The sequence below is a fragment of the Amblyomma maculatum genome, chromosome 3 (genome assembly GCF_055883805.1).
Source record: "Amblyomma maculatum isolate TAMU_Amacu chromosome 3, ASM5588380v1, whole genome shotgun sequence".
Taxonomy (NCBI): domain Eukaryota; kingdom Metazoa; phylum Arthropoda; class Arachnida; order Ixodida; family Ixodidae; genus Amblyomma; species Amblyomma maculatum.
Window position 1 is genome coordinate 67,620,711 of NC_139346.1, and position 127,500 is coordinate 67,748,210.

General features: G+C 45.3%; 4 protein-coding genes across 4 annotated transcripts in view; 2 read left to right on the top strand and 2 right to left on the bottom strand.

The window, feature by feature from the left end:
* Positions 1 to 21,636: 21,636 nt before the first annotated feature.
* On the top strand, positions 21,637 to 87,088 carry LOC146194900 (uncharacterized). The gene is made up of 5 exons (XM_084596666.1): positions 21,637 to 21,752; positions 76,057 to 76,283; positions 81,727 to 82,052; positions 85,480 to 85,650; positions 86,366 to 87,088. Exons 1-5 carry the CDS (start codon positions 21,637 to 21,639, stop codon positions 87,086 to 87,088), a joined length of 1,563 nt encoding a protein of 520 aa, XP_084452792.1.
* LOC146194901 (uncharacterized) lies at positions 59,538 to 61,798 on the top strand. Its single transcript, XM_084595950.1, has one exon. The coding sequence runs from the start codon at positions 59,538 to 59,540 to the stop codon at positions 61,683 to 61,685; it is 2,148 nt and encodes a 715-aa protein (XP_084452076.1). The 3' UTR covers positions 61,686 to 61,798.
* A 14,711-nt stretch (positions 87,089 to 101,799) lies between the features above and the next one.
* LOC146194902 (uncharacterized) overlaps positions 101,800 to 127,500 on the bottom strand; it is a 38,283-nt gene continuing 12,582 nt past the window's right edge. The window contains exons 2-6 of the mRNA XM_084596667.1: positions 122,139 to 122,282; positions 121,437 to 121,696; positions 119,338 to 119,916; positions 102,392 to 102,539; positions 101,800 to 102,060 (exon numbers count right to left, since the gene is read on the bottom strand). Of these exons, the coding sequence (XP_084452793.1) occupies positions 101,915 to 102,060; positions 102,392 to 102,539; positions 119,338 to 119,916; positions 121,437 to 121,696; positions 122,139 to 122,282 (1,277 nt within the window). The 3' untranslated portion in view covers positions 101,800 to 101,914. The remainder of the gene's footprint in view (positions 102,061 to 102,391; positions 102,540 to 119,337; positions 119,917 to 121,436; positions 121,697 to 122,138; positions 122,283 to 127,500) is intronic.
* Positions 113,078 to 115,570, bottom strand: LOC146194903 (uncharacterized). The gene is made up of 2 exons (XM_084595951.1): positions 114,318 to 115,570; positions 113,078 to 113,088 (listed from the first exon to the last, which is right to left on the bottom strand). Exons 1-2 carry the CDS (start codon positions 115,492 to 115,494, stop codon positions 113,078 to 113,080), a joined length of 1,188 nt encoding a protein of 395 aa, XP_084452077.1. The 5' UTR covers positions 115,495 to 115,570.

The following is a 127,500-nucleotide window of genomic DNA, read 5'->3' on the forward strand; positions in this document are numbered from 1 at the left end:
ACATGGGTGCCCCTCCGTGCTATTCTAGGTCGAACACAACCATCCTTAAAGTTGGTGACGCGCAGGCTGCGGGCAGTAAAGGAAGCGAAAATGTGACGCCTCTTTCGCCCACGGAAAGAGCCAGGCGGATTGTCCAGATGTCCGCTCTGGACTCCACTTCTCAAAGAGATGTTTTTGTGCGCTGTACCTTGCATTTTTTTTTTTTTCGGGTAGAGTCTTTGGAGATGCATCCTTCTCTCCCTGCACTGATTCCTTTCCACGCCGTTTTTCCCGCTCGCTTTTCATTTTCTTTTTCTTAGTCGGTTGTGCTCTCGTTTTCACGGCCCTTCGATGGGCTTACTCGTCCCCCTCTCTTTTGTGCGTTTAGCCGTTACTCGTCCCCCTCTCTTTTGTGCGTTTAGCCGAGTGGGGCTCTTCATGGGAGTAGAATGGAACGGGGCGGTGCTCGCCACGCACACTGCGCGAATGCGGCAGCGGTGATCCCATAGAGGGGCTCTTCGAAGAGCTCCTTTTACCATTGTTGGGACGTCTGAGGGAGAAAAGGCGAGGAGGAGGGTAAATGCGTCCGGTCGGAAACCTTGGCAAAGGGGATGGATATGGCGTGGCTGCTTGGTGTCTTGCTCTCGCGTCGGCTGTTTTTATGTGTTTTTGCTCCTGCCGAAAGCGCAGTCGGATGAAGCAAGGTCATGTCGGCCGTTCCTCTGACGTTTCTTTGGACGAGGAACGCGGCGGACCCCGCTCTCGCCAAGCGCTGCATACGCGAGGACCGAGATGACTCCTCAATGCTGTCGCGCTTTAGGACATCCGCTAAAACATCAGGCCGTTTGTGACAGAGCGGGAAGGGCTTGTGACTACTCCAGCATCCTATGAATGGTTGAGGTATGCTGTACTTCTCGAACTGTGTTCCGCGGAACCCGGGGGTTCCGCGAGCTTACACTGGACTGTTCTTGTAATCTATTTAAAAGCCTCAGAATGAGTGAGAAGCTGACATTTAAAAAAAGAAAAAAAAGCTGATTGTGAAATTGAAGAAACCAAAAATTACTTAAATATTCCTAAGAAAAAAAAAATAAGGCACGTCACGTGATTATGACGGCTTGGGGCAGGGGTGTTCCTTCGCTGTTGGGATTCCCTGAAAATAAAAAGAAGTTTGAGAACCCCCGATGACAACAGTAGGCATTTAAAGCTCTAAACTCTACTTAAATCGAAGTTAGAGAAAAATGTTTAGTTCCGGTCGAACCCTGTTGAGCGCAGGCAAAGATTTCTATCCCTCCTTCTCGGGAAGCTGCCTGCACTGTACGGAGAAGTCCTTGGACACCTACCACACCTATCTATCCAACCCTGCAATCTGCTCGTCTGTTCAGACCTACAGGCCCAAAAGACCTTGGTCGAGCTAGCCCGGGCAGCGAGCGGCCTACGCCACGGGGATCCCGTAATAGGAAACCCACCTAGTGTTTGCACGGAGCAGCCCTTTAAGCGGCGGCCGAAGCGTGTATATATATATATATATGGGTGTTTCATCTAAGATTTTACCTATCTTTTAAAAATAGGAAAATTAAGTTGTATTGTCGATTCTTCTTTTAGCTGTTGTATTAAGAGTAGAGAAAAGTCAGGAGCACTAAAGCGTACTAATTAGCTTAATAATTAACTAAGATTAACTATTTATCTTTTTATTTATACCAGCTAGAAGCTACTTTCAAATTGCAACAGTGAGCTACCGGTGTGAGAATGCCAAATGGTATTTTAAACGACAATAAACGTCCATTTCTTAAGGACTGCAGCACTGGCATTTCTGGCCGCTTTCGACGCACGAAAACGAAACCTAGCATACGAAGCGCGGAATTGTACGCGCCCACGAGTGACGCAGTCGTGACGTCGCCGGGCGAATCAAGCCGTCTGAAGGCGGCTGCTGCCGCTCGTGAAATACTCGTCTGGCGCGGCGTCATCACATCCAGTGGTGCGATATTTGTGCATGTACTGCTTTTCTTTATATTTCACCCTCTGGGAGCCAAAGCTTGTAGTCAAGAGGGAGGGCTGATTTGCCCATACCATCAGCGCTACGCCCGCACCATGACAAGCTTCGCCCGCAATGCGTTGGTGATATCTCGACGCTGGTTTCTCTCGGTGACGTGACGGCTGCGTCACTCATGGGCGTGCATAAGTGCGCGCCTCGACTGCTAGGTTTCGTTTTCGTGCGTCGAAAGCGGCTAGAATTTCCAGCGCTGCAGTCCTTAAGAAATGCGCGTTTCTTGTCGTTTAAAATACTATTTGGCATTCTCACACCAGTAGCTCACTGTTGCAATTTGAAAGCAGCTCCTAGCTGGTATAAACAAAAAAGTTAATTAGGTAATCTTAGTTAATTATTAAGCTAATTAGTACCCTTTAAGGCTACTGATTGTTCTCTACTCTTAATACAACAGCTAAAAGAAGAATCGACAATAAAACTTAATTTCCCTATTTTTAAAATATAGGTAAATCTTAGATGAAACACCCATATATATATATATATATATATATATATATATGTGTGTGTGTGTGTGTGTGTGTGTGTGTGTGTGTGTGTGTGTGTTTATAGTTACATTGTTACGTGGTGGCATGAGAAGCGATGGAACACGGCGACACAACAGAAACAGAACGACGTGATGACATGACGATGAAATATGCTTTAATGGCCAGCGGGCCTGGCGCGAGCACTCCGCCCCGCGCCCTGCCCGCTTCGTCATCTTCGTAGCATTATCTGGGGCCACCGAGCGATCGTCCCGATCGATTGCTAGAAATCCAATGCATGACGTGACGATGAACACAGACACAGGATTGGGACATGAAACGCTGGACACCACAATGAATGCGAAGATGGGAAGAATGCTAGCACCGGAGCATCAAGTCTTATCTTCACCGTTTGCCGAAGGCCAAGGCTCATGCATGGACACGCCGAACGGCTTGGGCGGGGGTGCTGTCTTCACTCGAGTGCGTGAGGTCGCTGCTTCGTCGTGGGGTCGGTAGGGTTGGTAGGGTCGGCTTTGGGCTCTTCCTGGTCGTCATGTGTTGTGGTCAGGGCTGGGGACGAGGCTGGGGACAGCAGCTGGTTGGGTCTGAGCAAAAAGGATTGGGGCAGAGCTGGGCGTGGGCGGCGATCTTCACGGGCTTTCGGCAGATGGACCTTGCGTATGGTTGGCTTCGATGGTGCAAGGCGAGGATGGGGATGAACCGCACCTCCAATCAAATGTTACGTGGTGGCATGACAAGCGACGGAACACGGCGGCACAACAGAAACAGAACGACGTGATGACATGACGATGAAATATGCTTTAATGGCCAGCGGGCCTGGCGCGAGCGCTCCGCCCCGCGTCATATATATATGAATTAAAGAAGCCAACATATATATATCTATATATATACATATATTCCTGTAATACTATCCTTAAGTACAATAAATGTTTTTCGCCGTCATACCAAGAACATGCACATCTGCCACCATGTTCCGCGTGGCTGTCCAACATGAAAGAGAACACCGCGGTAGCACTGAGCTTTAAGAGCTTAGGATACATTTTATAAGCTCGAATCTTCCTGAGTGAATTAAAGGTCGGCCATGATAATCACTACGTTCGCCTAGAATCTCTCAGAAGCCTCAAGCGCTCTCAAAATGGCGCACCTAAAATATATCGCCAATTGTCAGTTCTCGCTTTGGTAGCCAAACGATAGCGTCAATTGCTGAATGTTCCCAGAAGTGGCTTAATACAGAGTTTTAGCTTACCGTGATCCGCTATCCGTTACCGTGATCCGCCACCGCGCGTTCCACTGCGCATGCCCAGATCCCACTTGACGCTGATAGATGGCGCCACATACAGGATGTCGGTTCATAGACCTGCCGCGTCGGGACCAATCAGCTCGAGCGACCCCGCCCACGCATGGTAGCGAATCACGGCGGCAGATCGCGGATCACGGTAAGCTAAATCTCTCTAATGCGCGCTAAAGCGGTGAATATTATGCTGGCGCGTCGGAAAGTGAAACGTTCAGAAGAAGTAAAACTATATATATATTTTTTTAAACAGAAAATCCTGAATTTAACTTGCTCGCGATTTCACCGTTGGTACTAGCAGAAGTAGTGGTAGTGATTGGTGAGCGAGGTTCGCATAAGCCGGACGAAATGAATGCATTCACCGGCGTCCAAGATGGGGCCTAATGGAGGTGGCCGCCTCTCACAGCATTTCCGATATTTCTTTTTTACACTAGCGAAAAACCTCTATATAAATTATCAACGCAGTGAGTCCTCTCATACCCCTACGAAATGCCCTACAGGATTGCGAGCCAACTTTACACGTTACGCACTATGACTTAAGCTGATACAACTCAAGTCTGCATGCAGCGAACGAGAATTCCTACGCGTGACAAAAGGCAGTCCGCTTTTGAAAGCTTTCATTGTAACTTATAAACAGAAAGATAACAACCGAAATATAGGCGAACAGCGAAAAGCTTGGTTCGTTGACTAATCCGATCGGCCAACTACAGAGTTGTACAAGACGCCATGGACCAAAAAAAAAAAACAATATGACCTGTGGTTTTTAGTAGTGACACTGCTACCCGCATACTCCCAAACAGCGCGTGCGCGCGCGGGCGCGTGATTTTTTTTTGTTTGTCTGTGTGTGTGTCCGAACTCGATTTGATCTCTGACCGTTGTGAACAACGACGGAATCTGTATAGCCGAAACAAGCCCGAAGCAAACAGAAAAGCTTTAGTGGTGAGAGTGAACGAATCGTAAATAACAGCCACGCAAAACCATGGAAATATGCGCTGCTCTACACCATTTCGCATTTTGCTATGCTACGACGTACGCCTGTAAGTTTTTTATTTTGCATCCTATTTTTATCTTGCAGGTAATGTCTAGGTAGTAAAAGACTCGCTTTGTGCTGATTGTTAAAGATACAGAACATTCTTTGAAAGAAAAAAGGTTGGTGTCCTTTTATACACCAGACTTCAGAGCGTTTTATGCAGTGATGCGTCTTTTGACAGACCCGCATTGAAGCCTTACTTCTTTGTGAAATTTAAACTACCATATCCCCAAGGCTCCAAACCTTGACGATAAATCTGCTCATCGCTTTGCTTGTACTACATTTAAAGGTAAAAGAGGGCCAGCATTATTCTCATCATGCGAAACCTTCCAATGAGGCTATTGATAGCAATTTCCAGCCGAGTCAATGAAACTGAAACTGAAATTTCGTTTCATCTCTATAGAGTGCAGATCTCAAATAGTGCCTTTTTGGTGGTTGATTGCCGTCTTTCTTTTACCCCCTCCACTCCACGGTTCTATATGACTTCTGCAGAGTTGTTTGAAGGGGAATCGAGTCTGCTGTTAACGACACATTCACGACCACAGAATCATGGTACATCGGTTGGACGTGACGTTGAATAACGGCATCTACTCTGCTACGTCACTATCCACTACCATCATTTTGTATTTATTATCTGTCGCCACCGAAGCCTCAAGGCGTCAAAGCCTCGGCTACGCGAAGATGGAGTGTGGAACCCGCGCCTCAAGTGCAGCAGAACTAATGCTGTCACAGCTTGCGTTGGAGTGCATTTTCGGACACTAAACTTTATTGCAGCGGCAACTGGCCATGAAGCCGCAAAAAATGCAATAAGTCTCTTCTAGACCAAAGAAAGCTGCATCTACGCAATTCTGACGAAAAAAGAAGAAAAAAAATCAGTACGAGTCCTGCAGGCCCTTGTCTGACACTTCCTTCCTCGTCGGCTCTAGATCAGTGCTTGCGCGCCTTGGAACCTGCCGCACAGCTACGTCTTTCAGCCGAGACGGCGGCCTCGCGCAGCCTGCCGCCTAAACAATAGGCTATAAACCACTTGACGTATATACCATGCAAGAAATAAACCTTTCTCGTTGGCAAGGCTATCGACTGGATATCGTCAAGCGAGAAATGGACAGATTGAACATTGATATCTTGGGTATCAGCGAGCTCAAGTGGACCGGAATGGGAGAATTTAACTCCGGCGACCATTATGTCTTTTATTGTGGGCACGAATCCAAGAGAAGGAATGGGGTCGCTCTCATAGTAAACAGAAGAATGGGCAAAGCAGTGCTAGGGTACAACCCCAAAAACGACCGAATGATTTCACTTCGGATCCAAGGTCACCCTTTCAACATAACAGTTATCCAAGTCTATGCACCGACCACTGCTGCTGAAGAAGCTGACGTTGAGAGATTTTATGCGGACCTACAAGGCCTTTTAGACCGCACCCCATCATCAGACGTCGTTTTTCTCATAGGAGACTGGAATGCTAAGGTCGGGAGTGAAGAAATATCCGGAATTACAGGCAAGTTCGGTCTTGGTGAGCCAAATGAAGCTGGGCAGAGGCTAGTAGAGTTCTGTCAAGAAAACAACCTGACCATAGCGAATACTCATTTTCAACAGCACAAGAGGCGCCTGTACACATGGATTTCACCGGACGGTCTGTACAGGAATCAGATCGATTATATTATTTGCCGGCAGAGATGGAGAAGCGCTATACAAGCAGTAAAAACAAGGCCTGGGGCCGATTGTGGCACCGATCATCAGCTTCTTGTTGCCAAAATTAAGCTTCGATTGAGGAAAACGCAGAAAACTAGAAGGCCTTTCAGGTATGATCTGGATAAGATTCCATTAGAATATGCTGTGGAAGTGAGGAATCGATTTCAAAAATTAGATCTAGAAGACAAAGAGCCCGAAGAGATGTGGACTGATGTTCGTGATATAATACAAGAAGTTGCTACTAAGGTAGTTCCAAAGCAAAAGAAATGCAAAAAAGCAAACTGGTTATCTGAAGAGGCTTTGCAAATAGCTGAGGAAAGGAGGATGGCAAAAGGTATGGGGGAAAAAGAAAGATACAAGGTTCTCAATGCGGATTTTCAGAAAATAGCAAGGAGAGATAAGAATGCCTTCCTGAACATACAGTGTCAAGCAGTTGAGGACAACAGCCAATTAAGGAACACAAAAGCTCTGTATAAAACAATCAAAGATATCAAAGGAAGCTTCTGTGCTAAGCTGGGCGTGATAAAGGACAAACGAGGCAAGGACCTCACTGAAGCTTCAGAGATAAAGAAGAGGTGGCAGGAATACACAGAAGAACTGTACAAGAAGGACCCGGATGTGCAAACCCAACATAGGACGGTTGTGATTACTGATCTCGAGCCGGGCATCCTGAAGAGTGAAGTTGAATGGGCCTTAGCCAGCCTTGCTAAGAACAAAGCTAGCGGAATTGATGGTATTCCAGCTGAGTTGCTTCAAAACCTTAACCACGACGCTGTTAACACACTGCATACATTATGTCAAAAGATTTGGACAACCCTGCAGTGGCCACAGGATTGGAGGAGGTCAGTTTACATCCCCATTCCAAAGAAAGGCAGTGCCAAAGATTGTTCCAACTACCGCACGATCGCGCTTATTTCGCATGCTAGCAAGGTGATGTTAAAAATCCTGCAAGGTAGGCTGCAGCATTATGTGGATCGGGAGCTTCCGGACGTGCAAGCTGGGTTTCGCAAGGGCAGAGGAACTAGAGACCAAATTGCCAACCTTCGCTGGATCATGGAAAAAGCAAGAGAGTTCCAGAAACCCATTTACTTCTGCTTTATTGATTATGCGAAAGCGTTTGACTGCGTAGATCACAGCAGATTGTGGCAAGCTCTCCAAGAGATGGGAGCTCCAATTCACCTCATCTGTCTCCTCAGGAACCTTTATGAAGGGCAAGAGGCCACAGTCAGAACTGGGCATGGTCTTACTGATTGGTTTCCGATTGAGAAAGGGGTGAGGCAAGGCTGCATACTGTCGCCCTGCCTATTTAACCTATATGCAGAGTGCATCATGAGGAAGGCCGGTCTGGACGAGTCTTCAGCTGGAGTGAAGATTGCTGGAAAACGTATCAACAACCTTAGATATGCGGATGATACCACTTTAATGGCAGAAAGTGAAGTGGAACTCAAGAGACTTCTGATGCGCGTACAAGAAGAGAGTGAGAAGTTTGGGCTTAAACTGAACATTAAAAAGACGAAGATCATGGCGTCTTGCCCTATCAAGTCCTGGAGCATCAATGGACAAGAAGTGGAAGCTGTGACAGATTTTCTGTTCTTGGGCGCCAAGATTACCTCGGAAGGAGACTGCAGCCATGAAATTAGGAGACGCCTGCTTCTGGGAAAGAGAGCAATGGTTAGCCTTGACCGCCTAGTAAAGAGCAGAGACATTAGTCTGCCAACCAAGATCCGTATAACCCGTGCTATGGTCTTTCCAGTTGTGATGTATGGATGCGAGAGTTGGACTGTGAAAAAGGCTGACCGCCGAAGAATTGACGCGTTTGAATTGTGGTGCTGGCGAAGACTCTTAAGAGTTCCTTGGACTGCCAGAAGATCAAATCAGTCGATATTGTCGACCATAAATCCTGACTGCTCATTGGAGGGTCAAATTCTAAAGTTAAAGCTCAGCTACTTTGGTCATCTGATGAGAAGAGAGGAGTCGCTGGAGAAAGATTTGATGTTGGGAAAGGTTGAGGGTCGCCGGAGAAGGGGTAGGCAGCGAACGCGATGGTTAGATGGCATTCTCGAGGCATTGCAGATGAAGCTATGTGATGTTAAGAAGATAGTGAGAGACCGGAAAGCGTGGCGTGACATGGTCCATAGGGTCACGAAGAGTCGGACACGACTGAACGCCTGAACTGAACTGAACTGAAGCTGAAATTGCTTTTTTTTTTATTCCCGCGCTGCTGACTGTACTTACAGTAACATAGAGACGCACTAGATAGAGTACGTCACTGCATATAAGCCATCAGTGTGTGTGAAAAACTATTGAGTAGAGGCTAGGAAGGGGGATATGTATAGGTGGGGTCCCTAGTCCGGGACTCCAGCGGCTGCCGGGGCTATCGGCGCACGTGTCACGAGGGCCCGTTGGGCCTATAGTCCAGAGCTGGACAGGGCAGCCTCCTACCCCTCAATTGTTGACACTGCGTTTGGGTCATCTGGAGGATTGTGTGGGTAGGTCCACACCATGTGGTGCAGGCCTTCGAGCGCTTGCTGGCTGCGTAGCCTGCCGTGGTCCTTGAAAAACAGTGATGCGGCTGTTCCCGCTGGCTTTCTGCTTGCTCTTGCTGTTCCTTGGTATTTTATTCGCCATATCCAGCGAAAGCTGACATAATTGCAGCTTCTTCCACACAATCGTGGCTAGATGGGGATGGTGTGTCATTGGAGCGCCGGAGAGGGAATATCAACTGAGGGTAATTCTGCGGCGTTGCCATCGGTACAGAGACGTCATCGGGATTTTTTTGCGAATACCTCAAGCGGATGCTAACGCATTAAATGAGCTGAGAAATTATTGGTTTCTTACAGCATTGCTTATTTGAGAGCATTCACGCATTCAACTTAAGAATGAAGATTGTGCGTTCACACAGCAGATTAAGAAAAACGAAAGAATAAGGTTATTTCTCAGCAATAAATATTTTCTGAGAGTTTGGAGCGAGTAATAACGTGCTGCTTGGAAGTGAATAAACTTGTGTGGCCAAAAAACAATTTGCAGAAATATAAAAAAAGGTCAGAAATTATTCCATGCGAGCTATCATTTTGCGTATTTTAGCGACACTCCATATAATGCGTGCTGTGAATACCAAAATTATTAGATAAATAGGTCAGTCTTCCAGTTGTGTTCAGTGTGGTATGGAAGCTAAAGAATAGGGCAGGTCTGCTTTGAAAATAAATCGATTTCGAGAACTTCCAAGGGCTTGCCTGTGGGCGTACTGAGAGAGTGTGGGTCAGGAAGTGTATATAGTGCAGTGCTCGCCGCAAAATTGGTGCGGCATTTTACATGATCACCGACTCGCTTTTGTTACTAATGAATGGAGCGTTCATATAATTCCGCTGAACCCTGTACTCATTGTAGGCAGTTGGTGACTATGCGTAAATAATTAATTGTTACAAAAATAGGGTGGACTCAGGAGTGGGGAGAGGGGTGGGGATAAATCTAATATAAAAAAAATAACGTGCCGAAATTCTTTGTGCATTTTATAGTGAAAACGAACCCTTTTGTACGTGAGTTGCTCCAAGCCTCTTATATAAAAAGGCTAGGTTCGGAATGCTTCAGTGACTCATTAGTATCACTATTTAGTAATGAAAGATTTTGTTAAGATAGGGAAGGCTTAAACTGTCATACTACATAGGTTGCCGATGGTGTGGGGTATTTGTTTATTGAAGTAGTTTCGATGGGGTGTTGTTTCGAAAAAGAAATTGGAGTTAGCGCCTGTCCCGCGTATCTATTTGTTAGCGCTGTGAATCTTTCCTTTTATGAGGAAAGGCACCCCCCCCCCCCCCCCACACACACACACACTTGAAATAACAGGAATAGTTTAAACTCACTGTGCAAACAACTCCTGTAGTCGCGTTATCAGGTCAGATCTTATGCAAGAAATGCTCGTGAAGCTTCCCTATAATAAAAGGACTTGCAAAAATATAAAAATGTTATTGCCTTTGGCATATAGCATACGATATATCACATAATGTTTTATTATGCATTATCTTTAGACCCACAACGTTGTCATCTCAAGTTAACTTTTCTTCGCGTCAGTGAGTAGATACGGTTTTAGAAGAACGGTTGACTATGAAAACCAGATTGCTTTCATGTTTTCGTGCATAATCATGCGATCGTTAAGAAATAAGTTTCTAAAACTGTAACAGCCAATTCGTATAACATGTCTGAAATGTGTACTTAGTGGTTTCTTGGCAAAATTACCGCGATATCCTTTATATGAAAGCAATACATCAGGGGGAGTTGTAAAACCAAAACACACATATACTGGGTATTTTTGCTTAGAAGGCCCAAAAGGTTTTCCAGAAAGTTAACTGAATTTAGCTTTATTTTACCCCTTGGACCCTATAGCGACGGCGCGGACACCAGTAAAGAGGTAAAATAGTTTAATTAGGTCGCTATTTAAATGACTACGCTAATGAAATATTTAAATCTTATTCCATGGGGTACGTTATAGATGCGAGATTTGGAGCTCGTCCTCGAAGTAGTATACCTAGGTGACTTTCATTGAAAAAACTATAGCGCGCATTAAGGCCAGCAGATATCGTCCCAATAGGCGGCTTAACATTGTAACACAGCGGCGCCGGATGCGTGCGGCTTATATCTCTAGGCCAATACGCCCTTTAAGACCTAATTGCTGCGTGCATTGGGTATCAACGCCGCTGATCAACGCGGCGCCTTTCAGCGAGGCAGCGGTTGAAGCGAAACTGACAACGAAGTGCGGCGCGTTCGTCTGGCTCTCAGGTTATACCACCAGATAAAATCTATATTGGTGGAGCAGTGCATACGTCACACGGACTGTGTTAATCTGTGGAGCCGTCTATCAGGGGGACATTTGTGGGTCTTTTAACGCCGGCAAAAAATTGTTGAAGGAACTTTTTTTCTGGACTACAGAGACGAGTTGCAATTCTGAAAATACAACATGTCTCCTGAAATGAAGATGAAAAGTGAATAACGTATTTAGTTCATTAGTTCACTAATTGATGCAGTCTGCCCCTTATCTGGGGTCCGCCGTAACCTCCAGTATAGCACCATAGCACAGCGCTAAAATAAATCTGAAGACATATAAGCCTGTCTCGAAATTTCGACTTCTAAAAAAAGAGAGGAAAAACAGCAAATAAATGTCAGGTATTCCTCCAGGTCTGCCATATTTTTCTATACGGTGAAGTGATACATTCACCTACACCTTATTGCTCAATTGCACACGAACATAACCTAGAGTGGTTCTAACTAGAGCTAGAAGAACAAAGAATTGCACTCTGCTTCGTCCTTATACGCTGGTAATATTTTTCATTCCGATCTTTAGTATACAGGTCCAACATTGTGTTTTGGTATGCGGTAATCGTTTTCGCGTGTTGTGCTAAGACGAGAATCTGTTGCAATCTTGCTGGCAGAAAAGCAGATAAGCACCAGATATTCAAGGTGGATACGGCTAACGACATTTAATATTACGTGCAACAGCGCGCGCTCAATGCTAGAGCGCAAAGCCGGAGGTCAGCTGCAGAAATCATATTGAGGACACCACCCATCGCTGCCATGCACAGGCGGGTCGCTGCCGTGCATGACGCTGGCCAGGCAGCGCGCGCTCCTCTCATATCGAGCTACCACAGCCGCAAATGGAGATTTTGTGCGGAATCAAGTTACAGAAAAGAAGCGAACTATTTATTCATCATGAAAAAAATCCACTGTTGCATAATTACCACTGCCATATGTAATTTTAGAGTAAGTCCCGGTGTGCTCTTTCTTATCGTTGGGCTCAGACGAAGGTAAATCCCCTTGTCGAAGCATTGGCTTGGATTGCGGCGGCCGCACCCGGAAGCGCAGCTCTGATGTCATGCCCCTAGCACCTTCTCTCCCTCTCCGCAGCGCATTTCACACATTCCACAGTGGTTCCACAGCGAAATGCTCGACTGGTAGTAGAATGTAACTCTCGCTACAAAATCGCGGTTACACATCTGGCAGGCGGTAGACAGGGGTGCAGACATTTATATATAACGAGTAATTTGACGTCACGAGTTCCCGTGATGTGGCCGAGTTCTCAGAAGTTGCCATTTCGGACTACTCCTTCGTTAGCCAAACAGCACATCACTAGCACTTTCTCAATTTCTAATTTTCATTTTTTCAGACTGAATTGTCCAGACTTGCGTCCCTGTGATGCCTTCTATTTATCATGTATGCATTCCTTCTGTACGCGTACTGTTTTGTTTTCGAAGAAATATGATATTATGTCCCGTCTAATCTGTTTCCCAGCGAAAGGCTTCGATATAACCTGTTCTTCATTGTAAAATTCTGTGCATATTTCACTTTGTATATCTTTATGTTATGATCTTGAGATTTATTTTTCTTAACAGTCTTCTCACGGGGTGAGTGGGCCTTCGTCAGGTGCCGATACAACTTTCTCCTATTCTTCCCCGGTTTCCATTACTTTTTAATGCAAATCAAAATAAATAATAATGAAAAAACATGACAGGGTGAGATAAGAATTGAACTCACCAAGACCCTTGGATCCCTGATTGAGTTTGCCTGTCGAGTAGGAAACCATTGCAGCGCTGTATACGCAGTCGGTTAGAGTAAAGCAGGCGGTGGAGCGAGTCGAGTGGAGTCGCCCGAATGGGGTAGGTTAACTCACTTGTCGGAAAGGATGCATGTGCTGTCGAGTCAGAGAGGCAGCCCACTAATAAGGAACTCTTGGATCAATAGCTTCCTGCGCGGCTAGGAGCGAAGGCGAAATTTAATGCATTCTAGCCTCATCGATGAAAACAATAATAATAAGCGATAGTCGCGACTGTAAAATGACACGGAATGAAGCACGAACCTGAAGCTTGCGCCATAATTGCGAATCTGGACTCCAGGCGCCGCTGCTACACTTGCTCCCTCGAAGCGATTTAATGTAGACACCAGGTGGGTCGAGTAAAGGTGACTTTCAGCGGGGTAACGCCGAGACCGAAAAGAAGTTCAGGGAAATGTGCCGCCATCATGAAACTTATAATCATGGCTAGCATAATTTTTTTTTCGCTAAGTCAAAAATGATCTAGGTTTGGATTTCAGGTTTGAAACCTGCATTAGATATCAGAGGTTTACAAAATTTCTACGCATTTTTCCAAGTTTCAAAACACATTTCAGAAGCTACTTGGCGCATAAGCAGTTGATGTAGAACCATTATGAAACATTTTTGCGAGCAGACGCTCTTTGAGTTTCTGGTTGAAATTTCAGTTTTTGAGTGTCTCTTCAGCTTGCAGTTGCAAGGAAAATAAAAGTAAGTTCGCCCAAGGAATCGCTTGCGTTCTCATACACCGAGATGGAACCTTCATGTGTTGTATGCAGACCAAAACCTAAAGAAAAATCCGGCATATCGCCTCACGAACGTGGGAGTAGTAAACGCGCCATATGTCATTTACATTTGCATATTTCATGACATGTTTTACCTTGCACAACGAGAGCAACGCGTAAACTATGGACTGAAAGGCGCGTGAACGAAACAGTCCCTGAGACAAAAAATACCAAGAGAACTGAACACTTTTATTCGCTGATTTCTTTACAGGAACAGCTAGACAAGTGGTTCAGCGCCACAAGCTTACCATCGTATCAGTTAGACCTGAACACGCTGCTTTGCTCGCTGCATTCCAGATCGTCATTTATGACGGATGGAAGGAAAAATAAAGAGAGCAGTGAACACAAATGCAAGTACCTTTTCACTTTTGGTGCGCAGCGCTGGCCATCCAGAATAAGCCAGGAAGGGCCACTATTGTGACAGTCGTCAGTGTTCTTTTTTTTCTGTGTTGTGTTCGTCTTTTGTGCCAAATTAAAATTCCGACGTGTTTCTAGGCAATCTGAAAACGAGGAAATGCTTGCGTGCTCGACCGCGGACGAAATGCACGCGAAGCGCGTAACAGTCACAGGGCTAGTTGGCCTTCAGGTAACAACACAGAAGAAGCTTGACACCTATATGAGGTTACAGTAGGCAGGTGATGCAACATGCCATCAGATGCAGTGATCCAGACGCGACGATTTTGTAGTTTTTTTACAGCGGCTATCTGTACAGCAGCCACCATCTTTCAACGATCTAGGCTGCCTGGTTGAAACCTTCTTAATCGGCCAGCCAGATGTAGAAAGTATAAATCATCTGGAAACCATAAATCAGTATGATGATGGCGGCAATCACGCAGCCACCAGTCGAATGCATTGGCTGAACGGGCAGCTTTCCCTCTATAGAGTTTGTGTATTAGCTCTGTGGTGACCTCGAGTGCTTACCCGATGCTGACTTGACTCAGTGCTGTCAAGTCCATGTATACGGGTCAATGAAAACACGTGCCTTACGCAGACGATCTACACACTGGTACTGCGGTGTCTAGCCGTTCGTTCCGATCAGGTTTCGCTTAGAATGACGGCGGAAACTGTAACTTCTTAGAATTGAGTTTTTACCCAGCCATTGAGGCATGACTTGACGGACTGCACCATGTGCGCCTCTATTGAGCGGCTCGGCTACAGCATTTAATTCCATGCACTGAATTAGCATTAACGATAGATATAGACTAAAGGAAACACACTCTTTGCTAGCGATCCCTAGGCTGAACTGCAACGCTGCCGAAGTATACATGGATTAAAAAGAAGCACGGCTAAAGCCGTCACCATTTACACCACAGAAGTGAACCCCGCTTTCAAATTCCTTGAATGACAGTGTGGTTCGAGATATGTAATGTAAAAAATGATCATTTAAAAGAAGTTGAGTTGCCTTTTCGGCATTGCATAATTTTATATTAACGTCGTTACATTTGGTAATGTCGCCATATTAACTTCTGTACCAAAAATATAGAAACTATCTGTATTTGACATATAAGAAACGCGATAGAAGCCGTGTACTGATTGCGCCGTGCCGGAAAGACACTTGAGCAGGTATTCAAGTGCATACTTTTAACTTTTAATGTTTCGAAACACAGTGATGATAAAAAAAATAAATAAAAACGAGTCTCACCTTTTATGTTGACTGCCTGCCACGCTGCAGTATATTGTGACCTCGTTAAAAAAAGTATAAATGAACCCCAAACACTAAATAATCGTCTTTAATTCACCAACCCATATTCAGATATGCAATGTCTGCTTTGCTTTAAATCAGCTTACACACAGCGCACAGACTCATGTGTCGTAGTTTTCAAAATAGTTTGCACACGATTATAAAATGCCCCTCTGCATTATTGCATTATGCCCATATAAAATCTACACCTGCAGACGAGTTATTGTACACCTGGAGGCTTGATTGAAGCGTGGTAGTTACTTTTGCGAAGCCTTCGACAACGCAAGGCGACGTCCCATGAACGGTTACGAGATGCAGTAGACGTTTCTCGAATGCTTTCTATTCTGTGCTATTTAATAAATCCTTCAGAATGCCATGCTTTTACTTACAGGAATGCATTCAGGGAAGGCTCGACTTACGTGCAAACTGCACCGAAGTTTATCTGGATGGACAGTGTGCAATCCTATACCCACTGTAGGGCGAAGGCCACTCCCCCATTCCTGCAATTAACCCCCTCCTGTGCTAGCTGCATCCACTTTACCCCTGCGAACTTTTTAACCTCATCCACCCACCTAACTTTATCCCCCCCGCCATGCTGCACTTTCCTCTTCTCTTGGAATCTAGTTTGTTACCATAAGCGACCATCTGTTATCCTCTCTTCGCACTTCATGTCCTGCCCATGCCCATTTCTTCTTATAGGCCAAAACAAAATCAAGAATACGCATCACAGTGCAAATAACTGGTTGAATATAGAAGCGTCGCCACGCAAAAGAGTGAAAGCGATGCTAAAAGTTATTAACACAAGCTATACTAACAATATAGCTGACTTTGATGTGCCGGATGAAATTGTACTTGTCGTTTCCTATTTCCTGAACTGCCTTGTCGCAATTTACGCACATTAGTTTGGCTCAGTTTGAGTCTTTCAGGCGGCCTAGGTTCATAAATTGTTTCTCTAAATCTAAATAAATTCAGCTGCTCGTGATGATCATTTGATCGCGACGCTGACTCCATGGTTGTGCAATCCAAAAAGTACAAGTGGCACGAAAGTTTCTTTGCTTCGCACTTTCATTGACTCAAACAAAGGAGACTCAAGAGTCGCCGGCGTGGTGGGAGCTTCCTGCGACGGTTCCGACAAAGGCAGTTATTCGCTTACGTCTGCCAAGGCCGTGCTTCTGCTGTGCGGATGGGGCTTTTCTATCGCCGTGGGAATACCGTGTTTACCGGAGTTAGCGGATGTATGCTACCCGAGTGGTGGTGGCGAAGGCACGAGAGACACCGGCCACTTGCCCTTGATGGGCTAGACGTAGACGAAAATCTCTCTTCTTTCCGTGCTAAAAAATTCACCGGCGGGACACGTCAGAACCATGGCTTCCCCCGGCGGGGTTCGCCGCATGGGACTATAGAACTTTTTCGGCTATTGCGCCACTAGTAAACTCAATACTTCTAGGAGCCAAGAAGCAGAGCTATGGTGTCGCTAATTTGAAACGCGTTCTTAACTACAGAAAAGGAACGCTATCGCGTGCAGGTTCCAACGAAATAACAACAAGATCAAACAAAAGAAAATGGAGCCGTGTTTATAACTTAAACAGCCAAAAAGGAATAAGAAAACAGAGAAGAACACCCACCCAACACGCGCGCAGAATTTGCTTTCAGTTGATGTATTCATTATGAAGAACCACAAGACAAGTTGACTTACTGCCTGTCTTTTCGTACTTGACTCCTTAACCTTGAACACATTGAACATAGTGCAGAGGTTATACATTCACACATTTCGGTATGCATGCATTAACAGCCTATGTGCCTACTGGAAACATCTGATGGTTGGTTGGTTCATGGGAAGAGAAAGGCGCAGTATCTGTCACACTTGCTCTGTGGACACCTGAACCGCGCCATAAGGGAAGGGATGAAGGTGGGAGTGAAAGTGGATAGAGAGAAAGGGGAGCCGTAGTGGAGGGCTACGGAGTAATTTCGACCACCTGGGGATCTTTAACGTGCGCTGACATCGCACAGCACACGGACGCCACTTCGTTTCGCCTCCATCGAAACGCAGCCGCCGAGGCCGGGATTCGATCCCGGGAACTCCGGCACAGTAGTCGGGCGTCTTACCACTGCACCATGTACACAATCTAGTTTTTCTGTCCAACCAGACTCCGAGCACAAAGTACACAAAAGCAAAATAGTTAGAGGTTCTTCGCCCCGCCGGGGTGGTACAGTGGTAAGACGCCCACCACTGTCCGGAATACCCGGGTTCGAACCCGACCTCGGCGGCTGCGTTTCGATGGAGGCGAAACGAGGAGGCGTCCGTGTGCTGTGCGATGTCCGCGCGCGTTAAAGATCTCCAGGTGGTCGAAATTACTCCGTAGCCCTCCACTACGGCTCCTCTTTCTCTCTTTCCACTTTAACTCCCACCTTCTTCCCTTCCCAGGTGTCCACAGACACAAGTGTGACTGATACTGCGCCTTTCCCTTCCTGTGAACCAATTATTATTATTATTATTATTATTAGAGGTCCTTCACAGGTTTCAATGGAAGAAATAATGGTTTCATACTTTGAAGCTTCTGAAGGTTTCGAGAGATGCCATTAAAACAAAGCTTTTGTTATGATATTTCCCTTTCTGGGAAATTCAATGAAATTTGGGAAAAAGCAATTGAGTATTGGGAAATGATCATGAGAATTTCAAACGTGGAGAGCTCCACAATTGTATGTGAATGGCATACAATGTTCCACACACTATGCTTAGTTAATTTTGCTTATGAGTGGGGCTTTCTCGCATGCACAGCAGCCTCGGCAAGTGGATATGTCTCCCTGACTGCCGGAATCTATAGCTATGTCACTAGCCGATCGAGGCCCTCAACATGCATTAGCACAGGTTTTTGGCCATATATTCTTGGCTACATACATGGTGACGTATGATGCATGCAGAATGAATACGGCAATGTTAAAAATGCAACTTGTATATTTAATGCAGTTTCATTTTCGTAATAAAACTGAAGCAAAAATCATATGCTTCAGCAAGATTATTTATTTCATGATCCTACTATGTTTTCGTTGATTGACAGTTAAATGCTAATCATTATACAGTTCTTTTGCCTTCTATATCTCCTACAGCATTTAGAGAGAAAAAAAACAACAAAACAAATAGCACATATATGTGAATAAAATCAGTTAGGCTGTCAAGAAGTGTAGCTTAAAGTAGCGAAGAGTGTGCACACTTGTAAGGTTTCGAAGCACTGGTAAGTAAATCTAGACCTTCTGAAGAATAGCACAACACGCTGTTAGAATGACATAGTCACAATTTTAGCTATGTAACTAAAACGCGGTGTACCGGCCGTGCTTGCAGGCAGCTGCAGTACACTGCAAGACAAGAAACCCTAGCTGCTCTGACTCTATCGGGCAGTGCAGCATAAACTGAGAAATCTTTGTAAAGGCTGCAAAAAAAGGAGTGCAGAGTGTCCTCCCGGTATTTGCATACTTTCAGCTCTTTGCCGTCGCAGCTACAACTTGCGCAAAGTCCGCTCCTACGTATCGCTAAACTGCGGCTGTCAGCAGTCTATCCGGCTTATGCTAGCGAAATACGTCTACAGATGTTTACTCTAGTATATTTTAGAGACATATGTTGCGATTGCATGATAACATCCAACGACAAACTAACTTCAGCCGAATTAATGATGCATGCTACACTTCAGCCCAGACAGACGATACACATTGTAATAGTTGCGCTTGCAACAATGTTTCACCCGTTTTCTTCAAATACGAAACATTAAATATGATCATATTATGTGCGCAGATCATTATCACCTTTTCTACGGTCATATTCTCGTTTATAAAACACATCAAAAGTTGATTCCGAGAAGCACAGCGCAGCAGATGCGCGTCTCGCCGATGGACCCGGAAGTCGGATCAACTCAGCGTGCTTTGCGGCTCGTTAAGATTGGACACCATCTATTGGAATCACTCACGATAATAATATGGTCATTTCCGGCCTCATGACCTACTTCCTGTGAGTAATCCTCCTTCAGGTGCTCTCCTGTCTTTTCTTTCTTTCAGGGGTCATCGCGCCTCGCTCTGGCTTGTCTCTCTCCTTGTCGCCTTGCCCTGTCTGTTCAGCCTTGTCGAGGGCGGGAAATTCGCTCTCCTGCTCCGAGTTTCCTGCATTTTGGAACCGAACAGCATGTACGGCTAGCGTGTCCTCCCCTTTCTTTAACCTCAGTTCCACCGTAGCTCTGTCGTCTTTCTCAGTCTGCAGTTGTTTTTCCAGCTGCCGAACAATGTTCCGACATCTTCTGCTGGCTCAGCATTAAGTCTACTTTCCTCTCCATTTCACACTGCTTACAGGGATATTTGCCCTTATCTTCTCGGTCATCAGCCTGGCTCTCGATCTTAAAATCGCCACCACACTCTTCACACTGCACCTTAGCCATTTTCCCTGCCATTGTCGGCTCACGCACAAGTTCAGTTGTAGAGAAATAATCACGCAGTGAAAGAGTAAAAAAAAAAACAAAAACAAAAAAAAAACGTGTTACACATGATTGCACATGCGGTTACGTGCTATGCCACCTAGACAAAATCAACCAACCCCCCCCCACCCCCCACCCCCCCCAAAAAAAAAGCGCTATGGAAACTCCAAAACCGTAACACAGAGGCTACAGAATAATGATAGAAAATTAGTATGACTGAAGCCAGACCATGATAAATAGCCTAGTAAGTAGCAAAAGAAACGCCACTCAGTGTTGTTAAACGTGGTTGAACAAGTGGCCGCGCGCTATAAAACCTAGGCAAAAGAACCGACCACAAAGAAAAACAGAAACGCTAACGAACCACCAAAAGCGTAAAGGGAGGTAGAAGGAGGTAAAAGAATAACTTGTTCAGTAGAAATTAGGCTGACTGAAACCGGACCTCGCTATCTAAGCTTCGCCGACATTCTTCTATCAAGCCGGTCTCTAAACTAGATAAATACAATTGAAATCACTCATCCGTTTGGTGCTGGGATATCCCACGCAACTAAAGGCGCCCTTGAAAAAGGAAATACTGTCTGTCTCCAGGAGCTACTCCTAATCACGTACGCCGTCCGTTACTCCTAACCACGTCCGTTTCGGCATAGGGTGCCTCGAAGCACGCGCGCGCGCTTCTAGGCACCCTATTTCAGCTTAGAGGTAGTAGTCAAAGCCTATATAATAACTGGCCTGCTACTCTGCACTGGTGAACGGGAAGGGGAGAAGAAAGAGGATCAGGATGAGCAACGATGTGGGGAAGGCATATGAAAAAGTTTACAGGCACGGCAATTTGATTTACAAGCGCGAATCGAGTCCGGTGGCACACAAAAAACGGCAATGAGCCCGCACTGCATGGACACCATTCCCCTTGTCCTGCCAAGCGCCCAGCAGCAGTTCCTCCGACAGAGGCCTCTTGTCCAAGCGTTTCAAGAAAACGGCTAGCACATTTTTTCATGTGCATACAGTGGGCACACCAATAATATATGGTCCCGACTTCACAGTCTCGGGGATGCCACAAGTTGAACATTCCGCGGAGTCCACCTGCCCAATTAAATGCAATTACCTCCTTATGAAAGCCACGCTTACACGCAGTTTATATAACAAGTAGACATGATGGCGCGGAATTTCACGCGGAACATAAAATGTCAATGTTCGATCGAGCCTTCTTAGACGAACCTGTTGGGCGTCTAGCTAGGCCCAGTAAGCTGCTGTAGCCTTCTTCATACAGTTCATTAGAAGACACCTCGTATCCGCTCTGAAAAAGACACAACAGTTTGGAAGCCATTGCTTAGGGCACTTCTGCTTCAACATCGGCCTTTTCATTCGCCATGGAGCCCGCAGTGGGAAAGAATGCATTGAAAAATTATCCTGTGACTTTGCAGTCGGGCAGGTGTGAGGAGCTCCATAATGCTCAGTGCCAGATACTGATAAGCGGTGTGGAGTAAGATGTTGTATTGCAATTAAAATTAAAATCTATGTATTAAACCTAAAAGCAGCTCGCACGCGCTGTCCCCCATTCGATGCAAGAAGAAGAGGAGGCCGCACACTCATTCGCAGAGCTGTACACTGCGCTGAGACGTCTGGAATGGAGCCTGAAGGTGACAACGAGGAGAGGCCCGAAGTCCAGGCTGCTCACTTGGGTGGCCACATCGCCAACCAGGGGAGGCGCATACTGAAAGAGCACCGCTTTCCGCCGTCCTGGTGAGTTCAGCCCATCGAGTTGTTTGCATGATCAGGAGGCGCACCTTCAGATAGCGGCGCCGCTGTCTGATAATGTGCGTAGGTGGTACGATACCGGCACTTTTTTTGCGCTGAGGGAGGTGGTTGTCGGCGTAAGGTATTGGCGACTTGCGTAGGCAGGATGGCGGAAGTGAAATGCAGATAGTACCGTCCTACTCGCCCGCAATACAAACAAAATCAAAATATCAAAGAAAACGTGGAAAAAATTTAACCAATCACTCTTTTTTTTATTCTTATCGAAGCAGATGCTGAAATTATTCATTATTTTCGACGTTGCAAATATGCTTTTTACTATCTGGGCTGGGGCTCCTTTAAAGTTAACGAATTTCTTTCGGGCTGATATGTTTGATAAGTATGCTCGTGTACGTTGACCTTTCCTGTACTTTGGCTTGTAACGATGTCCTCGGTTTGCCTCCTGCCGTCATCTGTGGTCTTCTCAAACGGGACGGCAGGCACTGCTATAATCAGTGCTTTCTTTGCCTTGGTTATCCTACAGCATGAATGTAGCAGGGAATTCGTTCAGATTGTATATATATTTATATATATATATATATATATATATATATATATATATATATATATATACCGGACGCGTTATTCGGAGGTCGTGGGTTCGGATCCCACCATCGGCACGTTGTTTTTTCTTCTACTTTGTGTCTAATTATCTTGCCCCTAAACAGATTACATTACTAATTTCTGTGATTATCCAAGTAAACATTAAAAAAATAAAAGTACCATCCCAAACGTTTTCCTTGGCCTTGCCGACTGTTGGCTTCTTTCCTTCATGTATTATAACGCGCACCCTCATTTCCCCTTAATTGATCTGCTTGTAGCTTACGGGGGTCTCGGTTCTGGCAGTCTTGAAGCCATAGGTAGCGTAAGAGGGTTCTAGCACAGCTTTCGCCCTCGCTCTTGATCACGTTCTACGTGACGCTGGCGGTAACAAAGGACGTCCCACGTCCGCCGCTATGGCTGAGGGTGGCGCTGGTGAACGCTCTCAAAGGTTCGTATACAGACAACATAAATACCCAAGAAAGTAGCAGGGGGGACAGCGGCCGATGTAGCTCAGTTGGAAGAGCACCGGACGCGTTATTCGGAGGTCGTGGGTTCGGATCCCACCATCGGCACGTTGTTTTTTCTTCTACTTTGTGTCTAATTATCTTTCCCCTAAACAGATTACATTACTAATTTCTGTGATTATCCAAGTAAACATTAAAAAAAAAAGTACCATCCCGAACGTTTTCCTTGGCCTTGCCGACTGTTGGCTTCTTTCCTTCATGTATTATAACGAGCATCCTCATTTCCCCTTAATTGATCTGCTTGTAGCTTACGGGGGTCTCGGTTCTGGCAGTCTTGAAGCCATAGGTAGCGTAAGAGGGTTCTAGCACAGCTTTCGCCCTCGCTCTTGATCACGTTCTACGTGACGCTGGTGGTAACAAAGGACGTCCCACGTCCGCCGCTATGGCGGAGGGTGGCGCTGGTGAACGCTCTCAAAGGTTCGTATACAGACAACATAAATACCCAAGAAAGTAGCAGGGGGGACAGCGGCCGATGTAGCTCAGTTGAAAGAGCACCGGACGCGTTATTCGGAGGTCGTGGGTTCGGATCCCACCATCGGCACGTTGTTTTTTCTTCTACTTTGTGTCTAATTATCTTTCCCCTAGACAGATTACATTACTAATTTCTGTGATTATCCAAGTAAACATTAAAAAAAAAAAGTACCATCCCAAACGTTTTCCTTGGCCTTGCCGACTGTCGGCTTCTTTCCTTCATGTATTATAACGAGCACCCTCATTTCCCCTTAATTGATCTGCTTGTAGCTTACGGGGGTCTCGGTTCTGGCAGTCTTGAAGCCATAGGTAGCGTAAGAGGGTTCTAGCACAGCTTTCGCCCTCGCTCTTGATCACGTTCTACGTGACGCTGGCGGTAACAAAGGACGTCCCACGTCCGCCGCTATGGCTGAGGGTGGCGCTGGTGAACGCTCTCATAAGTTCGTATACAGACAACATAAATATCCAAGAAAGTAGCAGGGGGGACAGCGGCCGATGTAGCTCAGTTGGAAGAGCACCGGACGCGTTAGTCGGAGGTCGTGGGTACGGATCCCACCATCGGCACGTTGTTTTTTCTTCTACTTTGTGTCTAATTATCTTTCCCCTAAACAGATTACATTACTAATTTCTGTGATTATCCAAGTAAACATTAAAAAAAAAGTACCATCCCAAACGTTTTCCTTGGCCTTGCCGACTGTTGGCTTCTTTCCTTCATGTATTATAACGAGCACCCTCATTTCCCCTTAATTGATCTGCTTGTAGCTTACGGGGGTCTCGGTTCTGGCAGTCTTTTGAAGCCATAGGTAGCGTAAGAGGGTTCTAGCACAGCTTTCGCCCTCGCTCTTGATAACGTTCTACGTGACGCTGGCGGTAACAAAGGACGTCCCACGTCCGCCGCTATGGCTGAGGGTGGCGCTGGTGAACGCTCTCAAAGGTTCGTATACAGACAACATAAATACCCAAGAAAGTGGCAGGGGGGACAGCGGCCGATGTAGCTCAGTTGGAAGAGCACCGGACGCGTTATTCGGAGGTTGTGGGTTCGGATCCCACCATCGGCACGTTGTTTTTTCTTCTACTTTGTGTCTAACTATCTTTCCCCTAAACAGATTACATTACTAATTTCTGTGATTATCCAAGTAAACATTAAAAAAAAAAGTACCATCCCAAACGTTTTCCTTGGCCTTGCCGACTGTTGGCTTCTTTCCTTCATGTATTATAACGAGCACCCTCATTTCCCCTTAATTGATCTGCTTGTAGCTTACGGGGGTCTCGGTTCTGGCAGTCTTGAAGCCATAGGTAGCGTAAGAGGGTTCTAGCACAGCTTTCGCCTTCGCTCTTGATCACGTTCTACGTGACGCTGGCGGTAACAAAGGACGTCCCACGTGCGCCGCTATGGCTGAGGGTGGCGCTGGTGAACGCTCTCAAAGGTTCGTATACAGACAACATAAATACCCAAGAAAGTAGCAGGGGGGACAGCGGCCGATGTAGCTCAGTTGGAAGAGCACCGGACGCGTTATTCGGAGGTCGTGGGTTCGGATCCCACCATCGGCACGTTGTTTTTTCTTCTACTTTGTGTCTAATTATCTTTCCCCTAAACAGATTACATTACTAATTTCTGTGATTATCCAAGTAAACATTAAAAAAAGAGTACCATCCCAAACGTTTTCCTTGGCCTTGCCGACTGTTGGCTTCTTTCCTTCATGTATTATGACGAGCACCCTCATTTCCCCTTAATTGATCTGCTTGTAGCTTACGGGGGTCTCGGTTCTGGCAGTCTTGAAGCCATAGGTAGCGTAAGAGGGTTCTAGCACAGCTTTCGCCCTCGATCTTGATCACGTTCTACGTGACGCTGGCGGTAACAAAGGACGTCCCACGTCCGCCGCTATGGCTGAGGGTGGCGCTGGTGAACGCTCTCAAAGGTTCGTATACAGTCAACATAAATACCCAAGAAAGTAGCAGGGGGGACAGCGGCCGATGTAGCTCAGTTGGAAGAGCACCGGACGCGTTAGTCGGAGGTCGTGGGTTCGGATCCCACCATCGGCACGTTGTTTTTTCTTCTACTTTGTGTCTAATTATCTTTCCCCTAAACAGATTACATTACTAATTTCTGTGATTATCCAAGTAAACATTAAAAAAAAAGTACCATCCCAAACGTTTTCCTTGGCCTTGCCGACTGTTGGCTTCTTTCCTTCATGTATTATAACGAGCACCCTCATTTCCCCTTAATTGATCTGCTTGTAGCTTACGGGGGTCTCGGTTTTGGCAGTCTTTTGAAGCCATAGGTAGCGTAAGAGGGTTCTAGCACAGCTTTCGCCCTCGCTCTTGATAACGTTCTACGTGACGCTGGCGGTAACAAAGGACGTCCCACGTCCGCCGCTATGGCTGAGGGTGGCGCTGGTGAACGCTCTCAAAGGTTCGTATACAGACAACATAAATACCCAAGAAAGTAGCAGGGGGGACAGCGGCCGATGTAGCTCAGTTGGAAGAGCACCGGACGCGTTATTCGGAGGTTGTGGGTTCGGATCCCACCATCGGCACGTTGTTTTTTCTTCTACTTTGTGTCTAATTATCTTGCCCCTAAACAGATTACATTACTAATTTCTGTGATTATCCAAGTAAACAATAAAAAAAAAAAGTACCATCCCAAACGTTTTCCTTGGCCTTGCCGACTGTTGGCTTCTTTCCTTCATGTATTATAACGAGCACCCTCATTTCCCCTTAATTGATCTGCTTGTAGCTTACGGGGGTCTCGGTTCTGGCAGTCTTGAAGCCATAGGTAGCGTAAGAGGGTTCTAGCACAGCTTTCGCCCTCGCTCTTGATCACGTTCTACGTGACGCTGGTGGTAACAAAGGACGTCCCACGTCCGCCGCTATGGCGGAGGGTGGCGCTGGTGAACGCTCTCAAAGGTTCGTATACAGACAACATAAATACCCAAGAAAGTAGCAGGGGGGACAGCGGCCGATGTAGCTCAGTTGAAAGAGCACCGGACGCGTTATTCGGAGGTCGTGGGTTCGGATCCCACCATCGGCACGTTGTTTTTTCTTCTACTTTGTGTCTAATTATCTTTCCCCTAGACAGATTACATTACTAATTTCTGTGATTATCCAAGTAAACATTAAAAAAAAAAAGTACCATCCCAAACGTTTTCCTTGGCCTTGCCGACTGTCGGCTTCTTTCCTTCATGTATTATAACGAGCACCCTCATTTCCCCTTAATTGATCTGCTTGTAGCTTACGGGGGTCTCGGTTCTGGCAGTCTTGAAGCCATAGGTAGCGTAAGAGGGTTCTAGCACAGCTTTCGCCCTCGCTCTTGATCACGTTCTACGTGACGCTGGCGGTAACAAAGGACGTCCCACGTCCGCCGCTATGGCTGAGGGTGGCGCTGGTGAACGCTCTCATAAGTTCGTATACAGACAACATAAATATCCAAGAAAGTAGCAGGGGGGACAGCGGCCGATGTAGCTCAGTTGGAAGAGCACCGGACGCGTTAGTCGGAGGTCGTGGGTACGGATCCCACCATCGGCACGTTGTTTTTTCTTCTACTTTGTGTCTAATTATCTTTCCCCTAAACAGATTACATTACTAATTTCTGTGATTATCCAAGTAAACATTAAAAAAAAAGTACCATCCCAAACGTTTTCCTTGGCCTTGCCGACTGTTGGCTTCTTTCCTTCATGTATTATAACGAGCACCCTCATTTCCCCTTAATTGATCTGCTTGTAGCTTACGGGGGTCTCGGTTCTGGCAGTCTTTTGAAGCCATAGGTAGCGTAAGAGGGTTCTAGCACAGCTTTCGCCCTCGCTCTTGATAACGTTCTACGTGACGCTGGCGGTAACAAAGGACGTCCCACGTCCGCCGCTATGGCTGAGGGTGGCGCTGGTGAACGCTCTCAAAGGTTCGTATACAGACAACATAAATACCCAAGAAAGTGGCAGGGGGGACAGCGGCCGATGTAGCTCAGTTGGAAGAGCACCGGACGCGTTATTCGGAGGTTGTGGGTTCGGATCCCACCATCGGCACGTTGTTTTTTCTTCTACTTTGTGTCTAACTATCTTTCCCCTAAACAGATTACATTACTAATTTCTGTGATTATCCAAGTAAACATTAAAAAAAAAGTACCATCCCAAACGTTTTCCTTGGCCTTGCCGACTGTTGGCTTCTTTCCTTCATGTATTATAACGAGCACCCTCATTTCCCCTTAATTGATCTGCTTGTAGCTTACGGGGGTCTCGGTTCTGGCAGTCTTGAAGCCATAGGTAGCGTAAGAGGGTTCTAGCACAGCTTTCGCCTTCGCTCTTGATCACGTTCTACGTGACGCTGGCGGTAACAAAGGACGTCCCACGTGCGCCGCTATGGCTGAGGGTGGCGCTGGTGAACGCTCTCAAAGGTTCGTATACAGACAACATAAATACCCAAGAAAGTAGCAGGGGGGACAGCGGCCGATGTAGCTCAGTTGGAAGAGCACCGGACGCGTTATTCGGAGATCGTGGGTTCGGATCCCACCATCGGCACGTTGTTTTTTCTTCTACTTTGTGTCTAATTATCTTTCCCCTAAACAGATTACATTACTAATTTCTGTGATTATCCAAGTAAACATTAAAAAAAGAGTACCATCCCAAACGTTTTCCTTGGCCTTGCCGACTGTTGGCTTCTTTCCTTCATGTATTATGACGAGCACCCTCATTTCCCCTTAATTGATCTGCTTGTAGCTTACGGGGGTCTCGGTTCTGGCAGTCTTGAAGCCATAGGTAGCGTAAGAGGGTTCTAGCACAGCTTTCGCCCTCGATCTTGATCACGTTCTACGTGACGCTGGCGGTAACAAAGGACGTCCCACGTCCGCCGCTATGGCTGAGGGTGGCGCTGGTGAACGCTCTCAAAGGTTCGTATACAGTCAACATAAATACCCAAGAAAGTAGCAGGGGGGACAGCGGCCGATGTAGCTCAGTTGGAAGAGCACCGGACGCGTTAGTCGGAGGTCGTGGGTTCGGATCCCACCATCGGCACGTTGTTTTTTCTTCTACTTTGTGTCTAATTATCTTTCCCCTAAACAGATTACATTACTAATTTCTGTGATTATCCAAGTAAACATTAAAAAAAAAGTACCATCCCAAACGTTTTCCTTGGCCTTGCCGACTGTTGGCTTCTTTCCTTCATGTATTATAACGAGCACCCTCATTTCCCCTTAATTGATCTGCTTGTAGCTTACGGGGGTCTCGGTTTTGGCAGTCTTTTGAAGCCATAGGTAGCGTAAGAGGGTTCTAGCACAGCTTTCGCCCTCGCTCTTGATAACGTTCTACGTGACGCTGGCGGTAACAAAGGACGTCCCACGTCCGCCGCTATGGCTGAGGGTGGCGCTGGTGAACGCTCTCAAAGGTTCGTATACAGACAACATAAATACCCAAGAAAGTAGCAGGGGGGACAGCGGCCGATGTAGCTCAGTTGGAAGAGCACCGGACGCGTTATTCGGAGGTTGTGGGTTCGGATCCCACCATCGGCACGTTGTTTTTTCTTCTACTTTGTGTCTAATTATCTTGCCCCTAAACAGATTACATTACTAATTTCTGTGATTATCCAAGTAAACAATAAAAAAAAAAGTACCATCCCAAACGTTTTCCTTGGCCTTGCCGACTGTTGGCTTCTTTCCTTCATGTATTATAACGAGCACCCTCATTTCCCCTTAATTGATCTGCTTGTAGCTTACGGGGGTCTCGGTTCTGGCAGTCTTGAAGCCATAGGTAGCGTAAGAGGGTTCTAGCACAGCTTTCGCCCTCGCTCTTGATCACGTTCTACGTGACGCTGGCGGTAACAAAGGACGTCCCACGTCCGCCGCTATGGCTGAGGGTGGCGCTGGTGAACGCTCTCAAAGGTTCGTATACAGACAACATAAATACCCAAGAAAGTAGCAGGGGGGACAGCGGCCGATGTAGCTCAGTTGGAAGAGCACCGGACGCGTTATTCGGAGGTCGTGGGTTCGGATCCCACCATCGGCACGTTGTTTTTTCTTCTACTTTGTGTCTAATTATCTTTCCTCTAAACAGATTACATTACTAATTTCTGTGATTATCGAAGTAAACATTAAAAAAAGAGTACCATCCCAAACGTTTTCCTTGGCCTTGCCGACTGTTGGCTTCTTTCCTTCATGTATTATGACGAGCACCCTCATTTCCCCTTAATTGATCTGCTTGTAGCTTACGGGGGTCTCGGTTCTGGCAGTCTTGAAGCCATAGGTAGCGTAAGAGGGTTCTAGCACAGCTTTCGCCCTCGCTCTTGATCACGTTCTACGTGACGCTGGCGGTAACAAAGGACGTCCCACGTCCGCCGCTATGGCTGAGGGTGGCGCTGGTGAACGCTCTCAAAGGTTCGTATACAGTCAACATAAATACCCAAGAAAGTAGCAGGGGGGACAGCGGCCGATGTAGCTCAGTTGGAAGAGCACCGGACGCGTTATTCGGAGGTCGTGGGTTCGGATCCCACCATCGGCACGTTGTTTTTTCTTCTACTTTGTGTCTAATTATCTTTCCCCTAAACAGATTACATTACTAATTTCTGTGATTATCCAAGTAAACATTAAAAAAAGAGTACCATCCCAAACGTTTTCCTTGGCCTTGCCGACTGTTGGCTTCTTTCCTTCATGTATTATGACGAGCACCCTCATTTCCCCTTAATTGATCTGCTTGTAGCTTACGGGGGTCTCGGTTCTGGCAGTCTTGAAGCCATAGGTAGCGTAAGAGGGTTCTAGCACAGCTTTCGCCCTCGCTCTTGATCACGTTCTACGTGACGCTGGCGGTAACAAAGGACGTCCCACGTCCGCCGCTATGGCTGAGGGTGGCGCTGGTGAACGCTCTCAAAGGTTCGTATACAGTCAACATAAATACCCAAGAAAGTAGCAGGGGGGACAGCGGCCGATGTAGCTCAGTTGGAAGAGCACCGGACGCGTTATTCGGAGGTCGTGGGTTCGGATCCCACCATCGGCACGTTGTTTTTTCTTCTACTTTGTGTCTAATTATCTTTCCCCTAAACAGATTACATTACTAATTTCTGTGATTATCCAAGTAAACATTAAAAAAAGAGTACCATCCCAAACGTTTTCCTTGGCCTTGCCGACTGTTGGCTTCTTTCCTTCATGTATTATGACGAGCACCCTCATTTCCCCTTAATTGATCTGCTTGTAGCTTACGGGGGTCTCGGTTCTGGCAGTCTTGAAGCCATAGGTAGCGTAAGAGGGTTCTAGCACAGCTTTCGCCCTCGCTCTTGATCACGTTCTACGTGACGCTGGCGGTAACAAAGGACGTCCCACGTCCGCCGCTATGGCTGAGGGTGGCGCTGGTGAACGCTCTCAAAGGTTCGTATACAGTCAACATAAATACCCAAGAAAGTAGCAGGGGGGACAGCGGCCGATGTAGCTCAGTTGGAAGAGCACCGGACGCGTTATTCGGAGGTCGTGGGTTCGGATCCCACCATCGGCACGTTGTTTTTTCTTCTACTTTGTGTCTAATTATCTTTCCCCTAAACAGATTACATTACTAATTTCTGTGATTATCCAAGTAAACATTAAAAAAAAAAGTACCATCCCGAACGTTTTCCTTGGCCTTGCCGACTGTTGGCTTCTTTCCTTCATGTATTATAACGAGCATCCTCATTTCCCCTTAATTGATCTGCTTGTAGCTTACGGGGGTCTCGGTTCTGGCAGTCTTGAAGCCATAGGTAGCGTAAGAGGGTTCTAGCACAGCTTTCGCCCTCGCTCTTGATCACGTTCTACGTGACGCTGGCGGTAACAAAGGACGTCCCACGTCCGCCGCTATCGCTGAGGGTGGCGCTGGTGAACGCTCTCAAAGGTTCGTATACAGACAACATAAATACCCAAGAAAGTAGCAGGGGGGACAGCAGCCGATGTAGCTCAGTTGGAAGAGCACCGGACGCGTTATTCGGAGGTCGTGGGTTCGGATCCCACCATCGGCACGTTGTTTTTTCTTCTACTTTGTGTCTAATTATCTTTCCCCTAAACAGATTACATGACTAATTTCTGTGATTATCCAAGTAAACATTAAAAAAAAAAGTACATCCCAAACGTTTTCCTTGGCCTTGCCGACTGTTGGCTTCTTTCCTTCATGTATTATAACTAGCACCCTCATTTCCCCTTAATTGATCTGCTTGTAGCTTACGGGGGTCTCGGTTCTGGCAGTCTTGAAGCCATAGGTAGCGTAAGAGGGTTCTAGCACAGCTTTCGCCCTCGCTCTTGATCACGTTCTACGTGACGCTGGCGGTAACAAAGGACGTCCCACGTCCGCCGCTATGGCTGAGGGTGGCGCTGGTGAACGCTCTCAAAGGTTCGTATACAGACAACATAAATACCCAAGAAAGTAGCAGGGGGGACAGCGGCCGATGTAGCTCAGTTGGAAGAGCACCGGACGCGTTATTCGGAGGTCGTGGGTTCGGATCCCACCATCGGCGCGTTGTTTTTTCTTCTACTTTGTGTCTAATTATCTTTCCCCTAAACAGATTACATTACTAATTTCTGTGATTATCCAAGTAAACATTAAAAAAAAGTACCATCCCAAACGTTTTCCTTGGCCTTGCCGACTGTTGGCTTCTTTCCTTCACACATATATATATATATATATATATATATATATATATATATATATATATATATATATATATATATATATATATTGACACATGCCGTTCATAGACGACGAAGATTTGAGCGGGTGATTCGGAGAAGACGACGAAGCGAAACGGTGCTCCGCTTTTGTGCTGCCCTGACTGACTGTTGGTGTTCTTCGGTGCCAGAGTGCCAGAGAGCCTTCTGTGTAACGTTACGTTACAAATCTGGTGGAGGAGCTGCCAGGTATCGATCCAGTCCTGCATAATCAACCTGTCAATACGGAGCTTACCTCCGTACATCAACGCCTCGGCCGCCGCCTACGTGGAGAGCCCCCTGAATTCGGACCCCTTCCGGCCGCTACCAGGACGACGCACCCTCAGACGGCCGCAGAACCTGCTGCAATGACATCTGAGAGCAGGCTTCCCACCCACATCCTGTGTCATCTGCCGCGAACACCCCCCTCTTTTCATGGCGACGTGTTCGAGGACGCCGAGGACTGGCTTGAAAACTACGAGCGAGTTGCTCGTTACAACGGGTGGACTGATGAGCGCAAGCTCCACAACGTGTACTTCGCTCTTGAAGAGTCTGCACGGACATGGTTTGAAAACCATGAGGCTTCCTTTCCATCCTGGGCAGCCTTCTGTCGTGATTTGAAAACCACCTTTCCTAGCGCCGACCGCCGGGAGCGAGCAGAAGCTGCGCTACACTCACGCATTCAGCGCCGGAACGAGAGCGTGCGTATGTTCTTTGAGGACATGACACGCCTTTTCAAGCGTGCAGACCCACAAATGCCTGAAGATAAGAAACTGCGTCACCTGATACGGGTTGTTAAACAAGAACTTTTCGCGGGACTGGTGCGCAGTCCACCGCGCACTGTGGCGGAGTTTCTCAGCGAGGCAGCGACCATGGAGACAATTAACGCTGCAACACCGAGCCCGTCAGTACAACCGTGACGTGAACATCATTGGGTCCGACGCACCCCCTGTGCATGTCGGCAGCGACATGGACGCACTACGAAATCTCATCCGTTCTGTCGTGCGGGAGGAACTGCAAGCGCTCCGGATGACTTGCAACACAACAGCTTTTCCTTCACTGGCTGAAGTCGTCCGGGACGAGGTGCGTATGGTAGCTCAGCAAGTTGCTGACGTTCCCCAGCAGCGCGTTCCTCACCAGACGTTTGACGCGAGGCCCACCTACGCGTCCGTCCTGAGTAAGGCTCCCCCGCCGGACCATAGTATCAACGTCGCAGCTCCAGCAATGGAGCCGCAGGGTCCTCGCATGGAGGGACTCGCATGGAGCCGCATGGAGCCTCACTACTCCCCTCCGCCAATCTACCAGCGACCCCGTAAAAGTCAAGTATGGCGGCCCCGGGACCGTCGGCCCCTGTGCTATCATTGTGGGGAAGCCAGTCACCTTTACCGGGCGTGCCCGTACCGCCGCGTCAACATGCGGGGTTTCGCCTCGGAGGAACTCCACCCTCGGAATGACGAACGGCCCACTGAGATTGCAAGCGACCTTGCAGCGCGGCAGTATCCCGTCACGTCCAGTTACCAAGAGCGTCGGTCTACGTCCCCGACGAGCTACCGTTCGACAAGTCCCCACTCTTCCCGACGCCGCTCCTCTCCCAGCCCTAACCGGGAAAACTAATACCAGCGGCCTTCGGAGGCAGGGTCGCTGATGTCGGGAAATGTGAAGATCCTCCGTCATCGTCAGGCCGACCCGACGAGATTTCGCTTGTGTCACGTAGCGACAGCATCCGGCATACTACCTCCGATTTATGTGTAACGATTGATGGAGCGGATGTCACCGCGTTACTCGACACTGGTGCCGATTATTCAGTAATGAGCCGTGGTCTCGCCAGAGAATTGAAGAAAGTTTTGACACATTGGTCCGGCCCGAAAATTCGCACGGCGGGAAGTCACTTGATCGAACCTGCAGGCAAGTGCACAGCGCGGGTCGGCATCCGTGGTTTTGTGTATGTCGGAGAATTTATCGTGCTTCCTGAATGTTCGAAAGACTTGATCCTTGGTCTAGAAAGATTGTGTGTCAGCAAACCTTCCCTGCTCCTGCGCGACTGCGAAGTTGCATATCTGGACATCACATAGTAACACGTGCGTTCTGGTTTTGTTGTTTTATTGTTTCTGTACCTATATAAACGTGTTTCCTGCGATTAAACTTTAGTTGAGAGTCAGCGCTTGTTTCTGTGGTTTCTTCTTGTCGTCCCCGTTTGTTCGCGCTGTTTTTTGGATGATGTATCACCAACTCGCCCGCTTAACTATCCTGTTAAAGGGACACTAAAGAGAAAAATGAAGTGGGCTTGCATTGATAGAATGCCAGTTGCTGGTTACAAAATAGCCACTCTTACTGATAACAGAGCTGTTATAAGGTAGTAAAGAGGAAGAACAGGAGTACAGGTATCGCCGCCACAGCCGAAACGGCCGAGGTTCGGAACTACAAACCACGTGACGCGCAAGGGATCCCGGAGGCCGACAAATGCGAATTACTAAGACCATTTGAATGCAGTAGTCGGTTTTTGTCTCGAATATGATAAAACGCTTTTATCACACGTAAACGAAGGCGAAAAGACAAGGTAAATGTTGGAAGGCAAATATAAAAATATACTCATTTCGTCCGCTTGTCGGTAGATGCCGCTGGTCTCTCAGCTAACACGGCGCTACAGGCGTCCACTTCAGTTTTGGTGATGTTCCGGCTCAGGCACTTCATGCGTGCTCGAATAGTTTGGTTTGGGCCTGTGGCGCCTGAAATACGAGCTCGGAGCAGCAGATGCTCGGCACGCACCCGCAAAATATTCTCCGCTCCCCGCGCGGCAGCAATCACGGAATCTCCTCTTGCGCATAGTGTGCGTCATCCTACCCGACTACGTAGTAGGAGAAAAGTTTGAATTCGACCGGCGGGAACAAAAAAGAAACCTTAACTTGTTATCGCAATATCTCAGTAATAATTCGATTTTGTGCTGCCGGATATGCGGCGACAGTGTCACCAAATGCCGTTTATTACATTTTGATAGCAAATTTTGGTGTCTTCAGTGTCCCTTTAAGTACTTGTGGTGGTGAGCCTTTGTCAATATTGCGCCGTTAATACAATATTAAATTCGTAAGGTCGCTATTGCTAATGTCAGAAAGGTGAGCTAGTTGTGTTTATTGAAATTGGCCGTTTTTTTGTACCATTCGGTTAGATTGTCTAGAGAGTCACTGAGTGCAATATAATATTCGTACCTGTGAATAGATTTGCAGACAATGCATTCTTCAGCGAACAGCTTTATGGTACAATCAATATTGCTGGTAATGTTGTTATTGAAAATTAAAATAATGGTGGCCCAAGCACGGATCCCTGAGGGATCCTTGATATGAAGGACACTGTCGTAGTTTCCGTCTGCTGAAAGAGCACGAATAGTCTCCGGTTTGTTAAGAAGTCTGTAATCCAGTCTGAAATTTCCCCATCACCAATGGAACCTCGTAATTCCTGCAATTAGTTTTCTACGGATGCCTGCACCCCTTTAGGCATGATGACGGCAGTACATTGTAAGTCTCCTCGCTGCTAGTAGAGCACAAGAACGATGAAATTTGTTCCTTACGAGACCATTGCATAAATGGCTCGTATATTCTGCTTTTAAGTGAGCACGACGATACAGTCGAGGCTATCCTTGATCAGAAATTCCAATCAATTACGCTCCCTTGTAAACCCACTATTATGAATTATTTTCAATGATGCTAATATTTGGTCATCTGCATTTTATTTCAAGCTCGCTTTTCTGGACTTCACAGTCTTTCTTTTTTGAAATGTAGCTGACGCGTATTTATGGAAAGAGCGATTTTTTTTCGTTGCTATGTTATCAAGACCCCGTGCTTCCGTAGTAAAATGTTGCAGCTGTTATTCTACACTCATGAATGGGCACATTGCTAAGCATAAGGGTTCTCTGCTGCCGTCGGTTGCTGCTTTTGAGTATAGCCTATGTAGAGCGATCATCCGTAGGCTCTTCCAGTTATGTATATTGCCAGGAACAATGAACAGCAGGCGTAACACAAACTGAATATGACATTTTTCAGAAAAAGAACGTGATATGCAGAAAACAACAACTAATAAAAGGAATTTCTAGTGAGGGATCCTTGGAGCTCTTGAGGGCACATTTTGCTATGGCAGATTTCTCAACCTCGTTGTTTGTGCGCTTGTTGGCGTACACTGTAAAAACAAAAACACCCTATTAGGTGTTTTCGCATGTCTATAACTAACACCCATGCACCCTTTAAAAAAAGTGGCTTCAGAGTGCCAGTACACCCTCTAAGAGGGTGATTTGGGTTGTCATAACACCCTTCTATGGGGCCAATGCGCTGGGGTGTTTCATCACCTTTACACCCTATTGCAGGGTGGGAGCAGTGGCATTACACCCTTACACCCCTTTAAAAAAATCGGCGCGGATCGCCTGCATATATTGCATTCCCTAATTAGGAATTATTTTTGCCATTACACGTTCTTTAATGGTTTTCCTATGTGCACATTTGCAATAAAGATTAATGGTATACCTGGTAATCACCTGTAATGCCAAATGAGCATGTAAAGAAATGCGGCATGTCATTTTGAATGGCCCATACCAGTACAATTGTTTTCTCGATTAGAGCATGTTATGAAAAAATGTCACAGCTTCACGCACAGAAGGAAACTGAAAGTCTTATTCGGCATAGAAGGGTCAGGGTTCAGGCTAGTGAGTGCTCGGGTGCTAGAAGGTGGGGGGGGGGGGTCAGTGTGGGCGCTCGTGTTCTGTCCCTTTGATGCGTGCTATGGAACCTCATTTATTTATTTATTACTGCCGCTCTCAACCGAGAGGATTGCAGACGGGCAAAAACACGTTATGTACGTAAATACATCAAAATTTGAGAAGCCAAACAGTTCCAACAAATGCAAACAATGTACACAATTTTAGTAAAAAACAGAACCAAGCAATGCACAAAACAGCATGGTGACATTTATTTAAAAACAACAAAACTTTCAGAAGAATGCAGCAATCTGAGCATTAACCCTGCGCGTCGACGTTGACAGTGTGCGCACTTGCACAAAAGTCGCCTTTGTGTAACGAAATAAAATGCCGTGCAGCGCATCGTGGATTTAAAAACAACAAAACTTTCAGAAGAATGCAGCAATCTGAGCATTAACCCTGCACGTCGACGTTGATAATGTGTGCACTTGCACAAAAGTCGCCTTTGTGTAGCGAAATAAAACGCCATGCAGCGCATGGTGGATTTAAAAACAACAAAACTTTCAGAAGAATGCAGCAATCTGAGCATTAACCCTGCGCGTCGACAATGTGTGCACTTGCACAAAAGTCGCCTTTGTGTAACGAAATAAAACGCCGTGCAGCGCATCGTGGCTTTGAAACACTGACGCCTAAGAACAGGTGCTCTATCATGCAGCACAAGTTATCAGAATTCTTGCCGTATGCAAGATTAAAAATCCAAAATCCGCCCATGATGGCAACAATCCCCTCAGTTGAATCAATAACTCGCAGCAGCTTTCGCTGTTCCACGAAAAGAAAAAGCTCTTCAGCTTCTTCAATGCTGGGGCCAGTGTAGCCGATGCATGGTGTAGCAGGCTTTTCTTCCTGTTCCTTGAAAAAATTGTTAAAGAAGTGCATAAGAAAACAGCTATATAAGTATGCACTGGGCATGTCAAAAGACAAATTCAACATATTTTTCTACTCTATAATTAGACTACACCAATGCCTCTTTAGTGTACAGCAGTGTGCTGGAAAAGGGCCCCATCGGAAATCACTGGTGGTTACGCACAATTAACAATGTGGAGTATACTGTCATGGTTGGTTCAGGAGGCACAAAGCTGGCAATCCTTGATCAAGTCATAAATGAGAGCACGTAAGATCAACCCATTTTGATTCATGCAGCATGCTGTTGCATGGCATTTTTAGATTATGCAAACTATTTTGTCAAAAAAAAAATGGCTAGACTCATCAAAAGCACCCGGGTTAGAGAACTTTCGTGCTGCCCCACAAACTTTTCATTTCACATGAACTGGAATGTTTAACATGTTATTTAAAAATGTAAATAACTCATAGCTTGTTAAAGTATGCAGAGGGAAAAAATGCCAGCTGGATTTCTATCGCTCCTAACAGCATTCGCATGATTTCAACCAAAAAAAATTGTTTCAAGAATGGTAACAAATTAAATTATTCTAAACTGGTAATGCAAGCCAAAAGGCAAAAATACTGCCATGTATTTTATGATAGTTTAACAGCATTTGTAAATTGAACTACCCTATTACAAAAACCAGCACCTTCCAGTGCGAAACCAATTGCTTTTCACACACTTCTGTTGAGTACATTGGTGGCCTGTGAGATTCAGCGAAGTCGTGACGCAAAGACACTACATATACTTGTATGATGAGAGAAAATACTGACATTTACTTTACAATTGCTGCAGGTGCATTGCTGGTATCCCACAATGCACTGAAATAGGTGCTGAGTGGATGCTGGGGTTGCCCTGGTCTCAGTATCATTTTAGAAACAGGCAGAGAAATAGGGCAAATGAATAACAGTGCCCCAGTAAACACTGTTTTCTTGGAACTCAATGTGCACTTGAATATAAAATTAAGGCAGTTTCTTTTTTCTAGCATTGATGGGAGAGCATCATTGTTAAGCAACCATGATCGGTGCAGTTTTGATGCTCACATTACCCACTGGTGAACAGCTTGCAACTGAAAAATGAAATAAAAGTTATCGGCTACCTTCAAAATTCCTAATGATTTGTTGACAGCACTGGAACACGGTGTTTACTACTAAACTATTAACAGCTGGCTCAACTGAAGGCTTCACACAAGGCTTACAGCATATCCTGCACTGGCCAAGTAGATACTGTAGAACCAAACAAAAAAAAAAAAAAAGCAAGAGCGTACATAGCGATGGGGTACTGCAAAAAAAAGTGCATGTATTATATAACATATAATGCGTTTCTGCACTTTTACAATCCTTCTTGTGCTAAGTATGAACCAGCCGAGCCCTAAGCCATGCTTCCTGAAGTGTTTACATGTAAGTTTTAGTTACAAGGAAAACGTGTTGACACTGCTCTATGTGGCAGTTCTGAAACATCATCACATATATTCGTGGAAAGCGTACACTTGAGCTGTGAGTTAACAGACAATTATGCTTATGTGTGCAAGAGCAGAGCATTCCCAAACAACCAAACAGCAGAAGCTCCAAAAAATGTCAACACTGAAATATGGCATGGTAAAAGATTTTTCACGCTTAGCACATTGTATGCATAGACATCCAGAACATCAGTGCATGGTGAGCCTCAAGAGGCGGCAGAAAGCTCCAGTCTTCAAGAAGTTGTAATCGTTATAGCGGCAGGCAGTCTGAGCACTTTGAAGTGCTAAAGGTCCGAATACTAAAAATATGCTGACTAACTTGCAATGAAAAAATAACAATTTGGATTTATTGAGAATGTCTACTGAGAGTGCCACATGATTAATGCATGAAATGTTAGCATCTGCACTTGAAGGCATTACATTTACACTGCATGAACCTTGAAACACAGCAGTATTTTCTCCCCACCAACATGGTAAACCTAATCTCAGAAGCATTAAAATTATTACATCATTTCAAACTTGGCTAGCAAAATACAGCAATTTTTTAAAGCACTATTAAACTGCCTTACCCACCTTCAGAAGCCTGTAGGATAAGACAATACGACAAAATTTTCTTTTGAAGCAGTTTCAGAGTTATATATTCAGACATTAACAACATGTTAGGTACTAGCATCCATGAGCAGGTTTAGAGACCCCTTGCCAGCACATGCTGAACCCCACCAAGCTGCCTGCAAAAGCCATCTCATAAAGCACTGCTCGTCCACTGCAGCTGCAGAATGCTTAGTCAAACGGCACACTGCACCAATCTCGACTTGCCCCACCAGGGTGGTGCAGTGGTAAGATTCCAGACTACTGTGCCGGAGTTCCCGGGTTCTAACCCGACCACGGCAGCTGCGTTTCGATGGAGGCACGAAGTGGCATCCGTGTGCTGTGCGATGTCAGCGCGCGTTAAAGATCCCGAGGTGGTCAAAATTACTCCATAGCCCTCCACTACAGCTCCCCTTTCTTTCTTTGTACTTTCACTCCAACCCTCCTACCCTCCTTCACGGTGCCGTTCAGGTGTCCATAGAGCAAGTGTGACAGATACTGCGCCTTTCCTTTCCTGTGAGCCAATTATTATTATTATTACCAGTGCTTCATCAAGTGACTCTTGTATGCAATATGACGTGGTTAACCATGTGATGGCAGGGGTCTCTTACAAGTACTTTTGATTGTACTTGGTGCAAATAATCTTTTCACAGGAAAGAGTTCACAGTTGTGATGAAAACCTGTGTATTATTTCTATTTGAATAGTGATTCATAATTCAAAGTTAAACTATAAGCCATTTTAAAAACAAAGGAAATTTGCTAATGTCAGTTTCAAGTAGGCTTCCTGAATATTCAAATGACAAAGAGAAAACTTACAAATGGTACAAACATAACGTCCACAGCTCCTGGCTGGTTTCCAATATTTGCCAATAGCTGAAGAATGCGTACTGTCTGTACATCTACAATAGAAATAAGCAACACAACAATGGTGTACCTCTTAGCAGGTAGAATAAGGCGATAATTTATTGTCTAATTTAGGAAGGCAAATAAACAAAATTGAAAACATGCAAAGGCACAGAAACTGAAAGCCAAACATCTTACAGCAGAAATTGGCAAAGTTTGTGAAGATTTGAATTAGGTATCGTCTAAATCACTACTACTAGTTGAAAAACTCAGAAAAGGCTGCACCATTACAATGGAGAGGAACAATAGGTAATTTAAATTTAGCTAGTGCAAAAACTGTTACGTAATGAAGAAATGCACAGGCTAGTCAAAAGGTTTTATTATTCTTTCTGACGCTTAGCCATGTTTTAGTATAACTATAAGGCAAGGCAAAAATAGCAAAAAATACAGGCCATCAGCAAAAAACTGCCAGATAAGATAGCACAAGCACTGCATGTGCAATCTAACTAAAAAAAATTGCTTAACACTTACGCTTCTTTCGCCTTTCACTGATTCCATCCGACTGCACTTCAAGGACCCGGGCAATGTCTTTTCGTTTTGCACGAATGGAGCCTTTTAAAATCAAGCCAAGTGCTGTGTTCAGGCCCACTTCGAATGCTTCTTTGCCATCCTTTTTTATCAACAAGTTGAAGTCTTGTAAAAACTGCAAGTTTGTGTGAATGGTAGCCATATAGAATTCATTTTACTCAGTGCATTATGTAACTAAGTATAAAGATCATTGTACAAATGCTAAGGCGATTGATGCTTTGTACATATCTGAAAACAAACAGGCATTAGCAAACAGCAAATTCAAATATTTACAAAGGTTAGAAAACGGCAGAAACCAGTATTTTGCCACTGGTCACCAGACTGCAAGCAATATTAAGGCAGGTCTAATATGAACAATAACAGAGCAAAAATGATGATCCTCCTTCCCTCAACTCGGCACACAGCTGAATGGCAATAAAATATGTAATATATCTCTAAACAAAGGGTCCACACTCAGCTTTAAAAAACAGGCTTCAATTCTTAGAGGCAATCTGTACAGACATGCATTGTTAGCATATGAAAATCAAATTTTTTTCCGGGCCCTTTAAGTCAATAAACTGCTTTCAACACAAATATTACAAAGAGCTTTAGGATGGCTATTGTGCAAGAAATGCAAAAACGAATAATGGGTATACCATTGCCCTTAATGAAGTGCAACAAAATATTAAACTAATATTTCCAAAGTGGCTATATTTCAGTAACACAGGCATTCAGTTGCCTTCTCTACTTGCAGATAATGAAAAACCTGAACAAGGGTTGAAAGGAGCCTTAGTTTGCAAGCCGAGACAACATTTTGACAAGGGGTCTCTCTGGACAGCACAATCAGGACTGGTGGGGTTTAAATTCCATTTTGCTTCTGAAGAAGAAAAAGGCAGCTGGGGGAGAAGGAAACAGGGCAAGAAGTGAAAGGATGTTTCCTTTGGTATGAATGTCTATCAACCTGGAACCGGTGATTCATTGACTGGAAAAAAATAAAAGGAAGCAGCAACAGAAAACGTGCAATGCAGGGTGGACGATGAGTGAGCACCCAAAGCAGGTTTCATGCTGATGCACAGTACTTGAAAGGGGACAGGCATTCCAAAAGGTCCTGATAAGCAACACAGCTAAAAGGGAATAGGTATCAAGAGCTTTTCAGGAGAAGAGAACGAAAGAGAAATGGAATAATAGCAAATCAGAGTGAACCATAACTGCCAAGTAGGACATTATCTGAAGGAAAGGATTCAAGGGGGAACTAAATTAAGAAGTGATGAGATGGAAAGATGTTTCGAAAAACACATGCAGCTTATGTTATTACTGAGGTGGACGGAGGGGGGAGTCTACATTTGCTGTGAACTGTACAATTAACACTATATAGGATTTTCCCCCCGACTAGTTATGGTGCAGATGGAATATGTTTAAAAGATTGGAATGTTTTTTTTTTTAGCTATTTATTACTGTTGATCCCAATTTTCTGAATTCATGGATTATATACCTCCCTATATTTTCTGTCCCTTAGAGATTTAAAGCCTGACTGGAGAATAAATTTAATTTCATCAAAGTCATGGCCATTCCACTAAAGTGCTGGGAAACTGCTCTTGGGATGTTTTAGCCTGTCTGCCATGATTGCCATTTATCTTTAAGTTCATTGATTCCCTGTCTCTCCAATGTACTGTTTATAACATTCTAAAAGGTTGATGTTTGACGAACTTCAATTATAACCTGACTTTACAGGTAAAGTAAAATCCCTTGCAAATACCTCTGTGTCTTTTGCATATGATTGCACATCTCACATCTGGATGGAGAGCAAGGATGTGGTTGTGTTAGAGGCTTGTTAACGACTTTAGAATACACTAGAATATGAGATTTGTGTTATTGTTTCTGTGTTACCCATTGTGCCTCCAGGTGCCCGAGTAAAATAGATCATTAGCCAGAGAATTTATTATCTAGATTTATCACAAATTCTTTACGCCATCAAACAAACATGCAAGTCGATTTTACCTGCTGCCCGAGATTCACAAGATTTCCACAGAGGATGCATTGTTTACTATAAACATCCCAAGAAGGCCCATTGTTTCTAACAATAGGGCCACAGAATACCTGTTGGAATACCCAAATAAAAACGTAGTAGACCTCCTACCAGCTTTCTTCATTCTTGCAAGACAAACCTCACATCCTCCAAATAATTAAGTTTATTATTAATACGTCCAACTTTTCATATGTATGTATTCTTGACACGATGTCATGGCACCCTCTACACTAATATTTCTATGGAAAGTATTGATGCCCTTTCTCAAGTATTAATCAACATCCCCCAACCTCACGAGTCGAAAGAGTTTGTCTATCGCTCCTTAAACTAGTCCTCACTTTAAATTATTTCGAGTTTGATTGATGTTACTACCTGCAGATATTTTGAACCAGCATGAGCCCTCCATTGACACAGACTTATGCAAATATATTCACGGGAGTTCTGAAATCTAAAATACTAAATTCATTCCCCAGAAAAACCATCCGTATACCTTTGCTAGATTGACTACATCTTATGTATGGCAGTATGGGTTAAAATCATTCCAATCGGTCCTCTCATCAAATAATCAACACAGCAGCATTACATTTACTTGTCAGTCTTCGCAATTAGGTCAATTTTCCCAACACAAACTAGGAGCTTCGCCTTCAAGATGTGAAGGTGGTATGGAAATCGAACCTTGCAGAATTCTCGAGTAGTGAGTAAAACACGATACTAATGGGCCACACAGGAACATCCATAAGGCTTAGTTAAATGGAGGCTTTATAGATATCTATGTTGGATTGTCTTTCTTTCATGTCACAGGATGCCTGCATCATGATAAATATGTGCAACAATGGAAATAATAAAAAGACGAGAGATTAAGCAAACAGCTAACTGGACATATGCAAATAAGGATCCAAAAAGCCGTGGACTGGAAGCATTTAAAATATTCCATCATATTCTTGAAGGCGGAGCTTACACGCTACCTACTCTTCCACCACTTCTGTTCTTGCAGTCTTTAGAGCTGTGTCTAGGGCGCGGTTTACTTTAGATATTGTGAAAAGTGCTTCAAATATTATGAAAGACACTATGTCTATGCAGTTTGTGCACAGTTCTTACACAAAGACAGATAATGTAAATACTTAAGCTTGATGCTTAGACAATTAACTAAAATAACTGATCAATATTTATTTGTAAGGAAAAATATTGCAGTATTGAAGGCTGTTAAAAGCAAACCTAAGCTGCATTTTTAAATTTCCTTAATTGGCAGTCTGTTTCAAATCACTGAACACGAAAAATACACCTTTCACAGTTGACCGAGTCAGCTAGCCAGCATTGTACGTTCATAAAATGGCAGCTGTGCATGTATTGCTTATGCATTTCTTTTGCATAATTGATGAAGTTAATTTAGTTATCATGGTTTTGCTTACATTACATATATCAAAATTATATAAATATGCACTGCTGCAGAGAAAATTCAACAATCTTTCAAATGCACATTTTTGACAGTTGGTATCTTGAGCCATGCTGCCAATCAAGAAAATTTAAAACAGGGCTCACCTTTGATGTTAATAGATTGATATTTCCCAGTATTGTTTATCAAAACGAAAAATAAAATTGGCTAGGTGATTTTAGATAACTTATTAACCATCAAGCTCTTGTCATGCAGAGCCTGTCTGCTTTGGTGTAAAACCCACCAGTACAGGGCAGACAGGCATATGTAAAACAGTTAAAAAAGATTACCCACTATGCTGCTATCAACAGTATGATTTTGCTGCTTTTGTATAAATATACTAACTGCACCAAATGCCCTTATACTTTGAAAAAGAATTACACTACCATGAAAGCATGATTAATATCGTCTCATAAAGCAGATCACATGTCTAATACAAAATGCTCCATATATGAACTGAATATAACTGTGCATGACATTGTTATGTTATTTTTTCAAAACAATGTTGCCATTAAAATCAGGAAAACGCGACTACAACTCACACACTAAGAAAAATTTAATAAATTACGCACCCATTCAACATCCTGAATATATGGAAATTTCTCCACAGCGATGGCTACTGGTATCTGCGCCAAGTCTTTGATTCGGGCAGCGTGGGTTAGCTGCAGCCGACATTGCATTTGTAACCGGTCAATGTTTGGTCGCGTCCACTGCGCGCACAACCAAGCCTCATGTTGAGTGATGCTGTACTCATCTTCTGCGTTTAAGACTAGGCCCTGTGCCTGTAAAATAGAAATTTATGTAATGCAAAATGAACCAAGTTGGCAACTACCACAGAGACATACCAAAACTTTGCCAACAGTTCCTCGACGCACGTTATCAGTCACGTCATCTTCTGCACTTCTGTGCTTTGTTCGTCCAAACTTCTTCCTGCTGAGAGTTACCCGGTCTGTTGTCAACTTGCGTCGTTCATTCTTGAATTTTTGTCTGAGAAGGACAACCCATGAATCCTGGAAATTTGAATCAAAGCAAAGTTCTCTTACACTGTGTATGATATCACATCCTGCTAAAGTGCTCTGTTATCACCATAACTGGTAGCAGCCAGTTCCTTTTGAAAACTTACATGTCCACTTCCACAGTTGTCACGAATTTGTGGGTAGCGCTTGATCAGTTCCAACCCGACTTTCTGATAAAATTTTCTTGATGGGTAGCTGTTGAAAGAGTTTTGCACATTGGAACACAGTACTGAATATAAGAAAGGAGTTAACTGGTATTACGGCCAAACAACTAGTTTCTAAATGCGACATTATAATAGTACATCAGTCTCCTATTTGAACAGCCTTCTTTTCGAATGACATCACAAAACCTAAGCATTCACTCCTACATTGCACTCCTGTCTATTTTTTAAAGTGGTAGGTTTAGGTACCATTATATCTGCAAGGCATGGAACAATGCTCGAACCTTGAGTAGACTGCTGGCCATGTAGTTGGTGTCATGTTTAAGAAAGCACATATGAATAACAAAGTAAAATTAAACTCACATAGTGTGCTTCACCATTTCTTGAAAGAGGATGTCAACGACCCTGATAGTCACATATGAGCCAAGCGGGCTTTCTCCCATCATCGCTGAGTCCAAGAAACTGATCTCTGGCAGCACAAAGTCTCGGCCATCATCATCTTCCGAGCTAAACAAAAAGTGAAAGAAAAGCATGTGTAGGTTCACTGATGTATAAGGCAATGCGGTAGTTTTGCAAGCCAGAGGTGGGGAAAATGCTGCATTGATGATTTATGACAATAAAACACAGCAAGAAAATGGGATGAGAAAGGCTATATTTAAATATGTATAATAAAGGCTAAATTTTAATGAAATCGTAATAAAGAACAAAGGTGAAAAAACCTGAAAGATGGTGACCAAGGTAAAACACAATTGCCAACCAGATGCGGTTAACTCTAATTCCTGCATTTACTTAGCAACTTTCTTGAGAACTGATATAAGAAATGCTTGTGCATGTACTATGGCAACCACACAGCATTAAAAATGCTTCAAACTCTTTCTTGCTCTGGGTTTTTGCTTGTCTTAAATTCAAGGTTCATCTACATCTGCCGAAAAAGGGCTTTCTCTGCCCAATTTGAACCGAGTTCGCAGCATGAAAAACTGTATGTTTCTGCTGAAAGCCAGTTTTTTGGCGAAAAGTGCTGCAGTGCGTCTTCAAAGGCATTTTGTTCAAAGTATACTACTCTGCAACTCAAAAATATTTCACAGTCTCATGTACTAGTTGATGCAACACTAATTCTTGCCCTTGGCACTGTTTCAACTGTAAGGTAGCGCCAGCCTAGAAACTTGACTGGCTTCCATAAGTCTTTGCACTTCAGCAGCAATAATCACTTGTTTGGGAGGACGCTCCCTACATGGTTTGCATAGTGATACATGCACTCGTCTACTAAGTCAGTACCAAGGTAAACCATTGTTCTAGTAATTAAATGCAGATATCTGGCAACAAGCATGAGATTCAGAGGACTGACATGAAAAAAGTGCATTTGAAATGAAAACATCAGTTTGAGATGAACTGCAAGAAAGTGGGTGGACTTAACCACAGAGATGTGTGAATTTTAAACGATTTCGAATAGCCAGTCTATTCATTTCTTCAATTATTAAAAGAAACCATAGCATATGGTGTAAACTACAGGAAGCATACTGATTGTACTGAAACATTTTTCACACTTCAAATAATTGCCAAGAGGCTTCAGTTATGCCTATGATGTCTGTGAATGAGCTTCATATAAGCAGGGTTTGAGCTGATGCCATGTACCATTCTGCTGCCATTAGTTTACATAGGATGAAAAGTCCAGTTGTTAGCAGCCCATTCGTGTGACTGTGGTCATAATGCTGACATATGGTAACACTAGACAACATCACAGGCTAAGCAAAGTTTGGCAAGCACAATGTCTGAACTAAGAGACCATGGTTCATATGAAACTGGCACATCATGCCTTGAAATTTATAGTATTTTAATCCATTTTGGCATCATTAGCTAAACACAATTTTCCTACATGTATAACTTGATGTCCATGAAATTAATTTCCTGAATTCATGTTAACACCCCCAAAGTGGATATTAGGCTTTGATAAAGCTGTAAATTTAAATGGAATTTTTTGTATGAATATACAACTTGGATTCGTCTCAATTTTAGCTGTAGAACTCACATTGAATTCTGTTCAGATTTACTATTCATACACAACTATTCAGCCACACAGTGAAACAAAGCACCCATTCAAACATGCTGCTTTGGCTGAGCAGGGCCGAATTATAAAGAATGGATGCTCGAGGCTGATGTGCATAGCCCCCCCCCCCCTTTTTATTTGGGGGTCCCTCCACACGCGTAATGCCCAAGGCTTTCATTTGAACTTACACCAAATTAAAAAAAAAAGTGAAATCGATGAGATTCCTAACAGAAATGCGTCAGGGTTACTTTTAGAACAGAGAACACAAATGCAACCATGAATCCACAGTCAAGATTACGAGGGACGTTTCCATAAGGCAATGTGGTATGGATTTTTTTTCTCTCTCCCTCAGTGGGAGATATGGATCAATTTAACTATTGGAGAGATGGAGAAGAATTGAAGAGACATTTTACTGTTCACACCATATATTGTCCACACTGCAATCTTTTGATGCCCCCCCCCCCCCCCTGGCTGGCTGGACGAGAAAAAAAAAAAAAACTTGCACAAATTGTAAGCAAATGCATATCACTTCGCAAAGTAGCCCTGAAGTTGGTGGTTAACACATGCTCGCAGACCAAGGTCTTCCTGGTCAGCTAGCCATGCTAAACAGTCACATTAGGCAGGCCCCCACATCCCCATTCTGGTTGTCTTGCTTCAGATGTTGCCATTTGTCTCGAAAATTTCATAATCTGTTATTCTATAATGAAGCAGGTTAGAATAAATGGGCCAATTCTCACGCTCTCAGAGACAAGGCTCTGCGCTAGTAACCCTTAGCCCTACCCTTAATCCAGCGCTGTGGCCGAGTAAAACTATTAATAACAAAAAGCTGCGGTCCTCGTCTACGGGGGCACTGGATGCATTTGGAGCAAATAGCATCAAGGACAACCACAAAAAAGTAAATAATTTTTCTCAAGGCCAGAAAATGCCAGAAACACCTTGCGGTATGCCTGAAAGTAAATGAGAAGAAATTCGAACTAATGGCAACTCTGAGTACTTTCACATCCATACCAGAGTACAGCTAAAAAATGAAAGTGACAGGGTGTTTGTTGTTGAGTTTCAGTATCAGGCATTTCCAACATATGTACAAAGCTGAACTGCACGTTGACAGCCGAACTTAATGGTGCAATTAGTGGCAGAGTTGTGTCGCAGCAGTGCCTAACTGAGAAAACCTGTGCCCTAGACAGCTTTAAAGACTACAAGAACCGAAGTGGTGAAACTGAATGTAGGTAGGATGTGTTGCTGGGCTAGTTGGTGCTTGTCGAACATCTTGGAATCGCAGCGCTTGCAGGCGAGGGCAAAGAGAGGATACATAAACGCACTTTGAACTTTATTTTTGGGCATGTTTTCATTTACACTTTATATTTAACATAAAGGCATCAACACACAAGCACACCTACAAGGCAGATATGACAATCTCAGTAGCCACAAAAACCAGCCCAAAAAAGCAGGAAGAAATGGCAAAGGCTGGGCCCGCAATACCAATGCCGCACAAAACACTAATGAGGCTAAAAACCACACATAAGACAAGAAAAAAAGACAAGGCATGATAACCAGTGAAGAAAGGCAAGGATGAGCTAACAACTGACAAGGCGAAATTCATGAAGAGGTGAAGACACGTAAAAAGAATGTAGGCGAACAAACAGCATGCCAAAAAACTTCAATAGCCTATACATAAAAGCAGGTAAAAGAAATTAATAAATGAGGCAACAATTAACAGCTAAAGCTCAATGAGTATAACTAAAATCAGGTAAAGGGATGATGTAAGTAAGGCAACAATAAACAGGTCAACAAGAACGACAGGGGCACAGAAATGGTTCTTTAACATAGCTTGCAATGCAGAGCAATCATATTGGACCAGACAAGAATGTGATCTCTTTTTCCAGGCGAGCGACTTAAGGCATGCTGATGCAATCTGCTTTCAGGTTGTCAATATGCTTCAGTTATTTCCAGTGTCAGCTGGTTCATGTTTTTTGCCAAGATTCTGGTATTCGCAAAGTTTGAAGGGTGGCTCTCGCAGAGTGAGCAGCAAAAGAATGGATGGACAAGTTGCTCGATTTTTCTCTTTTATGCTTAAGTTATCCTCCTGTAGTCTTGTTTATACCTGTCTGCCCAACGTAATCTTTGCCGCAAGAAAGAGGAATAGAATACACGGCTCCTGTAGTGTATAAGGCAAACAGTTTTTTATGCCTTGTTATGCATTCTCTACTTCATTGAGCTTTATTGTCGCTTTTACACAGTTTGAAAAGGCGGTGAAGAGCAGAAAAAACTGCTTTAACTCCTTTTTTCTCAACTGTATTTAAATTGTGGGATACGTGGTGAATGTATGAAATGATGGCAAGTTTTTGTTCCGATCTCTTTCATTCGACAGTTGTTTTTTTTTTTGCATGAAACCGAGTATTCTCTCGGCTATTGAAGAGGCAAGTGTTGCTGAGTGTCTGGATTGAGGGCATGATTCCGAAAACTTGCCTCTAAAGAGTGCTCACAAGACTTGGTTAACCTGCATTTGAAAGCTCCCTGTGCAATGTTTCTCTTTATTAGCTTGGAATGTGCAGAGTCGTAAGGTAAGACTGACTTCTTGGCTCTTGGCTCAAAAAACCAGAAAACGTGTTCTGGAGAAAACCACAATCTGAGCTCAAGAAAGTGAATGAAGCCATCCTCCATGATCTCATGTGTTAAAATCGGGGGTGATAAGCATTGATTGTAGACGGTCAAAACACTGTCAACCTGGTGCAAGAAATCATCTATTGTGGCTGTCTAAAAGAACTACATAATCATCCACGTATTGAAGATTTTGAGAACTGATAAACTATTCAGCTTTGTGTTGAGGGCTCAATCATGCCTGGCTAGGTGCAAGTTGCTCAAGATGGGGTGGTACATGACCCTATACAGATACCCTGTTTTTGGATGACGAGTGAGCCATTCCACTCTGTGTGGCTGGATTTGGGATAAGTAGATAGTACTTCCCAAAAGGTTGCAGTTTTCTTCAGAACATGTTTACTCGGCTTTAGGTACAAGAGCCAACAAGCCTCTCTTATCTTATGACTCCACGCATTCCAAGCAGGGCCGGATTATGAAGAATGAATACTAGAAGCTAATGTACATGCCCCCTCCCCTGGTGGTTCCTCCCCACGCGTAATGCCAAAGGTTTCATTTGAACTACAGCGTTGTGCAAGCCGCCTTCAGTAACGCGTTAGCAAAGTCTTGTGAGCACTCCTCAGAGGCAAGATTTCGAAATCATGCCCTCAATCCAGACACTCGGCAACACTTGTCTCTTCAATAGCCGAGAAAATACTCAGTGCCATGCAAAAAAAAAAAAAAAGTAACTGTCGAATGAAAGTGATCGGAACAAAAACTTACCATCATTCCATACATTCACCACGTAACCCACAATATTAAAACAAATGGGAAAAAAGTAGGAGTTGAAGCAGTTTTTTCCGTTCTTCACTGCCTTTCCAGACTGTTTAAATGTGACGATAAACGAGCCGAACAAAGTAAAAAATGCACAACGAGGTATAAAGAACTGTTTGCCTCATACACCAGAGGAGCAGTCTATTCTATTCCTCTTTCCTGCGGCAAAGGTTATGTTGGGCAGACAGGTCACTGTGTAAACAAAAGCATAGCTTGAACGTAAAAGAGAAAAATCAAGCAACTTGGCCATCCACACTTTTGACTGCTCACCCTGCGAGAGCCACCCTTCAAACTTTGTGAATACCAGAATCTTGGCAAAAAGCATGAACCAGCTGATGCTGGAAATAATTGAAGCATAATGATAACCTGAAAGGAGGTTGCATCAGCATGCCTCAAGTCACCCCCATGGAAAAAGAGATCACATTCTTGCCCAGGCCAATATGATTGCTCTGCATTGCAAGCTATATTAAAAAATATTTCTGTACCCCTCTCATTCTTTTTGACCTGTTTATTGTTGCCTTACTTACGTCATCCCTTGACCTGATTTTAGCTATACTCATTGCGTTTTTTGGCTGTTAATCATTGCCTCATTTATGAATTTCTTCTACCTGCTTTTATTGAAGTTTTTTGGAGTGTTGTTTGTTGGCCTACATTCTTTTTATGCGTCTTCACCTCTTCATGAATTTTGCCTTGTCAATTGTTGGCTCATCCTTGCTTTTCTTCACTGGTTATCATGCCTTGTCTTTTTTCTTGTCTTTATGCATCGTATTTAACCTCATTAATGTTTTGTGCGGCATTGGTGCTGTGGACTCAGCCTTTGGCATTTCTTCCTGCTTTTTTTGGGCTGGTTTTTGTGGCTACTGAGATTGTCATATCTGCCTTGTAGGTGTGCTTGTGTGTTGATGCCTTTATGTTAAATATAAAGTGTAAATGAAAACATGCCCAAAAATAAAGTTCAAAGTTCCGCGCAGTTGTGTTTGTGTATTCTCCCTTTGGCCTCGTCTGCCAGCACTGCAATTCCATGATGAATGTAGGCAAACAGCTAAAAAGACCATTTAGACCTAACTTTTTCTGAACCAGCGAAAGCACCTGCAAAGTAAGTCACATACAAGGAGAATAAAATAAAGGGCTAAATGGCCAGAAAGTACAAATCAAAGCCAGGAGGCAAATTTGGGAGCAGCCCTCAGTAGAAATAAAGATCATGTGTATGCTGCAGATCTGGCAATTACAGACCTCTCGTATGCAAGCACATCAACACGTGTTAAAAGTGCACTAGAACAGGCTATTTGAAAAGCTTGTTTTGCAGTGACAATGGAAAGAAGTAGTGCAGTCAACTGGTACGCCATGTTAGTACCTGCACTTTTGCAGTCTCCCCTGAACCAAGCACCACACAGAGGAAAACACTGTACGCTGTACCTGTGGGCACCTGGTGATCAAACATAGCACCTCTCAAATTTAAGGCAGATGCTTTGTTGGGTGCAATGATTGTGAAAGGATCTCATGCCTCTCTTCTTATCTTATCGCATCAGATGCGACCCATGTGCCTGAAGGCTGTATACGTTATTAGCTCACTGTACAGTTCTCAAGGTATCCTCTAAAGCCACTGGTTTGCTCGACAGTTACAAGAAAGTTATGAAGAAAAAAGTCTGCATTAGGTTAGCCATAATCAGGTATCTGTTAACATTATAATATATATTATTGACTAAATGATAAAACACAATTTATTACAAGTAATTGATTGCTTGCAATGCATTAGGTAAACCTACTGACATGAGCCAGTTTTTAGTGTTACATGCTTCACAGACTACTTGCCATGTTAAAGCTTTGTCCCAATCATAGGTGACAAGCACTGGCAAGCATATATTTAGTGAAGAGAAAGGAGTCCTAGCCCTGACTGCTTCAGCATTGCTCAGTCGAACTTAAAGCTAAAGTTTACTCATTTGGAGTAAACTGCTCACTGAACACCAGCCAGAATCCTTTAAAAGAAACAGAGGTGCCATGAGCAGGTTAAACTGAAAGTAGCCTCACAGATCGAGCAAAACCATAGGAATTGTTCAAGTCAATCTCAATCTGCAAAGGCTAGCAATGTCTAAAGCAAATGCGAAAGTACCTAAAGGCAATCAAGCGGTAAAAGAAGTGCGGCAGTGGATAAAAGATGGACGGCCACTGAGTTTACGAGACAATGCTTTCCAGCCATTCTGGTAAAAAGATTATGAGCTCAGGATGGACAAGAATTGTCTGTAATGGAGAAACTGAATCACTGTAGCACATCCTGCTCACAATATCTCAGATCAGTCACATGAAATGCTCTAGGTGGATGGCTGCTGTTAAATGTATGGCAAGGATTTTGGTTTGCAGCACAATAATCATGCTTGCTTACATTGTAGTAGTGTTGAAGGACAGGTCAGGAGTAGGCTGTGAAGTGCTGGAGGCCATGGACAAGGTTTCCTGAAAAGTAAATTTACTCTGAGACAGTTGGCTTATAATGTTATGTCCTGCACATCCGTCATGAATAGCAGTAAACACTACTTATTTGAGTTTCATAATGATACAGCACAAAATTTAATACACAAGAGAAACGAGGACACAGAACCCTGTTTTGCCCTGTTTCATTATGAATTCATATGAACCCCAAATCACATATAACAGCGGGGGCATAGAGGACTAGTTTTCCTTATAATGAGAACTCCGCACTTCGTTTCGTCTCTAGATTAAAGCTCCTCAGTTCAGCACGTTTTGCCGACCAGATGAGAAAATGTACCCTGATGATGGTGGCTGAGAGAAGCCTTAATAGTCGCATGGCCAATTACAGAAGACAAGAAGACGCATAGACCAATTACAAAGCACTGAGAAGACAAGTTCAAAAATATCAAACTGCCAGCAAGCATACAAATGGTTTGTCAAGACTATTCGCCTAAGTGAGTGGCAAGCTTCACCATATTTCACGTTGAAAAGCAACTTTTGAACATCAAATTATTGAATACCAAACTGTGAAATTTGAAAGCTTCATTTTGTTCCAACATTGCTATACAAAACTTCGTACTTATGCATTACAAGGGGAGACCAACAACAGTATAAGCAAATTTCAGTAATAGCAACATGAATACAGCCTCAGTTAATATTGAATAACCACAAAGAGAATAAAGCTCAACCGACAGGCCCCATGTTTACGGCTAATTATGCAAGAACAGTGCAAAAAGGACCATGACATAAGGAAGGACTATCATCACCTTTGGGTACTTTTCTGTTGCTGCTTCCTTCATACATTGGCAAAATAGTGTAGGTATAAATTCTGTTTTCTTATGCTGTAATTTCTTCAATAGGTGAACCTGCAGTCTTTGCTCATCTTGCAATGTTCTAACATGGTCTACCAATATCAACTTGACTCCTCTTCTTATCCTGCTATATTGATCTCTCCTTTCATGCCATTGTATATTTGGTCCCCTTTAGTTATAATACAGAGATCCCGCTTTTTGTCATGTTCACAAGAATTCATCAGTAACAAGTGTATAGCAATGCATAAGCCTTACACCATCTGAAGATCGGAAGAAGAAAGCATTGATACTGTGGCAACATAATATCACATGCAGCTCTATGAGTATGGGATATTAAATACTTTAACAAGTAAGAAAAACACAATGCATTAGCACACTTTCTACCAGCACAGCAGGAAATATTACACACCTCCAAGTACTCAGTTGATGGAAAGCATGACCGCTTTAGAACACGAATTACAGACTTGTCTGGGATGTCATCGCCATCTAACACATCTATATATTCCTTGAAGTCATTGTCCAGAATCTGCACAAAATAAAAAAGAAAAGATGAAGCACAATCTAAAATTTCATAATGTACAGCACAGGCAGGGTTGTGAACAGTATTAAAACAAGGGCTAAACTAACAAATAAATAGGTTATTTCATAAATTTTTCTCTGTTACACAAGGCACATAAAAATAATTATAATGCTCAATCATTTAGTGACCTGCACGCATTTAAAGCAGATCGCTGTGCAGGCGGGATCATTAAAAGGCACTGCAATGAGGTGGTTGAAAAGCCATGGCACCAATATTTAACCTGTCCTCTCCAGCCGTTTTATCGGAGTTTCGCGCGTAGCAATCCACGCAGTCATCTTGAGGGCGCAGAGACAGCCGCGTGCATTTTGCGTCGCATATATCCATTGGCCTTTTGCCGCTAATCGGTTTGCTTATCGCCCGACAGCAAGTGCTTCGGATCTATTGCGTTACTTGAGCGCGAACTGGCATTCACAGATCCTAAGCTGGCCTCGCACATGCACGCGTGGTACGCGAAGCGCCGAGCCGCCCGCATTCTTTTCTCCACTTGCTCGCTGCTGCTCCAGCAGCGCTCATCTCCTCACTCTCACGTCCCCTCCCTCTTTGCCATTTATGCCAACAATAGCTTTCCCTCCCGCCTTCTCGCCGCATTCAACGTGCAGCTACTCCTCCGCCCTTTGTTCTCCCTCTCACTTTTGGGGGTTCCAGACACACATGAAAAGCCCGCTCGGTTTAAATACGGACCTTCAGCACACGGTGTACCCACTTGTCAGTTCGTTCACCAAATTACTACGGACCCGAATACTCATGCAGTTTGCACCTGATTAAAAAAAAAAAAGAAGAAGAAACAGGACGGGACGGGATTGACTGTCATTTCAGTGTTATAGCATAGCTTGTACTAAGCATCCGCTTTTTCCCCAACAACCTGACTCGATAACAAACTAAACTAAGAAATGTTGCAGTGCCATGCTTATTTCACTTCAGAATTTTTGCAGGCATGAAGTACGAGGCAAAGTGCTATGATATGTGGAAAGGACATATATAGTGTCCCCAGGCTTAATTCCCACTCAGCTTATCGTAGCGTCATTAGCCTACGTGAATGACTCTGCGCACCCAGAATTTCAGACCCACTGAAAGTGTGTTGGCAGGAGAGACTGCACGGCAAAACACATCTGCAATATTTAAGGTCTTCAAAATTCACCCAGGCCAACTAACCGATGAACGCGCGTGAACCAAGCCGCAAACAGAACCTCTACGAGCTAAAAATAAAGTCAATATTCCATATCTTTGCACTGAACCCTGTCTAAAAATTTGACGGCACTGTCCGCGACCTTATGTCGAACAGGAGGACCATTCACAGCACGTCGTGCTGATAAAAGGACGCGACGTAACAATCCTTAGGCGAAATTTACTACGATATATATAATTCCCAGCAGAAAGTTCAGTTTTTATTGTTTAGCGCCAAGCAGACATGCATTGGGTAAACTGCAAGCTGCCATCATTACAGCAGCTGTTACACTTCACTGTCTCGAATGGCGGGCAGTGAGCCTGCTGGTGCGTGATAACAAATAAAAGCCGCTTGTCATGCTCCCAGCTCTAGGAGACAACATGCCGAAATATAACGACAAGAAAACAAAATGCTGAGCTAATTTGCTAGCAAGCAACAGTGCGCACTGTGATTCCGCTACCAGAATCGAAATTATGCGCTCGTGTGAAGCACACCGATTACCTAACAAAAAAAAAAAAAAGTTCTGTCAAACTCGGCAAACAAAAAAAAAAAACAACGCGCGCATGACAATGCACTATGCGCGAACGCACTGCAGGACTTGTCAAATTATCAAGAGTTATAGGAAAGAAATTTACCTGAACTCTGTCACTCCAGGCGTCAACTTCCGATGACAGGAGCGCACATTTGCTTATGGACGCTCGTAGGCCTAGCAAGTTCGGCTCCGCAAGCGATAGCGTTCGCTTAGCGCCGTTCACACCCGCCGTCACCAGGCAGGTAACCGCTGACGCCTGAGCGGACGACATCTCAGTGTCGCCGCACGCACTTATGTAAATGTTAATAGACAATTAACAAAGACAAAGACAAGTTCCCGCAAGCGCAGCTCTGACCGTTGCAATGCCGTTATGGAGGTGTATCACGTGGTCCCTATGAATCGCGAAGCGCGCGAAATGCCATGGTTGCCAGTGAAGATGCTATGAAGTCACGTGATTAGAAACCGAATTCGAAACTATAAAAAGGGGCAGGAACCGATATATATTGTGAGCCCTTGGCTTGCGAAGGGGTGCCGCGTGATGTCGTGCTGTTGTTAGCTTTTTTTTTTGTTCTTATATAGCTGTTTGGAAACAGCGTGGTTCGAAAATATGAGAATTAATACATTGATACGGGTGCCGACAGCGCCACCCCTTCGGCTTCTGCGCGGTACAAGCAAGCACAGAAGGATCACGTGGTCGTTTCATCGTGGCTACAGAGAGAGAATGGCTGCTCTGAGCACGGAGGCACAGGTAGAGTGAACTAGACTAGAGTTCACTCTAGCATAGGGCACGGCATAGGGTTTTCGAGGTACGACAAGGAGTTCTGTGGTTATCGCACTTTTCCTGTAAGAGCGGGCGTGTGATGACGTTGCGAAGGGAGGAAAGGACCAGACTCACTTCGCCGAACTGAAGGTAAGTCAGCTTTGGTGCAACTATAACAGTGCTTTAAAGGGACGGGTTGCTCAGCATACTTTCCTCTCGTCTGAGCGTTGGGCTGGTGAAAACAGAAATAAAAGTAGCCTCCGATGGCACAAATAGTGAGCTTTCTGGCATGCATTTGTCGGTGTATTTCTAGAACTTTGTCGAAAGCAGTGTGGCCAATATATTGGTCGTCATGATGCACCCACCGACGCGCTCACATGCTACTCGCGGCTTGTGGATTTACGCTGGCAATTTCCATCGGCCACGCGAAAGGCAAATTTTTCACATAGTAGTGCGGCGCTAGGCAATGTGTATTCGTGCCGAATCATAAGTTGTCAGTTGCAGGAACTTGTGCGTGTCTTGTCAATTCTGCCGGTACGCTTAACATCGTGCATCACGGTAAGATACCCCGACTCCAAAGCAGCGAGCAGAAGCATTCAAACACAGGAGTGCGCACGCTACTCGCGCTGTAGACGTTCATCGCGATTGATGCAGTAATGTTTTAAGCGATAGGTTATACACCTCGTTCGGTAGAAAAGAAGTCGGCACCTCGTGCGGGAACAATCGGGAGCCGAGTAGAAAGAAAAAAAAAAAAAAAAGCATGGGGGGACAATTAAGCTCTGCCGCTAGGGGTATGACGCGATAGCGTTTCACATACACGAATGATGTGGTTTTTGCCTGGTTCAGTTTTTTAATTCAAAAGCATTACTTCGCTATATGTTCACAGATTTCTGTCCGCAGACCGCGTCAGCAAAATTGTCTGCAGCAGTTGTAATTGAGAAGTGGTACAGGTTAATTAGTGATGTCAATCGATAATGGGTGACGTAATGTTGTATCCAAAAACAATTAGGCCAATAAGTTAATTAGGTAATTAATTAGAGGTGGAAAAAGGTAAAAGTAAAGGCAAAAATGATCTCATTAGTAAATGGCTTGGTGCCACATTCGAATGTATCAAATACTGAAATACTTAAATCAGTTAATTGCGGTGGCGTCAAGGATGTGATGTCACGCAACTGGAAGTAGAACTGAAAAAGAGCATAGGAAGGGATTGGCGCATAATTTGAAAGTACCAAAGACTAAAATGAGTAAACAATTGAATTAAGCTAAAGCAACCAACAGCAGCTCACATTACTCCAATGCAGATTATGCAGTGCTCTTTAATTTTTTTTTATATGCCAGTATGTTCAAATCTGTCAAAATACACCAGGACCCTTATGTTAATGTTGCCCCTTTGATGTTATTGAAAAATCGATAGTGTACATTGATTGTTTAATTGATATAACTGAAAAAAAAAATGAAAAATGGATGTCAAGCTGCTTAGAATGAAAAGGCAATGTTTGCTGATGCTAAATATAGGTGTAAAAATAAAATGAGAAAAAGAAAAGCTACGACGAAAAATATCTGCGAAAAGCATCAACTGTGTGTGCAAAGCATTATCACAGTATTCCCTTAGCGGCAGAGCTCAACGGTCCCCCCTAATTATTGCTTCACTGTGTAAGCTACCAATGATAATGTATGCATACTCTCTGCTTTCACTTATTCCCATTGACTTTTACCCATTTTTTTCATTTTTGTTTACTTTCCTGGCTTATTTTGTACATACTTATTTTTTAGTGCTACATTTGCAATGCTGTTGAACATAGTTTGCATCCATTATCAGCTTCCTCATCTATTATGTGTGTATTTTGTTTTTGCAGATGCCTGGGGTCCGCTTCTTCCAGTGCCACAGATGTGGGAAAAGAGTTGTGACGTTGAAATGTTTATTTCGTCACTTACATGCTGCCCATGGCTGTGAAAAGAACTGGTTGTGCGGTCTTTGTGGATGTATGAAAACATTTGTTTCTTACGGCACCTACCGCAAGCATGTTTCTAGATGCCATTCTGAAATCTTCAACAACACAGGGTCTGCATTCAGTGTGCAAATGTGTGGAGACAGCATTGAAATGACTGATGATGCCCAATCTAATCACCCTGACAGCTTGGAAGGAGGCAACCAAAGTGAATCCTTCTCTTCAAGCCTACAACCGAATTTGATGAAGCAGTTTGCACTCCTACAGTTGAAGTGGAAGGAGGGGAAACGGCTTCCAGATGCTACGCTTCAGGACATATCAGCTGATGTATTAATGTATCTGGAGCAATTTTCAAGGCATTTTCTTTCACCTGATGCCACCAGTGACAATGCTATTTCCTTTGTTGAGAAAGACCTGTCAAAGCTGCTAAGTCAGTTTGAGCGTGAAAGCTATTGGAAATACTCCTTCCCCTTTGTTGAACCAAAAAGCATCTGCCTTGGTGTTACGCCAAATGGAAAAAAAGAGACTTACTGCTATGTACCAGTGCTCAAGGTTCTAGAGCAGTTTTTTGAGGGTTCCTTCATTGATTTGCCCTTGAGAAATATGGAGGAACCGGGAGACTATCTTTTAGATGTTTTTGATGGCTCGGAATTCCAGATTCATGACTACTTTCAAGGAGATGTCACGAAGATTTGCCTGCAGCTTTATACTGATGAATTTGAACTGTGTGATCCCCTTGGAAGTAGGCGAGGTAAAAATAAGATAATGGCAGTTTACTACACAGTTTTGAACCGTCCAGTTGACAATAGGTCAAAGCTCTCATCAATTCATTTAGCTGTTCTTGCAAAAGAACATCATGTGAACAAATATGGGCTAAAAAAAGTGCTTGAACCCCTAGTTCATGATATAGCCTGTCTTGAAAGCACAGGAATCACTGTCAATGGCTATATCCTAAGAGGATCGGTTTTCTTTGTCACAGGGGATAACCTATCCTTGCATCGGCTTGGAGGGTTCAAATGTAATTTCACTCATGGCAGGATATGCCGACACTGCATGGCACTTCGGTGTGAGACTGCAGCCAAGCACCGTTCATCAGATTTTACTGAGAGAACTCCTGATCTACACACCCAGCACCTCAACTTACTTGCTCGTGGCGTTAGCTCCTTGTCACTCTATGGTGTACGAGGTGAATGCAGTGTGAAATTCTCTGGATTTCATCCTACTCGTCACCTTCCTCCAGACATTATGCATGACCTACACGAAGGTGTAATTCCATTCTTGCTACAGCATGTAATTAGGCAACTCGTGAAAGACAGTGTATTCACTCTAGAATCCCTGAACAGTGCAATTGCTGAGCATGTCTACTTAGGAAATGACAGAAGGAATAAACCAGAACAACTGTCTAATGCAATACTGCAAAAGGGTTCTGCCCTTAAGGGGAACTCCTCACAGATTTTCTGCTTCTTCCGTTATCTGCCACTTTATGTTGGTGAATGTGTGCCAAGAGGACACAAAGTGTGGGGAATCTATCTCCTCTTCAGAAAAATAGTTGACATTATAATGAGCAAGCAGGTGAAAGTTGAGCATGTTGCCTACCTTGAACGCCTGATAACATGTTTTTGTGTTGATTTCAAGGAAATGTTCCCATCAGTTGCCATTCCATGCAAAATGCATTACTTGATTCACTATCCGAGGTATATATTGATGTATGGCCCACTGTGCAGGCTTTGGGCAATGCGATATGAAGCCAAGCATCAATATTTTAAGGACTTAGCTAGGAAGTTAAGGAACTTCAAGGACATCTGTGTGACTCTTGCAAAGCGTCACCAAGGGCATGAGATGTACTTGCAGGCATGCAACAGCAGCTTTGAGACCTGGCAAACAACAGGATGCAAGCAAGTACTCTTTGAGCACATTCCTGCAGATGTACAGGTCTATATCTCTGCTAATGAGATGATTGCCCAAGATATTTTTTCTCTGGTATCCACTTGCATTTGCAACACTGTGTACAGAGTTGGCAATGTTATGGTAATGGACATTTCTGCTGACCAGCCAGACTTTGTCATCATCACGAATATTTATTCAGTAAACAGGAACATTTTGATGTACACTCAAAAGCTTGAAACAGTGGAGTTTGACGAACATTTTCATGCTTATGTGGTAAGAAGACTCTCAGAGTGTGTAGTTGTGCCTGCAACTGTAGGTCTTCCAGTGGATGATGCAGCCTTGTATGTAGTGGGAAACAGAAGTCTGGTGTTCACAAGACATGCTTTAATCTAGATTTTTGTAGCCAGTTCGGACATTATTCCTTTTACTCCCACTTGCACATGCACCAGCATTCCATAGTTCTCTTGCAAACTTGAAAATAAATCTAACTGCAAACTTTGGCTGATCTTGTGACTCCTTTTTGTTGCTGTGCTTAAAATGCAAACTATTTGTGTAATAAATAACAGGAGACTAGTGCAGTGGCATTATCTTGGGCTGCACATACATACTAAATATAACAATTTCTGCAAAATAAAGTAAATCATGAAAGGCAGGTGAGGGAAAGCAGTTGTACATCGCTCTCTACTGAAAAAAACTGCATGAGTTGTACAAGATGTAAGAATCTGAATGTATAAGAATGTGTTCTTGTGAGTTTGAACATGAATTATGAGAGCCTGTACAGCCACTGTGCAGGAATGCATGAGAATATGCAAGCCTTTGTGGGACTGGACACGCATTTGTGAGAGCTTGTAGAGGCACATAAAGCCAGCGAATGTGAGCTGCCATAAACCTTTGTGCACATCTGCGCACCCAGTGAGGGTTCGCAGAGGCTACGCATGCTCTGCAAGAGCATGCCAACTTTGTGGTCATCTACATGCTTGAGTGCTAAAAAATTACTTGTCGAGACAGTGAAAACCCTTCAAATATGGAAGAGATCAAAGTGGGAGCTTTCATGTAATAATTCATGATTATATGCGACAGGCACTTTTTCATGGTTTGCAATTTTGGTCTTGGAATACAGTATATTTTCAACATTAGTAGAAAACTACTTGCTTCCTTTCATTATGCTGAAATTTTTATATTACAACATGCATGTTGACGAACTAGTCAACATATCAAGCTCACTGTAAGACAATGTCAAAAGTGAGTTACTGCAACTACATCTAATAGCATCATTTGCTTTTTCAACTGTTTGTTTCTGAAAGTTACATGCATACCATAGATGCATGACAAAGGCTGTGTGCACTGCGTTGATGTGTTGCCTGCCATGTAGTTGACAGTCAAACTGGCGACGAAAATCGCCCTAATATTATGTTGCATATGAATGGAGGTGACACAGTAAAACTGCACAATATCACCACTATCAGTTAGGCATCACAAGTTTGAAGTATTTGCTTGGAGTTTCTGTAGAAGGAAAAATAAATGTGACAGCAGAAATGTCAGTCGACACCAGTAGTGAACTTTACGAGCTCATATATCACTTGTAAAGACCACAGAAAGACAATCCTCAAATGACTGAACAGCAATAACAGATGGGATGGGAAATAAGATGACAATTCTGCTTCTTTCTCTCCCATCCTATCTTAAAGCACTGTTCACTCATTATGAACCAACCGGCCTGGCTCTCTTTTTCTGCACAATTCAGCTGCACGTGCAACTCTTGCAGTGCAGTTTCCACCAGCAGTGCTGCATGGAAACGGCAGCTTGGTTGCCTTAGCTTCTTTATATGCTGTAGGCCACACAGACACGACGAAATATTTCTATGGCTAGTTTTATGAAGGCTTAATTGAAGTAACGTGCACGCAAACACCCTACACTTCCTTCACTTGGAGCTTGACCGGTAAGCTATTTTTGTATGTCGCATATCTTGCCTGACTTGACACGTCACGTTTTCACACAACAGTTCTTGCAACAGCCCTTGCTTTTGCTATAAGCTAGCATTAAGAATTTCGTCACCATTGAAGAGTTAAACACTGGAAGTAGTGAGGCACACATCACAGAAGTAAGTATCTCTCGCAGGTAATCAGTTTAAGCTGACAGCCATAGATGACTACCAGCCATAACGAAACAGTGTTCCAGCACTTCGGCGTCTTCGGTTTCTAAACAAATCACTCGATTTGTAGAAGGCCATACATAGTCTTCTAATCTAAACACACAACAGAATGGCCACTGCCGCTGTTTCTGATCAGGAATTTTAGCAAGGAACTTGGCGATGCCTGTGGGCCAAAGCTCCGGTGGCTCCGGCTCGCCAAACCACAGCATCGCATTTTTGACCTCAATGCCGCGGTCAACCTGACGTTCATGACAAGCACGTGGACAGTTTGTCCAGCGTCGCGAGAAAAGAACCGAAATTCATGGTGGTCTTTCGCTAGCACCGCCACATTTCTGAATGCGCAAACAAACAGGCGCGCATACATGACAAACATGCCGATACCACCCGATACCGTGTTTGCCGCTGTTAATCGAGGCGAGTGGCAAAGTATTGAAGACACAAAACTACGCAGGAGACAGGACACAGAAAGGAGGTAAACTGGAATGGATCAGACCTTTCTGTGCCCCGTCTCCTGCGTAGCTTTATGTCTTATCAACATAGCCCCTCATCTACTCCTCGAGTAAGCGGCTTCCGAAACCGAAACAAGTCGGAACCAGCCGAAGCAGCCGAAGCTGGTCGAAGTGCCAGCCATAACCAAAATGAGTGGGTGTTTGGGTTTGGGTCGTGCCTTTTTATTGCGCTGCTGGGGTCATCATGCTCTCGAGATATACGAGGCACAGTGGTAACAGTGGCACAGAGTGCAATAAAATAGCCCGTGTGATGTGCAGAGGCGTGGTCAGGTTCTTTGTAAACGTGTGCAAAAAGTGTCCCCGCGTACCCGACAGATAGTGCATCTTCGTGCGCTTTTACTGGAAACAACGCTGACGGGACTATTGAAGGGCGGCCACCACCCGGGAAACATTTGGCATCTCAGAGGTAAGTTAATTTCCTTCTTTCCTTTACATTATCCCGAAAACTTTGCGCAGAACTCGTCATGCATGCCAACACAGCCCTAGCTCGTAAACACCAAGACCCGCATTTCATTATAACAAACGAATATTTGGTTTTGAGTACAAAAAGGGGGGTGACTGCGCTTGCAGGGTCTTGGAAAGGAGACAGTGGCAGGAGCTAACCGATCATAGTAACATATGCCTTACAAATCAGCACTCGTAAGCCCATTGCGGGATGCACGGTGCAGACTCCGTACTGCGATTCGGCCTTCGGCAAGAATTTAGAATGGGCCACTTCGTAGTGCCTCGACCCGGGCCTTATGTTGCGCTGCAGTTGAAGTTCCAGCGCTTGCGCAGTTGAAACTACACGGACTTAATAAGCGGTAAAACCTACCTGTATTACGACAGGGCTTGTTCATTATTCTTATGTTCGATTAAATTTTGCATATCATGAGATATGGAGCCGGCGAACACGCGACGACACTGTTTCAGCTTCAACCGTACTTAAAGCTCCATTGTCGAGCCTTTAGTAGTAGAAGGGACAGCAAAAAAAGTTTATGAGCTATTTTTCGGCAGTATTGGCTTGGCAGTTTTTTTTTTTTTTTCATACCTTCTGTCTTGACTGAAGTAATCCACAAAACCTACAAAGTGCATATAAAATATAAAGCTCACAGAAATGATTTTTCTGGTCGGCTCTAGCAGCCCGAAAAAATTATTGTATAACTAGACCACCTACTCACCACGTCAGCTTCAGCAAAAAAAAAAAAAAAAAAAAAAATTGTGGATAATAGAGGCAGTTTCACTGCAGTCCTGATAAATATGGTGAAGTTGTTGAAGCAAAACTTGAGTATTGAATGCAAAATGAATTCCACCTAGATCAGCCAGAGCACAAGTTGAAAGGTGAAAACAGGCGCTTGACTAAATTCTCTTGTGAAAATTCATATTTCTGGTCTGACTCTGCGCATTCTTCAGAGTTGGCATAATGGGAGCTAAGGACGAACTTTTGCCTTTCTTGGTGCACTGCTCCTGCTTCCTTCAAGGAGCCATTGTGCGTAACCCGAGTTGGGGTGCGATCATTGCATGTTCACAGGGTGGTTGGGGAACAAACTTGGTGGCACAGTGAAAGCCATTGACAATATGCTGATGACAGGCTGCCTTTGGCTTGTATTTCTCTGTGTGTTTCGTATGTGCGAGGGTTCCATAAGCTGCCACATTTCATGTTAAGGTGACTGGCATCATCAAAAAGTCAGTGTGATGATTGAAGTCCTCAGAATATGTCGTGATTTTATTTCTGGACAGACATTGCAGACATTGTTTACTGGACATACCTTTGGGTGAAAATTTAGTAGGTGAAGCTACAGGCAGAGTGCTTGCTTAGTATTCCAACGTAACTACCCAAACAATGTCACTGTTTACTGGAAACAGATTGTTCAAGCTTCCAGCCTTCGAGTTGTTCACTCGTGCATTCCAGGTGAAGCACATTTACGCCTTGGCACATGGCAGGGTCAGGGGTCTGTTCATCACCACTGTACTAGGTTAGACTTCCAGTGGACTCAAAATGCCTTTTGCCATTGCCACAAGGTAGAATCTAAAAAAAAGGTTTGATGATGAACATACCGTTCGCTCTGTTAGCAGGTAAAGAGTTAACGTAACTTTTCTTACTGGTTACATTATCTGGCACCTCTAGATGCATGTTGTGCCTGCTACGGGCACTGAATCCTTGGTGTGAGATCTGAGGTCCTAGCAGGATCACAGACTTTTATAATGCTACTTAAATTATGAGCAGATCAAGGTGACAGATAACAATACTTTACTAATAGTGAATCCCAATCGCAAAGTTTGGTTACTTACAGAACAATGTTTTCTGCTCTTTTTTGGAGCAACTGTATTCGAAATGCAGATCTGGAACACAGGTCCCATCATCCAAATGCAGATGGGGAGCGATTGCTGAGCCAAGATCGCTCCATGGAGCAGTCTGGATTGCTCTGCCGAAACCTACAGAACCGGCTGGAAGTTGAGTATTTGTTCAGCTGCACCCTCTATGAATGCAGATTGCTGTCATGAACTTGTGCTCACTCTTGAGGACAGCAAGTCTTAGAGCAGCAGTAGTATGTAATAATGTTTTTATAAACCTCACCTCGGAGTGCGACTCAAACTATGCGCAGAAACCATCTTTATGTGCTATTTGTGAACTCGAAGTCATTCCTCTACTCTGAAACTGCGAAAATGGTGGACTGCAACTTTGTTTAATTTGATAGTAGTGCAAAAAAAATCTTACTATGCTTGCCCACACTTGGCTGTACTAAAGAATGGCATAAACTGTTTGTCAACGCCATCCCTAGAAGCAGCGGGAGAAATGCAGACCTATTACAGGTTTAAAAACAGACGGCACGTGTATATGAAGCACAGGCTAGTGCACGGAATGACAAGTACTTCCTCTGTCAGTCCACGGACACCACCTACTTGTGTTGGTTGGTGCACGAGTTCCAAATGCGGAGTCGGGACACAGTATGGACTGGATGCACGGGTTCTGTTGCGGAGCGGGTAGACCATTTCAGTTCTGGGATTGTAATTCACTATATGTGCGGAGAAAAAGCAACTGAACGTGAGTCTCTGTTGGCATATATCGCATTGCCTGCTGCCATCGCTTTTGCTTTCAGTATGTGCTAGTGTCAGGAAGGCTTACAGCACAAGTGGGAGGGGAGACGCTGATCTGTGCCATTATGGAAAGGCAGAGTTGTTAACATGGACAAATACCTCTTTGCATCACCATGAAAGTTGCTAAGGCTCAGCTCCATGCACAATTAGGCTAGTAGAATGCAGGCATATTTCAGACAGCTCTGCAGCTACAGGCCTACAGCAACGGCTGTCATACCTTTAATGAGAACTCTTGTCTAAACAGGCAACATTTCACAAAGTGCAAAGTAAAATGCTGAGCATGTCTTTTTTTTTTTTTTTCATTTAACAAATCTGATGGTCACAGTGAAGAAGTCATGAAATGTCTGTTAATATGCCTCTGCTGCCCCATTCGTAAAGCAAACAGATTGAAGTTCTCGAATGGGCATGGTTACAGTCCTGAGCAGTTCTGTTAGATGTGTCCGTAAGGGTGGCACATTGTTTTGGCTTCATCACTTTCATTGTTCAAAAGAATTCTAAACAGTAGGTGAATTGGAACTTAAAGTGGACAGAACAAATAAGCCATCTTTAGAGGCAGAAATACTGCAGATGGTGAGGCAATGGTCAGATGCCAAGGAGCCACGAGCCGCACCTGGACTTTGCAAGCAGCCTTGTGCTACTCACGAGCCGCAGCTTGGCTTGTACAAAACATGCCTGCAAATGTAACCCTGCCTCAAGGCTGCCTACACCCTGCCGTGGTGGTTTCAGTGTTTAGGGTACTTGACTAGTGAGCTGGGTGACCTGGATTCGATCCCAGCCGGGGTGGTTACATTTTGATCAAGGCAAAATGCTAGGCGCCCATGTGCGGTACAGTGTCAGTGCACATTAAAGAAGCTTAGATGGTCGAAATTGTCCAGAGCAACCTACAATGGCTGAATCTCATTGCCGAAGTTTCTTTGGGATGTTGAACCATATGAATCAAATCAAGGCGGCCTACTGTTAGCATTAGTAGGTGACCTTTGCTATGCCACAAAGTCTGCCCCTCACCTCCGAAATTTCGTTGTTTGCACTTCAACTCGGGTTACTTACACCTTGATGACACCTTTTCCTTAAACGGTTGTAGTTGATGAAAAGAAGTTTAAAAGCGTATCTCACTCTCAGTCAGTGAACTCCGAAAAAGGTGCTAATTTGGTTGTAAACTTCAGTTTTCTCATGAGAATTTGGTAATTGTCATAATTTGACCCTTAAAAAGTCATGTCTCTGCTGAAATGTTCATGTGGCAAGCTAGGTAGCTTCTGCAGATGGCTTGGATATATCAGAAGTGCTATGATGGTGAACTGTGCTTAGTGTCTGTCATACCTTAATGATGAAGGTGGCGAATGCTGATTAGACAGATTTTGTTGTGTTATGTTTCTGCACCCGGTTTCAGCCAGGTTTCTAGAATTATGTGACACTGGGGGCTCCTCATACCACTCAATTTGTAAGTACGGTGGACGTCATATCATTTGCTCGCTATGTGCATTTCGTTGTGCGGGTTTAATAAGCTTTTCACGAAAGTGGATACAGTGAGTATGCATAGATCTGTTCTCTGAAGCATTCGCTGAGTGACAGCCCAGGCCAACCCTGGTAAACCCAGAACCTCTGCCGCATTATTGTTTCATTGGTATGGCTTTGGCTACCCTCCTGATATCCCAGCTTCTGACACCAAGTATGCATAACCATGGTCTGTCATTAACTCCAGTGCTGTAATTGATCACCACATACTTCTGTGGTGCTGCACATTTCAAGTTATCACTGTATATATGAGCAATGTTTCGGAACCTACTTAGTGCTGAGCTGCGGTACACATTTAAGGACTAATAGCAAGTTTGCTCTGCGTGATGGCTTCCACAGACAAGGATACTCTTGTGGGGAAATGCATGTTGCAGATGCCTGCATGACAACCCTTCTGATTTTGCCAGAAGACTTCCGATTTTTATTGCATAAGCAATACCACGTGAGGTTTCAGCCCATTGCGTATACCCGGCCTGTAGCCACGTTTGACCTTTGACCTTTAGAGATGAAAAAGAAGAAAGAAAGAGAAGCTATGTCGGCTTTGCTTACGCAACCTACTGGATTAATCTAAATCTAAATCCCAGCTAATTTTTGATTGCATGATCACTGCCCTAAATCTTCCGATAAGGGGCTTGTTCCTGCAAAGAATGGCTTTTCGAAACTGGCACCGAGGAATTAACATCATAATTGCCAGCATTGCTATTGGAGGCCACACTAGCACTATTAGCATCATTGGCTAAGCAGGAAATCAATCAGTCGATTTAGCTGAGCCAGATTAGGTGTGGCTGGTTGCAAAAACAGTTGGTGTACTGCATTGCTTGTAGGCAGCGATACGCAGCCAATGCAGGCACATTAGATATAGATGCTTTGCTGGCTTTGCTTTTGATCTTGGCTAAGGCAGCTGCTTGGTGCACTTGACATTAGAGGGTCATTGGTGTGGCTTCGCCTAGATGTCACGCCTTCCAATCCTCCTGTATTGAACTTCCAGCCGCATGCCTCGCGTTACCAAGCTGCTCTATGCCCAACAATGGTGTGATAGCTTTTGGTGTCCAAGCAAGCTGGGAGCCATAATTCTAAGCATACCTGAAAAGCCGTGCCTTTCACCAACTGCGAATATTCCTTCGCAGCTCAAGAGACAACCCCCCCCCCCCACAGTGCCATGCGTCTGAAGACATACATACCCTCAGGAAATCATTAAACCATTGCTGTGTGCAGCACAGATGTTCTGTGTGCAAAACTGTGCATCCGGTGCCCCCTATCTTTCTATTTACAATATGATATTGCCCACAATTGCACCACTGTCCGGAGAAACCACTGTTCATACTTCATTTGTTATTGGGCTTTAAATGCTTGCTGCAACTCGGCACTCCGTACACTCTGAAATGCTGCTGAGGTATCCGGTGACGACTAGAAATGTGCCTACACCACAGCAGCATAATGCGATGATCAACTACAGCAATTGAAACCTGCAATTGGCAACATTTATTCATGCTCGGCATCAGCCGCAGGGACATCAAGAGGCTTCTCTTGGTCGTATCTGAAAGGATGTGCCAGTATTTTAGAGTCAAACAGATTGAGGTTCTCACAGAGCTGATGCTTTAGAGAGTGGGTGAGTGAATCCTTATTGTATCCACTTTCATGAAAGGCTTGGTATGCCGTAGGATAAAGTCTGCACAGCATATGAACGTTGCTATGCCCCCTATGTTTGCAAGTGGAGAGGAGGTCAAGGTGTCCCCATACTAGTGTCATTGCCATTTTGCGATTCGCGAGGAAACTTTCTCCTACACTTGAGAAGCTATTCAATTGGAGCTTCATTTCTAAAAAAAAAAAAAAAAAAAAAAAACAGGCCTTGAGGACTGCTTATAGTAAAGGTTTCAGTCAAGGCATGTTTGTGAATATAGCAGTTAACCTGGTCCCCATGCACTGTTTCCACTGCATCGGGTAGAAGGGGATTTCTCAAGAAGACCTTGTTAGAAGGAATGCTCAGGGGCGGTCATGAATCTTAACCAAGCCTTGAGTAGAGGAATGGCTGTTTCCACCACTCTATGGAGCAGAGGCACATTGCTGAGTCAAGGCATATTTTCATGTGATTGTGAATTATTAAATGTTTGCTTCAGTGATGCATTCATACATCGTTAGCGCTGTCCTTGTCTTGCAATCGCCTAATGCAAGGCACAAATTTCACTTGAAATCTTAATGCTAGAGCATATAAGACAACCGCTAGATATTTTTAATGTTAGATGTAGATAATTACCAGAATTAATGGCAAGCAAGGAGGGTTCAAAGCACTTTTGTGCATAGTGGCACATCTAGCGCCCAGAGCTGGCCATATATAAAACTTTGACAAGAGTTTTATGACCGGAGGAAGCATTGAGGGCTCAGATATGGCTGTGGATTATGTAATGCACCTACATCCATCAAATTTCACTAACTTCTGTTATCAGTCTGTGGACAATAAATGCGTTTGAAGGTAACAGTTACGGTCGGAGATTGACCATCAAGATTCTAAGTTGCATTCAAACTTCAATAGAGTTGTGCCACTTTTACATGGCATTCTTGATCACCATTGAAAGATTCCATCATCTCACTAGAAGTTATTGTACCACCACTGTTGCAATCGATAATTCGCTGCTAGGCTCATGTAATACTCATGCCCTTTTGGAAATGTCTTATCAGCTTTTTTTGTATAAGTGGCAATGATATTGTACTTTCTGCAGTGTTCTGTGTCCTTTTTTTTTTTCTTCATATGATCGTATATTTAGGATTGCATAATCTTGCAGGCTTGATTTTGTTTCTAGCCCTATATGCTGAGCCATATCCAAGAGTGCATAGTTCTACTTCTCAAAGGCCAGTTTAATATCCAGTTTTGCACTGCTCTGTTGTCTCGCTAATTTTTGTACCTTTCCACGAAGCAGTGCTCAAACGTCATTGATTGATACGGTATGGTTTGAAAACCCTTAAAATATCTGTTCGACTCAGGTATTAGATTTTGTGGTGGACTGATGCCGAGCAGCCTGTATGCTTGTCTGTTCCTCAGATTTCTGTAGTTCAAATCGAAATGTTTTGAATTGTTATCAAATAATAGTAGAGCACCTACTGGTTCCTTTCTCAAAATGTTTTGAAAAGACATGAGCTGAATTTTTGCATTTTTGGGATATAGTCTAGCCTTTTTTGCACTTTGCAGACGTCACACTGAAAACCTGTATCCAAGTCCGAACCCGCCAGGCCAAGAGCAGCTGAAGAAGAAAACCTCTAGCCAAGCTCCAACCTGGCGAACTGAAAGCAGCTGAAGTTTTGTAATCACCAGGTATCACCCATGCTGAGACATGGCATGAATAAAGCCAATCCAGGTGACCACATAGTATTGGTTTTGCAAGCATGCATGCTTTACACTTGAAGCCCATCTCATGGAAGGCATCATTTCTGCAAAACATTTTGTGTCAGAACTGCAGCAGACACTGATTGAGGCCTTGCACAAAGCCTAAAACTGGAAAATTAGTATTATGCGCAACACGAACGTGAGGAGTATGTATAGAGCCTTGCAACCATGCGAAGTATTAACATAGTATGGTATACCATTCCTGTGTCAATGTCTCATCCTTTGAGATCAGACTGCTGTCTTGAACCTTCCGAGTGCACTCAGTTCTTGCGCTATGCGAGTGTGCATATCCATGCGCTCTGCAGGTTAACTATGCAGAGACTTTGCCGGACTCGCAGTACGTGGGTGCAAAAGTCCTTGCAGTGAGCACATCCTCGCGCTGTGCGGGTTGATAACCACGCACAGATTTTGCGTGCTGAGTCAAGCACAAGATTTCCAGCCACTGCACAGACAGTTTCTGTTTTGCACTGAAGGTTATTTACCTAAATTTAATATTGTCTTCAGACAATGGAATTTGCAGTGGCTGACGAGATACTTCATAAACTCACATTATTTACTAAAAATTAATTCCCCCGGTCTCATGCTCCAAAGGTATACATATATAGCCCGAGCCACAATCGTGCTGCTCTAAACCTTTCAGGAAATCAGGTTTGCCGCCTTCTGGAGCTTCAAAAGTATATACCGACCATGTATAAAAGGCTACGAAGTGACGCTGCCTTACACCCAGCATATGAGGTGTTATCCCTCCCCATAACACCCTAAGGCATATTCTGCAACCGTAACACCCTTATGATATGCAAGAGGTGATTTTCAATGACCGTAACACCCTAGGCTCAGGGTGTAAGGGTTTTTTGAATAGCGAGAATGCCCAAAGAGGTGTTTTTGTTTTTAAAGTGTAGTGACGGTTTTGATAGCTTAAACTAGCATCGCGTGAAATCCAGTTTTTGTTTTCAAAAGGGGGGGGGGGGGTCTGTAATTGACCTCATTTACAATATATTCGAAGGGAAGAGCGGAGAAATATAAATGTGTGGAAGGAAAAGGAGCAATACGAGCGCTGACTAGCAACAAATGTATTTGTTGCACAAGCATATAAATTCGCAGAATGACAGATGCGCACAAGCAGAGAAAAATGGATGTAGTTGACAACACGAACGTGAACTCGCTAGGCTCGTCACTAGGAGTTGAGATATTCCAGCTCGGGGCGGGACCATGAAAGTGACGGTTTGCTGGAGCATGAAGTTCCTTTGCACGTGTTGACGATGGCTTCAAATAATTATCTCATGAGTTCTCAGAATAATATTTGAAGATTGCGCACTGCTCGAAAAGCAGAATGCATTCTCGCACGATTTATAAATGAAGCACAGGATTGCTTTCGAGAGCAATATTGTTACGAAGCGGCAAGCCGATGAAAACAGGAGAACAGAGGACAGAGAGATGGTCAATGACAGTGAGATGACGTTTAATGAATTGTTGCCGGGCCTAGCGCGAACGCTCCTGTCCGCACCAATGCCCGCTTCTTTTTCCTTGATCGTCCGTAACATAACCCGGGGCCACCGAGCGACCGTCCCGATCGTGGACGAGGAAGTTACCGATGTTGATTCTATGGCATGATGATGGGCGTGTCTCGATGCTTGAGGAAGAAGAGGAAGAAGGAAGAATAGAACGGCTTGCCGGCACTATGATTCCCGATGAACTTTGGCCCAGGACACTCTCGGGCCACACGTTACCACGACTCGATGGCGGAGGCCAAGGCACACACCGCATAGCATAGGCAGGGGAGGATGTCTTGAAGTGTAGCGGTGTCTTTTGTCGGGGGGTCTTTGTTCGGCACATCTGGTCAGCGGGGTCACATATGGTCGCTCAGGTCTCTTCTTGTGTCTTGTGATCATGTGTGGCGTCTCGGGTCAGTCTCTCCTTCGTCGTGTCTTGTGGTCGGGGCGGGGGGACGGGGCGGAGGAACGGCAAGGTCTTGCTGGGTCCGGCAGGCTGGGGAGCTGCCATGCGATGCCTCCTGACCTTCAGCCGACGGCGCAAGAAGTCGCCGGGCACCGAAGCTCCAGACCAGAATGGGGGGGGTGATGATAAAGTGCCTCGCACCTCCAACCAAATGTTACGAAGCCACAAGCTGATGAAAACAGGAGAGCAGAGGACAAAGAGATGGTCGATGACAGTGAGGAGACGTTTAATGAATTGTTGCCGGGCCTAGCACGAGCGCTCCTGTCCGCCCCACTGCCCGCTTCTTTTTCCTTGATCGTCCGTAACAATATCATCAAGGGACGGTGCAGGATCCTTGAGGCAACCATCGATAGAGCTCCGCGTTAGACCTATAGGAGGCTCCCCAAGAAAAAGGCGCCTTATAAACTATGCATGCGATGCGGCAAGCAACAAAACTTTTTCATCTCTCTATCGCCTCAAAATGCTCTTTCCTGGAAAGTTTACCGCTCTTCACTGGCCAGGAAGTTTGCATGGGACACATTTCAAGAACCAAGATTTATTTATTAAAGTCTCCGCGTCCGTGCCTAATGAGTAGCAACATATATTGATGAAGCTGGCTGCAACGTACCTTTACAATTTAGACATCTCGTCATGACGTCATGACGGCACCATGACGTCATCTTGCTTCATGGTGCTCCTCGTCAACTGCTCACCGATTGCGGTCGCTGCTTCCTTTCTAAAGTTGTTAATGACCTTCTGCGCACATGCGCTACGCGCCACAACTTCACAGCGGCCTACCATCCACAAACGAACGGTTTTACTGAGCGCCTTAATCATACCCTGACCGATAGGATGTCAATGTATGTTTCTGACCATCACCGTGACTGGGACATCTCTTTACCTTTCATAACATTCGCTTATAACTCCTCTCGGCACGATACCGCCGAATACTCTCCCTTTTATCTACTCTTCGGCCGCAACCCTCTACTTTTTTTCGACACCTTACTGCCTCTTGACGATTCCTCCTGCAGTTACGCTTCTGATGCCATCGCCCGCGCTGATGCCTCCCGTCATATTGCTCGAGACCGGCTTCGTGCGTCCCAGCGTTCTCAAAAGCACCGTTACGATCTCCAGCACCGTGACGCCTACTACCCTCCTGGCTCCCTGCTCGACGTGTAGGCATGTGCGAGAAACTTCTGCCCCGCTACGTGGGCCCTTACCAGGTCTTGCGGCAGCTTACCGACGTGACGTACGAGATTATCCCTGTGAACCGCCACTCTCCTGCAAACGATCATCCAGAAGTCGTGCATGTCGCCCGCCTCAAACCTTATATCTCGCGTTCACCTGTGTAGTCTATGCACCGGGACTGTGCTCCTTCCGCGGGGGGGGGGGGGGGGAGGGGGTATTGTTACGGTACGCAGTGAAAGAGACGATGACGAAGTGTTGGACTAGTGGAGAAAGACGACGCTGCAGCTACGTCTGATTCTCCTGTGAGTGTGTCCCTGACGGTGAACTGTTGCGGCTACGACGTACCATCGCCTCCTAACATCTCGACGTGCCTAGTAACAATATCATCACGGCATCTCGCCCACTACACTACTCGCTTCCTCTAAAATTCTTCAAAGGTGTAGTGGAACGGCGTCACATGCACTGTCACAAGCTAAAAGCGATTGGCCCGTAGTTGATTCCCACCGCACTGACATGAGTTCTTTTCTTGAGTTCGACACTTGCCGCATCGGAATCCTTCTCAGCGGGATTTGCCATTGACGAGGGATCATTATTCTTGTCAGCTGCAAAGAATTTTAGTCGCTTCATCGTTTTAGCCAGGTATAAAACATCCTGTTATTCTACGAGAGGTCATTCAATTGGCGAGGTGTTTTAGTGGCGGAAAAGGAAATTTAATGCCTTTGATGTGTTGTGAACATAAGGACGAGTTTGAAAGGCCCGAGAAGCCCTGCAAATCAGGATAGGGACGGACGTGATGCGCTCTCTAACATTATGCGGGCCCTGCCATGACGAGGCCTCACGCGCTATAAGCACCTAGAAACTATAGTTATACGCTAACGTTATTATACCGTACGGAACTATTGCGGCAGACATTTCATGGAGCACCTTAAGTGCTGTCAACTAGTCGAGCTCTGTGAACGTTTCCTCTGGCCTCCTCTCTTCCCTTCTCCTCGCCGTCAACACCCACTGCAGGCGTGTGGCGTGGCTGGCCACCTTCTGTTACGGCTTCAGCACCACACTGGACATGATGTTGGCGAAGACGATGATGCAGGACCCTCACTACGGTCGCGACATTGCCGAGGCGGTGGCCGACGTCAGGGACGTAGCTAGCATCACCGGATTCGTGCTGGGAAGCGTGCTCATGCAAGCCGTGGGCCGCATCTTGGCACTCTATTATTACGGCGTCGGCGTCATATTTGGTACGTGCACAAAACAGAGGCGCATCATTTGCGGGAAGGCCTCGGAGGAAACGGAGGACATTAAGAAAACACTGCTTTTACAATAATGAGAAATTTCCCGGCAGACGGAATCGATGTTGTATTCAGTGTGGCAAAAAGTTGCGCGTTTACCTGCGATTTAAGGATTGGACGGGTCTGGGCGGTGATTGTACAGAATAGCATGAAAAAAAAAAACGGGTGGTTAGTGTATGTTGACGAAAACAATAATACAGTGTTAGGAGGATCGAACAAGCGAGATATACAGGCTCGCACAGAAACACCTTTTATTTGGAAAGCAACTGTGGGATATAGTAACATACTGTTATGCACATGTGGAACCTATATGAATGGCATAAGCTTCCGGTGCATTGGAAAAATTCAGTTTCAAAGTTTGTTTGCCCGAGCTCACAAGAAGTAAGGTTTCTGTAAAAAATAATTGAGGGATGTCTTTGGAGGTGAAGGGGGAGAATTACAAGGTCTACCAATATGCTGATCGTTCAAGCGAACTTTTTATAAAAAGTGTGGAAAAAAGCATTGCTGTTGGTTTAGTTTTATCAAACCTATAGTGTGTAAGCAAAAGCTTCTTTACTAATGGTTACACTTGGTAGAGCCCGAATAGAGCAGAATTACGATTCAGAAGACGCCAAAAATAGGAAGACAAAGAAAAGAAAAAGACGAGGGGAAGCAACCGTGGCTAACCCTTTCATGTGGGTCTGTGCCTTGTTTAGGAAGAAGAAAGGGGAGGAGGAGAAGAAGAAGAAGACGAAGATGAAGAAGAGGAAGAAGAGAACGTGGCGCGTGCGCAGTTCTGGCCTGCGCCCGGCACTGTGCCCCTGTCTTTATATGGTGTAGTGAAGCTTTCGTTTCAAAACTGCGTTCTTGAACTCTTTATCAGAATTTGTTCGAAATTTGTGGGTAAAGTGACTCACTCGGCATCGAAATGTGAGTCGGCATAGAATCTGTCACTTGATTCCCCACCCTGCTCTTTTTTCTTTTTTTTTCACCTTGCCACGCTGTCTGGAACTTTTCAGCGCCTGTTAACTATGTGGTATCCTCAATCACGGCCGCTCAATGGAGGCGCACTTGGTGCGGCCCGTCGCGTCGCGCCTCAATGGCTGGGGAAGCGCGTATTGGGAGAAGTTACAGTTTCCGCCGTCATTCTCCGCGAAGGCGCCACCACTCCAGGAGAAGACGCCGCCGGCACGGGCGAGCAGACGACGCGGAAGGAGCGCGCTGGCTGGGTTGGCGCGTGTTATCGTTTTGACTACTCAGCATAACGGCGTCCTAAGCGTATGCAGCACCACGCCAGGCCACTGCTGTGTGCCGCTGTTCTCCACGAAAGCAAGAAAAGATCGGTTACCATGAGTTCCCGTGCGATTCACGACGTCGAGCAGCATGGCTGAAAAACATATCTCGGGAGGGCTAGGATGGAAAAGGAAGCCGGTGGGAGCCGAGTGACAAGTCACTGGTATACTCACTACACTCCACAGATGACGATTACAGGAAGAACATAAAACTGAAGATCCTGCTTCCTTCAGCTGTCCCCTCCGTGTTCTCGAACTGCCCACATTACAAGTCACTCACGCGGGCTGATGTTGAGCCAAACAACCTTGAAAAAATTAATGTGCGCAGGTCAATAGCTTTATTTTCCCCACTTGTTATAGCTACACTTCATTTTATCCTGGACAACCCCCGTGTCATCCTGAAGCATGTGTGTTTCAAGATAGCAGCGCCACGATCACTTTTATGGCAGTGATATCAAAATGGTATGCCTTGCCCAACATCGCATAAGTGAAGCCATGGAGACACCATGAGGAGCCGCTCTATTTGTCAGATGACTATTTGTAAGAGTTGGACTTTGCCATATCGAATACATTCAGGTCCAAGGAGGCACGTGAAAGCAAAGGCTAACCAAGCAAACGTACGAAGCAACAATCATGACAATCAGATCCACAGTGGCGCAAATTAAGTACCTTCTTGATCGCATCAAGTATCTTACAACAATGTCTTCTGTGTGCCTTACTAGTGCATTGCATTTAACCGAATCTTATTTTCAGCTTCCGATACGCCCTAAAGCAGGCTCTGAAAGCGGGTCTATAGAATCGCCTTTTAGCAGTCTAAGGCAATTCAAAAACGGGAACGACAAAGTTGACGCAAGGGCTGAAGTTTTCACCTCGAAGAAAATACTGACGGTACCACTAGCGAAAAAAAAAAAAATATATCGATTGATGTTATACACATTTCGCCATGCTTTGTGCAGGTTGGCATCTTGCAAGCATCGGTCTGCAAATGCACCTATCAACAATAGGCAGCTATAAAACTTGGGATTCGTGATTATGAAAGTTGTACCTTGCCAACTGCCATGTCACGTCTGCTGCGAGAGAGTTTTCGAGTCAGCTTGGATTCATTCATGTGGGGTGTGAGCCAGCAGCTGACATAGAGTTAGCACCGATTGCATTCTTTGCTGGTTACCTTGCACGTCCATTTGAAGAGAAAGTATGAATAGTTTTACAGAATCTCATGAAACATTTTTATTTATTCTGTTTTCAGTGCCTGCCCGTGTTTTCATTATTTATATATTACCAAAGTTTAAATAACTTCTAGTGCTTACTTTAGAGTGTCAATAATTTTATGTTATTAGTCCCCATCCACTTATTAACTTTGTGTCTTGTGATTCCTGCAAAACCCTCGACTTATCAAAATTCTTGGTGACGGACGCCTAAGGTATCTGAAAATCACCATGCACCTTTGTTAGCAAGGTGGTGAAGTGCCCGGAGGTCAGAAGCAGCAAGCTATGCAACATGTTAGTTTCATCCCTTCTTCCCTATTTTGTGCAATTTCCGGAGTTGATTTGCGAGAGAGAAGACCGCAGTCACACTAAGGACCTAACCAAACTAATACGACCACTGCTGACCAACTGGACAGGCAACATCAATCTGACAATGGAAAATATCACGCTTGCGCATAAACCTTTTTCGAGGAAAGTTCTTCGCTTGTAAAATAAGCTTGCGTGCCTTCTGTGCATCACGCGACTTCATAATCAAACGAAAAAAAAAATTGCCTGAGCTTGCGGGCGTGTTGATGAACTGGCTGTCTTGTGTTGTTTCTTTTGCAACAGTTTGTGTTAGCTAGTATGTTTAGGTGGTGGTACCCACTTGAATATTATTTCCAGGGAAAACGGAGGAACTTGCTGAACAATAATGTTGACCGCTACGTCCTCAATTGTAAGTTTCCAGAAAAGTGCGCGCTGAATAAATGGCCCCAAACCTTGTCCCGATTTCAAGATTGTAATATCTAATACGTTATTACAGTGGTTGAAACGCAACTAAATGGGTGCCCACTCAGCGAAGCACACGACTGCCTCGATTCTCGTTGTAAACGGAAGACCACGAATGACTTGGAAAAGCCCAGTGATGATGACATGCCGCTATCACCTTATCAATAGCAAACTTGCACGTAGCATCACAGAATGTGTGAAACGCCGCTCATAAATCCTAAATTGAGCAAGCGCCGACCACGCGGACGCCGAAACAAAAGCACAGCCACGGCCGCTGCGCGCAGCTCTCCGCCCGGACTCGTCCCGGAGCGATGGCGCCGCAGCGGTGGCGATGAGAACTAGGCGCAATACGGCTCTTCTGGGCGACGCGACGGGCCGCACCCAAGTGCGCCTCCATTGAGCGGCTGTGCCTCAATATTGGTTAGTGGTTTGTTAAGCAGAACTCTTGCATCTTCGTTCCTAAGGAGCGTCTAAACTTCATGCCACAGGAAAATGAAAAATGACCTCTTTCTGTACACATTATCACTGTGCCCAGCATCCACTCCATTATTAACAAAGCTCGGTATGATTCGATTTCGTGCACCCATTGACTTCTTCCTCTATTAATAGAGGGACAAATAACGGGGAACATATTTATTGCTTATCTATGCTGCGCCTGCAAATAAGTGTTAGGCACAGGAAAGCTTTGTATTGTACTAGAACGGCAGGAAACGAAGCTGTGAATCGGCGTTTTTTTAAATCGGCATCGTAAAAACAGTATTCAAGACTATAGGCAAAGCTGTACACATGAATCGTGAATTCGCCCTAGCAAAGATTTTAAAGCCTGCTGTTGGGGAAAAGTAAAAAAATCTTGGCATATATTGTGGATAGATCTCACCACTTGGTGGTTCTGTAAGGTGGAAAGAACTCGAGCTTTACACATATAATGATGCTTTGTCTGCCAATACGGTCACGTCTGAGCGCATAACACCTTCATGCTGCATCCTCTCTTTGTGGCTAGCATGGTATCAGCCCGGAGCATCTGAAGTAAATATACTATAATAGCTGATAGTGCTGCATCGCCATACAAGCAGTTATTTTTGTCTGAACTTAAGGGACGCAACTTGTTTCACCTTGCTTGATCTGCTTTAAAATACTTATAAAACGAAATCGCTCAAGGGACTGCGCCACTTAATTATAGGAGCCTTGCTGTCGGCTGCTCTGCTTACAGCAAAATATTTGGTTTGTATCAGATTGATTTCAGTAGTTTTATTTATTTATTGCATTCACTTTATTAGTTCGAACTATTAGCGCAATAAATTATACTTAAAAAAAAATCTGCGCATCTTAATTAATTTCATGCTCAGTATTGCCGCTGTACGCGCCGCCTAGGCGACGCAGCAGTTGTTATGTCCGTAAAGTTTCATAAAGTTACTAACTATATTTTGTGTGCGCAATGTCTCAAGATTTGCAGGCAGGGTATGCCACCGAGAAAGTGAGAGCACCGTACCAAAATTTATGAAGTTCTAAATTGTTTTGCTTTGTTTCTTAGCACTGTAGCCGGTCGTTCGGTTGGAAGAATGAACTTTCTGATTGATAAAAAAGAGAAAAAGAAAACTATCGAAAGGCGGTAGGCTTCTCCTTTTCAACTTCTGGCGTTTCTTACGCTCTTTGGCAATACTGACACATTTTGGGCGCATGCAGATATTCTCTAATTCTAGGCGCACCTGCTAGGTGCGTACGACGTGCAATCGGCAGTACGAGGCTGTCATCACAGGATCGGATGCACTGTACCTATGGGCACTCTGGAAATTGAGAGATGCGGGTCGCTTTCCTAACTGGTCCTCTTAGGAACGAAAGCAGTCGATATTGACTTCCGATGCAATAAAAAGCTGCGCTAACAAGACACGGACGAAGGAAAGGCAGGACGCACACAAACGCACGCAATGTGACTTCCGCCAAAAAGAAACTGGATGAGGAACATGGTACCATTCATCATATATCGATACTGATTAGTGAGTAGTTTCAGCCTCCCTCTCGCAAAGCCGCATAACTGACCAGCGTGTGAGTGTCCTGCGACTGTACTTTTTCGACCAGAACTGTCGCCCAACCTGTGACTGCCTGAGTTCCTATGACTGATGTGTGACTGCCCCCTTCACTCTTTGGCAGCTGCCACGGCGACGGTGGTGTCTACGCTGCTCCCGCCGCTGACGACGCCGGGCTTCCTGATATGCGTGTTCCAGGCGGTGCAGGGATTGTTTGTCACCGTGGGAGGTTTCACCTCACACGTCTACCTCTCCGAAGTGGCACCAGACGATGACCGTGGCGTCGTGTTGGGCATCCAGCACAGCTTCTACCTGTTGGGCCGCCTCGCCGCGGGAGTCTTCCCCCATCGTGTGGCCTGGCAGTGGCTGGCCCTGCTCTCGCTCGCGCCCTACCTGATATTTGTTTCACTCATGAGCTGGCTTGTCGAGTCTCCACGCTGGCTGCTCCAGGTGCGGTTGCCTAGGCACATGTGCCCATCTGCGTTTTTCTGGTGGAACGGGCTCTGTGACGAGCCTAATAACTTTTCACATCATGTTTGTATGAAAACGTTTTGTATGGAACCTATTCAGTTGGCTTTTGGAAGACAGGGACAAGTTATATGCGCCGGAATGTATATATGTGCGCAGACAATTGAACTGCAGAAATGGAGACAACGAAAAAATGTCGGTTGCAAAATAGTGAAATGAAAAACAAAAGCATTCTAATGTAATATAATAAATCACACACAGAGAAAACAAAATGAAAAATTAGAGGGTGTCTTAGATGTCCCCCAAGAGGGGAATGGCTAAAGCCTACCCTTCTTCTCTTCTCATTTGCCTCTCATCGTTTGCCTCTTACCTGTGTTCGTTGCTGTGCTACATATAAATATAATTGGGTTACAGGAAAGGGAAGGCTCAGTATCTATAGCACTTTCTCCGGAAAGTGGGCTTCTGGACGGTACACCATCGCTCCTGTCGCGTGGCGTTCGTTCCTTGGCGCGCAATCAAGTGTAGCATTGCAGATGGCAGGAATACTAGACAAGAACACATCTCGCGGAATCTCGTGGGATGTGACAGATCTCGCGCACAACTCTCGTGCAACTCTCGCGCACGGGATTTCGTTCCATGAGCATAGAAAGGCTTTCGCCTTATAAAAAGCGATTCCAGAGAAGTGTATTCGTTCCTATTAAATACTTGAAAAGCCTTCAAAAACAACAAAAAAAAAAACAATCTAAGTAATTTTAGGTGACAACATCATATGGCAACTTATTCAAATCGCGGATGGCTTGAAGAAAGAACGAACATTTGAAGCGTCACTATGAAATCGGAACTCACTAAAGTGGTTACTGGTTATTATGCTTTGTTCTCGAGTTCTCAGAGTTAGAAAATGTCAATATATATTTCGATATTGAATGCGTTGTTTAAAAGTAAAAAAAAAAGAAACTTCGGCCTCAGGAATATGGCCCCATGATGCATTGCTTGAAGACCAGCTTTGCGTAACAGTTCAGTTGGGGAGTCGCTACGGTGGTACTTATTATAAATGGATCTAATGGCCTTTCGCTGAATTCCTAGTTGATCGATGAAATGGTTAGTCAACGGAACCCAACAAATGATGCTATCTATATTAGAGTACCGAACGAACAAGTGAAGCTTAAGCTAATTATTTTGTTTCAGGTGAAGCGCATATTAGGGAACGCTAAGGAATAGAGCATGATGAGTGGTTTAGTGTTACATACGAAGGCTGTCTGTTCCATTTTAAGTGTGATGAGATCAGAATTCGTGACTGCTTAGGTTCATCGGTTTTTTAGTTCCTTGTGCTGACTCCCATAGGCATACTTTAGTGGGTTTTTTTCTTCCATTGTTACTGTAATAGAAAGGGCTTTATATAAGTTAAGTGCCCGGAATAACCCCATTTCTGTTAAGTGTCCCCTTTAAGTGTCCCCTTCTGTGTCCCCTTCCTAAGTGTTAAGTGTCCCCTTTCTCTCTGTGTCCGTTTCCGTGTTGCGGCAGCGTTCAATTCCATCAATTCCAATTAAGTGTCGTCTGCGATTATTGGCACTATTCGGAAACTTGCTGCTATAATTTGATAAGAATTATACGGTCCTGATGCACTCGTCCTGATACTCCTGATACTCTACAGTTAACGTTGTCTAAAATGTCCTTTTTAAAGACGCGGAAAGGAAAGGGGGCTAATATTATGCTTTGCGGTCTGCTGGACACTCAGCACATATCCCGGACGTTATCCTTCATAATCCAGGAAGTGGAGCCGATTAGTAAAGTAAGCTTGAAGCCATTGTGGTATATTCCCAGAACCAAATAATATATATGTAGTGCGCGAAATATTTTTGGTTGTTATACTTGGTGGAACAGTTTGATTGAATGAAGAAATAAAATGTCGGTCTGCCCACGATTGTCGATATTTAAAGGGAGGTAATGTATTGTTTCAGGTAATTGTGTTTTAGTTGACATGCCTTTTGCGGAATACCTTGTGTAGATCACTCCAAATAAAATTGTTCTCTTCCACGTAATAGTAATCCAAGTGTACTGATTAACATGCGTAAGACACCACATTATCTGAAAGACCTCGCGATATAGATAAAAAATTCTTTATTCTACCTATAGCCGTGCGAACGTTCCACCATGGCCGGAGGTAACGTGTTTAACTCGCGATTAGGTGGTTCTGCAGGGCTAGATTCTAGTCTCAATCTGCTATCTCAATCATGAAGCCCGAGTTTTCACTGCCTGCCGATTCGACCGTGTCACATGGTCCCGTAATGAAACACAACCCAGCGACCAGTCAGTGCACAGCCAGTTCACCTGCCAACTACCACAAGCGAGAACCATGCAGATGATTTTACTTATCTAACCCTAAATGTTAACCGCTCACGGCGTCGACGCCTAACATTGCGGCTTATAGTTCAACATACGAGGGTTCATTTTGGTCAATGCAAAGAATCGTTAGCTGTGTGTGCTATAGACAAGCAGTATTAATGTTGTTCTACATGTATAATATACGTCCAGTTAGGACAGGTAGTAACCGCAGATCCGTACCATGAAAGGGAAACAAGGAGAATAAGATTGGGATGAAGCGTACTTGGCATGCACTCCCAGATTATGACTAGCAGCTTACCGGTATCGCTAAAGAGGACAGTATAAAACAGTTGCATCTTACCCGTACTTACCTATGGGGCTGAAACGTGGAGGCTAACACAGAGGGTTCTACTTAAGTTGAGGACAACGCAGATGACTATGGAAAGAAAAACGGTAGGGATATCGTTAAGAGGTAGGAAACTTGCAGAGTGGGACAGATAAATAACTCAAGTCACTGACATTCTAGTGGAAATCAAGCAGAAAAAATGGGCATGGGGAGGACTTGTAGCTCGAAGAAAACATAACCGATGGTCGCTTAGGGTAACAAACTGGATTCCAAGGGAAGGAAAGCGTAGCAGGGGGCGGCAGAAAGTTAGATGGGCAGATGAGGTTAAGATGTTCGCAGGGGTCAAGTGGATGCAGCTAGCACAGGACCGGCTTAATTGGAGGAATATGGGTGAGGCCTTCGCCGCGCAGTGGGTATAGTGCGGCTGATGATGATGATGACGACATGTATATTTAAGGCGAAAGTCTTTCTAGGCTCACGGAGGTGACGTTCGTGTCTGTCCGCTGGATGTGTCACTCGGATGTGTCCGCCGCATGAACCTTTAAAGAAAAAAAATGTCTCCACCGGGAATCGAACCTTTACCCGTAACGACAATGACGATGCCGTTATTGATTATCATGACAGTAGAAATGACAATGACAATGCAGTTTGGGAAACACTCCCGTGAAGTGACTTTCGCTGCTTTCGCTCTAAACAGGCTTTAGTGCAGTCTTGTAATTTCCTTTTGCCCTGTCGCTGCAGGTTGACCGCACCACCGATGCTCAACGTGCGTACGAGCTGCTGGGCATCGCGATCACCGGAGATGAGTGCGTGCTCATGGCGATCCGCACGCAGCGTCTTCACACGCCACCGCGTGCCGTGGTGTGCGCCCTGTTCGTCTTTTGGCTGCGCCTGCTGGGCGGATCCTTGGGAGTAAGCGTACTCGTTTCGTCAGCGTATAGTGTAGGGGCGGAAAGTCATTGAATGAGCTGACTTATGGCTTATTTTGCATGATTTCTAGATGAGGAGGCGGGGTTGCGAAAAAGGGGGAGGTTTCATTTGAACCATGGAAATGTATAAGTTTTAGGCCCAACATTTGGCGCGTCATGGTATTATATGCAGCCGCTCAGCCTCTAATCTCAATTTAGAAGCTCGAGTTAACACGGCTTGTCACGCCATGTTGTCTCGTGACGTCACGTGGCGTCACGCAAGCTGCCGACTAATCAGAACACGGTCATGCCGCCCCTCAACTGAGACATGCCGGAGTCGTACACGCGATTTTTGCTTACAATGACGACAACCCTACAATTTCTTCAGAACGTTGCCTTTAACGCTGACACCTTAACAGCGTGGACTAATAATTAATAAAAGTGAATGTTGTGACAACAAATAAAACTAAAAGGTTATGAATACATACGCCAAACCTAAGATGATATTCTGAATGTGCTAGCAATCTGTCGTGCAACGAGTTAAGCATGAAGCCTTACATCCATAGCTGCATATCCAGCTTTTACGGCAAGGTGTGTGCGGTACGCAACCAGGCTCATGTTTATAATGTAGTGCAGTTGAAAGGTGCATGGGCGAACCAGTGCAACAGGAAGTAGCTGATGCAGAGTGAGATACGAGAACCTCTGATTCCTTAACGCAGATGAGGAAGTTTCAAGATCTCCAGCTGGTGGGCGACAAGGATCTCTTCTACGGACGCAAGGACATGGCCATGATCATCTTCCAGATCATCGTTATGCCAGGCATTATCTTCCTTACCGACACTGTGGGTCGACGCTTCCTCGTGTTCGTCTCTTCGCTGCTGATCACCGGAATCCTTCTTATCAGTTCCTACTTCTTCTGGCGCACCACGGTCGCTGATACCCTGGCCGAGAATGCCACTTACGAGCGTGCCCTCGTGTGCGCAGCACTCTGTTCCGTGGTCGCCTACTCGCTGGGCCTGGGCCCCGTAGCTTATCTTTTGTGCATCGAGATCCTGCCTCCGCGGCGCCACGGTCTGCTGGCGGGGCTCACGTATGCCACAGACCGCACGCTCTTCTTTGTCTTCCAGTGGTCGTTGAGAGCGAACTCAGACCAGGTTCTCTACTTCGTGCTGGCCGGCGTCTCATCTGCGCTCTCCCTGGCAGTACTCGTGCGTCTGCTACCCGAGACAAAGCTGCTAGCGCTGGAGAGGATCCCGAGCTTGTTCAGCGATGACTTGAGGGTGCGAGCTGCCGCTACTCAGCATCCCCAAATGACCGGGGGCACGCACGAGCTGGCGCATACCAAAGCGGTGCGCCAGTTTCCGCTCAGGGACTTCGCGGACACGTATGAGCCACCGGCAGCGCAAGAAGAAAGCCAGACGGGGTCGTCGTTGCGGGACTGATGTGGCGAAATTCGTGTACATGCGGGTGCGGCGTTCTGGCTAAAGAGATAGCCGTGAATTTTTACGTCGCACCTATAAACTTGAAATGGATAAATATTGACCGAAAATATTAGCTAAGATAATCACTGCATAATTGACTTTATTGACCGTTATTTGGGCGGGTGCTGCCCATTCATTTTGCAATACTGCAGTATCAGTTCCTCTACAAGGTTGGAAAGAGGAACAGGGCATGAGGTTTTGCTGCACCAACCCTTACTTCAGTGTCTGTGTGTAGGAAGAAAATCGCCGTCCTGGTAACCAATTTGCTTGTCCAACATTACAGTGACTTTACAATAACTTGGCTCGGAAAGTGAGTACACTATGCGATGTGTTGAAATCTGATAACTTCATTAAGAAATAATCAGGTTGTCAAAGTAGCTTGCATTTTTAAAATGTCCGTCAGAATCGATGACCTTATCTTTGTTCGACTGTAGCTTAAGTGTTTCACAGAACAGAGTGCTTTTGACCCACGGAAGCACTGTAATTCGTTCATTGTACAAATAGCAATCTACTGATTTCCACATTAACACCCCTATACGATTTGTTCAATCCATCGATTCTGTGGCTTTGTTAACACTTTTAAATGTTTTGGTTTCAGCTGGTCGGTTATATATCATGATACGCTGATAGGCAACTTGGCGGCGCGGGAAAACGAGGACTAGAGCGAAACAATACGGGATAGGACATGGGCTGGCTACCTTCTGGTGCTCTATTAGAGAGAAGGCAAATTTGCACAGGGCAGAGGCATCACTTATTCTTTTCAATTGCATCCGGACTTTTGTGCTGCTTTCGCTGTTTCCTTTGATGTTCTAGCTTGTGTCAGTCATGATCATTAGCTTTCCGATGACCGCGGATCTTTTCTTGCGATTCCTGTACGCAACTTGATATTCTTAGGTTTCGCGTTTAGTCATGGGGTTTCTCTTCCTTGCGTTAATACGGCCCACTTGCTCAAAGAAGATCAGTCGGCAGTGAGTGCGTTCCCTATCTTTACCGTTGATTCCCTGCCGTTCTCGTTTAATGTGCAATTGTTTATTATTTGTTGAGACACGTGCCGACGCTAGATTGTCCTTTAGCCTCCATGATACCTTTCGATTTTGGGTTGTCGCAGCCCTTCAACGAAGCTCTTGCTCCACCTTCTTCCATCTAGTTTTCGGATACATCAGGACTGTGGACAAATGCTCTTCCGCGGAAACGGAAGGCGCGTCATCATCATCTGTCAGAATATATCCACTATACGGCGAAAGCCTCTCCCATACTCCTCCAATTAACCTGGTGCTGTTTAACCGTGCCCTTCTTAACCTAATACGCCCACTTAGCTTTCTGCCGCCCCCTGTTATGCTTTCCTTCTCGTGGAATCGAGTTTGCTATCCTAAGCAACCATCGGTTGTCCTATCTATGCGCTACCATAGGTTATGGCCCTACATGTTCTGCGCGTGCCAATTTCATCTTTTTGATTTCCACTAGAATCTTATTAACTCCAGTTATTTCTCTGACCCATTCTGCGCGGTTTCTATTTCTTAACGTTACACCTACCATTTTTTTGCTCCATAGCCCTTTGCGTTGTCCTAAACTTAAGTAAAACCCTTTTCGTTAGCCTCCACGTTTCAGCCCCATAGTTGAGTACAGGTAAGATACAGCTGTTGTATACTTTCCTCATGAGCAATACCGGTAAGCTGCTAGTCATATTCTGTGATTGTGAACACTTGCCAAATGTGCTCCATCCCAATCTTTTTCTCCTAGTTATTTCTCTTTCATATTCTGGATCTGCGGTTACTACCTGTCCTATGTAAAAGCATTCGCCTAGCACTTTCAGTGCTTCGCAACCTATTGTGAACGGCTGTTCCTTCCCGAGGCTGTTGAACATTACCTTAGTCTTCTGCATATTGATTTTCAAGCCTACCTTTCTACTTTTCCTGTCTAGGTCATCAATCATTATTTGCAGTTCATCCCCCGAGTTACTTAGCAAGGCAATGTCATCAGCAAATTGCAGATTACTGAGGTATTCTCCATCTACCCTTATCCCTAACTGCTCCCATTCCAAGTCTCTGAATACTTCCTCTAAGCAAGATGTGAATTAAACTGGGGAGATCGTGTCTTCTTGCATAACGCCTTTCTTAATGGGAATTTGTTACTTTCTTTATGCAGAACTATGGTTTCTGTTCAGCCACCACATATATATTCCAGTAATATCACGTACGGCTCGTCTACACCCTCATTTCGCAATGGCTGTTCACTGCCGAGATTTTTGCTGAGTCAAATGCATTTTCTTAATGAATGAAGGCCATGGATAAGAGCTGTTTTTATTCTGAGCATTTTTTATAACCTACTTGTTGGTATGGATATGACTGATAGTAAGGTACCTGTAAGGTCGTCAACAGTGCATGTTTTCTCGACTTTTCTTTTTGTGTGTGTTTGTGTTCCCTGCCGTTTCGGGCAGCCGGCCCGCAAGGCGCGCGGGCGGAGCGGCGCCCGTACCCGGGGAGGGGGGACCCTTTCCTTGTTTTTGGGTTACAGTGTGAAGTGTCCCTGCTTGTGCGCGTTATCTGTTTTGTGTCTTTCTTGAGGGGCGAGGGGTATCGCGCATTGAAGGGCACTCTGCCGTTCTATGTTTGGCCTGGTGGTTAGCGCGCCAGGCTCCGAACGCCGCCGGCGGACCCCGTCGAGCGTCCGTTTGGTGTTGTTTTTTTATCTTGTATGTGTAAAGTGCGGTCGTAAATCTCGTGCGCGTCCTCGAGAGTGGAATGCCAGTGGTGGAAAAGCCGGGGTTGGGACGCTTCAGCGAACTGGACCTCGGCTACGATTTTCCACGAATCTGTGTGAACGGGGGGGGGGGGGGGGCACCAAGGACGTTTTCACGGGACGAGGTGCGATGGGTGGCCCGGGGAGTCGCGGCCCGAGCGAAGGAGAAGACGGACGTTCTCCCGTACGCTCGCTTGGGACGACGGACTGTCTTAAGCCGGAGGGCGACCCAACTCTATGTTTTATTTGTTCTTTCTCTCAACTGTGCTGTGTTTGTTCATCCATCCGACCTATTAGTTTAATTAAATCAGTTTGTCAATTTAATTCGGCCCATTGAAATTCTTTCGACGAAGCAAGGAGACGGGACCATAACCAACGAGAAGAAAAAAAAAAAACTTCAAGAAACATCGAAAAGAAGTTTACTGGCGCAGCCGACAGGATCACCGTCTCCCGTCAACCTTCGGCGATCGCAAAACAACTTGTTCAGCAAGAAGACTTCCAGGCCGACGGACAGCGCTTGAGAGGGAAGTCTCCGTCGAAAGAGGACAGGGCGAGAACACAGCAACATTGTGGCCGACGGACCGAGGCATCACTTCAGATCGACGGACCGACACTGAAGCTAAGGAGCTAGCGGCGCAGCATCGAAAGACGCCCAGCATTGTGGCCAACGGACTGAGCCATCAGTGCGCGTAAGGTGCGAGCCGCGCACCAGTGAAAGACGCCACGCATCACGGCCAACGGACCGAACCAGCGGTGCTCAGCGCATCAAGAAACTGACTTCCAGCGCACCAGCCAAGATCAGGCCACGAAAGTGACATCAGCCGCTGATGGACTAGCGGTGGACCTTTCGTGTGTTTTCCAAGTGTTACATCGCGCCTTGGCAGCGGAGAGGAGCAAAGCCCGAGCGCAGGAACGGCAGACGAGGCGGTAGTCGGGGAAAGCAGGGTGGCTACTCCAGCGGAAAGGTGAGTGGCCCTTATGCTGGTCCTCGGAACCCACTGGTGTCGTGCAGTTTGTAGCGAGTGACAGGAATTGTGCATGATACTGGTAGCGGCGCAAGGGTTGCGATAATGAGTGCGAAGGAGAGCGGCAGCGGTAGCGGAGATTCGAGAGCAGAGGAGGTGACAGGGGCAGACAAGAGAATGGGAATAAAAGGGCCTGCGAGGGCGGATGGGAGCGCTGAAAAAACCCCCGATTCAGCTATGCGACGGCTAGAAATGGAGCTGGAGCTGAGCAAAACCACGCTGCTCATCGAGCGAGAGAAATCGCGGCAGTTGGAGCTGCAGAGCGGTTTACTGAAGTGCTCGCACTCAGGCGGGAGGCAAATGCGCGAAGAGAGGTTGGCGTATTTCGCTAAGCGCCTGAAGAGTTTGCTCACCCCGATTCCAAGAGATCCAGAGGTTCCAGTGTGGCTCGAGGGAATCGAGGGCATTTTTCGTTCCTATAAGGTGCCTGAAGAGGTTAGAAGCCATTTAGTTGTGCCCCTGTGACCAAGAGAATCCCGCACCTGTTCTCAAAGCTCTCTACCGAAGAGCTAGATAATTATGATAGGGTGAAAAAGACCATTTTTTCTGAGCTGCGACTGTCTCCAGGTGATTACCTAAGGCAGTTCCAAAATGCGCTGCCGGCTGAAAACGAGACCTTGCAACATTTTGCGTCGCGAATCGAAAGATACCATGCTTTTTATACGGCGGCGCGGGGAATCAAGATGCTCGAGGACCTAATTGCTCTGAATGTGGCAGATCAGATGAAGCAGGCACTGAGCACTGAGGCTCACAAGTATGTCAAACGAGAGGAAGGGGACAGCTGGGTGAGGCCACATGAGATAGCGAGGTTGGTGGAGGCTTTCGAGGATTGCGAAGGTAAGGGGTCGGGAAGGAAGCAAACAGTTGCAGGCAGAATCTCCTCTGGCAAACAACAAGCAACTTTGCATAAGTCCGGCCTAGCTGCGCAGGAAAAGTCAGGCTCCTCGAAATCCCCAGCGTGCTTCATTTGCGACGCACCACATTTCGCTCGCTCTTGCCCTAAAAAACCAGCAACTGGTGACGCGCATAAGAAAAGCGTGAACAGAGTAGCGCAAGAAAGACTTAACGCTGTCGACAACTATGACAGTGGAGCGGTCGGACGGGGAACGACCCGCCACTTTCCGCCTTGCGGGGAGCCATCGGGGAAGGATGGCCTCGCGTCAATAGAATACGTCGACTTGAGATGCGGCGAGACGGTTCTGAGGGCCCTGATCGACACGGGTGCAGAGATAACGGTGATTAAAGAGGGCGCCATACCGAGCAATCAGGTAGAGGTGGTGGACAACATACCACTAGTGGGAGCTTTTGGTGCTGAAGTGGTAGCCAGGCTCGCTAGAGTGCCGCTAAGCTTAGCAGTAGATCGGGGTCGGCAGATCAGAGAGTGCATCGCTGTTGAGCGCCGTAACGAGTGAGCGGGCTTCCAAGGAAGCAGACTGCCTGCTTTCTGCAGACGCTTGGCACACGCTGGAACAACAGGCACGCAGCGGCGGTTGCGAGGTGCCCGATATGAGAACACAGGCGTCCGTCACCTTGGACGCAGGTAACGGTAAGGGAGGTAGAACCTCGCTCGTTGGAAAACGTCAAGCACGAAACCATGCAAACGCGTCCCACACGAACACTTTTTCCAGAGTGGTCCTTTTGCCTGCCCCTGGAACCCACAGTGGGTGGCGACAGCTCTGGTGGCCTGCTGCGCCATGATAGAGGTACCGATGATTTGCATGCGCATGTTTTATTTTGCCGCTGCCTACCCCTACTTACTATGACACTCTCAGTTTTCCGCCATATCTTTCTCCTGCGCTTCCAATAACCTCCTCCGGTCTCCGGTCCCTAATAATAATAATAATAAATTGGTTCACAGGAAGGGAAAGGCGCAGTAACTGTCACACTTGCTCTGTGGACACCCGAACCGCGCCGTAAGGAAAGGGAGGAAGGTGGGAGTGAAAGTGGAAAGAGAGAAAGGGGTGCCGTAGTGGAGGGCTACGGAGTAATTTCGACCACCTGGGGATCGTCAGCGCACGTTAAAGATCCCCAGGTGGTCGAAATTACTCCGTAGCCCTCCACTACGGCACCCCTTTCTCTCTTTCCACTTTCACTCCCACCTTCCTCCCTTCCCTTACGGCGCGGTTCGGGTGTCCACAGAGCAAGTGTGACAGTTACTGCGCCTTTCCCTTCCTGTGAACCAATTTATTATTATTATTATTAGGGACCGGAGACCGGAGGAGGTTATTGGAAGCGCAGGAGAAAGATATGGCGGAAAACTGAGAGTGTCATAGTAAGTAGGGGTAGGCAGCGGCAAAATAAAACATGCGCATGCAAATCATCGGTACCTCTATCATGGCGCAGCAGGCCACCAGAGCTGTCGCCACCCACTGTGGGTTCCAGGGGCAGGCAAAAGGACCACTCTGGAAAAAGTGTTCGTGTGGGACGCGTTTGCATGGTTTCGTGCTAGATACCTCGCATGCGGCGGGGGCCCTATGGTGTCTCAGTATCTAATTGTTGATAAGTGGCGTTTTCTTGTCCTTTTGTGCGTTGTAATGAAGTTGTGACGACCTTTCTGTTATTTATCGTGTGCAACAACCAGTGAGGTTGTTGCAACGATCTTAGGAGGGGCGTGTAAGGTCGTCAACAGTGCATGCTTTCTTGACTTTTCTTTTTGTGTGTGTTTGTGTTCCCTGCCGTTTCGGGCAGCCGGCCCGCGAGGCGCGTGGGCGGAGCGGTGCCCGTACCCGGGGAGGGGGGACCCTTTTCTTGTTTTTGGGTTACAGTGTGAATTGTCCCTGCTTGTGCGCGTTATCTGTTTTGTGTCTTTCATGAGGGGCGAGGGGTCTCGCGCATTGAGGGGCACTCTGCCGTTCTGTGTTTGGCCTGGTGGTTGGCGCGCCAGGCTCCGAACGCCGTCGGCGGACCCCGTCGAGCGTCCGTTTGGTGTTGTTTTTTTATTTTGCATGTGTAAAGCGCGGTCGTAAATCTCGTGCGCGTCCTCGAGAGTGGAACGCCAGTAGTGGAAAGGCCGGGGTTGGGACGCTTCGGTGAACTGGACGTCGGCTACGATTTTCCACGAATCTGTGTGAACGGGGGGGGGGGGGGGGGGGTCACCAAGGACGTTTTCACGGGAACGGAAAGCGCGCGGAAACGACGAGGTGCGATGGGTGGCCCGGGGAGTTGCGGCCCGAGCAAAGGAGAAGACGGGCGTTCTCCCGTACGCTCGCTTGGGACGACGGACTGTCCTAAGCCGAGGGCGACCCAACTCTGTGTTTTATTTGTTCTTTCTCTCAACTGTGCTGTGTTTGTTCATCCATCCGACCTACTAGTTTAATTTAATCAGTTTGTCAATTTAATTCGGCCCATTGAAATTTTTTCGGCGAAGCAAGGAGACGGGACCATAACCAACGAGAAGAAAAAAAAAAACAAGAAACATCGAAAAGAAGTTTACTGTACTCTTTCCGAAAACCTGCTTCATCGTTTGCCTTATTGCAGTCTAAGGTTGTCCTGATTCCATTAGCGAATACCTTATTAAATACTTTATACACGTAATAGACAATAAGCTGATTGGTCTGCAATTTTCCAGGTCCTCAGCGTCCCTTTTCTTATGATTTAAGAAAATGTTTGCGTTCTTCCATGGTTCCGGTACCGTCGATGACACCAGGCATTGCGTATACAGGGTGGCCAGTTTTCTTAGCGCGATATCCCCCCGTCCTTCAACAAATCTACAGTTACTTGATCCTCTCCAGCTGCTTTCCCTTTTGCATTGTTTCTAACGCTTTCTTTACCTGGTCCTTCGTGAATGGCGGAACGTCCGAGTGCTTTTCACTACTGCCTGTCTCATTATTGTGCAGACTACTTCGGCTACTATATGGATCAGCGTAAAACTCCTCGGCTACTTTAACTATCTTGCCCATTTCGTAACGGCATTGCCCGTCTTGTCCCTCAGTGCATACAACTTTTTTAACTCGGTAGGGAATTGTGCGGCACCGGGATTCGAATGAAGCTCCTCTTCAACGCGTAGCTGATGTTCTACCTGTACGCTACCGCTGCGTTCGGAAGGCGTTTAGGACCGCGGTAATGATTCAGGCATGCAAAGAGCGGCCGCTTTCATGCACCATGGCGACACACCTCCACAAAAACAACGTGTAACACCAATTATGCCTTATATGGTGCGCAAAAAAACACACAAGAAAAAGCCACGATGTTAGTTGTCAGTAGTATCAATTCGGACACCGCGAAGCCGGCCCAATGCGCCACCTCGTAATGCGGTGAAGGTTTTAAATCCCATTTCCAGCCGCTTGGTATCCATTAGCTGTGCTGGTAAAGGAAAGAGGCAAATTCTTTTAACCTTTTCTTCTCGAGTCATTACCTATTGTTGTCTTTATGGACATCTATCATTGCTGCTCCTTGTACAGGTGCCCACACCCGCGTACTGGCCCCCGTAAAACCTCAAATTCTGAAGCAAAATTAGAGAATGTCGGCGGATATGTTCACGGCAGCCTATTTTCGCAGTGCCGAGCCAATACAACAAAATATTCTGCCTACAACGCCTCATTCGCTAGAAATTTTCTGCTTTCCCAATACGAACGGAAACTGTAAAACAACTCTAAATTAAGCATTTTGGAGCGGTTTTTATTTTCTCATCATCAGCTTAAGCGCCTTTATCATGCTTTGCTCTACTGCGCCACTCCGCTGTGATGTTGCAGTGGTTAGGGCGCTCGTTCCCAAGGATGCGGGATCTAATCCCGGCCGCGGCTGCCGTTTTTCGATGGAGGCGAAAAGCCTGGTGCGCGTGTGCTGTGTGATGTCAGTGCACGTTGAAGAACCACATTTGTTTGAAATTTCCGGAGCCCTCCATTACGGCCTTAGTCACTTTGGGACGTTAAACCCAACAAACCAAAATAAAATAGAGTGTGTGTTGCCTTGACAGCAAATATGTGCTTAATCACGGAAATGTGGCTTAGTATATGAGTAGCGAAGGTCAATAAATAAATAAATAAATAAATAAATAAATAAATAAATAAATAAATAAATAAATAAATAAATAAATAAATAAATAAATAAATAAATATCGATCCTCTTTTTTGATACTGTCAAGACCAACGCAGTCCTTTGTACTGGCGCATTTCGGGCGGTGAAAAAACGAAATAAATACTGCTTGGTTGATGTATGGAGTTTAACGTCCCAAAGCGACTCAGGTTATGGGGGATGCCTATTACGCTTTTGAGGGTTTTTGGCGTAAATATACAGCGGCGGGTTTCCGTTCCGCAAGGTCTTTGCTGTACGGGAACAGTTTCAATCCTCGGTTTGAAATTTCGCGCCCTAATGACGATGCATGCTCACTGGGAGGTGCAGCCATCCCCTAGGACTTACAAAAAGTGTTCGAAATTTACTGCGTTGCTTGTTGCGAAGATGAACACGCCTGATTTTTAACTGCAGCGTGTCGCGCGGGCTGCGGCAACGCCCTTCCGCGGTTTAGGTTTCGCCACGTTATCTCAGGGGAGGCGCTCGAAACTCGATTTTTTATCTTTACGGCCATTTCCAGGCAGGGGAAGCTGATTTCCATCTTTATTCGGGCTACTGTTTGTGTGTCGTCGACGCTCACGGGGTATTTCCGCTCTCCACGTTTACTAGGCTTCCTGAAGTTCCCGAGTTTGCAGTGTCGAGCGATGGTGACTCCAAAATATGGTTTCTAATAATTTTCGCAGCGTTTCCCCGACTTTACTCATTTTGTGTATTCAAAATCCGCAGTAAGGTAATTTGACCATCTGTGAAAAAAAAAATAAAAAAAAAAATATCGACCCTCAAAGGGTTAACGGCTCGAGAACTTTTGATCACCTGGAGTTCTTTACCGTGCAGTGGTGACATCACACAGCCCACGAGCGCCTTGCTTTTCTCGTCCATCGAAAAGAGTTCGGCGCGGTCGTGATATGATTCCGCATCGTTGTTCAACATCGAGTGCGTAACCACTGACCAACCGTGGCGGAGCTGAGTGAAGTACTATACAAACACAAGACACAAGTGTTTTACACTACAAACAAAAACGGGGGAAACACGCTAAGAAACGTTTGTTAGAAGCGCGGAAACACTAAATCTGTGCAGCGACAATGAAAAACACAAATGAGAGGAGCGGATATTAAGATAATATACCGAAATGCAGATAACAACAGAGAAACCAGCAACGCACAAAATAGATTCAGTATTTGACGGTGAAACAAAAACTGGGTTACGAGAAACATCTCCTACATATATCAGTAGGTGCAGAGGCTGAGTAATCAATGTACGCTGTTATCTCGCAAGTGAGTTCTGAGCCTATAAGTAGCGAGGGAATAAGTGTACAGAAATAGATCACAACAATTTTACTGCACAAGTTTTTCGTATTTTGAATGATGAGCAGTGTCGGCTGTATGCTGTCAGGATGATAAAATGGATGTCTTCTGGTGTTTTTTGGCCGGGGTAGAAGGAGGACTCAAGTATATTTCAGTCAAAATGTCTATAAAAGTACGGAGCTACGCAAAATTTAAAACCAACAGATAAAGTTTATTCTTGGCTCTGGCGCTCGGGGAAGGAAAAGAAAAAGAAATAGATTAGAATTCGAGAAGATCAATGCTGTAAAAGGCCAAAATATTCTTAGCACAATATTAGAACGGGATTGAGAATTGTAGCCTACGTCTTTTTTTTTATACTGCATACTGCTGGTCCAGTGTAGAGCCCTAGTAGAGCCCTGGTAGGTTAACAGGACTGATGGAAAGGCTATGATTTTTTATGTTACGTGATATGACTGTGGCGTGACGTGATGTGATGTGACATGTCTGTGATGTGACAGTACTGTCTTCACCCAACTCTCTCTCACCCGCAACTTTTATACCACCTACCCCTCCCCCCAGTGCAGGGTAGCAAACCAGTTCCTTTACCGGTTAACCTCCCTGCCTTTCCTCATCTTCTCCTCCTCCTCCTCCTGGTAGGATGAGCAACAATTGCAAAACAAGGTAAAAAAAAACATAATCATAAATTTAGAAAAGCGCAAAGCGAGATGCCGCAAAACGTCAAATCAGTAAGCAGAGTTTTTGAAGGCATCAAGTGTCAACGAGTGATGATAATGGTAGTCGATTCCACTTAGGGAGCGCAGGAAAAAAAGAAAATTTGAAGAAATTGGTTTTGTCAAAGTAAGGTGTTAACGATTCAGTGCGTCTGTCTCTTGTTGCCCTAAACGTGGTTTACGATAGAAATCAAGAGTTTTTGACAATTTATTATTTTTAGTAGAAATAAATTTGAATCTTCATATTCTGCGTCGAGATTAGAGGGGTTATGTTATGTTGAAGATGGTAAGTCAGTGGTGCGATATTTAGGAAATATAAACTTAGCAGCCTTACGTTGAATTCGTCCTAGAGTATTAATGTTAGTTTTTGTGCGGGGGTCCCCGACAGTGTACGCATACTCAAGTTTAAATCTTAGAATGGTGCTATACGTGTAATGTTGAAAATCTGAAGGAGCTTGCTTTAACTTGTGTCTAAGAAAACATAGGTTACGAAATTGAGGAGGGCATACGGTGTCAATATATTTATTCCAGCTGAGGTTATTCGTTAGAAAACCATGATCGACAAGATACTGGTGAGGCAGCGCCGACATCACCGCCTGGACCACGGTGGTAGTCCTAGCGAAAAAGTGCGCTCACTAAGTGCTTGCAGAGTCGAAAGAGTGGAGTGTTAAAATGAACGAAAAAAAAAAAAAAACAGTTCCTCTAACCTCGCGCGAAGTCCTCTTTCTTCGAGCTGCTTGGTGGCACTCAGCTTCATATTGAGCAGTGCGTCATGCTTGTTATTTATCGCAAAAACTAACCGGCCAGAATAACTTAAGGTGTGGACAGCCACTTTATTAGAAAGCAAAGGATACTGGGGAATGCTTGAGCGGCACCTTTTCTAGTCTCGCACACATTTTCAACCAGTCCAAATATCTTGTTTACCTGACTATCATGGATTATTTGCTCCTGGATCGACAATTCGTAAGGAATGAGTCTGCAGTATTCTTAATTTTCTGACTTCATACATCTTTCTTCCTGAAGGTGTTTGTTGAGGCTTGTGACTCTCGTCTCACCAATAGGTGACACTACAAACTTCTACGGCAAATTTTGTCACTGTGCTTTATGATGCGTTTTTTTTCAACGCACTAAACCTTGTCTTTTAGGTTATTTTTGGGACCACACACATACTGAGCGTCAGCTCTTCCAATGTGGGCATTGCTTTCAGGAAGTTCATGATCGTTTTGAAAATAAACTTCGAGGCCTTGTTATCATCTGTTCCTGCCTTGGAATTGTTTTACGTCCTATACAGCTAGGTCATCTTAACACTTCAGTTATTAGCGGAGTTTGCCGGGAATTTCGCTAAGGATTTGGATTCCCTCAACAAATCATCGGGCTTCATTCCGAAGTGATGAGCTCGTTTTATAAGATCTTAATAAAACGTGTTAAATCGAATGTCGTTTAAGATTCATCTAATTTACGCTGCGTGATCTGACATACATCTTAACTAATCACTGGTCAGAAGCTTAGTTGCCTCATACATCGAGCTGCATTGCTAAACGTCAGCTGTGGCCGTGTTTAGTACCAATATCTGAATGTCTAAATTCCTTGTCTGCATTCACTCCTCGATGGACACTCGTTCGAACATATATGGCTGTCCGATACGTCAGTGCATCATCAGACAGCGCAAGACAAATCGTACCCCGCTTCTCTGAACTCCCTGGCAGTTGTATATACGTGAATCGAAGTTGAGCTACATCGGAACCACCGCGGGTCTGAGCGGCTTGGGATTCCTTCTTTCCCTATAATTTTCCAAATTGAAATTTATTGAGCACGCAACATCCCTGGAGCTCATTTGTCAGTGCCTTCTCTCGTCATTACCTGGCCGCTAGACGTTGCACAGTCACGCCTCATAAAAAATTTTAGTTGGAAGCATCCGGGATTCTTGCAGCATTTCATTGGCAACGCTACGCACAACGTGATGGTGTGGCAAAAAACGTTGATGTGATCGCGTGGTTTGTACGCAAGAGCTTACCCAGGAATGCTCTTTTGAGCGACGAACATCTTCGACAATACGCTGTGCTTCCGGGTAATCATAAGTGCAGTGTTCAGCTGCTCCACCGAAAACACGTTTATAATATTTAAACACGAATACCCTCCAAACTGCCAAATTTTCTCCCTACCTTTCAGCGATGCCTGGCGCCCCTGGCGCCTCAAAGCGCAAACAGCGGCATCACATGCTTCCCTTTTTCTGCCGAGTCGCGCGACTCGGCAGGCAGCTCCCACGAGGCATCAGGCGGCCATGACTTTAGCATGTTTCCATTCTGAAGGCATTCCAGCTCTTCATGATGCTCTGGTCGGCTTCCTACGTATGCGTCTAACTCGAGTCTGTGATGTCGCCAATTCCGGTCATTGAGGCCTCCCCAGTGCGTCTGTTTATATTGTGTTTGAGTCTCCCAACACATTGATACAACTTCAATCGTGATCGCTGCCCAAGGTCTGTCTTGTTTTTGATTACTTCTCGGCCTCTAGGTCGCTGCTTAGCATGAAAAATAGGTTCGTGTCTATACTGACGCTTTTGCCTAACTTTGCGGTGTCTGTGAGTTAAGTACAGTGAGGTTTAATTGCTGGAATTTGTGTCCACAGTTAGTTTCCCTCGGAAGAGGCTGCCCAATGTCCCCTTGTCGGATGCGGGGCGTGTAAATCCCATACCCAGTGACTACTATGTAGTCCTAGCTTATCATCCAGTCTTATGGCTTTCTGCAAAAATTACTCCAGACTTGTCATTTGGTTTTTGGGCGAGCTGCACGTGTTCAAAATGAAGAGACTTTCCTTCCTTTTGTGTTTGGAAATAGTTCTATCTTGACATTCATGACAATCTTCGCTCATGTATTCGTGTTCATGTTGTAATGCTGACAGACTAGTGTGGTCGTGACCGACTTGGACCTGTTTTTTTCCTTGTATTTCTAGCAGGGTATAAGTGGCGTAGCGGGTTAGTTCAACCGGGCCGCTTGCTTCTTGGAACATGATTGCATTTAGTGTGTTCTCTTTGCATGTGTGGCTGCAGGTTCCCTCTCTTTAAGTGGAGGAAGTCCAAAGGGGTGCCCAAATTATGACTTCAACTGGATATCCCAGCGGTATGCAATTCAATGCCAACAACGACCGCTTGAAACGTGTTCGTCATTATTATTTTAGTTCTATTCAATAAAACTAGAGTTCTTCAGTACTTGTACCTGTCACGGCACTTCGCCGCAACTATATGACGGAGCTTTGCGCATTACCTTCGGGGTCGCCGCATGGTGCTGCGTATATTCTGGAGACATCGCGCATGTGGCACAGAAGGTGACTGCCGTTTTCGCTTGGCTTCAGCCATTGTATCATGGCGAGTCAGTGTCCAGTGGAACAGGCAGTCCGAAAGCGCCGTGTGCCGCATTCAGTTAGCGTTCTACGCGCGGTGCGGCCGCAAAGAGCAGCACCAGTACCGGAGGGACTTTCGAGTGACGATTGGCACACGTTCATAATTTTGAAGCATATATCATGTTCGATTGTATAAAAGCAGTTTTTTAAACTGAAGAGATGTTGATTGTAGTCCTCCGCTTCGAATCCCGGCTTCAGGAGCGTTGTAAAGGAATACCTTCTCCTTGCGGGTCGCATAGCTGCGACTGTAGCAACATATAAAGGCTTCTTCCAGAGAGCTCATAGTTATTCTCTTTGTCCCGTAGCCAAATGCACAAATATTCGAGGCATCGAATCAAACTAGTCTGCAGTTACAAGTGCAGGGAATGAGCGAGTCGGTCATGTACAATAAACAACAGAATATATTTTCTGCCATACACTGGAGACAGTGTGAACATGGAATAAAATGCGCCTAATTCCTTAATAGTTTCGATTCTAGTTAACCGTTGTTCAGCTTTAACCAGGTAAAGTGAGCGTGTGTGGTCCAAACAGTTCTAATATGTCCTGTGAGCAAAAAATAAGCAGTAACTTTTACGATTAACACTGTCGTTGACAAGACATTCTTCACGCTGTCGCCATATGTTGAGCGATCCTCTTTGGTTGCCTCTGCTTGTAGGCCAGCAAGAAGTATATGGCGGAAGTGAGCAAATGGAGTGCTGCGATGAGCCGGAAGAGGTTGTCGTAAGATCCCAGTGTGTCTCGGAAGTAGCCTGCAAAAGTGGGCACAGTAACGCATGGGCTGGTTTCAAACGAGATTAAACATAATCCTTTGCACAAGAAAGTGGACGCGTAGACGACGCAGGGGTACTTTACTGCCATAGTCATCATTGTATATGGGCATTAATGAGAAATTACAAGAAGTTACAACTACACAAGAATAGGACGTCTTAAGAGGCAAACAGATTTATGTCTGAGTAAGTGTTGGGAATGAAACAACAATGACAACGACTCCAATGTAACCGTTCTCGTCTGGAGGAATATATCACTGCATCGGCAACAAAGTGCAGCACGCGACAAAAGAGAATCATCTATAGCGCCTACCGGTGAGCGATGGGTTGGCAAGTAGGACAGGCACTAGGGCGAGGCCATTGGCGCCGTAGTAGGCCGGCACGGCTTCGGCGCCGAAGTTGTCCGCCGCTAGGACTGCCTTCAGGGTGGACAGGCAGGACAGAAAGAAGGCGAGGAGCACCTGCGCAGTTGTTTATTCAGTTGCTACTTAGGGCCTTGGTGCTCAGCCTTGAGAAAAACTAAATGACGCCAAAATAATTTTACATCTGCTGTCAAGGCAAGATGTGAAATAAGAAAGCAGATTTATTAGGTTCGTAATTGAAAGCCGATATATTTAGACAAACCGAGTTTGAGCCGTTCATCTTTTCGTACACATGAAAGTTTGTTTGCGCTGGAGATTTCAGAGGTAATGGTAAATAAACAATGCTCAATGGCAGGACAATTACCAGCTTACCGTCGAGAACTGGCATTTCAACGCTACGGCAACTGTCTTTATTCGCATCCTTGTAATCGTTTTGACAAATTTCGTTTTTGCATCATCATCATCGGCAGGGTTTAGCTACTGCAGGGCAAAGGCCTCTTCAATTTTTCTCCAATTAACCCGGTCCTGTGCTAGCTGCATCCACCTAACCCCTGCGAATTTCTTAATCTCATCCAACACCTAATTTTCTGCCGCGCCCTGCTACACTTATCTTCCCTTTGAATATAATTGGTTACTCTTAGAGACCATCGCCTATGCTCTCTTCGCGCTACATGTCTTGCCCATGTCCATTTCTTCTTCTTAATTTCCACTAGAATGTCGGTAACTTGAGTTATTTCTCTGACCCACTCTGCAAGTTTCCTACATCCTAACGTTATACCTGCCATTTGCCGTTCTATGGACCCATGAGCTGTCTTCAACTTAAGTAGAACCCTTTTCGTTAACCTCCATGTTTCAGCCCCATAGGTCAGCACCGGTGGGATGCAACTGTTATACACTTTACTCTGGAGTGATACCGGTAAGCTGCTAGTCATCATGTTTGAGTACCTTCCAAATGCGCTCCACCCCAATCGTATTCCCCTAGTTATTTCACTGTCGTTATCCGGATCTGCGATGACTACTGTCCTATGTAGACATATTCGTTTACCACTTTCAACGCTTCGCTACCTATTTTAAACACCTGTTTCTTTCCCAGGCTGTGCAGCTTTACCTTATTCTTCTGCATATTAATCTTTAGGCCTACCTTTCAACTTTTCCTGTCCAGATCACTTATCATAAGTTGCAGTTGGTCCCCTGAGTTACTTAAGGCAAAGCCATCTGCGAATCGCAGATTACTGAGATATTCTGCATCAACCCTGATGCCTAACTGTTCCCATTACATACCTTTGAATACACTCTCTAAGCAAGCTGTAAATAGTACTGGGAAGATCGCGTCTCCTTACCTAAAACCTTTCTTAATTGGAACGTTTATGCAGCGGCATTGTCATACAAGGGATTTACGTAACGCCGCAAACATCTCTCGAACATCAAACATACAATATAGTGGTCGCCACCTGTGTGCCAGTTACGGCATGAGTTTAGAGTTGTTCGTGACATTTGGGACTTCAACAGAGAGGAGAACTCGTTTAGTCATTATATGACACAGAAATCCAACTTCAAACTGGCATCAAATATCAACGTCCTTACGAAACAGTGGGGACTGCCATTGACCTCATATATCGAAGAGAATCGGTACATTCCAAATTCAGCATACATTCAATCGAAACGACCGCGTGTTACTATACTGATCATCGGCCGTCTTTCGTTCTGTGCATGAAATAAAACAAAATGATGTGTGACGACCAATGTCACTTTATTGCTAATGGATACAAGCTCAACAATAGGCTCGGCAACATTCCGAAACCAGAGGAGAGTAGCTCTCGCTACGTATATCCTGGCGTAGCCAAGCTAAGCCACTGCCATGTTTTTTTTTTTTTTTCAATATATAGCCACCGATGAGGCCAATGAATATTTTTCTTGAACTTTATTGCTAATACCCCAGGAGCCTATCAATGTGCTGATTTCGATCGAACGTTCATCGCCTCACATCCCATGTGCCGTTTGGCGAACAAGGACGCTTTCTTTTTGCTTGCGCACGAAGAGTTGACTTTGACTCAGGCCATGGGGTGTCTGTTTGGCAGCCTCACGCCGTCTAGAGTGCATGAGATAAGCAGGTGAAATTTCTTAAGTTTCAGTGGTACAGATAGACAACAATGAGATACCGGAATTGTTTCTTTAGTTAAGTCTACTGACCACCCTAAGATCGTAAATCTATTTTAATCTGGTCTCTATGAGGCATTGCCATCTGAAAGACCAGTTGGAAACATTTTTTTTCCTGAAAATTGATTAACAGGGTATTACATCTATGCAATTCAATCTATGCGCGCCATGCTCCTCTCCTTCATTTCCTTCTAAAAAAGTTTCTCTCTGCTGCCCGGTCAACTATCCCCCGCAAGCGAAATTCGCCCTCCTCCTCGAATTTGAGTGGCGTGCGCTGTCTTGTTAAGGCGCTTGATGCCAATGTTATCGTTCCGCCTCGGCAGGTATTCTTTGTTGATTTTTGCTACCCGAGTGCTCCAGGGGCGTGGAGGCAAGGGAAGGGCGATCGTTTGCTCGAAACCCGAGATTTGGCGGCAATCTTGCGCCCCTCATGGACCTGCCTGAGTTCAATGGGCGGCCGAAGCGTGGACTTGAGAATCTATCTGGCATTTCTTAGAAAAGCAAGGCAGTGAACGTGTGTGTCTGCCTGTGCGTGTGTGTGTGTTTGTAATTATGCTCGCTTGTGTTTTTTGTGTTCGCGGTTGCTCAAATATATCAGCGGTACGTAGCTTACAACACTGCGAAGCATACAGGACTAGGACAAAGAAGTAATTCTTTTTTGTTTGGTTGTATGCGCGTGCAAAAAAAAAAGAAGAAGGACGGAAAAGGGCGCGCTAGCCGAGAAGATGAGGAGAAGTGTTTCACCCGACAGCCAGGGAGATGGACCATTTAATGCCTTCCCTGTTTGTGGGTCATATCCAAGGTTCAATAGGACCGCGTAGAGGACGAGGAGATTTGGCTCTTCGAAAGTAAGAGCGATACAGCTTTGGTTCACACTTTTTTTTCTGCGTTCCGTAGCGAGCATTGCTGTAGGAATGGATGGAAGCACTAGGAGTGACCCTTTAGGTTGTGTGATCTTGGACAGTGGCCCGTTAAGCTGCGCGCATTGATTGCGCCAGGCCAGGCTGCCATTGCAGGTAGAGAATTCATTTAAACTTAGGGGACTTGTGATTACTGATCTCGAGCCGGGCATCCTGAAGAGTGAAGTTGAATGGGCCTTAGCCAGCCTTGCTAAGAACAAAGCTAGCGGAATTGATGGCATTCCAGCTGAGTTGCTTAAAAACCTCAACCATGACGCTGTTAACATTCTGCATACATTATGTTAGAAGATTTGGACAACCCTGCAGTGGCCACAGGATTGGAGGAGGTCAGTTTACATCCCCATTTCAAAGAAAGGCAGTGCCAAAGATTGTTCCAACTACCGCACGGTCGCGCTTATTTCGCATGCTAGCAAGGTGATGTTGAAAATCCTCCAAAGTAGGCTGCAGCAGTATGTGGATCGGGAGCTTCCGGACGTGCAAGCTGGGTTTCGCAAGGGCAGAGGAACTAGAGACCAAATTGCCAACCTTCGCTGGATCATGGAAAAAGCAAAAGAGTTCCAGAAACCCATCTACTTCTGCTTTATTGATTATGCGAAAGCGTTTGACTGCGTAGATAACAGCAGATTGTGGCAAGCTCTCCAAGAGATGGGAGTTCCAATTCACCTCATCCGTCTCCTCAGCAACCTGTATGAAGGGCAAGAGGCCACAGTCAGAACTGGGCATGGTCTTACTGATTGGTTTCCGATAGAGAAAGGAGTGAGGCAAGGCTGCATACTGTCGCCCTGTCTATTTAACCTATATGCAGAGTGCATCATGAGGAAGGCCGGTCTGAACGAGTCTTCAGCTGGAGTGAAGATTGCTGGAAAACGTATCAACAACCTTACATGTGCGTATGATACCACTTCAATGGCAGAAAGTGAAGTGGAACTCAAGAGACTTCTGATGCGCGTACAAGAAGAGAGTGAGAAGTTTGGGCCTAAACTGAACATTAAAAAGACAAAGATCATGGCGTCTTGCCCTATCAAGTCCTGGAGCATCAATTGACAAGAAGTGGAAGCTGTGACAAATTTTCTCTTCTTGGGCTCCAAGATTACTTCGGAAGGAGACTGCAGCCATGAAATTAGGAGACGCCTGCTTCTGGGAAAGAGAGCAATGGTTAGCCTTGACCACCTAGTAAAGAGCAGAGACATTAGTCTGCCAACCAAGATCCGTATAACTCGTGCTATGGTCTTTCCAGTTGTGATGTATGGATGCGAGAGTTGGACTGTGAAAAACGCTGACCGCTGAAGAATTGACGCGTTTGAATTGTGGTGCTGGCGAAGACTCTTGAGAGTTCCTTGGACTGCCAGAAGATCAAATCAGTCGATATTGTCGACCATAAACCCTGACTGCTCATTGGAGGGTCAAATTCTAAAGTTAAAGTTCAGCTACTTTGGTCATCTGATGAGAAGAGAGGAGTCGCTGGAGAAAGATTTGATGTTGGGAAAGGTTGAGGGTCGCCGGAGAAGGGGTAGGCAGCGAACGCGATGGTTAGATGGCATCCTCGAGGCACTGCAGATGAAGTTATGTGATGTTAGGAAGATAGTGAGAGACCGGAAAGCGTGGCGTGACATGGTCCATAAGGTCACGAAGAGTCGGACACGACTGAACGACTGAACTGAACTGAGGAGACAACAAAAGTGTTGCTGCCTTATCACTTGCCAAAAATATTTATTATTTGCGGCAAGTGACGCTGGCAAGATTGAGGGCCAAACTAAGGGATAATCTGCGTGAGGTTCTAGTCATTGACTGCAACGTGCTTCCAAAAGAATGGAAGCGAGTATAGCATCTGGATTTGAGTGCCTTGCAACTGCCACGGCCGCTCGATGGAGGCGCACTGGGTGCGGCCTGCTGCGCGCTCCGCCGTCAATGGGCAAGCGCGTCCTTGGGGAGTTTACAGTTGCGCCCGCTATTTCTGCTGAGGGCGCCACTGTTCGGGGACACGTCGCCGCCGGGGTCGCCGGCTCTGAGCGCGCGGTTTGCTTCCTTTCTGGGCGCGTTCGTCTCGCGTCTGCGTGGTAAACGCAGTTTTTTGTGTGCGCGTGTGCAAGAACGTTAACGTTGAGACTGGATGCGTTTATTTTTTAAGGCGAAAGCCGTTCTAGGCTCATGGAGCGAAAATCTATGCGCAGAAGCTGTGCCTGTTATCTGTGCATCGCATCTGTGCTCTGGTGTGCCAGTCGCAAAAGCGGACGTGCAAGGAGGGAGATTAAGAATGAAAATGATTGATCTACAAGGGACAGTAGATTGGACTTGTTGGTGAATAATTATAGGTTAACCGTGCAAACAAAGTTACGGGAACACAGGAGAAGACGGCACAACCGCGCTAGTTGTGTCGTCCTCTTTTCCTGTGTTCCTGTCACGTTGTTTAACGTATTTAGTTACCAGGGCGCTGGCCAGTGAACTAGGATTTTTAACGATGTCTTGAGAAGCAGATGAACACGATGAGGTAGCATCAGAAGCTTTTCTCGCAGGTTATGTTGAGAGGACATATCAGAAAAAGCTACGAAGGTGTTTTTTTTATATAAGCATGCAATTTGTTCTAAATTTTGTCCGCGCTAGTCTGAGTGGCCTTGCAAGTAAAGGAGCCTGTGCATTTGTTTATACTGTTGAGACTGTCTGAGCCGATATGATAAAATGAAAAGCCACGTTCCACAGAAAATCCGGTGCGTGCTCTATCGGCGTAAAGTCGGAAAAAACCTCTCAGGTAAGAGGCACTTTAGTTGGTGGTATGACCAGACACCTTTGGCGGAATGAGAACACATGACATGGCCAATGTGGCAGGAGCTTCCAAACCAGAGAGTCAATAAGATGTAAGGGTGAAACGGAAATTATTGAAAGCGGGGCCCTTAGATCCCAAGTCAAGTACACTATATTCTTATAGGGCACGTTCGTACGGCTTCGGTAAAGAGGGGCTTTATATAGCTATGTGTAGGGGGCTATTTCATATAATGCGGTGGCTTAAGGCTGCATTCTAATGATATGCGACAGAGACAGCAATTACGGAATACGGTGAATAAGCAGGTAGCAAAGTGCGGGCACTCTAACGAGGCTCCTCAAGGAGACTTAAGAACCACAAGTTTTGTTTATCACTACCAGGTTGTTGTTTAATTTATGCGATATTTGGTAATGGTTTTGAGGCGAAATGTCAGTCGAGCAAGAGCCAGTTGCAGGAAATATGAGTCAACTGGACCAGTTACAGGTTAATGAAAACCAAGGAGAATGGAGGCTTAATGTACCCCGCAAAGGAAGTAATCAAGCTTTGTCAGTATACGAGCCCTTCATTGTAGAGATCTGTATAGAACTCCTCGGCTACTTTGACTATCTTGTCCATATTCGTGATGACATTGCCCGCCTTGTCCCTCATCGCTACATCTGGTTTGTGCCTATGCCCAATTTCTTCTTTGCCGCTTTAAGGCTTCCCCCGTTCTTTACAGCATGCTCAATTTTCTCCATGTTATACTGCCTTATATCGGCCACCTTGCGCTTATTGATTAGCTTTGATATTTTGGCCAATTCGATCTGGTCTGTTGGATTGGAAGCTTTCATACTCTGGCGTTTCTTAATCAAATCTTTCGTCTCCTTAGACAGCTTACAGGTATCCTCTATAACTATCCTACCGCCTACTTCTACAGCGCATTCAATAATGATATCTCTGAAATGATTGTTCATTGCTTCTAGGGTAATGTCGCCATCCTCGGTTAGAGCTGAATATCTATTCTGTAGCGAGATCCTGAACTCTTCTGTCCTCCCCCTCACGGCTAATTCGTTGATGGGTTTCTTTCTTACTAATCTGTTGCGTTCCTTCTTCAGATTTAGGCTAATTCGGGACCTCGCCATCCTGTGGTCACTGCATCGCACTTTCTCGATTACCTCTACATCTTGCATAATAGCGGGCGTTGAACACAATATGAAGTTAATTTCATTTTTATTCTCCCCGTTAGGATTTTTCCATGTCCATTTCCGGTTCCTTCGTTTGTTAAAGAAGGTATTCGTGATTCTTAGGTTGTTACGCTCTGCAAATTCAACTAGTAACTCCCCCCTGCTATTCCTAGAATCAATGCCATAGCCACCTACTGTCTGGTCTCCTGCCTGCTTTTTCCCTACCTTGGCATTGAAGTCGCCCATTAATGCAGTATACTGCGTATTTACTTTTCGCATTGCCGATTCTACATCTTCGTAGAAGCTTTCAACTGCCTGGTCATCATAACTGCATGTAAGTGCATAGGCTTGTACAACCTTCAGTTTATACCGCTTATTAAGCCTAATTACGATGCCTGCCACCCTCTCATTAATACTATAGAATTCACCTATATTACCCGCTATATACTTATTGAGTTCTATACAGATCTCTACAGTAGCTAAAGTAGTCAGGACCATAATGGGATTGGCGGTAAGGAAACACAGTCAGACGTTCCACCAGTGACGAAGGACGAGGTCAAGAAAGCATTAGAAACTATGAAAAGGGGGAAATCAGCTGGAGAGGGTCAGATAACTCCACATTTGCTGAAGGACGGAGGTTATATTGTGCTAGACAAACTGGCTACCCTGTATACGCAGTGCCTGGTGTCATCGACGGTACCGCAACCATGGACGAATGCAAACATTATCCTCATTCATAAGAAAGGGAACTCTAAGGACCTTAAACATTATAGACCAATCAGCTTACTGTCTGTTAGCTATAAGGTATTTACTAAGGAAATCGCTAATAGAATAAGGAGAACCTTAGACAGCAATCAAGCAAAGGATCAAGGAGGCTTTCGGAAACGATACTCTACTATCGATCATATCGATACCATCAATCAGGTGATAGAAAAATGCTCGGAATATAACCAGCCCTTATACATAGCATTCATTGATTACGAAAAAGCATTTGACTCAGTTGAAACCTCGGCGGTGATGCAGGCATTGCGAAATCAGGGGGTAGATGAGCCGCACATGAAAGTGCTGGAAGTTATATATAGTGGCTGTACAGCAACCATAGCTCTGCATAAAGAATGTAACGAAATTCCCACAAGAAAGGTGTTAGGCAAAGAGACACGATCTCCCCAGTACTATTCACAGCTTGCTTAGAGGAAGTATTCAGAGACTTGGAATGTGAGCAGTTAGGGATAAGGGTAGATGAAGAATACCTCAGTAATCTGCGATTTGCTGATGACATTGCCTTGCTAAGCAACTCGGGGGATGAACTGCAAATAATGATTGATGACCTAGACAGGAAAAGTAGAAACGTAGGCTTGAAAATCAATATGCAGAATACTAAGGTAATGTTCAATAGCCTCGGGAAGGAACAGCAGTTTACATTACGTAGCAAAGTACTGGTAGTAGGCGAATATGTCTACTAAGGACAGGTAGTAACCGCAGATCCGGACCATGAAAAGGAAATAAGAAGAATAAGGTTGGGATGGAGCGCATTTGGCAAGCACTCGCAGATTATGACTAGAAGCTTACCGGTATCGCTCAAGAGGAAAATAAACAACAGTTGCATCTCACCTGTACTCACCTATGGGGATGAAACGTGGAGGCTAACCAAAAGAGTTCTGCTTAAGTTAGGGACAACCCAGAGGGCTATGGAAGTGGGTCAGAGAAATAACTCAAGTTACCGACATTCTAGCGGAAATTAAAATGAAGAAATGGACATGGGCATGACATGTAGTGCGAAGAGAGGATAACCGATGGTCGCTTAGGGTAACAAACTAGATTCCAAGGGAAGGAAAGCGTAGCAGGGGGCGGCAGAAAGTTAGGTGGGCGGATGAGGTTAAGAAGTTCGCAGGGGTCAAGTGGATGCAGTTAGCACAGTGAAGTGAATCGAGAAGTGGTTGGCGAAGAACGAACAAGCTTTATTAAAGGTTAGTAGTATTTATAGACGTTGGCTAGCCACGTCACCGCAGCTACTGGCGTTAACAGTGGCTTAGCCGGTATCTCGGTAGATAAGCATGTGTTCATGCGTCACAACAATTCTCCCCTCTTAAGGAGTGAAGCGGTCGGGGCGTCGGGTGTTCCTTTTTGACCGACGCAGTGTCACTCCAGCGCCGCCAGTCACCGGTGCCTCGTTTGTACTGTCCTCAGCTTGTGAGCCTGAGGGCGTTTGCATGTCAGCGCCCGCTTTACACTGGCTCGCGCTGCTGCCGTGCACTTAAGACTGTGGCTCTCCCGATACGCTTGGGCTGTCTTCAGCCATTGATGCCTCCGTGGGGGCCTCGGGTTTAACCTCCGCTCCTTCCACACTGGTTCTCCTGGTCTTTAGCTGGTCCAGGTGGCGGCGATGTTGCTCCCCATCTGCGGTCTTTACGGTTGTCATGCGCGAGCCCTCGGTGGACTCTATCACACCTGGTTTCCACTTGTCACCTGCTCCGTAGTTCTTGAACCAGATTTCCTTGCGCAGCGGTTTGCCGTTGTTGCAAGCACCTGCAGAGAGAAAAGGTCGTGACACGATATTGTGCAGTAAACAGCGCGGCTCGTAACCGAGAAGCATGGAGGCCGGGGTTTTCCCGTTTAGATGGGGAGTACGCCGATAATGAGACAGAATGTGGTCCAGGCGTGCTTGCAGACTACCGTGCGTGTTCTTGCTTAGTCCTTGCTTCACAGTACGTACCGCCCTTTCCGCCAGGCCGTTAGACTGCGGCTTGTAAGGAGCTGTCCGCAAATGAATGATGCCATTGCGCATCATATATGCCCTGAACTCCTCGCTACTAAACTGCGGCCCGTTATCAGTCACGAGAGTCCTTGGCAAGCCGAATCGGCTGAACATTGTCTGCAGTGCTTCAATTGTTTTCATTGAAGTGGCAGTCTTCATAGCAGCAACCTCGATCCATTTCGTATGAAAATCGACCACAACCATCAACATGTGACCTTCCAAGGGCCCCGCAAAATCGACATGGATTCTAGACCAGGGCTCTTCCGTTTTCGGCCAAGGAACGGGTTGTTGGGCCGCGGGCATGCTGCCGCATTCTATGCATGTTGGACACGCGTTGAGAAGCTTCTCAATGTCCCGATCGAGTCCTGGATACCAGAATACAGACCGAGCCAAGTTCTTCATGGCCGTTATACCTTGATGCGCGTCATGCAGCATACGCAGCATTGGTAGCCTCGCAGCCGTCGGAATTACCGCACGATGACCCCAGTATACAATTCCATGGCTGCAAGTCAGTTCGTCCTTCCTGTGCATATATTTGCGTAATGGCTCCTGACTGGGCTGCCAGTATCGTGGCCAGCCATTGTGAATGTATTGGCGGACTTGCGCGAGGTCGCTATCACTGCCCGTCATCTTGGCCAAATCAATCGCTGAGACCGGACCAAAATTTAGGTGATCTGTTAGAAGAACGTACTCACGCGCATCATCGTCTGCCATCTTAGCGTTTTGCTTCTCCCGCACAGGCAAATGGCTAAGGGTGTCGGCAGGAATCAGTGCCTTCCCTGGTTTGTACTGAATTTTGTAGTTGTAGGCGCTCAGCAGGAGAGACCAACGCTGAATCCGTGCAGCGGCCATGGCTGGAACGGGCTTGTCGGGGCTGAAAAGGCTCACGAGAGGTCTGTGATCAGTGACGAGCGTGAACTGATTCCCGAGCAGATATTCCCGGAACTTTGTAACACCAAATACTACCGCCAATGCCTCTCTTTCAATCTGCGCGTAATTGCGCTCAGCAGCTGAAAGAGTTCGCGATCGGAACCCGATTGGTAGATCTTGCCCATTTACTCTGTGGTATAGTACGGCGCCAACGCCACACGATTATGCATCGGTTTCCAAGAAAAGGGGCTTACTTGGATCGTAGTGTGCCAAGAACTTTGCTTCCTCTAGCAGCCGCTTCGTTGTCCGGAAAGCGTTATCTTGTCTCGCCCCCCACTTCCAGCGTGCGTTCTTTCTTAGTAATTCATGCAGCGGCTCCAGAACCATAGCCAAATTTCCCAGAAATGCGTGAATAGGTTACAAACCCCAAGAATGCCCGCAGTTCCGTAACGCACGTTGGCTTCGGCATCTTTGCTATGGCGGCAGTGTTATCTGCTTTAGGTAACAACCCGTCCGCGCTTATACGATGTCCCAGAAATTCAACTTCTGCTTGCCGAAACTTGCATTTCTGGGGATGCAACTTCACACCATGCTGCCGGAAACGCCTGAAATCTTCACGCAGTGTGTCAGAGTTCCCGTGTTTTTCCGCAACTACTACGTCGTCCAGGTAAACCTGAACGCCCGGAATGCCTTGCAGGATGCCTTCCATACGTCTCTGAAAAATTGCAGGAGCAGAGGCTACACCAAACGGAAGTCTATTGAAGCAAAACAGGCCTTTCGGGGTGTTTACGACCAAAAGCTTCCTGGTTTCCTCATCAAGCGGCAACTGATTGTAAGCATCTTTCAAGTCAATAGTGCTGAAGACTTCCCCGCCGTTTAGGTTGGCGAAAATATCCCGTATTTTCGGCAATGGGTACTGCTCCGTAACGCATGCAGAGTTTGCGGTCACCTTAAAATCACCACACAACCGAATGGAACCATTCTTCTTGATCACGGGAACCAGAGGCGTGGCCCAATCCGCACTGTCGATAGGCGAGAGAATGCCATCTTTAACAAGCCGGTCTATTTCATTAGACACTTGCTCCCGCATTGCATATGGCACAGAACGAGCTTTGCAGAAACGCGGTTTCGCATTTTCATGCAACCGCAGATGAACTGCGGGACCGTTAATGCGCCCTAGACCTGGCGTAAACAAATCACTGAACTCTTCCATCAGTGCGCTAACGGAAGGTTGGTGCGACAAATCTTGCTCACCAGAGGTTGCATCGCTGGCAATGCTGAGGACGGATCTTCCGCTATGCTCAAATGCGCTGATGATGTCACGTCCGCACAAGTCCGGGCCAGCGCACTGCAGCACGGTCAGCGTCGCTTCCAAGGTTTTTCCCGCGTACGAGACAGGAAGCTTGAGCTGGCCCTTCACGGGGAGCTTGCCCAGGAAGCAGGACAACTGCAAAGACGTCTTGAGTAGCGCAGGCCAGGCATGCCGATGCTTGCAGTAGGTTTTCCACGTAATGATGGAGACCGGCGAGCCTGTGTCTACTTGCATCTTGATCGGAATCCCGCTCCAACGGAATGTGCGAATAATGGGCGTGGTCAAGTTAACAGACGCAGAGTACAAACTTAGTAGACAAAGCTCGTTGCCGTCACTTGACGAGGAATGGTCTTCACAAAGTGCCACTCCTGGTTGTTTCAACGCGCACATTTTAGCTAGGTGCCCTTTCCGTCGGCAGCGAAAACACTCCGCCCGGCGAAACTTGCACTTCCCTGCCTTGTGCTCAGTGCTACCGCAACACGGGCAAGCGTCACCTGGGCTTGGTTTAGATACCGTGTGCGTACGAGTTTTGTGGCAATACGGTTGGCCCTGCTCCTTGCTCCTCACGGCGTTAATATTGCCATGATCCTTTGTCTTATCCATGTGGTCCACGTTAAGGGCTGCCACCTCTGCAGCTAACGCTATATCCTCGGCTTCTTTCAGCGTTAGCGAAGCTTTTGACAAGAGTTTCCGCTGAACGCCGGTATCACGCAGACCGCAAACAAGTCTGTCTCGTAACATCCTGTCCCTTGCATCGCCAAAGTTGCACCTACAGGCTTGCTTCCGAATTTCGGCAATAAAGTCCTTCATTGTTTCGTCCGGACGCTGGCGTCTTGTGAAGAACTTGTACGACTCCGCAATTTCATTGCCTTGCGGCGCGAAATGCTCAGTCAGCAGCAGAACCAGCTGCTCGTAGGCTAGCTCTTGAATCTTGACCGGCGCGCAACGTCCCGTTATTATGCCGACTGTTGCTGTACTTAAAGCTGCCGTTAGAAGAGCCCGTCGTTTCTTCGAGTCATCGATTCCGTAAGCTTCAAAATAAGATTCCAGACGCACTTGATAGGCTTCCCAACTGTCTTCCGTTTCGTCGAAACCCGGCGGTCCGGCGTGGGCCGCCATGGAGCAGACAGTGCCCGGCTGTGGGCAGCCTCGTCGCCACTGAAGTGAATCGAGAAGTGGTTGGCGAAGAACGAACAAGCTTTATTAAAGGTTAGTAGTATTTATAGACGTTGGCTAGCCACGTCACCGCAGCTACTGGCGTTAACAGTGGCTTAGCCGGTATCTCGGTAGATAAGCATGTGTTCATGCGTCACAACACACAGAACCGGGTTAAGTGGAGAAATATGGGAGAGGCCATCGCCCTGCAGTGGATATAGTCAGGCTGATGATGATGATGGTGATCAGCCCTTCATTAACAGGATGATGAAGTCTGAAGAGGGCGCGAAGGAGCAAGCTGTGTAAACTTTTGGTTTCATCATTGGTTTCTCACTCTACACAGTACCTGCAGCTAATCTATAAAAACAATGATTGTGCCCATGCTAAGGCGTTATGCAAGATATCATTAAGTTGCTGCTCCCACTGACAGCGAGCTGGGCTGGAAATGTCAACTCAACAGTGGAGCGATGTTTGTGGCTATGGCATAAACCCCTCTCAAGAAAGGTTTTCTGTCTGATTGGTAATTTTCTTCCTTTTTTTTTGTGTGGCCATTAAATAAGCCTACTCGGCTGCTCGCTGAATCTCGGCTGCAATTGCGCTATGACGCGTGAACATTCTTGTGATCACAGCTAAGAGTTTCACAACAGCAACACTCGATGCGCGTTCTTCCACTGAAAATTACGAACCAGCAAAATTGTATGGGTTTGCGAGCAGCCAATAAAAATAGTAATAAAATCTTTCGGCGCATATACGTAGCGCCTTGAGGCAGACCGGCTCTATCAAGCGCGCTTACTTTCTCCGGTCATGCAAAATGCGGGAAGCCATGACGGGTAGCGTTCTGGCATACAAAGTTTAAGGTCCCCAACTGAGTCGAAGATCTCAGGTTATCATCTAGATTTAACCTGATAAACATCTTCATATTTCCATCGTAAAATTTGTCACAATGAGATAGAAAGTTTGGTTGCATGTCGCATTTTCACAGAGGTTGTTCATAGTAGGACATTTTTTATTGGATAGCGCTGGCAGCTTAGAACAGGTTGACGTCAATTTGTTTGTAAAAGGTGTATGCAGGTGGGAGTAAATGGTATGAAAATGACACACGGAATTCGCAACATAGTTAATTAAGTGGTTATGCATTAGGCTACCATGGCAGCCGAACAGCTTCGAATTGTTCATAGCTGGGTCACATTTTAATGTGGCGAACAACTGGATCCGAATGCAACATCACGGTAATGCGAGCTCTCCAACCGAGTGGCTTTGAACCACCGTCACTATAATTTGTTCAGGTTACACTCCAGTATATATCCTTGCCGAACAAGCGCTAAGTGCTGACATGGTCACACTAGACACGACAGTATATACTAATTCTTGTTGCCAAATTGTGTGAAGCGGAGCGCTCAAAGTGCAGCCAGGCGCAGCTCTCCGCGCGTGGCTGTCCCCGAATGGTGGCGCCGGGGCGGTGGCGACTGGAAGTAGGCGCCTCCCGCCAGTTTCGGGCGACGTAGCAGGCCGCACCTAGTGCACTACCATCGAGCGGCCGTGCAACTGCTATCCACTGTGCTACGCATGTCTCAACGTAAGTGAAAGAGATGCCTTCAAATCCGAAGGTATTATTGCATGGTGCCGTTGTGGTTCCAGTGCTTCCGAACTGCCCGTACGCAAAGTGGCTGACTCTCTGCGCGAGCAATCCTTTCGAGTTATATCCGCAGACGAAGAGGAAGGATTCGTGACGTTACCTGAAGGTCAGTTTACATGCAAGAAAGCAAGACGGATGCTATCACGTCTCTATTCAGTGTTCATGGAAACTAATGAGCTACTTTTGGTCAATACTCTTGAAGGTGTCGGTTTTTAGTAGCAAATTATTCCGTCAAGAACATTCCTGCATTATCTATGCGCATACAATATCTGTATCATGCACTCCTTCGGGACCATTTGCTGAAACGTTCGGAACCAAAGATGAAACGTTCGCCTCTCGGTGCGCTGTCATGAGCCTACCATCAAAACATGCAAGCCGTTGTTCAGAAATTGCAGACTTGAACCCAGGAGGAAGGACCGTTACATGCGTGAGAAATTAATATGCCTCATGATTCCCAAGAAGAGAGCAGAGCGCACTGTCAGTTCAGCCATCGACTTATCTCTCGGATAAGTCGAGAACTGTGTCCCTGGATGCAAACTTATCGCGAATACATTGTTGTTTTGTTCTGTATTTTGCTCATCTGACGTCAGTGTTGGTGTCGTCAATAATGCCTAGTTGCAAGTTAGCGCTGTATGCCGCCTTTCTCACTGCCGTGGCATTTGTTTTCTTCACTGAAGGTTTTGTCTCTATAAGCAGCCAACTATAATAATAAACAACCTTATTGCATGCTCGCTCTAAAAGGATCGCTCATAAGTGTGCGGAGGAATGTGCGGCTAGCCAAGCATGCTACTAAAAAGTATTAGTCAGCTAAATCGAATTACAAAGACATGAAATGAAATGGCAGCTGGAAGAAACCGTGAAAGGCCGAGAAAAGCTTTTAAAAATGTTCTGAAAATTTTACAAAGAATGTACGTAGTCGACCTGCTATGCGACACATGGGGTGCAGTCAACTGAAAAATTGGGCATAAGTATATCCCATTTCTCGTAATTAAACCATTTGTGCAGCAAAACGGTGCTCAAAAGGCGAAAAATATATCACAAGAAATTATGTTGCTGAGCTCAGATATATAAAACTTAAAATGGTCTGCTGGAAGCCCGGCTTCAAAAGCACAACTTCGAAAAAAGGTCATGACAAAGGCGCCTTCCTCATATGCTCACGTCCCTCCGTTAAAGGGCCACTGTCCAGGGCATAAATTTTTAAGAAAAAAAGCCCAATGTTTCGATCAGGTAGCGCAGATAGTCTGTGCAAAATGCTACAGCGATACTTGTTCCACAAAGCAGCAAAAATACTAATCAAAGCTTTCTCATTCTCCCCTTCGGAAAACCAGCTTCCCCGTTCTCTACTTCTCGCTGAGTAGTGACGACATCTATCGGTCCGTCTCGCTGACTGAAGGGTGAAGGATGGCTGCCTCGAGACCGGCCGTGGATGGGCGTACACCCCTAATTGTGTGTGTCGCTCGCTGCGCCGCTCGCTCGCTGCGCGCTGCACGCCGCTGAAATGATTACAGCGGAGCGCTCCCTCGCCAGTTTCTGTCGCGCACGCAGACTGCCATACCCCACCTCCCACCAAACTCGGATGGAGAAGGGGGATTTTGGCTTGCGGAGGCTGATGACCGGGCAGGAGAGTGAAAACCCTTTGCGAGATGACGGGAAGAGAGAAACACATCAGAATCGGGTGATTGCGATGGCTGTATAGCTGCGTTATTAGTAACTCTTTTCAAAAACATGTTTTCGGCCTTGCGTTCTGGGGGCGAAGCCTCGCACTAACGGGGGAAGAAAATATTTTCAACTGGAGGCTGGACAGTGGCCCTTTAAAAAAGTAACCTCTGCTGCTTCTCTGGTTTCATTAGATTTTCCGCCAGACGCCAGAGTTCCAGGTGCGCCCTCTTTTGACGGCGCCGAAAATCGCAAGAGTCCCGCCTGGCATGACTCGGCTCCGCGGCTTTACCAGTCCAGGCATTGAGAAATTAAATTTTTTTACACCAGACAGTCAAGATCGCCTTGCAGCATGCTGCTAAAAATGTTAGCTTCTACCGATGCCTGCATTTAGGCAAAGTGGATCCGCAAGCATATGAAATTCCGAGGCACGTTTACTTGCTTTCATGGCGTGTAAACTTTAACATGTAAATCGTGAAATACACTTTAAAAACTTATAAAAGTTGTATGCTCACCTGCGCCAAAACGTAGGTGATGAACGTAGCCGTGTGCGGCAGCGTCAGTGCTGAAGCGGCCATGCAAGCAAGGCATAATGCAGCCAGGCTTGTGCGGTCAATGAGTCCCGCGTCGGCCACCAAGGGCAGCAGCAGCCTGCCCAAGAAAATGGCGGGCGCACAGTACGTCATCGAAAGCTCGGCCGTCAACCGGTCGACGCCTCGGTCCAGCGCATAGTCCACGATGGTACCGTGGACCACAGTCACCGTATAGTCCACAGTCAGTGCCCCCAAGACGAGGGCGTAGAACGTTGGTGTGGTGACTAGGGAAATAATTCCTATTCTGCCGGAGGTTTTGCTTGAAGCGTCATGGCTGTTTGACGGTGTCGACTCGTCATGCGAACTGGAACCCGCTGTATTGTGGGCTCCCATTGCCTGTGTAGTGCATCTTGTTTCCGTGTTCAACACGCCGTGATGCCAGGAAGCACAGTGCGGCTTCTCTTCAATGACGCTTGGCAGACCTCCTATGATGACCAATCCCTGAGTGCTGTCGCCACAGAACTCGGCCTCGTCCAGTCTCTTCCAGGTCTCTTGGCATCGCTTCGGAGAGGGAACCAACAACAGTGTCAAAGCACTGCATTCGATAAAGCATTCGGTAAATCATTTTATTCGATACATAGAGGAGATATACCTGCACTGCAAATAAAACTGGTCCTATATGATGAAAATGATCAGAATGAAATGGAATTGAACAAAGCTTACGGCAAGAATTACGGTGCCTACCTGCACACGCTGCGGTAGAGTGTGATGCACAGACCACCAGGAACAGAAGAAACAGCCCAATATCTAAAAGCTTAACCACGGAAAGGCGCAGCCGAAAGCGTGCTATCAGTTTTCGGTGCTGAGACTTGCAACATCCGTGAAAGTCTTGTTTCGGAAGAAGTGCTAGAGCTTCCTTTACCTTTAGGAGGTTCGAGCAAGGGGATGCAATAATTTACATTTGATTTGTATGCTATTTCCACGCATGACTGGATCGGACACACACACACACGCACACGCACACGCACACGCACACACACACACACACACACACACACACACACACACACACACACACACACACACACACACACACACACACACACACACACACACACACACACACACACACACACACACACACACACACACACACACACACACACACACACACACACACACACACACACACACACACACACACACACACACACACACACACACACACACACACACACACACACACACACACACACACACACACACACACACACACACACACACACACACACACACACACACACACACACATTGTATTTTCAGTATCTGCAGCCACTGCACATGATGATGCTCTACATGAACCTGTATCGCTTCTCTTCGCATTGTGGCATTCTAAGGAGATAGATGACGTCGCCAGAAAGAGGGCGGTGAAGAACTGCCTTTAACTTTTTTCGCTGTGGGCTGAGCACTAAACAAAAGGTCCACATGATTTCAAAGGGTTTTCAAATAGACAGTCATTAGGCACCTAAATTACTTATGGTCCTTGCGCAAACAACCGAGCTGCGTTCAGAAGGTTATATAAATCTAAACATTAACGTCGTAGATTGGGCTACTTTACGCATTCCACTGTACCACATACAGCGCGGAGCTGTAGGACCCGTCGCTTGCCTAAATTGGGAAGTAGAGTCACACAGTGTCCACAGAAGTTTGCTTATTTAACCTGGAAGCGGAAGTTGGAAGGGAGGCTTCCAATCTTCTCGTGGATTAAGTTTACGATTCAGGTTCTTATGTTTTTGGCTAGGTCACAAAACTGCGGCACGAACTAGCGTCTTCGATCACTTTTCAGGGCGCCGCTATTGTAAGGCAACTAGCTGCCGTTCTAACGCAAGGGTATTAGTACTCGCTAACGACTGTCTCAACGTCGATCGCCCCAGTTGTGGAAATCCGATCGAGTCGCTGCCATAAGAATGGCATTAGACGTTAATATAACGCTAATGCGTGCGAGCTACTGCAACCAATAAATTTATTATAACTGCAAACAGATTTCGCTAGGCGTACGAGACATGCAATTAGGTGCATACGTCTTGGTGGTTTTCAGGCGCACGGCGCCTGTCCCTCAGGAACAGAACGAAAGCAGTGGTGTTCATGGTCAGAGCTGCATAGATGAGCATGGTTCCCCTCATCGAGTATTCCGCCCGAAGCAGGGAGAGCACCTTGGGCAGCACCAGCGAAGACAGCGAGTTCCCCGTGTATTTCAGCCCGGCAGCTACTCCTCGGTACTTTTCGAAGTGGGTCACGATGGCCACCATGGCTGCGATCAACACGGTTCCCACTCCAGCTCCTGGAGTCAGTATAGAAGCATGTCATTGCACCATGGAAAGCTTTCATTAATATACATTACCAAAACCGGTTTCGGTAATACGCTAAGAAAGCAAAAGGGCAAGGTGCACTATTTAGTGCCGCATGGGAGCTATATCAAAAGGTCCAGGGAGTCTTTTCTTCTTTTAATGCAAAAACATCTTTTCGAATGAGTGGCATAGACAAACTGGGAACCAGAGCGTGTCTGCACGAACTATAAATAAAGAGAACGCATTGCGGCTGCTGGGGTTCGAACTCGTGCCAAAACTAACAAATCATTTTTCCTGGCAGATTAAAGAGAGCACTATATTTTCACCGCAGCCAATCACGCCTCACTGAGAACTGCGACGTGACAGAACCCGCAATGCTTTTTCAGTACCGCACCCAAACAGACTTAAGTGTCCCGCTGGAATTTTTTCACTTACCGTGGACTATGCCGAACGTGGCAACCATCCATGGAATATCTGGTGCGAAGGCTGCCGCAATTAGTCCTATCCACAAGATAATGCTGCCGATGAGACCAGTTTGAAATACGGACAAGGACTTCCGCATTACCATCACCAGAATTCCTGCAAGTAATGACAAGCAGCCTGAGACTCAAACCCCTCATACCGTCGCAATTTATGCCCTCCAGGGAAAACCGCTGAACTCCACAAAAACTCTCGCCGTGCTTCTGGATGTCCTTTCATATTGCCCAACCTATCTTCACGTCTGCTTTCCTTTATGTCCGCTTTTCAGCTTTTCATATTTGGTGATTTTAATTTTTAGAACATAACATGGATCTCGGACTCCACTTCAATGTCCCCGTTCTCTTCTCAAGGTCGCGAGTTCATAGATGTATGCTCAACATTTTCTTTAGTACAGTTGTGCACACAAACAACTAGAACAACAGCGGACGCAGCGAATATACTAGATTCTGTCATAACAAATCGATCCGACATAGTATCACCTATAACATACCTTCCGAGCATCAGTGATCACTTGTTTCTGCACTTTGATATCAACCTATCCGCTACGAATAACATTAAAAAGAAAAAAAGGTATACGGGACTGCAGGAGAGCAAACTTTGAGGCGATAAATAACGAGCTATCTCCCTTTATCAATGTTTTCCTTGATAACTTTGACATCCGGAGTGTGCAAACTAACTCGAGCATGTTCACAGCTATAGTGACCCAACTAACTGAACCGTTCATTGCCCTTCGCATGGTTACCGGTGACTCAAACGCTCCCTGGTATAATAATCACATCAAGCGTCTATCTAACAAAAACACGCCTCTACTGCATCGCGAAGCTTTCCCCAACTAGCGAGCGATGGGCTTGATATACAGTTGCGTCCCATACGTACGTGCATGCGCTCAAAGAAGCTAAAATGAAATTTTACGCACGTGTACTGCCCTCTATGCTAACCACCAATGTAAAAACCTTCTGGCGTGTCATTAATCCTTCCACTGATGATAGCATCGGGCTAAGTTACTCATTAGGTGACCCCATTCCTTCCGACGTTTGTGCTATGATTCTTAATCGCGCATTTACTGACAACTTTACAACCACATCTGATGCACATATGCCAACAATAAAATATTAAAACTACTTTATCATGCCTCCAATAATCATTGATATGCCAAGTGTCAATAAGCTTATTGATGGTCTCAGTTTTCACTCTGCTTCGGGATATGACTGTATCAATTTAAATTTCTTAAAAAAACACTTCGACTTATTCTTCTATAATGTTATCAAAACTTTTCCATCAATCACTTGATCATTCAACACTTCCTAATGAGTAGAAAATCGGAAAAGTGGTTCCAGTCTACAAATCCGGCAGTAAAGCATCACCTAGTAATTATCGTCCAATATCCCTTACTGGTACCTGCTGCAAAATGCTCGAACATATAATATTCGTTAACCTTGTTAATTTCCTTGAATCGAACTTGTTTTTTACATCAGCGCACCATGGTTTCGTAAATCCTAATCGTGTGAAACACAGTTAATATCATTTACACATGCTCTGCGTCACATACTAGACATCTCATCACTAGCTGACTGCATATTCCTAGACTTTTCTAAAGCGTTCGACAAGGTCTGTTACAAACTACTACACAAACCAACACATCTGAACATTGACTGTAACTTATTGAAATTGATTAAATGTTTTTTACATAATCGCTCACAATTTGTCTTTGCTAATGGTTATAACTCCAGCTTTACAGAGGTGTGTTCCGGAGTTCCACAAGGTTCCGTTCTTGGTCCTCTTTTGTTTCTCATTTACATTAACGATCTTGCGTCTCTTGTGAACTCCCATATTTACCTCTTCGCTGATGACTGTGTCATTTATAGAGAAATAACCAATGCTAACGACATTACGTTACCTCAGTCAGATCTTTATGCTATAGGTAAATGGTGCAAGGATTGGTTAATGCAGCTAAATAATAACAAATGCAAAGTCATGCGCGTATCTAGAAAAACTTCTTTCCCACCCCACTACTGCTTCGATGACACTTCTTTGGAATCAGTTTCGTCATACAAATAGATCGGCATCCACATAACTAGTAACCTCGACTGGTCCCTTCATACCGAGAACATAAACAGAAATGCTAATCGCATGCTAGGCTACTTACGTCGCAACTTTTTTCAATGTTCCTTCTCACTTGAAACTGTTACTATACAAAACATTAATAAGACGGAAACTCGAATATACTTCCCCGGTATGGGATCCTACTCAAGTGAACTTAATTACTGACCTCGAGGTGATTCAAAATAACTCTGTACGTTTTAACCTTGCTAACTACAACCGAACAGCCAGTATAACAGCCATGAAGGCTGATTTGTGCCTCCCACTAATGACATCGCGCAGAAAAGTTTTCCGCATCACCATGTTCCACAAAATGTGTCATCAACCTGCTCTTCGCGATCGCCTCATTCTCCGTCCAATTTATGTATCCCATCGCATTCACCATCAACACAAAGTAGGAATTTTATCATGTAACACGATATGCTTTTCGCAATCATTCCTGCCGCGAACCTCGCCAGACTGGAACCACCTTCCCGTAGAAATTGTTGGCATTACGAACTATGAGTGGTTCCGCGTAGATCAAGCTAACGTTGCATACTCAGGGGCTATTTGACATTCATGTACATACTGCTCTCTCCTCATTTTTGTGTATTTACCACTCCCCATCTGTAATGCCTCTGGCCCTGATGGGTAATGTAAATAAACAAATAAATAAGAGAAGTAATTGTCTAAGACGTACACGCTTTGTGCCAATGTCCTTTGCGACGCCACACATGGTCAGTTTTACAGAATTTGTTTCAACGGTGGGGGCCTCCACAACGCAAGCAGCGGTCGCGTGATTATGTAGGCGACGCCAGTAATGAAATGGCAGTCGAGCGGTTTAATGAATGGATATTGATGGTTACTTGAAGAACGTCCACATACCATGGGTGCAGCTATCTATAACATGGCAGAAAATTGATGACACACATAAGCGTGTTTCTGCATCAAGTGAGTGACGTGAACTTCTCTGCAGACTTGCACTATCAGCGTAGAATGGAAGAGCCCGAAATAAATGGTTTTGTTTACGAGGTTTAATCTCCCAAAGCGATTCAGCATATGAGGAACACTATAGTGAAGTGCTCTGGGAAATTTGTCCACCGGGGGTCCTTTCACGCGGTGTGGTCTCAATCACTTTTCCTTCCAAATTTTTTAAACCGTGTTGCGGCCATCATTAACAGCGATAATTTCAGCGTTTCCTACTTATGCAAATGATTGCTTTAGAGTTTTGTCTTACCCGCCCCTTATGTAATATCCCGAATCTTGGTGGCCTTTAAGGTAATAAACTGAAAGTGAAAGTGAGATCGCACAGCGGACGGGCGCTTTGCATTTCGCTTCCACCGAAAAACGGCCGCCGCGGCCGGGATTCGATCACACATTCTTAGATTCAGCAGTCGAGCACGCTAACCACTGAGCAAGCACAGAGGGGGCGGAATGAAATTCTCACGGACTTCGTAGATCACAGCTCAGAAACCGGTAGCGATACTGCTGACGCCGTAGATCACATTGTTTGGCACGTTAAATGGCTTGGACAGCGATATACAATCTCTAAATACTTCTTTAGTACATTGATCGCAGAAGGATGGAGCGTTGTGGGTCTCGTTTTTAACACTGTCGGTGAAGAACACAGGGTGCTTTATTCGAACTTAGTGGCAATCATCCGAAAAAGCATTCGAAAACATATGACTATACAGTATTCGATTCAAGTAATTTTCAAAACGCAATGTTTTATGGGTTGAAAAAATTAATAGGGCATTTCATTTCCAATTGAAATATTCCGAATATTTCACACTTCTACCACGCAAAAATCTAAAAACGCATTATTCGCGTGCGCACGCTATTATAAGACCTCATCAGGCCTTTCAGCAAGTTCGCCAGTTTTGCCCTCTGCAATCTTTCCAATAATAATGGGAAATTTCTTTACTTGTTATCTACCAAGCTACCTGTCGTGATACTCCATAACACAAGAGTGATTAGCGTAACCTTTCTGCGAAGACGGAGAAAAATTAAATAAGATTAGGCGTGAAACGCTGGTCACGCCGGAGAACAGCCCTCTGTGCAATCACAGCAATATTGACTTTCAAGACCGGTTAAATTGAGCGTGATCCCTACGATTAGCGTTCAAGTGAACCTTCCAACTAACGTCCCGTTTTTGCTTATCTTTTTATCAGGCATTCAAGGAAACGGTTTTGTCGGCCTTTTTATAACCAGAAGAAAGATAATAAAATATTTTAATCTCAAAATTAACGCAATCTAGTATTTCACAAGATATCTGGCTTTTGTCTGCAGGTACTAAGTGAGCGAACAGAAAGCGTTTATTTCACGTAATGTAGAAAAAATTCCCGCCACGTTGCAATCGCTCAAGCATGGCTTCTCATGAAGAGTTAGTGATGATTGATTAATTTATTTAATTGATTAATGAGTTAGTCATTAGGTAGGCACTTGGTTAATTAGCTAATTGATAGACATTAGGAAGTTAACAATGAACTACTTGATTAGTCATCAATTATCAATTATTTAGTAATAATTAGTAGTTAGTCATGGTATTAGCAATTAGTGGTGGTGCTCCGATTGGTCGAGAGCTCTATGACGTCATCCCGCCTCGGCCTATCAGAGCCGCCTGAAAAGCGGGACACATTTAGTCCGACAGCATGAGCCATTAAAGGCTTCCGAATTAAAAAGTAAAAATGGTTAAAATAGTTCAGGCAGTGAGCTCAACTCAAATGTATGAAGCATGTACACATTGCGCAGAATTTTGCCGCTTCAGCATTCTTGAAAAACATCTGTGCTATTGTCGTTTACGACGCTGCGAGGTTTTGCGGCAATATGGGCGTTGGCGTCTTGAGCGAAAATTTAGGAGTAGGTGGTAGATTGCAAGTAGCATGCCGGGAACTGATTATTCGGCGGTTTGCCTGACGTCATAAGGCCAGACGACATCCCCGGGAATGCAAATATAATAAAATATAATTCCTTTCGAAACACCACTGGAGATCGACAGAGTTTTAAAAAGAAAACCATTTAGTAGATATGATTTCAATAGGGATGCAGCGTGACCACGTATATCATAGCAAAAACGTTTACAGAGTAGTAGCGCATGCATGATTTGTCATGTCGAATGCTTTTGTGAAATATGAAGGAGCCCTGTTCTAGCTCTCTTAATACGTATTCTTTTTGCAGCAGCAGCAGTGGCGGCGGCGAAGCGGCAAACAGCAAGCAGGAGCAAGTAGCAGAAAGCAGC

Excerpts from the sequence above, each read along its gene's own strand:
- LOC146194900 (XM_084596666.1), top strand. The coding sequence starts at position 21,637 with ATGGAGCCTGAAGGTGACAACGAGGAGAGGCCCGAAGTCCAGGCTGCT. Across the intron at positions 21,753-76,056 it reads CACCGCTTTCCGCCGTCCTG|GCGTGTGGCGTGGCTGGCCA; the intron begins GTGAGTTCAGCC and ends CACCCACTGCAG. Across the intron at positions 76,284-81,726 it reads CGGCGTCGGCGTCATATTTG|CTGCCACGGCGACGGTGGTG; the intron begins GTACGTGCACAA and ends ACTCTTTGGCAG.
- LOC146194901 (XM_084595950.1), top strand. The coding sequence starts at position 59,538 with ATGTGTGGAGACAGCATTGAAATGACTGATGATGCCCAATCTAATCAC.
- LOC146194903 (XM_084595951.1), bottom strand. The coding sequence starts at position 115,494 with ATGGCGGCCCACGCCGGACCGCCGGGTTTCGACGAAACGGAAGACAGT.